The sequence below is a fragment of the Polypterus senegalus genome, chromosome 14, assembly GCF_016835505.1.
Source record: "Polypterus senegalus isolate Bchr_013 chromosome 14, ASM1683550v1, whole genome shotgun sequence".
NCBI lineage: Eukaryota > Metazoa > Chordata > Cladistia > Polypteriformes > Polypteridae > Polypterus > Polypterus senegalus.
The window spans coordinates 133,470,117-133,609,386 of NC_053167.1; the positions used below are offsets into that span (position 1 = coordinate 133,470,117).

At 39.9% G+C, this 139,270-nt stretch overlaps 15 protein-coding genes and 1 pseudogene across 15 annotated transcripts; 8 read left to right on the forward strand and 8 right to left on the reverse strand.

Annotated features, from left to right (window-relative positions):
* The first annotated feature begins 65,539 nt into the window (after positions 1 to 65,539).
* LOC120514644 (histone H3) lies at positions 65,540 to 66,061 on the forward strand. The gene has a single exon (XM_039735138.1). The coding sequence runs from the start codon at positions 65,609 to 65,611 to the stop codon at positions 66,017 to 66,019; it is 411 nt and encodes a 136-aa protein (XP_039591072.1). The 5' UTR covers positions 65,540 to 65,608; the 3' UTR covers positions 66,020 to 66,061.
* Positions 66,062 to 66,378: 317 nt separating this feature from the next.
* Positions 66,379 to 66,980, reverse strand: LOC120514640 (annotated as a pseudogene).
* Positions 66,981 to 77,276: 10,296 nt separating this feature from the next.
* LOC120514648 (histone H3-like) lies at positions 77,277 to 77,751 on the forward strand. The gene has a single exon (XM_039735144.1). It carries the CDS (start codon positions 77,324 to 77,326, stop codon positions 77,732 to 77,734), a length of 411 nt encoding a protein of 136 aa, XP_039591078.1. The 5' UTR covers positions 77,277 to 77,323; the 3' UTR covers positions 77,735 to 77,751.
* Positions 77,752 to 78,585: 834 nt separating this feature from the next.
* LOC120514637 (histone H1-like) lies at positions 78,586 to 79,254 on the reverse strand. The gene has a single exon (XM_039735131.1). The coding sequence runs from the start codon at positions 79,224 to 79,226 to the stop codon at positions 78,636 to 78,638; it is 591 nt and encodes a 196-aa protein (XP_039591065.1). The 5' UTR covers positions 79,227 to 79,254; the 3' UTR covers positions 78,586 to 78,635.
* Positions 79,255 to 82,009: 2,755 nt separating this feature from the next.
* Positions 82,010 to 82,648, reverse strand: LOC120514639 (histone H2A-like). The gene has a single exon (XM_039735134.1). It carries the CDS (start codon positions 82,562 to 82,564, stop codon positions 82,058 to 82,060), a length of 507 nt encoding a protein of 168 aa, XP_039591068.1. The 5' UTR covers positions 82,565 to 82,648; the 3' UTR covers positions 82,010 to 82,057.
* Positions 82,649 to 83,326: 678 nt separating this feature from the next.
* On the forward strand, positions 83,327 to 83,785 carry LOC120514642 (histone H2B 8-like). Its single transcript, XM_039735136.1, has one exon. It carries the CDS (start codon positions 83,361 to 83,363, stop codon positions 83,736 to 83,738), a length of 378 nt encoding a protein of 125 aa, XP_039591070.1. The 5' UTR covers positions 83,327 to 83,360; the 3' UTR covers positions 83,739 to 83,785.
* A 777-nt stretch (positions 83,786 to 84,562) lies between these two features.
* On the reverse strand, positions 84,563 to 84,909 carry LOC120514675 (histone H4). Its single transcript, XM_039735175.1, has one exon. The coding sequence runs from the start codon at positions 84,897 to 84,899 to the stop codon at positions 84,588 to 84,590; it is 312 nt and encodes a 103-aa protein (XP_039591109.1). The 5' UTR covers positions 84,900 to 84,909; the 3' UTR covers positions 84,563 to 84,587.
* An 8,385-nt stretch (positions 84,910 to 93,294) lies between these two features.
* On the forward strand, positions 93,295 to 93,673 carry LOC120514672 (histone H4-like). Its single transcript, XM_039735171.1, has one exon. The coding sequence runs from the start codon at positions 93,306 to 93,308 to the stop codon at positions 93,615 to 93,617; it is 312 nt and encodes a 103-aa protein (XP_039591105.1). The 5' UTR covers positions 93,295 to 93,305; the 3' UTR covers positions 93,618 to 93,673.
* Positions 93,674 to 95,196: 1,523 nt separating this feature from the next.
* LOC120514665 (histone H2B 8-like) lies at positions 95,197 to 95,654 on the reverse strand. The gene has a single exon (XM_039735160.1). It carries the CDS (start codon positions 95,614 to 95,616, stop codon positions 95,239 to 95,241), a length of 378 nt encoding a protein of 125 aa, XP_039591094.1. The 5' UTR covers positions 95,617 to 95,654; the 3' UTR covers positions 95,197 to 95,238.
* Positions 95,655 to 96,412: 758 nt separating this feature from the next.
* On the forward strand, positions 96,413 to 96,897 carry LOC120514658 (histone H2A-like). Its single transcript, XM_039735152.1, has one exon. The coding sequence runs from the start codon at positions 96,458 to 96,460 to the stop codon at positions 96,842 to 96,844; it is 387 nt and encodes a 128-aa protein (XP_039591086.1). The 5' UTR covers positions 96,413 to 96,457; the 3' UTR covers positions 96,845 to 96,897.
* A 13,420-nt stretch (positions 96,898 to 110,317) lies between these two features.
* Positions 110,318 to 110,836, reverse strand: LOC120514650 (histone H3). Its single transcript, XM_039735146.1, has one exon. The coding sequence runs from the start codon at positions 110,783 to 110,785 to the stop codon at positions 110,375 to 110,377; it is 411 nt and encodes a 136-aa protein (XP_039591080.1). The 5' UTR covers positions 110,786 to 110,836; the 3' UTR covers positions 110,318 to 110,374.
* A 15,691-nt stretch (positions 110,837 to 126,527) lies between these two features.
* Positions 126,528 to 127,191, forward strand: LOC120514636 (histone H1-like). The gene has a single exon (XM_039735130.1). The coding sequence runs from the start codon at positions 126,546 to 126,548 to the stop codon at positions 127,137 to 127,139; it is 594 nt and encodes a 197-aa protein (XP_039591064.1). The 5' UTR covers positions 126,528 to 126,545; the 3' UTR covers positions 127,140 to 127,191.
* A 468-nt stretch (positions 127,192 to 127,659) lies between these two features.
* Positions 127,660 to 128,178, reverse strand: LOC120514645 (histone H3). The gene has a single exon (XM_039735139.1). The coding sequence runs from the start codon at positions 128,128 to 128,130 to the stop codon at positions 127,720 to 127,722; it is 411 nt and encodes a 136-aa protein (XP_039591073.1). The 5' UTR covers positions 128,131 to 128,178; the 3' UTR covers positions 127,660 to 127,719.
* A 2,425-nt stretch (positions 128,179 to 130,603) lies between these two features.
* LOC120514676 (histone H4) lies at positions 130,604 to 130,961 on the forward strand. The gene has a single exon (XM_039735176.1). The coding sequence runs from the start codon at positions 130,604 to 130,606 to the stop codon at positions 130,913 to 130,915; it is 312 nt and encodes a 103-aa protein (XP_039591110.1). The 3' UTR covers positions 130,916 to 130,961.
* A 909-nt stretch (positions 130,962 to 131,870) lies between these two features.
* LOC120514668 (histone H2B 5-like) lies at positions 131,871 to 132,324 on the reverse strand. Its single transcript, XM_039735167.1, has one exon. It carries the CDS (start codon positions 132,272 to 132,274, stop codon positions 131,897 to 131,899), a length of 378 nt encoding a protein of 125 aa, XP_039591101.1. The 5' UTR covers positions 132,275 to 132,324; the 3' UTR covers positions 131,871 to 131,896.
* Positions 132,325 to 133,339: 1,015 nt separating this feature from the next.
* On the forward strand, positions 133,340 to 133,814 carry LOC120514655 (histone H2A-like). Its single transcript, XM_039735148.1, has one exon. It carries the CDS (start codon positions 133,378 to 133,380, stop codon positions 133,762 to 133,764), a length of 387 nt encoding a protein of 128 aa, XP_039591082.1. The 5' UTR covers positions 133,340 to 133,377; the 3' UTR covers positions 133,765 to 133,814.
* The last annotated feature ends 5,456 nt before the right edge of the window (positions 133,815 to 139,270 follow it).

Sequence of the window (139,270 nt, forward strand, 5' to 3'; positions counted from 1 at the left end):
AAGCACAGCATAATACTACAAGTCTCTTTCTTCACTCTTTCCTTCTCCTCCTCTCCTCGGGTCAAGCTTCATCATTCCTCCTCCTGACTCTGGCCCTTTGAGTAGTGGCTGTTGGCTTCTTTTATAACGCACCTGGAAGTGCTCCAGTTGCTTGATTACTCGTTTCCAGCAGCACTTCTGGGTGTGGCTGAAGAACTGCCCATTAGGGCTCAGCAGCTCCTGCTGCAGCACTCCCTGGCGGTGCCTGCTGATTCCAAAAGGGCTGCACCACACTCCAACTCCCATGAAGCCATGAAGCCTTGTGGGAGTCTGAGGCACCGCTGCAAGCCAGGCTTGTTGCCATCTAGCGTCCCGGGGGAGGTAACGCTCTGGCCACGCTTGCTCCCTCATTCCTCCCAGAGTGGAGGTGTCCCAGCCGGGCAAAAGCCCTGACCACACACTACAAGGGGAAGAGGAGTCTCTGCCCTCTTTGGAACAGGAAAAATGTAGAATGTATTCCACAGCAGTGGTACTTTCTGTAGCCTTAGGGACAGACACAGTATTTTATAAATCTGATCTCTGTGCTTCTCTGTTTTTCACAAGTTTGTCAAAATCAGGGCTAAGTGAAGAAAGTACACAGAGAAACATGATAAAGTTTTCAAGCCGCTGATTTGTCAAGAATTTTGGTACACTTATCTGTTGCATGAGGCAGGACGAGCTGTTCTGCAGTTGTGTTTCTTACATTTAGCAATTTGACGTGCAATGACATGATACCCCGAGTGCCTGGCCACTTGTTCTACAAACATGCTAGAATGTTGTTTGTGAAGTCTCAAGATTTTCATTTTTTCACTTAAAGAAGTTGAACGACTTAATTCTGTAAGTATCATGCTTTGTTTCCAAATGTCAATGCAGATAAAGGCTTCATGCTTTAGTTTGGTAGTACCACACTGAAGGTAATGCACAATGGCTGTTGGTTGCTGGGCTTCATGGTAAAGGTAAATGTATACCTCAGAAATTCTGAGTTGTATGTTCTTTTTATCATTCCTGTTTGGTTGAGGTTTTTGATAGATAGATAGATAGATAGATAGATAGATAGATAGATAGATAGATAGATAGATAGATAGATAGATAGATAGATAGATAGATAGATAGATAGATAGATAGTCAGTGCAGGAACCCACAGATTGAGAAACACCAACAACCACCCGGTGCAGTGTGATTTCTTCTTGCATATGTCTCCCACGGACCTCCAACAAACAAGTGATGCAACATGATACTATGATATATACCTAGGCACCACTTAACACCCATTCAGCCACATATATGTCTGTAGTGCCATAAGGTTATATAGAGTTCAGAAATCCTGATTGGAGAATGAGATGTAGTGGACGTAACAGGATGTATCCAATGCAACAGCTTCACACATGCAACACATGTATCTCATGTCTCTTGTCTACAAAGTGATTTATACTGAAGTTTCTGCTGCTATGTGAATGGGAACTTATTCTTGTCACACATGCAAATTTGGGAGATAACCTCATTTGGTCTCATTTAACTGTAATTGTGCTCTGAACCAGGGGTTGGTGTAGTCATCTAATGCCCCTTCTCTTCCTTCCTCTGCAGAATGCAGATGATTGATGGACTGGTCTCACAGATGATGTCACTTCTGGTTTCCAGTTTACTGGGTGTGCTTTTTCCTCTTTACTACCTTTAAGACCACCTTCTCCACCATTTTGAATCAGTCAAAGTTTTGGCTCCAAGTCTTTAAAGACGCACGTTTCTTCTTTTTGTGCTATCCAACTTCTAAAAATTTACTGTGATCATTTCAGTCTCTCAACCGTTTATGCTTTGTTTGTGTTTATCGTCTTACACATTACTTATAAATAAAAAGCTAACCGTGTAACTGTGTATGTTTCTACTCAAAGTCAGCAACCCAATCTTGTATATCGTCCATCTCTGTAGCGTTACCTGACTGTATTTAGTCAGCAGCCATTCTACCAGCACTTCAGAACAAGACATCCACCTAAACTAAGGATATTTAGGCCCAGCCAGTTCTTGGATCGAAGACCATCTAGGAAAAACTTGAGATTCTGCTGGAAGAGGTGTTGGTGAGGTGAACAGGGGACACTTATCCAGTGGTCTGAATGTGGATCCCAATGCCCCCCAAAGGGGGCAGTGAAGAGTTCATTGTGCTGTAAATATGGTGATGCCCTTTGGATGAGACATAAAATCGAGGTCCTAAATATCTGTGGTCATAAAAGTTCCCTGGACATTTTTCGAAAAGAGTAGTGTGTATCACGATGTCCTGGCTAAATTGTCCATCACTGCTTTGTTCATTCTGGCCCCCTAATCATCCGCTGTGTCTAATTGGCTATCTCTCTCACCCCTCCACCACCTAATGGTTAATGTGTGGTGAACGAACTGGTTCAATAATGGCTGCTGTGGCATCCTCCAGGTAGGTGCTACACATTGGTGGCAGTTTAAGTGGTTCCCCTCTGTCCATTTGGAGAGTTTTGAGTAGCGAGAAAAGCACTATATAAGTGTAATTATTATTATTATTATTATTATTATTATTATTACTATTATTATTATTATTATTATTATTATTAATCAAAACAGATACACTTGAGTATCAGATATAACTTTGCCAAGTAGTGTACAGTATAAATATCATGTTTGCACATGGTCCAAATCACATAACGTCCCGTTTTAGAATGTATTGTGAATATTAAGCAACGCATGCCTGTATAAGATAGGAACACCAGGAAACTGTTCTGACTACATAAAGAAGAAGACAATGAAGAAGAGGGAAGAGGTATAAATGAAATGATTAAATAACTGTGTATCTCCTCCCGCACTTTAAGATAAGAATACGCTGCTGGGCCAATAATGGAGAGCAACTGCATAATCCTACTTTTAAACAGATCAATTTACAATTAGGCCGCCAGATCAACCCCATCTTCCAATGTGACATGTCTTGACTTTTGTATCTTTGACAATGCAGAATGTTATTTCACAAAGGGCCTCTTAACTTTCAAAGTTGCCGGAGAGATTAAAAGGCACATTCAATAATCCTCTTTTGTTGCTCTTGTTATTACGAAAGTCAACAAACTCCAGTCGAAATCCATCTGAAACAGTGGCTGCTGTGCCACTTGACACTTGTGTACTTTTTCTTGACTGTCCAGTTGGTTGTCTTGTTACAATTATTTACTTATTGAGTTGCCATTGATGTTTTTACACAAAGTAACTTATAAATCTTGAGTGTTCCCATATTTTGGTCACCCTAATTACTTCTAGTTCTTCTAAATCTGAGAATGCCATTTTCACATCAAACTTTTTTGCCCAGATAATTTTTTTCAGTCTGATCTGCAAATTCACACTGAAATGGGTGGTGAAGATGGCACAGAGTATGATAGGTGCACGGCTCCCATATCTCTTCATGACATGCATTAAAGACCTCTGCCATCCTACAGTGGCACTTTTTTCCTTCATCGATTTAGGACCGTTGGCACTCTCACTAACAGACTGAAGAAGAGTTCATATTCATTAGGCACTTGCTCTGGCAGAATTCTCCTTTGGTAGCCATGTCTGCTCCGTTTGGGCTGCTGACCTGAGTTTATATGTTTGGAGCCCAGTGAAGCTTGTCAAAGAAAACAATTACACTCATCTATATGCCATGTTACACTGCACATTATCATAAACAAACCATTCCCACTGTGAAGCATTCTGATGGCAACATCAGGCTACAGTAGTATGCAAAATATGGGGAAACCCCGGTGAAAAACCCAATGGAATCTGCAAGAAACTTGCACTTTAAGAGAAGATTTGTTTGTTTGCAAAACAATGAGCCCAAGAATAAAGTGAAAAACTACACAGAAATGGCTTTAAGACAAAAATGTGAATGTCCTGGATCTGTATTTATCAAATGTCTCAGAATAACTCCTAGAAATTGCACTAGAAGTCACACTAGGGTAAGAATTTGTCCAACCTTAGAGTAGGATATAAGAAGTAAAGGACATAAAAAGCATTTTCGAATTGTCCTACATCTACTCCTAGTTAAGAGTGAGATTTCACATTTGAAATGAGACACCCTGAGACGTAAATTGGGACTTATGATAATGTTTAAAGCTGCACCAGAGTGTTTACAACACTTAAGCCAGATAAACATCCTGGCTAAAACATCTCAATGTCCAGTAAAGGGTTGCACAATTGTGTGAGTGGAGCTGCAATTTATTTGTTTCTAATGAAAGTCCCTGCCTTCTTTCTAGAATTCTCACAATTTAAAGATGTCTTCCCATTCCTAACCTTGTGGGATGTAATCACTTATGCACCTCACCCTGTCTGCTCATGAGGAGCTCACAGACAGGTAGCTGCCTTGGCCTGTGAAGAACAGTCTGCCGTCTACTATGACACTTTCTCACCAACCCAGTAAGGGGTACTGGGAAAGGGTGGCCTTTTGACGCCATTACATGATTTTTATATTTTTTTTTATTTTCAGGATTTTAAATGCCCATGGAGTTAATAATTCAACCTTAATTGCATGCATTTTCTACCTAAAAGTCAAGACAACCAAGGGTTTTTCGGCTCTTCGTATCTTTTTAGCAGGATCTCTGTGCTGTGATCTACAAGGTCAAAGGCTGGAATTGGGAAACTGTAAAAATTCATCCATCCATCTCCCTAACATGCTAAATCAGGACAGGGTCACGGGGCAGCTGGAACCTATCCCAGCAATCATGTGGCACAATGCAGGAATAGCAGCTTGGTCCATCACAGGGTGAATGCACAGACACACACAATGGTCATTTTAGCAACACTAACTCACCTAATCTGTGTGTGTTTGGACTGTGGGAGGAAGGTGGAGCACTCAGAGGAAACCCACATGGACATGGGGATAACATGGAAACTCCACACAGGGAAAACACAGCATGTGAACCCCAGTCTCCTTCCTGTGATTCAGCAATGCTACCACTGCACCACCCACTGCAGAAATCCTTCAACAATTATCTTTACTTTTTAACTGTATATATGTGGGACAAACTGGAGCATGTGCTGCCCACACCAGCATGTCCATCCAGATGAATAAGTTGGTACCCCAGTGGTGCCACAGACCTCAGGCTTGACACTAGGAGCACCATATCACCATTCATGCACCTTCTCTTTTTGTATATGGACTTACCCATTTCCCAGTGCAGTCAATCTAATCTTGACCACCTTCCCTGGTATCTAATTGGTATAGTGGAAATGGTCTGGCATCTCTTGAGCCCCAGCCAGTTTAAACAGCTGCTGTTTCCCCATTGCTTTTAATTTTCTGTTAATTACAGTAATAGATATTCCACAGTCTTCTCTTTAATCTCAAGGGATCTGAATAAGCCACACGGCATCTTCTCTGCATTATGATGGCATCTCATGTCTGCTGCAATGCCAGGCACCCTGTTCCTTTATTCTGGGATTGCGGGATGTGGCTCACTAGTGCCTACTTAGCAATGTCTGACTACAACATGTGCCATTTTTAAATTTGCCCTCCTGCAAGCCAGCCTTAAGTTACAGGAAATTAACTCATCTGTCTAAGACTATAATAAATCACGACAAAATTAAATACTCACTTCCATTTTGTAACGCAGAGAGAATTTTGTTTTTGTTGCTAATCAGTGTGTAACATGCAAGAGGCATCTAATTCCTTAATGAGGTTTTGGGCCAAAAATGGAGCCATCTGTTCAAGTGATGAAGACAACGTTTATTTGTTTTATTTAACTGAGAATGTTAGGCAGTCATAGGGAACTAAGCAGGAACAAACTCTGGACTGGACACCAGCCCATTATGGAAAACTCTCATGCACAGCAGGAAAATCAGAGAGCCGCCATTTAGTATAACTGGCTGCTCTTGACCAATGACAGGAAAAATGGAATGGAATACCCAAAGAAAACCACATAGGAAGAGCAAAGAATGTGCAAACTCGGCATGGGGAGAGTAAGCAGGCAGGGATTCAAACACAGTGTAAATGAATACAGGTGTGTGTGTGTGTGTGTGTGTGTGTGTGTGTGTGTGAATGAGTGAGTGTGGCTCCTTATTGACCAGAATCACACCCTGGGTAGAGCCCTGCCTTATGAAAGAAGCTGATGGGACAAGTGAAATCTCCCCAGACATTGAAATGGAACAATCAGCTCCAAAAATAAATGAACAAGTGAATGAATAAATGTTGCCTTCATTTGCTTTTGTTTACCTTTGTCAGGAAGTTCATCACTTGAACAAACTTGCTTCAGTGGTTGGTTCCAAAAATGGATGAATGGTTAAATAAATATTACTGAAATACAAATAAAAGTGTAATTAATAATAAATCATTACTATCACTGAACCCTATGCCCTTCAGTTATATTAATTGGGTCTAAAAATGAATAGAATATGATGATTCAATTTTTATTACTACTATAGTACTAGGGTGTTGTACCGTGTTAGCCATTATGAATGTAGAGAAAGCCAAGCCAAATGACACCTTTTATTGGCTAACTAAAAAGATTACAATATGCAAGCTTTCGAGGCAACTCTTGCCTGAAGAAGGGGCCTGAGTTGCCTCGAAAGCTTGCATACTCTTATTACTACTAGAAACACTGCTACACTACTACTACTGCTAATAACAATATAAATATATTAACAACTGCAGTGGGCTGGCGCCTTGCCCGGGATTTGTTCCTACCTTGTGCCGTGTGTTGGCTGGGATTGGCTCCAGCAGACCCCTGTGACCCTGTGTTAGGATATAGCGGGTTGGATAATGGATAGATGGATGAATATTAACAACTATTAGTAGAATACTAAAAACGTGTTATTAATAATTAATGCCAGCTATTCCTGACCACTATGCACCCCAGTTAAATTAAGTGGGTCTGAAAATGAATAGATGATGATTACTATAATTACTAGTAGAAACACTACTATTATGACTACTACTAATATTATTAATAAATATTACTGGAAATCTAATAAAAAATGCTATAAATAAAAAAAAAAAATTGCTAAGACTGATTTCCATCTCCTTCTGTTAAATCACTTGGGTATGAAAATAAATGGATGGATAATTCAATTATTACTATTACTATTACTATGAGAAACACTACTATAGGGTCGCCCACGAAAAAGTATCCCAACTCCACCGAGACAGCTGTATTACGTGGTGAAGAGACAAATGATCAAATTTGGTACTCACATTTACAGAAGATGCTAAAGGTGATCTCCTTCTGCATTGATACATCTTTGTGCCTGTTTCAGCATGTTCATGTACACTCTTTTCAATGTCATTTTCAATGTTCAACTTCAGTTCATTTACAGCCTGTGGATTTGTCTCATACACGAGGCCCTTTAAATGACCCCACAAGAAATAGTCCATTCTTGTTAAGTCAGGCAATCGTGGTGGCCATAAGACCTTACTAATAATTCTTTTGTCAGGAAAATACTCCAGAATAGTAGCCATAGACATGCGGGAAGTATGGCAACCACTTCAGCACACGGCCACCACAAAAGTGGTTTCCAGGAATCAGACAGCAAGGAAACAAGGCAGGAGACACGACCGCAGCTGCATATCTGTCGGCAGACGAGTACTACTACTAGAAAAATTAATAAAAAATATTGTAATACTAAAGAAAGAGTGTTACTAATTTAAAAAAATAACAAAAAATCACTGCTGTGACCCTCAATTAAACTAAGTGTGTTTAAAAATTAACAGATGATTTAATTATTACTACTACTACTAATAACAATAATAACAACAATAATAATAATAATAATAATAATAATAATAATAATAATAATAATTGCTGGCCAATAAAAATACTGTTAATAAAATAAATCATTGCTATGACTGATTCCTGTGCCCCTCAATTAAATTATTGAGGTCTGAAAGTGAATGGTTGGAATTCATTCCAAATAATTCAACTATTACTAATATTACTGGAAAAAACTACAATTACTACTACAACTACTACTACTGTTAATATTAATAATAATAATAAAAGACCAGAATACTAAAAAAAAGTGTTAATAATAATTAATCACTGCTAACATTGATCCCTCTGCCCATTAATTAAATTAAGTCCAAAAAACAGAGGATGATTCAATTATTACTTTTAGAAACACTATTACCACTACTAATATTAAAAATATTACTGGAATGCAGATCAAAAGTGAGATATATATATATATATATATATATATATATATATATATATATATATATATATATATATATACATACATACATATACATAGGACAATGTCACTGTTACTAAGAGCATCCATACTTTACCTAATAGGAAACCCTGGATGAACAAACAGGTCTAAGACCAATTGAAGGCACGTGACATTGCTTTCCATATGGGAGACCCAGAGAATTACAAAAGAGCTAGGTCCAATCTGAGGATAAACATTAGGTGGCAAAGTGCTATTACAAAGCAAAAATAATGGGGCATTTTAACAGCATGTTGCAGGGCAATAGGTTTATCACAGACTACAAGGTTAACACCTGGTCAACCAAGTTTGGAAACTCATTTCTTCCTGATGACCTCAATCACTTCTTTGCCCGGTTTGGCAAGGACAGAAACCAACCTATCACCAAACTAACCTAGCAAGTGACCCCATTATGCACTCTGGCACTGAATGCACATGAGGTGAGACAGGCTCTAAGCCACATTAATCCTAACAAGGCATCTGGGCCTGATGGGGTTCCTGGATGGGTCTTGAAGCATTGTGCAAAACAGCTGACAGTAGTGTTCACCAGCCAGTTTAATATCTCTCTAGAACAGGCCACTGTCCCCACTTGCCTCAAGTCCTCTACAACTGCCCCTATTCCAAAACAGTGGTGAGGTCCCTGAGTGATTATTGTCGGTGGCCCTGATCCCTATTGTTATGAACTGTTTTGAGTGATTTATCCTCAGGTACATTAAGAGCAACATCCCCACCTCCCTGGATCAAAACCAGTTTGCTTACAGGGCAAACAGGTCAATCGAGGACACTGTCTCACTTGCCCTTCACACTGTCCTGTCACTCCTGGAGCAGAAGGACAGCTATGTATGGATGCTGTTTATTGACTTTAGTTCCACCTTCAACACCATCTCTCCCAACAAGCTGGCTATCAAACTAAACATGGGTTTTAACACACCTGTGCAACTGGATTTTATATTTTTTTCATTAACAGACCATGAACTGTGTAAAGCACTTCTCTTCATCCATAATACTGAACACTGGAGTAGCACAGGGTTATGTACTGAGTCCTCTCCTTTAATCCCTCTTCACAAATGACTTCAAATTTACCCATGACACTAACATCATAATAAAGTTTGCAGATGAAGCAACCATGATAGGCCTGATCTCCAATAATGCCAGAGCAGCCTATAGAGAAGAGATCAAGAATCTGGCAAGTTGGAGTCTGAACAAGTTTGCATTTATTTGCAGGAAAACAAAGGAACTGATTCTGGACTTCAAAAGGTTGAACTACAGCGGTCACCATCCCTTCAGCATTAATTGTGAGAGGGGAGACAGTCCAGAGTTTCAGATCCTGCAGAATCCACATTAGCCAGGACCTGTCATGGACAACAAACATGACAGCAATAGGAAAGAAAGGTCTTCATAGGCTTAACTTTCTAAGGAACCTGAAGAAAGCATAATTCCCAATAGCTACTGGTTAATTTCTACAAGTGAACCATTGAGTCTGTCATCACATACTGCATTACAGAGTGGTACTTTGGTTGCACTTTTGAGAACAGGAAGACCTTCCACCATATCATCAAAATGGCTCAGAGAATTACTGGCACTGGAAGATACCTTCATTGCCTGCTGCAGCAGAAATGCAAAGACCATTTGTAGAGGTACAACCCACCCTGGCCATAGTATTTTTACTCCTTTTCCCTCTGGCAGTCGCTTTAGATTCCTGAATACCAGCACTACCAGGCTGAAGAACATCTTTTAACCCAGAACGATAAGCCTATTAAATGCACAGCAATCACAGCCCCTTTCTATAACAGAGACCACCACTGATTGAACTAAACATCCGCTTCAACCACACAGAGTTGCACACGTTATACATGACTCATGTAGAACTCATGACCATTACAATGAATGTAATACTCACTGTGACTTTATTCATTTATTACTTCATGTATCATTTCTCCCAATTTGCTTACATTTTTACCTTTACTTTTACCCTTTTTATTTTGAAATATTAATAGTAGCTGTGCTTCTAATAGTTTAATGATTACTTAGTTTATTGTCTACTCTTACAGCAGGGGGAAATGCATTTTGAACGCATCAATGTTTTTTTCTCAGCAAATGTAAAATTAAAGGAACACTTTGAAAACACATCAGATCTCAATGGGAAAAAATCCTGTTGGATATCTCTACTGATATATACTGGGCAATGTGTTAGGAACGAAAGGACACATCGTTTGATGGAAATGAAAATGATCAACCTACAGAGGGCTGAACTCAAAGACACCCCGAAAATCAAAGTGAAAAATGATGCAGCAGGCAGGCTTGTCCAATTGGCCGAAATTTCATTGCAGCAACTTCAAATCGTACTCAGTAGTTTCTATGGCCCCCACGTGCTTGTATGCATGCCTGGCAACATCCTAATGAGACAATGGATGGTGTCCTGGGGGATCTCCTCCTAGATCTGGACCAGGGCATCACTGAGCTCCTGGACAGTCTGAAATGCAACCTGGCATTGTCGAATGAACTGAAATTTAATGTCCCTGTGGTGTTCTATTGGATTGAGGTCAGGTGAGTGAACATGGAGGCCAGTCAATGGAATCAATTTCTTCATCCTCCAGGAACTGCCTGCAAACTCTCGTCACATGAGGCCGAGCATTGTCGTGCAGCAGAAGGAGCCCAGGACCCACTGCACCAGCGTAGGGTCTGAAAATGGGTCAAAGGATTTCATCCTGATACCTAATGGCAGTCAAGGTGCCATTGTCTAGCCTGTAGAGGTCTGTAAGCCCCTCCATGGATGTGCCTCCCCAGATATACCATCACTGACCCACCACCAAACCGCTCATGCTGAACGATGTTACAGGTAGCATAATATTCTCCACGGCTTCTCCAGACCATTTCACGTCTGTCACATGTGCTCTCATCTGTGAAAACCACAGGGCTCCAGTGGTGAACCTGCCAATTCTGGTATTCTATGGCAAATATCAACCAAGCTCCATGGTGCCCACTAGAGGATGTTGGGACCTCAGGCTACCCTCATGAAGTCTGTTTCTGATTCTTTGGAGGTCATTTTCTAGGCTATGGCAGTGCTCATCCTGTTCCTCCTTGCCCAAAGGAGCAGATACCAGTGGGTCCTGATGATAGGTTAAGGACTTTCTACGTGGGCCCTGTCCAGCTCTCCTAGAGTAACTGGAGTCTCCTGGATCAATAGCCCAAAAGTTTTATTGACCTTATGCTATACTTGGATTAAAAAGTGGTCCTTTCATTTATTTGAGCAGTATATTTCTAATGGCGCTATTGACATGAAATTTTCACCAGATGTTGGTAACAATCGAAATAATCTACACATATAAAAAAATCAATACAAATAAGTTCATAAATTGTTATCTATATTAATAAAAGGCAAAGCCCTCACTGAATGACTGACTCACTCATCACTAATTCTCCAACTTCCCATGTAGGTAGAAGGCTGAAATTTGGCAGGGTTATTTCTTACAGGTTACTTAGAAAAGTTAAGCAGGTTTCATTTCGAAATTCTACACGTAACGGTCGTAGCTGAATCCTACTTACGTACATATATACGTTCATAGCCTGCAGCTCAGTCGCCTTGTGAGGCGGCGTTGCGTCCCCATCCTCACGCCTCCCACGTAGTTGCCTGCCTGCCTATATTGCGTCCCCCATCCCAACACCTCCCACGTAATTGGCTGCCTGCCCATATAAGGCCGTCCATCGCTCTGGTCTCTTCATTCCCTTCCTTGCTTCGCCATGGTATTCATGTCTCCCTGCTGATAACTGCAGCCTTTTTATTTAATCCACGGCATCTCCGCTGTTTTATTGTTCATTTATTACGATTATAGTTATTGTATAGGTATTTTAGACTTACTTTACATTGTTCAGGTACCCATTTCCTTTATCATTCCAACCCCCATTACCATGTCTATCGAGGTGATCACCATCGATCAAAAAACTGTCACTTACCGAGTGGTTTCCATGCCCGGAGATGGCACCTACCTTTTCCATTCTCTTTGTTACATATTGCACGGCCATATCAGGCTCACTCTTGATATCCGGAGGAACATTGTGTCTTATGTATTGAATGACTGGGACAGGTTCAAGGTGTGGACTGATGACGGTACAGGAGATAATTAGACTACACAGGAGCACTAGAAGAGTGAAATGCTTAAGCCCTTCACCTATGGATCTGCATGTGAGTTGATGGCTGCCGCTGAATTGTTCGGTTGTTGCTTTCAAGTGTACTGAAATGGCCAAATATTTTACACCTTTGGAGAACTACCTATTAAACATTTTATATTCACAGGTGATAATTTGAGTAGTGGACATTTTGATGTTTATGAATGTTTCAACTCTCAAAAGCTGGATGTGAAGTTATCGATGAAGCCAGTTGTATGCTTATAATGCTTGACAGATGCCGAATGTCACTTCAACACAAGTCTTGCAAATACTAACGTAATTGAAACAAACCAGGAAACTCAAACCGATTATGACAGCAGCAATCCAAGTTGAGAGAAAACAGTAAAAAGGAGGCATGTCAGACGTCATGGTACATTTTCTGATGCAGCTAGATGGAAACAACTTTGTGACGCTGCCGCCAAATACTCGCATAAAAATCCACAAGTTAATAGAGACGCTTTCGCTAAATACTCACAGAAAAATCTACAAGTTAATAGACACGCTGTCGCTAATTACTCGCAGGCAAATCCACAACTTAATAGAGACGCTGCCGCTAAATACTCGCAGGCAAATCCACAAGTTAATACCGGGAATGCCTGTTAAACATCTTAGATTCACGAGTACCGATTTGGGTAGTGAACACTTCGATGAATGAAACCTGTTATCTTTACAACGGTTGACAAACACGGAATGTAACTTGAACACAACACATCCTCCAAATACGAACCTGATTGAAACAAATAATGATAATCAAATCCTTGATGACAGCAACACTCATAACAGTGACAAAACAATTACATTAACAATAACAATTACATGTTATGTTATTTTTAAAATATTTCTTTTTCTTTTTCATAACTTCTTTAACACACTACTTCTCCTCTGCGAAGTGCAGGTATTTTGCTAGTGTGTAATAAAGTGGTCTGGCAAAAATTTCATGCCATTAGAAATGTATTTATTGAGAAAAATGTTGACACATTGAATATTTATTTTCTCCTCTGTATATACTTTTATCTAAGGCATCTATAGGCTTGCTTCAAATGATATTTTATTGTACTGTACAGTGACAATAAAGGTATCTTGCATCTTGCATGTACAGTATATATATATTGTCACAGAGGCATGAACGGGAAGCAGCCTGAACAATAATAGTACCACATCAGACCAGGGGGTGGCGAGCTGAACTAACTCTCACTCTTTCTCAGTCCTCTGCAGACCATCCATGGGAAATCCCACAAGGTTCCGGTGCCATTGAAGACATTACTTCCGGGTCTGGCACTATTGAGAACGTTACTTTCGGTACAGATGACATTACTTCCTGTACTGGCCTTTAAATCCGCCACATCCTCTCTTTCAAATCAGTTTTGTTTTGCACCTTGAACCAATTAAAACTCAACCAAATTAAACAATTTTGCAGCCAAGGCATAATATACGAGTGGCTGCCCCAAACCTTTGATGTTTCCTGAGACTTTTTGTGACAATATGTGATACAGTCTGCTTGTCACAACTGAGAGGACGTAGCGGATGTTTTCCGAATAACTGTCCAACCACAAGTATTACATGGCAGATAACCACCTAATAATCAGACTTAAAAAGAATATTCATCCATCATCCAACCCAATAATGGCGCACTGCACAATAACGTGCAGTGAATACACTTGACTTGAGCATTCCTAGTTTTTATCCTCTTTCTCTGTACGTTTAGCATTTATTTGCTCAGAGGTTGATATGCTTGCTGCTTCCTGAGCAGCTCTTCTTTTGTCTACCTTAGCGGCCCGCTTCTTCTCTTCTTTCGTCTGCATCTTTTCGCGTTAAAACTGATTTGTTACAATTACTTGTTACGTTTTCTTAAATTGTTCACTTAAGGTGGCACTTATCTCTTCAATCTGCTTCAAGAAGGATTTAAGATATGAAGAGGTAGGGGAAGTGACGCCGAAGGTGGTAGAGATGAGAACGGCACCCGTACACATGCACCACACGGCTGCCCGATGGCTGCTGCCGAGAGCTGATTCTAGAATAAAATAAAAAAAAAATAAAAAGAGGAATAATCTTGGAGGTCAATCATCACCCCGTAAGCAGATAGTAGACGTGTACCAAATTTCAAGTCAATAGGTCAAACGGTTTGCGAGCTACAGGTCATTTAAAATCCCGGACAGACAAACGGACAGCCACGGTAGGGTATTATATATAAAGATATACACACATAGTATATATAAGTAATTGCTATATGACTGATCCCCATGTCCCTCAAAATTACATTGCTTACATCTGAAAAAGAATTGCTGGATGATTTAATTACTTATTCCTATTAAAAACACTACCACTAACTACTACTACTATTATTACTACTACTACTACTACTACTACTAATAATAATAATAGTACAAATAATATTAGCAGATATTACTAAAAAAGTGTTATTAATAATTAATGACTGCTATTACTGATCACTATATGCACACCAGTTAAATTAAGTGGGTCCAAAAATGAATGGATGATTATTTATCACCACTTTTTTTCTACCAGTTCTAATAGCAAATATTACTGGAATAATAAAAAAAAATGTGTTATTAGTTATAATTGCTTTTACCGAACACTTTGCACCTCAGTTGAATTAAGTTTGTCTGAAAGTAAATGCATGGTTGGATAGTTCAATTATTACTATGACTACTAGAAACACTACTGCAAATATTAATAAAGAAAACCGTAATACAAATGAGAAAGTGTTATTAGTAATAGATTACTGCTATTACTGAACATTATGCTCCTCAATTAAATAAAGTGTGTCTGAAAATTAATGGATGATGATTCAATCATTACTATTACTACCAAAGACAATACTAATAACAATAATTACTGTACATTTTTTTTCATTACTAGAGTACTAGTAAGAAGTGTTATTAATAATAAATCATTCCCATCACTTATCCTTATGCACCTTAACTAAATTAAATAGTTTGGTCCTAGTGAAAAGACTGGGGTTCTCGTCGCTGGTGCTCCCTGTGTGGAGTTTGCATGTTCTCCCAGTAAACAAACTGAAGAGTTACAAGCCACTGGCATAGAGCAATCAAAGAAGAGCCCAACACTAGGCTCGTGGCGGCCTTGGGCAGAGAAAGAATCGGTGCCCCCTTCGCCCGCCAATGTCAATATGGTATCTTATGCACGGCGGATGGCCACGCCCGTTGTGGACACTGCATAGCCGCCTCGTGCTCATGACACGAGCGTTTAATTCATGATGAATTTCAGGATTGCACCTTCCTGTGACGCATTGAAAGTCTCCTGAGCCGCCTTTGTCTTTCGTTCCGAATAACCAGATTCGTGTAATGGAAATCTCTTCATTTTGCTTAGAATGTGAATTTGTGAATTTCCCCTTGGGATTAATAAAGTATCTATCTATCTATCTATCTATCTATCTATAATGGGTATGCGAATGTCTTGTGTCCCCTATCCGACCAGATATTCACAATGACTATTGCGCTAACAATAAATCTTTATTAAAATTAGGTGAAACATTAACTTTTAAGACGACTCGACCACTTGCACAGCTTCGCTTCAGCTGTCAGCTGTGTCGTTATTTCTCTTTCTATTTTATATTCAATATATATTGGCGTGGCGGCCCCTGGGATTTGGCGGCCCTGTGCGGGTTCACAGTTTGCACATGCCTAAGGCCGCTCCTAAATCCACCCAGTTTAGTGTACTTCTAGTCGGTATGGGTGTCGTAGCAGTCACACCCCCCACCCACTTACGTTCTAATGGTTATTTAGACTAAACCACAATGGGTGGCCTTTTACTGAGCAATCACCGAGTCACAAACAGCAGGATGATTCTTGTTTTAAGAACCAGAAGCAAGGTTTTCTAAGTCGCATCCTTTTAAAAGTCAGTTTTTCGTTTATTATCTGAAGTCGGCAGCGACTTTGAGCCTATCGATTAATCAGCGCTGGAACCCCTGGGCACTTTTTGTTAATTAGAAACTTCACAGAGAAATGATGGGTGTGACATGGGACATCTAAGTGAATGAGTCAAGCAATCAGTGTCCTCCATTTAATCTTCCATTTCCCCAGAATAATGGCGTTTACTTTTTTATTTTTATTATTTTTTGCCAGATGAACAAACGCTCCTCTTATCGTCTCTTCGAAAAGCTCATTCATCTTGCGCGATCCAACATATTCGCAGCCTTCCGTCCACCAAATGATTTTTCGCTATTATCACATGACTTCATATTTTCCATTAAAAGCCGGCTGCTAGTGGCTGTGTCAATATTGCTCTGACTGCGGGTGTTGTTTTCCTGGCGTCCAGATGGGACAGTGCGAAGGGGGGCTGTAATGACTGGACGGAGGATTTCGTTATAACATAATCCCACTCTGGTGCCCAACACACACACACACCGCGCCGTTTATTTTCTAAAACACGTTTACTTCTCACATCGCCCACCTCGTAGCTCGCAGAGCCCGTTTGTTGTTCTCGCCGACAAATCCTCCACCAGCTTTCCCCCCAAGAGACACGTGTTATGTCTGTGCTGACAGCTTAACCCGAAAATATTTAGCCTGTAACACTACCCCGCGAGTCTCCTGTTTTCACTTCAAACACGGCAATTAATCACGCTAATCGCCTCCATCAAATGAGCAGCGGCGGCCGCGGGGCTGTTGAGACCACCGCGGCTCCACAGCCGGCTGCTGGGCTTTTGAGTAGGTTGGCCAGCGCGAGCGTGGGCGCGGGCAGACGTGGGGTGCCAAGTCCAAGTCCACCGCGGAGGAGCGCAGAGGCAGAAGAAGAGACGGGGAGCGCAAGAAAGCACTGACGACCAGGGGCAAGTTAGAACATTAGAACCCTCTAGACGAGAACAGGCCATTCAGCCCAACAAAGCTCGCCAGTCCTATCCATTTATGTCTTCCAAAAAACACCAAGTCGAGTTTTGAAAGTCCCTAACGTCTACCACACTTGGTCGCTTATTCCAAGTGTCTATCGTTCTTTGTGTAAAGAAAATTTTCCTAATGTTTGTATCGAAATTTACCCTTAAGTTTCCATCTGTGTCCCCGTGTTCTTGATGAACACATTTTAAAATAACATTTTTGATCCACTGGACTAATTCCCTTCATAATTTTAAACACTTAAATCATGTCACCTCTTAATCTTCTTTGGCTTAAACTGTAAAGGCTCAGCTCTTTTAATCTTTCCTCATAATTTACCCTCTGTAGCCCTGAATCAGCCTAGTCCCTCTTCTGTGGACATTTTCTAGTACTGTTATGTCCTTTTTGTAGCCTGGAGACCAAAACTGCACACAGGACTCCAGGTGAGACCTCACCAGTGCATTATAAAGGTTGAGCAGAACCTCCTTGGACTTGTACTCCACACATTGTGCTATATGACCTAACATTCTGTTAATGGATTCTGAAAACTGTTGGGAAGTCGATAGCTTAGAGTCCGCTATGACCCATAAATCCTTCTCATAAGGTGTACTCTCGATTTTCCGACCTCCCATTGTGTATTCAAACCTAACATTTTTACTTCCTATGTGTAATACTTTACATTTACTGACATTAAATTTCATCTGCCACAAATCTGCCCAAGCCTGTATGCTATCCAAGTCCTTCTGTAATGATATAACGGATTCCAAATTATCTGCTAATCTACCAATCTTCTCTAAATTCTGTAGACAACGAGCAATGCACCAAATTGTATGGAATCACACACAATACATTAGAACAATTGTGGCCATTTAGCACAGCCAACTCGTCCATCTTTTTCAACAAGATTGTCCAAAATAACATTAAAAGGAGATTTAAAGGTCCCTGAAGTCCTAATCTGCACCACTGATCAATTATTCCATCTGTCTGTGGTTCCTAAGGGAGAGCCATTTTAACATCACCTAATTATGAAAAAGTTCCCTTCACCATAAACTTTTTGTTTCCTGTGTTTGAGCCAAATTTGTATCCACCTATACACCACACTCTGAACTCACCCTTCTTTTAGTTTGATCACTAACTCTTCAAGTGATACCTTATGAAAAACTACCAGAAAATCCAGGATCAATCATATATGCACCTCGTTTATCATATGCTTTATCAACCTTCCCCTTGTGAACCTACACTCTTAAAAATAAAGGTGCCAGAGTGGTTTTTCATGGTGTTGCTGTACAGAAATTGTTTTTACTCCTTAAAAAACCCATCCACATGAATGTTCCAGAAAGAACCTTTATTATATAGATTAGTAGCTGGTTCAATACATGAATAGATAACAGATTTGTGAAATACATTTGTGTCCTGATTTTTAAAAGGACTGTTGCTGCATACAATAACACAGTCCATGTCCAGGTATTCTTAACCTGTTAGTGTTCTTCTCAGTAGCCTATAAAGATTTCAGGGTTAATTTCAAAACACAAAGAACCATCTTCATATGCATAGAACCCTTCTTAGTGCTTTGTGAAGCAATAGTTCTGAGGAACCACATAATTCAGTAAAGAACCATAAATGCCATTAAAGAGACATTATTTTTAAGAGTGTACACTGATGGCTGGATAATACATTTATTTTACACTTGTGATGATCTCTTCCTTAATAATTCCTTCCATTAATTAACCTGTAAGGCATGTTAAGCTTATTGGCCTGTAATTATTACGTGGATCAGTCTAATCACTATTTTTATATGCTGTAGGGGGATGAGTGAGAAAGCAGAGCGAGCACCAAAATAGTTGGAGTCCAAAATGGGAAAAACCTGTTTAATCAAAAAAAAAAAAAAATGACAGTAGGTGATGATCAAAAACAGCCCTACGGTGGGCTTTGTTCCTGCCTTGTGCTCTGTGCTGGCTGGGATTGGCTCCAGCAGACCCCCGTGACCCTGAGTTAGGATATAGCAGGTTGGATGATGACTGACTGATCAAAAACAAGAGGCAATGACCTCTTATTGCCCTCTAGCAGCGAGAAGTTGTTACTACATGTGGGAGTCAGTCCTGACAGTTGGTCCAAATGAGATGAAATGGGTCCAGCTGCCAACCTCCGCAGCTCTGCGATTCAGTAGCTCTGCTGGACAGCCAATTGGATTGCAGATTTTTGGTTCACTTGACTTGAGTCAGATAACTCCTCCCTCAACCCTAACCTTAACCATAGTGTAAACAGATGTTACTATTGATGTATAATATGAAGCGACAACCTCCTCAATGGAGTGGAGCACTGGAGGTCTGCAGCTAGAGTCTGTTGAATGAAATGAATGAATGAATAAATGATATGGTGAATGAAGCACTGCCTCCCGCAAGACAGCTCCCTTTAATATTGGCCGAACAGGAAGGGGCACGGCCTCTCCGGCTTCATTGCCCTCAATGGGCGGTTTCTCGAAACTGTGAGGGAAAAAGGAGACAAGACCACTAGCAACAGCCCCTTCTTTTGTAAGGGGGTGGTACCACATATCTTAGATGAGCCAGGAAGGTGTGGTGGATGGCTGGGGAGCTTGCCCATCCGGGACGCTTGGAAGGACCAGGAGAGGGACAATACCTCCCCTGGACCACAAGAGGGCAGCCGCTCTGGACGGCATGGGGATCACGGGGTCAGAGCTTGGAAACTCAAACCTGTTGGGGCCCATGGCCACCTCCAGGGGGTGCCTGGAAGATTGTGGAGACCTGGATTGCAGCACTTCCACCACAGTTGGAAGTGCTGCTGGAAGAAATTCCAAGCACACTTGTAGCGCTTCTGGGTGCTCATGCGGCACTTCCGCTAAACCAGGTGATCGTCACAGAACACTTTGAGCACATCCAGAGCAGTTTAAAGGGGGCCACCTCATTCCATTAGAAGAGCCGGAGTCGGGTGGAAGAGGACGGAGCTTGTGTTTGGAGGAGTGAAGGAGGCAGAAGAATAAGAAGAGTGGAGGAGAGAGAAAGAAATATGGGACTGAACCTAATTGGGGGTGATTTGTGCACTGTACTGTGTGTAAAAGAAAATAAAAATAAATACTGTGTGTTCTGGACATTGTGGGTCTGCGTCTCTGTCTGAAGCTGGGCTAATCTTTCCAGAAAGGCAACCCTCTGGCATGCATGCATGACAGTTCTCATATGCCGATGCACAAGAACAGATGCATTCCAAAAAATACATGAAGTCAGTGGCGTAACTGACTGCAAAAAACACAAACTAGACCCCATCATGTGAAACTAATAAAATTAATTTAAAAAAAGACAACCATCAATGAGTTATGCCAATCAAATGAGTTACAGTGGAATCACAAAGTCTTCAGACCCCTTCACTTACCACTGCACACTTTACTGTCTAGTTGATTTAATTTTAAATGAATAAATTTCCCATTTCCTCCCATTAAACTACACTTAGTAACTTATAATAATGAAGTCACAGACACCGGAGAGAAAGCTAATAAGTGGATATGGATCAAGAGAGCTGATCTGTGGAAGGTTAAGGTTGCGATGTGAGCTGGGATGTTAGAAAGCCCGAAGCACCTGAGGACCCCAGGAATATCGTGATCAAATTATGGTGCGACATACAGTAGATCAAGGAAAGATGATCAGACAATTTCTAAAGCTTTGAGTGTTTAACAGGAACAGTGGCCTCAATAAATATGAAATGCAAGAGGTATGGAACCACCAGAACATTTCTTGGAAGTGCCTGTCTGGCCAAACTGAATAACCGGGCAAGAATGGCCTTGGTCAGGGAAGTAACTAGAAACCTAATGGTCACTCTAACAGAGCTTCAGACATCCTCTGTTGAGATGAGAGAACCTGTTGGATGAACAACCATCTCAGCAGCTCAGGGATTTTTGGGAAAATGGCCAGATAGAAGCTATACATGAATAAAAGGCAATTATGGGAGTGTGAGGAAACAGATTGTTTGGTGAAATGAGACAAGAATTGGACAGAACTCCAAACATTATATCTGGAGAAGATCAGCTTTACCTAATAACATCTCTATGGTGAAGCTTGGTGGTGGCAACATCACACTATGGAGATGCAAAGAAAGGGAGACTGGTCTGAATTGAGAGAAGGATGAATGCAGCCCAATATAGAGGAGTCCTTGAAGATAACCTGTTCCAGAGTGCATGCCATCTCAGACTAGGGTGAAGGTTCACCTTTCATTATGACAATGGCCTGAAGCATATAGCAAAGAAAGCACTAGAGTAACTTTGGAGAAAGTCTCTGAATGTCCTTGAGTGGCCCATCCAAAGCCGAGAACTAAATGTCACAGAGCGTGTGTGGAGAGACCCGAAGATGGCAGTTTACAGACACTTCACATCCACTCTAATGGAACCTGAGAAGATCTGTCAGGAAGAATGTGATAAACTGCCTAAAGGCTTGTAGTGATTTACCAAAAAAGATTCAAAGCTGGAATCCCTACAAAACAGGCTTCTATAAAGTACGAAATTAAGGGTCTGAATACTTCTAGGAATGAGAGATTCACTTTGTTGATGAGATTCACTTTTGAGGAGAGTTTTCACTTTGTCATTATGGGTTATCGAGTGTCAATTGATGATCAGAAAATAGAAATTTATCCATTTAAAAATTTAAGCCTTAAATACAAACAAATTAAAATATTTAAGAGAATTAATAGTGAAGGGGTCTGAATACTTCCTAATCTATTGTATCTTTTTAGAAGGAAAACATCATGGCTGAAATAAGAGAAGGGTGGTGAAGACGCTCACCTGCCATAAGCTGTTCTTATAAGCAGTGCCAATCGAATCCCATTTGGAGCCCTTGGCGGGGTCAACATACATTGCCTCTCATTGTCCATAGCAGGTAGTCAGTATTATTACACTTCGATGACCTGTGGAGGTGTCCCGAGCACGTGTCCCTTAACTTTCATCAATGGTGCCCCTTTGATGATGGCTGCCATCCATGCCACCTAATGGATTGACCAGTTCTGCTTACAAGCCACCAATACAAAAATGCATCATCTTGCTGTCTGCACATTCATTCACCCAGGTGATTAAGCTGCCACCAACAACATAACTTGCATTAAAAACAAATCATTGTAATAAAAACAAAATAAAAATCAGGAAGCAGCCTGCACTGAGAACGCCAGCATGCAGAGGATGCTGCTTCAAGTCCAGGCCTGTGTCATGGGGGCACTTAGCATTCCACCTGAATTTGAAGGGATTGGGATTATGCAGAAGGCGACCCTGCTCAGGGAAAGCACGGCGCTCTGCATATCCATACATTTATATGTATTTATTCTAACCATAACATCTTATTTTGCTTTGTGTCAGACAGTTGTACGCCTTGAAAGACTTTCATGCTTTTAATATTTGCCAGCGAGTGCATTAGCTGCTAATAAAAAGCTGTCATCTGTGAACAGCACCCTAATGCTATAATGGCAGGGTATTTCGGTCCTCTGTAGGCTGCAGCTGAAAGATGGCTCTGTTTGAAAGTGGCTGGTCAATTCACTTGTCAAAGTGGCTTAGCCAATGTTTACTTCTGAAACTAAATAGGAGTATTTTTTTTTACTTGGTGGAAAAAAGCTCTGGCAGCGGCCCAGTTTTTATTAGAGGTATGTATCAAATAATTTAACACTTGATTAGCCTGCTAGGGGAAAGGGGGCACGTCAATAATAGAGGTGAGTGTACACAGCCACACGCACCACACATACCATTACATACCCATTAAAAATCAGGGGCTCAGTGGTAGACTGAATGGCACACAGCTGCCTCACAGCTCCAGAGTCCTGCATTCAAATTCGGACCCTTGCAGCTGCCTATGTGAAGTTGGCACATTCTCCATTGGTTTGTGTTGGTTTCTCTCTCACATTTCAGTTGTACCGTCAGTTAGTGTGTCATGAGAGGCATTGTTTATTCCTTGTGCCTAATGCTGCCAGGCACTGGCTCTGCCATTAAAGTGGAATAGTAGGCTACAGAACACAAGAATGGAGTATAAATATTCACATATTACATCAATCTATGCTTAAAAATGTATACAGTGTCTTTCATTTCTAACATTGTTAGTTTCATACGGAAATCTTCATGGCTATCTATTTATTTATTAATGTTTGCAGTGCACCATTTATTGCAATGTTTTTTGTAATAATAAAAATTTTCATTCCAATAGATGGTGCATCATAAACACACGTAGTAATAAAAGTTTTTGGAATGACAAACACAATTCATATGTCTCTGTTATAGGGCATATGGTATTGGATTCTTAAAAGCAGTGTTAACGGTTGTGATGTGGTATTTGTTGGAATTACAAAGGCAATCCATTTTATTACTACAAATGTGTGTGACGCACCACCTGTTGAAATGAAAAAGACAACAAATCCGGATGGATTAGGTAGATGATATCATGCTTTTCCTATCTATTCTTCTTTTTATGCTCACTGAGCACATTTTTGGAGCACCTGTTCACCTGCTTATCAATGCAACTATCTAATCATTCAATAATGTGGCAGCAACACAATGTATAAAATTATTTTTGAATTTTAAATTGGGGAAAAGAAATTATGCACCTAGAGAAAAAAACATAACTCCATTCAGACAGTGCTCTCCCAGCTAAGTTTCGAAATTATCCATGAGCATGGAGCTATAACTCAGCAAGCACTAACAACTGTGCCCCCCACCACAAGAAACAACCATTTGTTGTTGCCCTGGGTCAACGATTGCCTTTATTACTAGTTGGGATTTGATGGTGCTATCCCCCTCTAGTGGGCATTATTGGAAGTGCTTCTGGAACTTACCTGGGACTTGGGTGCTTTGGGACTTAGAGCTCATAACTCAAACCACATAGGGTAAATAATAAAAAAGAGATAAATCATTTTTTGGGTGGAGTATTCCTTTAATTACTCTTCAATCAGTTGTTTTGACCTTTCATTTGTACGGATAACTGCTAGAAAATGCTGTGCAGTCTGTGAATGAGTTTGCTTTCTGTAGTGTTCTCCAGATTGACCAAAAAGAACGTTCAAAAAACAATTAGACTCATGGCATGAAGTGTCTTTCTGTATTGATCAATATTCAATTCTTTTAAATTTCTACAGAAGCTTTAAAGACACACATTTTAACAACCGACACCCAAGCAAACAATTCTGCCATTTATACTAAACAGTTTGAATTAACCAGTATGCCAAGGTGACCCAGATGGGCACATGCTGTTGACCTTCAAAAGCTATTCATGTGTATGATGAAACTACCAATTATCTAAATATCTACTAAGCGTAAGATCAAGTAGTTCTCTGTCATCCACTATTAGGAAGAGCACACAAGGGGCTTAAGGTAAAATGACTACTCCTTCAACTTTAAAACGTTTTATCAACCAACAAAGTTCTCTTTAGTTATACATGATTATTATGCTCCTCAGGGTAGTATTGTTCCACGGTGCCATACATGTCCAGCTAAAAACTGTGCAGTGCCAAGAGCCAAAAGGACTTACTTAGGATTGTACCAGGGACCTGTGTTGACATATGAATCTGAAACATTTAGGACAGGAACATGGCATTACGGGCAGCACTAGCATCAGCATGAAATATGTACTAGCATTGACAGGAACACGAGCACCAGCTCTATAACCAACATTGGCATCAGCACCAACATCAACACTAGTATTATGCAGAATTGGCTCAGACTCCGGAAGCAGAGGGTGATGGTGCGAGCAACCTCATCAGAACTGGCCGATGTTAAGAGTGGTGACCAGCAAGGGTCAGTGCTAGGGCCGCTACTATTTTTAATATGTATAAATGATTTAGATAGGAATATAAGTAAGAAGCTGGTTAAGTTTGCAGATGATACCAAGATAGGTGGATTAGCAAATAATTTGAAATCCATTATATCATTACAGAAGGACTTGGATAGCAGACAGGCTTGGGCAGATTTGTGGCAGATGAAATTGAATGTCAGTAAATGTAAAGTATTACACATAGGAAGTAAAAATATTAGGTTTGAATACACTCGGAAAATCGAGAGTCCACCTTATGAGAAGGATTTATGGGTCACAGCAGACTCTAAGCTATCGACTTCCCGACAGTGTTCAGAAGCCATTAAGAAGGCTAACAGAATATTAAGGTATAGCATGATGTGTGGAGTACAAGTCACAGGAGGTTCTGCTCAAGTCTTTATAACACACTGGTGAGGCGTCATCTGGAGTCCTGTGTGCAGGTTTGGTCTCCAGGCTACAAAAAGGACAGAGCAGCGCTAGAGAAGGTCCAGAGAAGAGCGACAAGGCTGATTCAGGGGCTACAGGGATTGAATTATGATGAAAGATTAAAAGAGCTGAGCCTTTACAGTTTAAGCAAAAGAAGATTAAGAGGTGACATGACTAAAGTGTTTAAAATTATGAAGGGAATTAGTACAGTGAATCGAGACTTGTATTTTAAAATTAGTTCATCAAGAACACACAGTTGGAAACTTGTTAAGGGTAAATTTTGCACAAACATTAATAAGTTTTTCTTTACACAAAGAACGATAGACACTTGGAATAAGCTACCAAGTAGTGTGGTAGACAGTAAGACGTTAGGGACTTTCAAAACTCGACTTGATGTTTTCTTGAAGGAAATAAATAGATAAACGAGCTTTGTTGGGCTGAATGGCCTGTTCCCATCTAGAGTGTTCTAATGTTCGAATGTTCTAATTATCACCAGTATTACCATCAGCACTAGCACCAAAATAAGTACCATCAGCCAGTACATTAGCATTAGCATCAAAATAATCACCAGCATTACCATCAGCATCAGCTTGGATTCCAGCACCAATATTAACATAAACACCTGTTATTACCACCAATACTGGCACCATCACCCATATTGGCACCAATACCAACACCAGCATTAACATCAGCACCAGTCTTCATTCTAGTATCATCATTCACATAAGCATCAACACCAGCATTATCAACAGCACTACTTCTGGCACCAGCATTAACATTAACTACAACAGAATAGGCACAAGGCATTAAGATTAGCATCAGCATCAGCATGAACACCAGCACCATCATTAACATAAGCACCAGCATCAGCACCAGCATTGATATCAGCACCAACATTAACATACAAACCCCTCACCAACTGTACCAGGATAAGAACAGACATCAGCAACAACATCAGCACCAATATTGGAATAAGCACCAGCACCGTCATTAACATGAGCATCAGAATTAATTTCGGCACCAGCATCAGTACTAGCACCAGCATTAGCATTAGCATTGTAACATCACCATCAGCATGAGCACCAGCACCATCATAATATCAGCACCAGAATATGTGCAAGAATCAGCCTCAGCAATAGAAATATCTTCAGTACTGGAATAAGCACCAGCATCAGCGCCAGCATTAACATCAATCAATACCAGCATGAACATCAGCACCATCTTTAACATAAGCATAATTACCAACATTAACTTTAACACCAGCATGAACACCAGCACCATCATTAACATACAAACCCCTCACCAACTGCACCAGGATAAGAGCACACATTAGCAATAGGATTAGCGTCAATATTGGAATAAGCACCAGCACCATCATTAACATGAGCATTAGAATTACCTTCGGCACCAGCACCAGAGTCAGTACTAGCACTGGGCAAGTATTGACACCAGCATTAAAATCAGCACCAGCATATGCATAAGCATCAGCAATAGCATCAGTATTAGAAAAAGCACCAGCATTAACATCGATCAGTATCAGCATGAGCATCAGTACCCTCATTTACATAAGCATCAGCACCAGCATCATCATCAGCACCATAAATAAGTATACACATCTCAGCATTAACTAAAATATGTGCAGCCAGCACCAGCAACAGAACATACATTCTTTTATAAGTTACTTTTATCTATCTATCTATCTATATACACATCTCAAATAGCATTAGCCAGCAGTACTAAAATATGTGCAGCCTCCACTCTCCACTGCTTCGTCCTACCTCCACCCACTCCAGCCCTGAATGACGGAGCGGCCCCTTTATGAAGGACCGGATAAGCATTGGGGGCCTCCTGGCGGTGGCCACGGGCCCCTACTACAGCACCAACCCTCTTCCGGTCCCTCCTGGCGTCCCGGCGGGTCATGGCCCCTGGCATGACATGCCCACAGCCAGCAGACTCCAGCAAAATCCGCACCAACCCAGCACACAGGTTGCAACAGCAGTATACGCACGAAGGGGCTCCTTCAATCCCTTGCCAAAGCATTGCGGGCAGCCAGCAATGGAATCGTCGGCACGCCGCTCTCTCTCCGCCCGGCCTCAGGGATAAGTCAGCCCTTAATATTAAACATATTTTAATTAATTGAAGCGTTCTCAGCGCGCGGCGCCTTCCTCTCCAGTAAGTAAATCCCTCAAGATAAAGGTGTCAGAGATTTATACATTCTTTTATAGAGTTACTTTTATCTATCTATCTATCTATCTATCTATCTATCTATCTATCTATCTATCTATCTATCTATCTATCTATCTATCTATCTATCTATCTATCTATCTATCTATCTATCTATCTATCTATCTATCTATCTATCTATCTATCAATGCTTATATAGCACCTTTCACATCTTTATCTATGTGTCAACCTAAAGCTTGTTAGAGATGACTACAGGACCAATTGATTCTCCTCTTGCAATGGAGTCACAAGCTGTACCATCCTGCTCCTTTATTCAAGTTCAAACTCCACTTTTAATGCAGAGTATTTTTTCCAGTCTGAATACTATATGAACAGCATATGTAGTGGAAATGTCACTTTGAGAGACAGAGAATTATTGGCCAGTAACACACATGAGTAGGTGGGGAGTTGGCCCTGAATTTCCATATCTTGTCTCTTGCTAATCAGGCTGACCAGTGGCACCAAACCCACCTGGAGGTAGGTGCCCTGATTTAAACACTGGAGCCAACTTGCTATGTAATTCATTTATGTTCCTGCCACCTCTAAAGACAACCCTCCGCTCAAGCTGGTAACACACTCTAAGGTTGCCAGGAGCCCTTCATCTGTAACGTCCCAAAGGGCGTCTCAACAGGCTGGAGAGACTGTGATGAGTGACGCAGGAGAATTTCATTCTGACATGGTATTGTGTACAGTGAGGGAAATCCGAGCTCCTATTCTTCACTTCTGCAAACAGGAGGCAACAAAATGCCTCTCTTTTGACCGAGAGAAGCAATGCGATTACACTTGTGACAAGAGGCTCTCCACACTGTCACCATCAAAAGATTTTTTTCAAGACAGCCAGTTAATTTTGGCACCGATGGCACCCAAAACAGAACTTGATCCGTATTTCACTTTTCATTTTAGTCAAAGAGGCTCCTTTGGTTTCACTTAATAGCTGGGTCTCCGCAGGTCAGGTGCGCGCACCGAAACAACTGTGAGCCGCAACGCAGGACGCCAAAACACAGCCAGAGAATAGGAAAGCGTGGGCACGTTTGTGTGAAACCCAACCGTGGCGCCTGATATGATTTATGACAGATCTCTACAGGGTGTCCGTCTGGGCCAAAATAAAAATTACCCTGACTCAGTTAGCAGTTACAATAAAACAAAAGCACCTTTAGGTGGTGCTCCTCAAAAAAGGCTTTATGTAAATTAAAACTTGCCAGAAAGCAGCAGTCAACACCTTCTAAAGCTTTCTGTCCCCCAGTGCTTATGCTTGTCTTTTAATTTCAAAGAAACAGGCATCTATTAATTATAGAGTTTACTTAATCCTGTTCAGTGTCAGGCTGGAACCTGTCCTAGAAGTAGTGAGGGCAAAGCAGGAACTGACCCTGGACAGGACACACACACTCACTCATGCAGGGCCTATTGAAATTTTTAAAAGTGCATGTAACACCTTCAAGACTGAACAGTGTTATATTTCAGCCAGGGTATCTCCCCTGACTAGGGTTCAAATGTTGTTTCAATGTCTATTTTGTTCATTGTTTGTGTTTACATTGTTAATTATTTGGTTTCTTTATATTCATGCATCTTTTATCATATTCCTTGTGTTTTGTAGGTAGTTCCCTAAGATGCGGGGCCACATCCCCATCACCCCAAGAAATGGACAACCTACAGTCCCATGTGATTCATTTGAATGATGTTAGGAATTGGTGAATGTTTCATTGAGATTTTCCTGTGCAAAATTTTGTGACTTACTGAATTTTTGATTTTTTTTTCCTTGTGCTTGATCACTCTTCAAATTATATATTGGATACTTTGTTCGCATTGGATTGTCTTTTCTGGCAACTCCTTTTTGCCTTTTGCGCTTCATAAAGCTTGCTTTTTGTTCAGAGCATCCTTGTGAAAAATGAATCTTTTTATTTTATAAAGCTTCTGTGTTTGCCCTTATTACTAGACAGAATTCAAAAGTAAGATTAGTGGCCATTTTGGGATGTTTTTGAGACATACATACTTTGGAACTCCTGACTTTCATGTCACACAAGGTGGCAGCGGTGGGATTTTGGAATTTTTAACCATGAGGTTTTTAGTTGAACTGTTTGGCCATTGCTGGCAATTTTAGGAGTTTCTTACTGCAAGAAAATCTCCAATGTTTTATTTTGTAACACACTTCATTGCTAAATACTGGACTGGTATTTCACAGAAGAGGAGACTTTGTACAATTTAAGCACAATTTGGTTGAGACTCTCTCTGGGTCAGCAGTGAGGTACCAATAGGAATTGAAACTCGCAGGATATGGGAAGTGACTAAAGCATTAGAGCTAATTGACTGCTGGAAATTCTCCATCAGTAGGAGAGTCAGGTTGTGTATTATATGGCACCATTGGCAATGGTACTAAATTATTAAAAAATATTAATTTTTGTTACAAAATGTCACTCATCTGCCCCTGTCCAGTACTGAATCTGCTGTATCGACTTCCATCACATACAAATAATGTGTTTTATACCTGTGGGTGCTTTGTAAATCATGTTGTAATGATCCTCCATGTGAAAGGTGCTGTACAAAAAAATGTTTGACTAATATCCGTTTATCCTTACAATTCCAAAAGATTTTCAGGTTAGGCTGACGAATTAACAAATTCAATGAATTCAAAATGAATTAGCCCAGTAAAAGTAAATATGTGTCTTTGAATTGTGGGTGCCCTGCAATGAGCTGGTGTCTCATCTAGGTTTGGCTTCTGCTTTGAGCCTTATACTGCTGTGATAATCACAAACTTCCCTACTGATTTTGGATTTCATTGATTTAATTGACATAATAATGATTAAAGACTGGCCCAGTAAGAAGCCCTTTTTAGTCTCTGTTTTTTTCCAGGCCATTGAACCGGCGCACCATGTGAAATCTGGGCTAAATAAGAATCACCTACTGGGATCATAGGAGACAAATCATTATGAGCAGCTACCTAATATGATGTTGCTCCTGTGTGTACCACCAAAACAGTTTCAAACCCACCACGGAGAAAACCACGAAGGCAGAAACAAAACCAGGCAGACAAGAATCAAAGAGCTGAGCAAAATGCTGTGAATCAGATATGAAACGAAGACGAGATCCAAAAATCAATCCTAACAATAAGTCTAATAATACTTAGAATTCAGCTAACTGCACTATAAGGAACTCGAAAAGGTAGAATATCCACCGAATGATAAAGACTAAATGAACCGTGTCCCTCTTTATATTTTTTCTGATGATGTAATGGGTCTGATGTGACTATGGAAAATTCTTTTAGAACCCAAAAGTAAGTCACAACAATCGATCCTTTCTAATTCAAAACCCAAAATACTGTATAAACTTATATATTACAACGCATGACTCCACACATAAGGTTGGTTTTAATTCACATTTGCTCCTTTCAGATAACAGCTCTGAAATAATTCATTGACTGGCTCACTTCAATCAAAAACCCAAAATTTTGGAATAAGATTACGCCAATGGGTTCATCTTTACATAATTTGTTCCAGAAAGGTGTCAGGCCAGTGACTTAATTCAACAAGTAAAGGTTTATTTTAATACACATATGTTCCCTTCAGTTACTCAAGTGCCTCAGTAGATGAGTGAACACATGGAAAAAATCTGCAGCCTTCCTATGAAAAATAAAGTAGAAAGACATAACTAACAGAGGCCTGAGTGTCTTCGACATTTGCACTTAATAATACACTTTAGCTTCACCACATTACCTGTAATTTAATGCTAAACCAACCCATCATTATCAGCGGCAATGACATTGCTTCATGGGCTATTTATTCATTAATCACCATGAAGAAAATTGCTTTTCCAGTTTCTACTAATGCTGCTTATGACATGCCAAATCAAAACTGGTAATTTACTGATGTTGCACATCTCAGCAGAGGTTCTCAGTTCAGCTTCACCAGGGGCCTCATGTATAAACGGTGCGTACGCACAGCAATGTTGCATAAGAACTTTTCCACGTTCAAATCGCGATGTATAAAACCTACACTTGGCGTAAAGCCATGCACTTTTCCACGGTAACTCATGCCTTGTCGTACGCAAGTTGTCCGCTCGGTTTTGCAGACTGGCGGCACCCAGCATCAAAGCAGTGCTACTGTTCCTGTGTGGTTACTCATTATTTTCATGACGCGGCTTTATAAATACACCGAAACTAACAGCATATTGTTTATTAGTGTAACGCATCTGATTGTAATTAACTCTTAACAATATAATGGTCCAGGGAACAGCCATAGTATTCCAAATACCATAACTGATTTAGCGTTGTTACTCTTACTGCACCTTCCTCTTCTTATTTTTCTTCTTCTTCTTTCAGCTCCTCCCGTTAGGAGTTGCCACAGCGGATCATCTTTTTCCATATTACTCTCACTGCACGACTCAGAGTATTTATATCACTGTATCTGAGTGTGAATCACAGCAGCAACTGATCGGAAAGAGAATTATCGGTATACAGCTTCAAGGACACTCTGTCTCAGCAACTGCAAAACGTTTTAAAGCCTTTCCTGTACGGACCTCGCGGTTCAGAAACAGTTTAATCCCAAGAACTTTAAATGCACTCAATCAATTGCTCCTTGTAGAACGGTTTGTACTTATAAGTACAATCACCTCACTGTAAACTTGCACTATAGTTATAATTATAATGTATTTACATATGATGACGATATCATTTTTAAGGTGAAATGCAGTAAAATATGTTTGTTAAATTATACAGATAAAACTTTAACTTCATTTAAATAATCTATATTCTTCACTGGGAGTGTCGTTAAGGATAGAATAATTAAACATGTACTACGAAGATATTTCAATGTTCTTTAAGCGTTTTGAAGAATCGGGCTAAGCTTACAGGTGGCTCAACTTCTATTACAGAGCTGATTGTGTGGCGATCGGTTACTTGGGGAAAGAAAAGCACTGACTGCAGTGACGGCCACGCCAATATATATTGAATATAAAACAGAAAAAGAAAATAACAACATAGCTAAAAACGCAGCGACATATTTCGGGAAAGTTAAATGCTTGTGTCATGAGCACGATGCGGCTATGCAGTGTCTGCAATGGATGTGGCCATCCACCGTGCATACGCTGCCTTACTGACACTGACGGACGAAGGAGCCACCGATTCTTTCTCTGCCCAGTGCCACCACAAGCCTAGAGCCGCCCCTGAGTACTGCTGCAATAAATTATTTAATCAAAGTGAAACACATGTTTAATAACGTGCTTTAACTCCTATCATCATGAAAATGACATCACGTATACATTTCAGTATTTTAGTTATTCAGAGAGCTGTAATATCACGAATGTAATGGATTCTGTGTCCAGTTGGAGGAAGAGAGCTGGTTTAAGAAGCAAGTAGTGATTCACACACATAGGCACATAGAAGATCAAATAAAACAAATAATTTAACGTGCTACTTTAATTACGACGTGATTTGACAAACTGGTTAATTAAACGATTTTAAGATGAAGTTTATGATGTTCTACTTTAATGACAAAATAAACTACGTGATTAAAGTGGAAATGTCGAGATTGAAGTTGACATTTCGTGCTTTTTCCCCACCGTGTGCCTTTTTCTCTGTACCCTAATAAACTTTCATATGACACTCAGACAGTGGGCTTACAACTCGGCTTCTCACGGCGACTTTGATATGTGACTTCTTTTTTATTTCCGGCACTGTGCGATTTTGTGAATGTGAGCTTTCAAGTTTCTCCAACACACTATGTCACTCGATCAACTTCCTTTTGTTGATTATACCACGGTTTATTTGAACAAATAGTATGTTTTTCCTTTGCCTCCACTTGGTATTCTTTGAAATTCTTATATTTTCCCCATGCTTTTCCCATTGTCTTTTCACAGAAGGCTGAGCTTAAGGTCGATTTATATTGATTTGCATATTCAAAGAGGCGTAATTCTGGGAGGAGTTGGGGCATTACATAATGCGCGTGCACGAGCCTTAGTTTTCACGCTGATCGGGATTTATGTAGCGGAAGAACGTGGAAGTTAGAGTACGCACAGATTCCTGCATCTGGATTTTTCTGTGCGTAAGCACATTTCGGCTTTTGTGCTTACGCCATGTTATAGTGCGAGTTCTACGCACGGCGTTATACATGAGGCCCCTGGTGTGAGTGATTGCCATATTCACACAGGAGTTAGCAGCTAAGTGGGATACATCCAATAATAAAATCAGAGTGGTGAGTGGGCACCTGCTTTGGTGACTTGTACAGGTGTAGTTTAACCGTTTGGTCTGTGCAGGGCAGGTAAGTCTCTTTATTTGAGGCAGCTGATCAACATGTAGGTAAGACTATACACGTGGAGTGCTATAAAGCAGATACTTAACACTCATATTAAGAATATAGTAACTATAGCATAGGCAAACCAAAATAACAAAATGGAAATCTCAATAAGATGCTTGATGCGGGATATTGCCATATTCTGGGGTTAACAGCTGAGGGGGATACCTCAAATAAACAATATAGTTAACAGTAACTATAGCTCAGGTGAACCAAAATAATAAAAATAGGAATCTCCATGATAATTTATTCAAGGTATAGTGACAAGAGTACCTGATGTGGGTTATTACCACATTCCCACAGGAATTAGCAGATGAGGGGGGACACCTCCAACAGTAAAAGCTTTTACTGTTTATATGTGAGGCGATATAAAGCAGGTATAATAAGATAAAATTTCACAACAAGCAGTCGTGATCTCCAAAACACCAGACAGAAATTAAATGTCTTACTAGGAACCAACTTTTTAACTAATTTGTAAAATTGGACAATCAAGGCCAAAAAGTTGTGTCCGGAATGAGAGGACACAAAATAATGTGTTTTTATTTTAATTAAATTATAGAACTGTAGATTGGAATTGAAAGTCCATTTTGTTAATATTCAATTCATTCATTATCTTTATTGTTGTATTGCAGTGGTAACACATTCCTCCACCATGGCATAAAAATGTCTCCTAAAAGTCAAAACGCTCATTGAACTTCTCCTCATTGTATAGCCGCTGACTGTTAATTTATGACAAGACTTGTATATTTCATAATACACATTTGAGCCACAGGTGCTTTGTACTTCCTCCTATTTAGAGCACTCTTTTCATGTGTAGGATGATGCACCTCAGCCATCACCCCACCTGCATGGGCTACCATAATGCGTAGAGTATCCCAGAAAACATTATGGCAACTGAAGCAAGAGCCTTTGAGTAATTAAGACCTACTAGTTCAAAAGCTGGCATGCAATCCACAATGGTTAAAAATGACCATCCAATAAGTCCTTCCATCTGTCATTCCGATTGCTGTGGAACCTTCAGCAAGTCTCTGAGACTTCTATATGTATAAGCTATAAAAAGCAAACATTAATATCCATAGAGGAATTGTTCACAGTGACATCTTCAGTTCTCACCCAAGCAGTCCTGGGCCAAAAGGCTTTGCTTGATTGCTAAAAGCAAGACGCATGAGAGAAAACGAGAGAGATGGTGCTGACTGTGTCAGAGACTGTGGGAAAAAACGACTGCTCCAGGAGGTGTGGAATTTTATCGGCGCCCGTATTCGACAAAAACGGTTTCTCACACAAGACAGAATCATTCGTGCGTGACAGCGTCGACACTTGCGTTTATCTTCCTTTGATTGGAAGCAGGCCTTTCTCTCCCTGACGCCTGGCAGCCTGTGAACCCCTTGGTGTGTTAGACCTATCTTGCTTCCAGACCTTCCTTGCTCGCTTGTTCTTTTAAAATTTTTATTTGTTAGTCAGCTTAACCCCTATGATGCCATATCTGATTAGATCAATGCTCTACTGTGTAAAAAAAACATTTGTGTTACCGTGGGACACTAGAAGCACTGGCCTTATCTCACCTGACAGGCAGCTGACCATGGACTCACCCACATGGACCCAGGGCTCGGCTTTCATGTGTATCTTCTTCTGTATCATCTTTATTTTTTTCTTTTTCTTCCTATCTTGTGAGAATGGAGATTCTGGAAAAATCTGAAAAAGAAGCCTTTTAAATCATGGCCCCTCCATCAATACCCCCCACCAAAAGGCTTTCTTACTACAGTTTGAAGATGTACAGCACAGAGCTGTTTTGGATATGTGAATAAAGTAAAAATCTATTTTTTGACATCAAGAGGACACTTTAGCTTTGGTGCCATGTGTGATACAAAGTGGGATTTTATTTTTAATTTGTGTGTTATGACTCAGAAGGACAGTGGAATTCAAACAAAATATTTGATTCTATTTTATAGTGGCTTTCCTTGAGCACCAAATGCATAGTTGTATGTTTGTTATGTACACCTGTTTAACTGCTTGTAAAGAGAAATATCTAATCAGCCAATCACATGGAAGCAGTTCAATGCATTTCAGCATATAGACATTATCAAGATGACCTGCTGAAGTTCAAACTGAGCATTAGAATGGAGAAGAAAGGTGATTTAAGTGACTGAATGTGGCATGGTAGTGGGTGCCAGACGGGCTGGTCTGAGTATTTCAGAAACTGCTATCCACTGGGATTTGCTTGCACAATTATCTCTAGGGTTTATAGAGAATGGTCCAAAAAGAGGGAAATATCCAGTGAGCAGCAGTTCTCTTGGAAAAACTGCCTTGTTGATGCCAGAGGTCAGAGGAGAATGGCCAAACTGATTTGAGCTGATAGAAAGGCAACAGGAGCTCAAATAATCACTGTTTACAAGCAAGGTATGCAGAAGAGCATCTCTGAATGCACAACACTTCAAACCTTGAATTAGATGGGCTACAGCAGCAGGAGATCACACTGGATGCCACTCTTGCCAGCTAAGAATGGGTGACTGAGGCTACAATTTGCACAGGCTCACCAAAATTAGACAACAGAAGATGGGAAAAATGTTGCCTGGTCTGATGAGTCTTGATTTCTGCTGCAACATTTGGATGATAGGGTCAGAATTTGAAGCAACAATATAAAAGCATGGATCCATCCTGCCTTTTATCAATGGTTAAGTATGAGAAGAATTACAACAGTTCTGAAGGTAAAAGTGGTCCAGCCCAGTACTAGCCATGTGTACCTAATAAAATTCACTTCAGAGTGGAAAGCAGCAGGTCCTGACAGCTACCCTGCTGAATTTTATAAAATAAAATTCAATTAAATTAACTCCTGATTTATTGGCAACATTTATATAAGCCAGTTCTAGAAGCATGTTTTCCAAAGTTCTAGCTAGAAGGTTTGAGAAAGTGATTCCTTCAGTAATTTCACAAAACTAACCGGATTTATTAAAGGTAGACACTTAGCTTTCCATCTTCGACTCCTGTTTAATGTAATATATTCACCTATAAAATCTAACACTCCAAAAATCTTATTATCTTTGGATGCAGAACAAGCATGGGACTACCTATTCACCACATTGCACAAATTATTTTCGGACTACTTCAAACTCGAACACGGTACTAGACAAGGATGCCCCCTGTCATCACTGCTATTTGCAATCGCCACTGAGCCATTAGCTATTCACTTTTGAAATTCATCTGAGATAAAAGGGATTATCAGAGAAGGACTTGAACAAAACATATCACTATATGTAGATGATATGGTACTACATATAAGAAACTCACAAAATTATGTGCCTCCAGCCCTAACAGGACTAGCATCATTTCAAAACATATCTGGACTCAAAATTAATTTGAATAAAAATGTGCTTTTTCCAGTGAATTCTCTAGCGGAAAACATTAGATCTGACACCTTCCCTTTTATCATCACAGATCAGTTTAAATATCTAGGGGCAAACATCACAAGTAAATATAAAGTTCTTTTTCAACAAAATTTGCTGCCTGCATGGAAAAGCTTAAACAAGACGTGCATACAAATACAGTTTGTTTGTTCTTCTCCACTTTAAGCCCATTAAAAGTATAACAAACATAGCTGTTAATGGATTAGGAGTGATTATGACACCAAGGCTATCTGAAAGGCAGTTAAAGATTTTGGTCCGGAATGATGTTAATTTGGCCCACTCCCAAAACCTATGGCCCAATGAGGCTGGAGCTCGATTGTAACATTCATAGGTTGGATCTTGCCCTGGAAATATTTTGGACAATTTTAAATGAGATGGATGTGCTCGATAAAAGACCATTTATAATTGAATTTACATCACTATTAGCATGTAGACTTATCTTGCTCAAATGGAAGAATCCTAGCCCACCTTTTTTACGTCAGTGGGCAACTGATGTTATATAGTTTTGAAATTGGAAAAAATCTAATTCTCACTTAGAGAATCTACTGAAATCTTTTCTCAAAACCCGGCAGTTTTTTTTTTTTAATATGAGAGGACATCCCCATCAAACACAGGTAACAGAATCTATGAGGCACCATGTTGTGTGCTGAGTTGCCATATGCTATCCCACCATCAAATCTTACAATACTCTACATTGGACTAGGAAGTCAATATACTGTACAATCTGTGACAAAACCTTCATTTCAAAAGAAACCAGTTTCCATGAAGCCTGGCAGACAGAGCAAGAAAGAGTATAGAAATTTTTATAAAATCAGAAAAAACTGTTCACCAGCTTTGCTACTAATCTACTGTAAAATGGGTTGAAATCTAAATAATCAACATATACAGTTAACATTTGCAACATCTATTGGAATGTATTTTGTAATGAATGTAGTAATAACATAAATTGCAGCTGTCATTCCTACTGGATAGGAAGTAATAAAATGTTTGTGATATGTCATCTGTCAAAATGAAAAATGCAAGACATATGTCTTTCTTACATTCCATTTGGTATGGGATTCGAACAAGCAGGTTTAATGTTTGTGATACACCATCTATTGGAATGACTACTGCAAATGTTTCTGATGTGCTATCTGTTGTAAAGACAGAGACATAGTAACTGGATGGACACACAGATGCACAGACACTTGTCCTTTTTTTAAGGTGGATAATGGAGCTACAGACATCATAGTCAGAAACCTAATGGTGAGTGAAACAAGCAGTTGCAGTGAATTCAAGATGCAGAATCATAGAGCACTATAAGTTGCAGTATTTCTTTTTCTAGTAGATTCTGGACGGTGCCTAAAATAATAATAATACAGTTCATCCGGAAAGTATTCACAGCACATCACTTTTTCCACATTTTGTTATGTTACAGCCTTATTCCAAAATGGATTAAATTCATTTTTCTCCTCAGAATTCTACACACAACACCCCATAATGACAACATGAAAAAAGTTTATTTGAGGTTTTTGCAAATGTATTAAAAATAAAAAAACTGATAAATCACATGTACTTAAGTATTCACAGCCTTTGCTCAATACTTTGTCGATGCACCTTTGGCAGCAATTGCAGCCTCAAGTCTTTTGGAATATGATGCCACAAGCTTGGCACACCTATCCTTGGCCAGTTTCACCCATTCCTCCTTGCAGCACCTCTCAAGCTCCATCAGGTTGGATGGGAAGCGTCGGTGCACAGCCATTTTAAGATCTCTCCAGAGATTTTCAATCGGATTCAAGTCTGGGCTCTGGCTGGGCCACTCGAGGACATTCACAGAGTTGTCCTGAAGCCACTCCTTTGATATCTTGGCTGTGTGCTTAGGGTCGTTGTCCTGCTGAAAGATGAACCGTCGCCCCAGTCCGAGGTCAAGAGCGCTCTGGAGCAGGTTTTCATCCAGGATGTCTCTGTACATTGCTGCAGTCATCTTTCCCTTTATCTTGACTAGTCTCCCAGTTCCATCCCCACAGCATGATGCTGCCACCACCATGCTTCACTGTAGGGATGGTATTGGCCTGGTGATGAGCGGTGCCTGATTTCCTCCAAATGTGACGCCTGACATTCACAGCAAAGAGTTCAATCTTTGTCTCATCAGACATTTTGTTTCTCATGGTCTGAGAGTCCTTCAGGTGCCTTTTGGTAAACTCTAGATGGGCTGCCATGTGCCTTTTACTAAGGAGTGGCTTCTGTCTGGCCACTCTACCATACAGGTCTGATTGTTGGATTGCTGCAGAGATGGTTGTCCTTCTGGAAGGTTCTCCTCTCTCCACAGGGGACCTCTGGAGCTCTGATAGAGTGACCATTGGGTTCTTGGTCACCTCCCTGACTAAGGCCCTTCTCCCCGAATCACTCAGTTTAGATGGCCGGCCAACTCTAGGAAGAGTCCTGGTGGTTTTGAACTTCTTCCACTTACGGATGATGGAGGCCACTGTGCTCACTGGGACCTTCAAAGCAGCAGAAATTTTTCTGTAACCTTCCCCAGATTTGTGCCTCGAGACAATCCTGTCTCGGAGGTCTACAGACAATTCCTTTGACTTCATGCTTGGTTTGTGCTCTGACATGAACTGTCAACTGTGGGACCTTCTATAGACAGGTGTGTGCCTTTCCAAATCATGTCCAATGCAACTGAATTTACCACAAGTGGACTCCAATTAAGCTGCAGAAACATCTCGAGGATGATCAGGGGAAACAGGATGCACCTGAGCTCAATTTGGAGCTTCATGGCAAAGGCTGTGAATACTTATGTACATGTGCTTTCCCAGTTTTTTTATTTTTAATAAATTTGCAAAAATCTCAAGTAAACTTTTTTCATGTTGTCATTATGGGGTGTTGTGTGTAGAATTCTGAGGAAAAAAATGAATTTAATCAATTTTGGAATAAGGCTGTGACATAACAAAATGTGAAAAAGTGATGCGCTGTGAATACTTTCCGGATGCACTGTAGCAGAAAATTCTAATACAAAAAGAAGAAAAACAGGAAAAAAAATTAATAATGGTGTTTATTTAACAGTCTAAATATATTTGCTTAACTTTCTGAAAACATTTTTCCACTTTGTCATTTTAGGTTATTGAATAAAGGTTGATGGGCAAAATTGATCTTTTTTATCCATTTAAAATTAAATCTACAACACGATAAATTGTACAGAAAGTGAAGGGGCATGAATACTTTATTAATCCAAATTATGTATCATGGCATGAAGTTGCATGGGTGCTAAAAGTGTCTACTAAGCTCTGCACATCTGTCCCTCTCATGGAAAATGCTTTACAGATGGTGTAATTCATTAAAATAACCCACAATGTTCCAGACGTGCTCTGTCAAAAACAACAAGGGTGCTTCTATGATGAAGACATTCCTCGGATATAGCAATTGTGTGTCTGGGAACTGTTCTTTTGGAAAATGGCACCTGGCACAAAGGGACAAGAAATGTGTGACGAGATGTCCTCAATGAGATGCATCCAAGTCAAAGTACCCTAAATTATCAGCAGAGGCACTCAGAGCTTGAGATGATCTGCTAGTAAGAATGGAAAAAACTGCCAAAATCCAGGTGTGCAAAGTTTGTAAAGACTTACCTAGAAGACTTGAAGCTGAAACTGCTGCTAAAGAGGCTTTTACAAAGTACTGAATTAAGGGTTGGGTGGCACAGTGGCGCAGTGGGTAGCACTGCTGCCTTGCAGTTAGGAAACCCAGGTTCACTTCCCGGGTCCTCCCTGCGTGGAGTTTGCATGTTCTCCCCGTGTCTGCGTGGGTTTCCTCCCACAGTCCAAAGACATGCAGGTTGGTGCATTGATGATTTTAAATTGTCCATAGTGTGTGCTTGGTGTGTGTGTGTGTGTGTGCCCTGCGGTGGGCTGGCACACTACCCGGGGTTTGTTTCTTAACTTGCGCCCTGTGTTGGCTGACCCCCGTGACCCTGTAGTTAGGATATAGAAGGTTGGATAATGGATGGATGGATGAATTAAGGGTCTGAATAATTATTTGATGGAGAGATTTTTAATAAATTTGCAAACCTTTTTAAAACCATCTCTTCACATTGTCATTATTAATTATTAATGGGCAAAAAATTGCAATTGTTTCCATTCAAAATTAAATCTACAACACAATAAAATGTGCAGAAAGTGAAGGGGTCTCAAAATATACTGAATTCACTGTATAACCAAAGGCAGTCTGCAAACTCTGCGAAGATTTACTTGGGAATTAAGCCCAGGTCACTGGAGCACATGGGTTGGCATATTCTGCTTTAACTCCTATACTCTAAAGATGTGCAGATTAGGTTAACTGCAGTATAAAGTCCTGATTCCCAATAAAAGATTGGCTGTGGCCATGTCCCCAAAGTAGAAGGACTCCAGCTGTCCGTTATCTGAAAATTAGTGGATGAATGTCTATATTGTAAGCCATTTCTCCTGATATAATGGTGAATGGATATTATATATAATCATTTTCCTCCCGCTAGTGCTCAAAAAAATTCTCATGATTGGAAAAAAACTTAAAGCAGAACCATCTTGATAAAAGGAACAAAGAAAGAGAAGCACTTAGCACACACGTAAAACATAGACCGACATAATCTCACTTGTACAAAGCCTTCTAAAGACTGGCCACGGCATGCCTACCACTTATCTCGGGAGACTGTGATATTGTTTTTTTTGTCTTTTTCAGTCTCTTCAGTGCCACTTGAACCACACGGTGAGGGTCGTCTGTTTACACAAGAGGCTCAATGTACCCAAAATAATTTACAATAGCTGGTGCCGTGAAGCAGGGGCAGACACATTTATCTAAAGTCAAACACAATGGGAGTCCAATCAGATTGCATACTTCGTGTTCATACTGGTGTTTACTTAAAACTGTACCACGCAGTGCCCCCTAGGTATGCATGAGTGAACTGAACCACAATTTGTTTTGTACCATGGTTTATGTATTTTTAAGTCTACATATACTGATGTAACTGATGTCTTCTATTGATCCCCATTCTTACCGGCACCAAAGGCACCCTTCTTTATAACAGTGCTCACTCTGAAAGGTGCTGTAAAGCTCTTTATAACAGTTCTTACTATGAATGACACTATTTACAATTAAGCTGAAAAACCACTGCAATTATTATTAAATATTAAATGAGGGTACAGAAACTGATTTACACTGGGCTGGATTGGAGATCATGATGAGAGATACTATAAAAAGTAATGTAGACATTGATTAACATCCATTATATCAGGGGTTCCCAACCCAGGGTACCTGAAGATGGTATTTCAGGGGTGTGATAAAACTGAGTGAGGTGTGTTATCTGACTTTATCGAGGTGCAATCGGGGTCTTGTGCAGTGTGTTGTCATTTGTGGATTATTTATTAGTTAGTGCTCCTGTTCTCTGATATGAAAAGAATCGAGCATTGCATGTGCAATTTTCAGCTGTGAAAGAGCTGCAGAAATGCACATTTCCCGGGGTCCTTGCTACAGGCCGTGCGTTCATAAAGGCAAACAAGAGAATGAAATTTGGACCTTGCAGTGATACATAGAGAAAGGTGCGGTCTACTGTTTATTTTTGTACAAGCCCTGAGCATGAAACATCGCTGTTTTCATGGCTTCATTGACATTTTTGCCGTGGGAGACAAGGGGGACTGAATTGGAGGCAACACTTGCTGCTTACACTCAGCCCACCTCTCCTGTTGGTGGTCCTGGCAGTAGCACAACAATTTGAACTGTGTGGCGCATCCGTTTTTGAACTGCAGTGCTGGTATTATTGGGAGGACAAAGCTTGTTGACTATGTTTTATTGATTAGCGGCACACAGGTTCCAGCTGCTTCAAGGGGGTCTTCAATCCCTCAAATCCTTCAATCACTGATTGTATGTCATTTCCTTGTGACAATTGATGCTTTGTGCCATACCTCAACCCCTGGATCATCAGTTGACTGTCTATTTTCAATTATTGAGATTTACAGTGCTCTCCATAATGTCTGGGGCAAAGACCCATTTTTCCTTGATTTCCCTGCATTTCCCCAAACAATTCAGTATATGATTAAAGAGCACATTGCAGACTTTCATTTAAGGGAATTTGCATACATTTCGGTCACATCATGTAGAAATGACAACACTTTTTATAAATGGTCCCTCCATTTCAGGGCACCATAATAATGTTTTGGGGCAATTGGTCTCACAGGTGTTTTTGATTCATCCAGTGGGCTACATTGCTTCATTATTGCAGGCATAAGATACCTCGGCTTACTTCTTCCTACAGACTAGGCTATCTTTGGAGTCTATAGCTGCCATTGTTCAACATGAGGACAAGAACTGTAGCAATGAAAGTTAAAGAAATCATTATGAGGTTGAAAAACAAGAATAAAACCATTGGAGACATCAGTAAAACCTTGGGATGACCAAAATCAACTGTCTGGAATATCAAGAAGAAGAAAGAACACACTGGTGAGTGAACCACCACCGCTGATGGCAGAAAAATCCTCACTACGGTAAAGAATATGTTGTCCCCACCCCCTTACTTCTTTATATTTCTTGCTTTGTACCCCAATAAAAGTAAGTTATCACCAATATAGTAAGAACCCAATTGTGGTTCACTCAATTAGAATATGGAACCAATGTAGAAAGTATTTTAAGTTAGAGAAGCTTTTACCTGTGGCACCTCTACACGAGAACCACCTTTTTCCACCCTTGCAAACACATGCAGTTTTAATGTCTGGAAAACATTTAGGATTAAATCACTTAGAGATCTGTGCATAGACAACATCTTTGCATCCTATGAACAATTACATCCCAAATTTAACTTTCCAGCAACACATTTCTTTCACTATCTTCAAATTAGGGACTTTGTTGAACAGAACCTGCCCAATTTTCCACACCTCCCACCTTCCTCTATGCTGGAAAAAATATTGATCAGTCTTGAGGACATAGAGAGCATCTCCCTAATATATAAAACCATTTTACAATCCCTCCCTTTCAAAGATCCAAGAAGACAGTGGGAAAAAGATCTCTCACTCAATATTTCAGAAAAGTAGTGGAAGGTTACAATGCACAGAATTCACTCGAGCTCTAAATGTGCAAAGCATAGAATTATTCAACTCAAAATTATATATCAAGCACATCTGTCTCACTTAAAATTGTCTAAAATGTGTCCAGGGCAAGAACCAACCTGCGAATGTTGCAATCGAGTTCCAGCCTCACTGGGTCACATGTTTTGGGCCTGCACCAAATTAACATCATTCTGGACAAAAATCTTTAAATGCCTATTAGACAGTCTTGGTGTCACAATCCCTCGTAGTCCACTAACAGCTCTGTTTGGTGTTCTTCTAGATGTGCTTAAAGTGGAGAAGGACATACAAACTGTGACTGCCTTTACTACACTATTGGCACGTAGACTTGTGTTGCTCAACTGGAAGAATCCTAACTCACCTATTCTAAGTCAGTGGGTAACTAAAGTTATATATTATTTGAAATTTGAAAAAATCTAATTCTCACTTAGAGGAACTGTGCAGAACCTTTTCAAAACGTGGCAGGATTTGATCAATAACATTTTAGAATAAGCTTTTAAAGCACTGAGGAAGCAGATTCTCTCCCCTTTTCTTGTTCTTCTCCATTTATCTTCTTTCACTTATTAATTCATCTATCTACTTATTTTTACTAGTTTTGCTCTGTCGGCTATGCTCTCTTTCTAAGGGGTGGGGGTTAAATTATTTTTGATTCTATTTTTGTAAAAATGTATCTATTTGTATGGAATTTTGTGTGATTTCAATAAAAAAAAAAAAAAAAAAAGAATAAGTCCCAAACATCTGTGTGACAGATCAGAAAAAGTCTTCAGGAGGCAGATGTGGATGTATCAGAGATGACAATCAGTAGAGGACTTTGTGAACAGAAATACAGAGGACCCACTGCATGACGCAAACCACTATTTAGACAGAATAACAGGATGGCCAGGTAACAGGTTTTTAAAAAGTACTTAAAAGAGCCTGGAGAATTCTGGAAAAAGGTCTTGTGGACAGACAGGACAAAGATGAACCTCCATCAGAGTGATTACAAAAGCAAAGTATGGAGACAAAAAGGAGATGCTCAAGATTCAAAGGAGGCCACCTCATCTGTATGGTGGTGGTATGGGGTGTTATAGCTTTGAGCATGTATGGCTGTCACAGGTCCTGGCACACTTCTCTTCACTGATGATGGAACTGCTGATGGCAGTAGCACAATGAATTCTGAGGTGTGTAGAAACATATGATCTGCTCAAGTTCCAGTAGATGCCTTTAAAGTCAGTGGATGGCACTTCAACCTACAAGATAATGATCCAAACATACTGCCGAGGTAACACAGCAGTTTATCAAAGCTAAAAAATGGAAAATTCTTGAATGGCCAAGCCAGTCACCAGATTGAAATCCAATTGAGCAGGACTTCCATATGCTGAAGAGAAAAGGTAAGGGGACAAGCCCCGAAAACAAGCAAGAGCTAAAGATGGCTACATTAGAGGCCTGGCAGAAAAGATCCTCAGCACCTTGTGATGTTTATGTATCACAGATTTCAAACAATCGCTTCATGCAAGAGATATGCGACAAAGTCCTAAATATGACAGCCTTAATAGACCTGCCATTACTGTGTTTCATACATATGGGGGACCATGTAAAAAAAGTGTTGTCACGTCTATATAGTGTGACTAAAATGTATGCAAATCTCTTTAAATTAAAGTCTGCAATGTGTACTTTAATTGCATCTCAGTTGTTTGATTTGTAATATGAAAATGTGGAGCAGAGGGGTAAATCAAGGAAAAACGTGTCTTTACCCCAAACATTATGGAGGACACTGTATATACAACAACAACAACAACAATATTTATTTATATAGCACATTTTCATACAAACAGTAGCTCAAAGTGCTTTACATAATAAAGAATAGAAAAAAGACACAATTATAAAACAAAATAAATCAACATTAATTAACATCGAATAAGAGTAAGGTTCAATGGCCAGGGGGGACAGAAAAACAAAAACTCCAGACGGCTGGAGAAAAAATAAAATCTGTAGGGATTCCAGACCAAGAGACCACCCAGTCCCCTCTGGGCATTCTACCTAACATAAATGAAACAGTCCTCTTTGGATTTAGGGTTCTCACGGAAGGGCTTGATGATGATGATGGTCACGTAAACTTCTGCCTTTAAATCCATCCATCATTGTTGGAACATCATGAAGCTTTGAGTAGGTGGAGGTGGCGCAGGCCACCACCACAAAGAAACTGGAAAAAGAAACAGAAAAGAGAGTAGGGGTCAGTACGGATTTTAGAGCCACCATGAGTAGTTATTATAAGGATATTGAACATACAGAGTATCAGGATTAAGTTAAATAAAATTAAATTGAAGTTATAGAAAGGCCATGTTACAGTAATGTGTTTTCAGCCTTATTTTAATGTGCTCTACTGTATTAGCCTGGCAAATTCCTATTGGCAGGCTATTCCAGATTTTAGGTGCATAGCAGCAGAAGGCCGCCTCACCACTTCTTTTAAGCTTTGTTCTTGGAATTCTAAGGAGACACTCATTTGAGGATCTGAGGTTACGATTTGGAACATAAGGTGTCAGACATTCCGATATATAAGATGGGGCGAGATTATTTAAGGCTTTATAAACCATAAGCAGAATTTTAAAGTCAATCCTGAATGACACAGGTAACCAGTGTAGTGACATCAAAACTGGAGAAATGTGCTCAGATTTTCTTTTCCTAGTTAGGATTCTAGCAGCTGCATTCTGCACTCATTGCAAACGATTTATGTCTTTCTTGGGTAGTCCTGAGAGGAGTGCATTACAGTAATCTAATCGACTGAAAACAAATGCGTGAACTAATTTCTCAGCATCTTTCAGTGATATAAGAGGTCTAACTTTACTTATGTTTCTTAAGTGAAAAAATGCTGTCCTAATGATCTGATTAATATGCGATTTAAAATTCAGATTACAGTCAACAATTACCCCTAAGCTTTTTACCTCCGTCTTGACTTTTAATCCTAATGCATCCAGTTTATTTGTAATAGCCTCATTGTATCCATTATTGCTAATCACTAAGATTTCAGTTTTCTCTTTATTTAACTTGAGAAAGTTACTACTGAGATACAAGTCCATTCTGAGATACAAGTCAGACATTCTGTTAGTGAATCAAGAGAATCGGGGTCATCAGGAGCTATTGATAAGTACAGCTGTGTGTCATCAGCATAGCTGTGGTAGCTCACGTTGTGCCCTGAGATAATCTGACCTAACAGAAGCATGTAGATTGAGAATAACAGCGGACCCAGGATAGAGCCTTGTGGAACACCATATCGGATATCATGTGTCTTCGAGTTGTAGTTACCACAACTAACAAAAAATTTTCTCCCTGTCAGGTAGGATTCAAACCAATTTAAGACTGTGCCAGAGAGGCCCACCCATTGATTAAGGCGATTTCTAAGAATATTATGATCAATGGTGTCAAATGCGGCACTCAGATCTCAGAGGATGAGAACAGATAAATGGCCTCTGTCTGCATTCACTCGCAAATCATTTACTACTTTAACGAGTGCAGTTTCTGTGCTGTGATTTGTTCTAAAACCCGACTGAAATTTATCAAGAATAGCAGGTTTATTGAGGTGGCCATTTAACTGCATAATGACTGCCTTCTCCAGAACTTTACTTAAGAAAGGCAAGTTAGAGATGGGTCTAAAATTTTCAAGAGCCGAGGGGTCAAGATTATGTTTCTTAGGAAGGGGTTTAACTACATGCTATACCATACTATATGGTGCCTTCAATAGTGGGCCTCCTATCAGCTGGTCATGAAAAAAGCCATAATTTAAGGTTTATTATATAGTGCCATTTACAATGAGCACTTCAAAGAAATAATCTAAAAAAAATGTTTGTTTAGTACAGTGCAGTTCATCCTAACCCAATTTACAGTTGACTATGATAGAAACTCTACAATTATGTGAATCTTTTATTAGTGTCTTTCATAGTTGGCATCCTCACAACTCACTACAAGGATAGCCATAAATGTTTTTATTTGTAGAACTTCCTTGTCATTAGAAAATCTTGCAATAAAACAAACTCTAAAGCAATGTTTCACGTTCCTTTGTGTCATTCATAGAGAGTGTCCTCCAAACCTCACATGAGAAAAACTATGAATCAGTAGTTTATTATGCTGTGCCATTCATTCTGAGTACTCTTATGAGTATCTGCGAGAGTTTCTACAATGTTCATTTTATGCAGTACCAGTTACAATGATGCCTTTTACAGTTAAATATGGTAAAAACTGTAAACCAATGTTTAACTTATAAAACAATGTCTTTCATAGTGGGCATCCTTGCAATTGTCTGGGAAAGTAGTTATAAAGCATTTTTTATTATATATCAACCTTCACAGTGAGCTGTCTTATAATTTATTAATTATTAATTACATTTTTATACTGTTTTTCTAAACTGCTCAAAGCACTTTACATACTGTAGATGTGCGGAGCCACTTCAGCCTCTACCAATATGTAGCATCCACTTGGAAGATGTGACGGCATCCATTCTTGTGCCAGTAAGCTCACCACACATCAGCTATTAGGTGGTGAAAGGGTGAGAGAAATTGTTAGCTAATTAGACACAGGAGATGATTAAGGGGCCAGAATGACCAGGCTGTGGTGGGCAGTTTATCTAAGACACTGAGTTACTCTCTACTCATTTTGAAAGATGTCCATTGAGTTTTGATAAGCACAAGCAGTCAGGATCTCGGTTTTTTCATATTATCTGAAGGATGGCACAAATTTTTACAGCACAATGTCCCTGCCACTGCACTCAGGCATTGCCAGCCATACACGGACCACAGAGTAAGTGCCCCCTGCTGGCCTCATCAACACCTCTTCCAGCACCAACCCAAGCTTTTCCTAGCTGGTTTCTCATTCAAGTATGGACTGAAGTCACATGTGTCAATCATTAGGTGGATAGCCTGCTCTGAAGTGTTTTTGGTATGGCTGGATAACTATAACAGAATCTACTAACAATGCTCATTTTGTACAGTGGAATTCTCCCTGAGCATTGTATCAGTGGACTATGACAGAACCTTATATAGTGTCTTTCATAGTTGTCCTTTTCATAACTCACTATTACCATCATGAATGTGCTGTAAAGCGATGTTTATCTTCAATAGTGTTATTCATAGACAGTCTCCTCCTGACTTTCGCTGACAAGAGCTATAAATTACTAGTTACAATAAATTGCCAGTCACAGAGAGCACTCTCATAATATCTGTAAGAGAACCTGCAATGTTTACTTAGTACTACCATAAGCAATTAGCCCTTTAAAAGGTAAATATGGCATGAGCTGTAAAGCAATGTTTAACTTACAAAGTGTATTGACAACTCACTATGAAAAGAGTTACGCAAATGTTTTGTATCTTTTATAGCATTGGTCAAGGTGGACCTTCTCATAAATTACTATTTTTAATTTATAGTGACTTTGAGAGAAGCTGTACAGCAAAACAATGCTTTACATTTAGCCATTCATGATGAACAGCCCTGCGGTGGGCTGGGGCCCTGTTTGTTTGTTTGTTTCCTGCCTTGCACCTTGTGTTGGCTGGGATTGGCTCCAGCATACCCCCGTAACCCTGTAGTTAGGATATAGTGGGTTGGATAATGGATGGATGGATGGTGAACATTATCACAGGTCATGCTACTCATCTAGGAGTAAATCTTTTTTAATAACCCTTTAGCATCTTAGACTCTTAGGGCTGGGATATACTGTACTTGATGCTCAGAATTCTTCCGTGCTGCCACATGTTTCCAGCAGTCTTTTGATGTGTCCTCTGAGCACATCATCAGAAATCAATGTGACGTGTGTTTGAGTTGCAGTACTAGCAAAAATGTGGGTGGCACATCACAGTTCGAACAGGATCAATGGGTGTGCTTCACTGTTTGATGAATGGTTCGATGAGCTGAAGCAAATCATGAGACTTAAATGCTGACATATGAAAGTATTCATGATGCTTTTCTTTCATCCATTTCTTGCATAGGCAATACAAGTATTGTATATTTCCTGTCATCCAGCCCCTGACCTTGATTCTCAGCACCATGAAAATATATCATTATTAAGTTTAAATCATTCTACTGTACATTACCTTTAAATTTAGAAGCTACATGCTAAAGATGTTCTTTCATGTCTATAAAAGCTTTTTCCCACTGTAAAAGGAGTCATCAAGCAGTTTTTAGAATGTACTTAGGCTCCACTACAGTCACTCATTTTTGCCTCAGAGCGCCTTCCTTTAGGCAGGATTAATCAGGTGAGAGTTATGTGATGGGAGGGTGTGTGGAAAATAAAGGAGGGAGTCTGGCTGGAGGTCTTTACTCAACACTGAAGAGTTCACATTTGTTGAAGTCTCAAGGTGAAATTGTTAGCTGCAGATTGTTTGAGGAGCAGCAGTTCTGGAGCTTTGCCATTAATTGATAGTGTCAGCAAACACTGAATCATTCTAATGTGCATGTAATTGTTTGTAGTGTAAAGTCAATAAGGAGGACATTTTTATTCATTAAGTTTACAGAGTGACACTTCCATAATTCCTACCATCTTAAATTCATTTCTAGATACAAAATCTGCTTTTTATTACTATACTTAAGTAACTCACGTAGCAGGAGCAGTGAGAAAGGATAAAGGAGGGTTGAGTGCAATGTCTTTCGGCCATCTTTTCAGTAACTTTTATTAAGAATATGTCTTGCCGTCAGAAGTTGCTTTCTGGCAAGTGAAAGAGGAAAATGTACATTACAATTTGAAGTGACCTTTCTCATTGCAATGTTTTCTTTAAAAACAATGGCCCTTTTAAATAAATATCAGGAGTTGTCTCCCCTAGACTTTCTCGTATAATCAGATATGGGGAAGGATATTTGAGGAGTAAACCGCAAGACAATGATTATATTTTTTATATTATGTGCATTAAAGAACCATCAACAACAAATCAAATCAAATTAATAATACATTGAATAATTATTATAAAAGTAAAGTTGAATAAAATGGACTCTGCAGCTACTGTACATGAGTAAAAGGTAAAGCACCACTTCCGGTTAGCAGAAATAGCCCAAAAGTCGATAGAAATCTATGTTTTGTACCTAATTCTTGTATGCAAAATTTGGTTCACCTAAGTGAAAGTGTACTTAAGTTATCATGTTTACACACTGTGGTGGGCCGCCTCTTCGTTCAGATGGAGCAGCCAAGGACTATGCAATACCTCCTCCTGGACACTAGATGGCTGCCCCCCCTGGGCTGGAGCGGTGCCTCGGTTTCCCGCAGGGCTCCATGAGAACTGGAGTTGGGTGCAGCCCTTTTGGGTCTCGCAGGTGCGGCCAGACGGGGTGCTGCAGCTAGGACTCCTGAGCCCATATGGGCAGTATATTCGCCACACCCAGAAGTGCAGCCGGAACTCAGCAGTCAACCACCTGGAGCACTTCCAGGTGGACTATAAAAGGGACCAGCAGCCACCACTCAATGTCCAGAGTCGGGAAGAGGAGTGTTGGTGGGTGTACTTGTGACTGTGTTGTGCCTGTGGGAGTCATGGGGAAGATGTGCCCCACAGGTAAAGAAAAATAAAAAGTTCTTTGTTTTTATACGTGCCTCCGGTGTGAGTCTTTGTTGGGTCAGGTGCCTATATAGCACCTTTTACAACACACAGACTGACACACAGACATAATTCCAAAAATGGCAGTTTTGGACCCAGGGAGGTCTAAAACGTTGAGATTCATCAAAATGTCATCAAATTTTACAAGATTACAATACTTTCCCTATGAGAAAGTACAAATGATCACCATTCACATTAGCATTTTCACATAATCTATGAAAGCATCTCCGTCCACACTAAAATTATCAAAAATGCATATGACATCACTATTCATTTTCATTGGGCATGAGCACATTGGTAGGAAAAGGAAGAGCAAGTGTCCTTCACACATGGCAATTATTTTGAGCTTGCGTTTACATACAGAGTATGAAAAAAAACAAAAAAATAAATCTATAGAATGTTTTGTTTGGTCTGACGATTAAGTGGAATTGTAATCTTCTTATATAATACGCTACCATGGCTGTCCATTTGTCTGTCCAGGATTTTAAATCATCTGTAGCTCGCAAACCGTTTGACCGATTGACCTGAAATTTGGTACAGATATACTATGTGACATCTGCTATCTGCTTTCATGGTGATGATTGACCTCCAAGATTAGTCTTACTTTTATTTTTATTTTATTTTATTGTAGAATCAACTCTCGGCAATGGCCAACAGGGCTCATCCCTACCAGCTTCACCGTCACTTCCCATACCTCTTTTTTATCTTAAATCATTCTTGAGGCAGGTTGAAGCAGCCAGTTTAAGTGAAAAATTAAAGAAAATGTACTAAGTAATTGCAACACAAACACTGCCTTAATCAGTTTTAACGTGAAAAGATGCCGATGAAAGAAGAGAAGAAGCGGTCCTCTAGGATGAAATAAAGAAGAACTACTCTGGAAGCAGCAAGAGCATCAACCTCAATGCTAAAGATACAGAGAAAGAGTATGAAAACTGGTTGAGAATAATGTAAGGGTGTAAGGTAAAAAAAGAGGCTGAGAAAATGAAATTAGCAGGATCCAATCAGGAAAAGGACACATACTAAGCAATAACCAATCAGAGCTCAATTCCATCCATCCGCACTGCAATTCCGAGCTAGCAAATTCAAGAAGTAAATGGTCTCTGGGGAGCATTTTCAAAAGTCTCCACATTTTTGTGCTCAGAAGATTCAAACTGACACAAATGTCTGTATTTTTAAATGAAAATGTAGTAGTCTGGAATGGACATTGATTTGAAACAGTAACTAAATATGTAACAGAAGTCAAAGTAATTGTTTTTATTTCTGTTTTAAGATTATTGATGAGGGAACCTCATTGAATTCACTTCACCTTGAGTTCAGCAAAATAATAGAAATGCACAAATGCACTAAAGACAAAGAGAATAGAGAAATTAACTAATTTTGATTAGATTATAATAGTGTAATAATATTTTAATTGTCCCGGAGTGGCAGAAAAATGCCTTTCAACTATATTGTATTGATTATTGTTGGCCAAAAATTTGACCAGATCTGTGAGGCAAGAGTGCTAACCACTGTACCTTCCAGGAATAAAATTAGTAGAATTAATTATCAGAACTGTAAAATTGTTTGCAGGCAGGATGCATTAATTTGTAAATTTGAAAGCAGGTACTCACCTCTCTCGAACCAAAAAGCACAGTTTGTTATTTTACTTTTCCCTGACAATTTTGCTCATTCACTGCTGTTGCTGCGCACATGGATTCCTCACTCCTTCCTCTCTGCATCAACTGTACAGCACTCAGGGTAATACGATTAAAGTGGTAGGCTCAGTTATTACACAAAGGTCACATACAAGTCTATACAAATAGTCATTACCTTTAAAACCTGAATACACCCTCACATTTTCTGTGCTCTTCTTAGTGTAGGCTTTTGTGTTTAAACATATTCATAAGTTTTCTGTTACTTTTAAACATACTATTAAGATCAGTGTTATTCTGTATTCCATTTACCTCAGAAGTCAAATGTTAGAGCTGAGAATTTTTGTAATTCGTCACACCTGAGTTGACCGTGTTCCAGTAAAACATTTGGAAAAACAATGTGAACGCATTCAGGAAAACCTTTGTGGTGCTTGCTCCTTCAGAGTAATGGAAGGTAATAACAGCACATTATGCTTTATTTTGCATATCCAAATACTGTACCAACATGTCCACAGATTGAAGGTGAACAAGTATTGTGTGTATGACTGATTTAATGAGACACAAAATGAGAGACCTGCTCACAAACTCTATAATACTGCAGCTTTCGCATGATCTGAAGTCAGACAAACTCAGACTTAATAGATCAGCCCCAAGTTTCCTATTTGGAAATCCAATTTAAGGAGGCTTTCCCATTGAAAATTCCAACTAGGAACTTGGAAATTACAACATCCCACTTCAAATGGAACACAGCATTAGTTGCTCGTTCAAGTGTGGGGAGTTAGGAGATGGGTTCCCCATTCAACATGCGCTCTGTGATGTCTCACTGGCCTTGCAGACCCTCATGGAGCACTTGATGAAAAAAAAGTCCAAAGCTTTTATAATTGCGGCGTGATGCCTGCAGACAGACCACAGCGTAAGGTGTGTCCTTGTTGAGCAACCAAAACACATTTTATTGTGGCTTTTACTATTGAAAGTCTCCTAGTGCGTAAATGACAGTGTTTAGTTAGTGTTGCATAGCTAACAATGTCATAACAGGGATGTGAGTTTCTTGATGGAAGAAGAACTGTGCCTGCAATAACTGACTTTAAGAGGAAGTAAATGAGAAAGTGGAGTGTCAGGCCTACAGACGAAAAGTGGTGAAGGCACGGTAAGTGTAATATTCTTGTGAAAAGGGAACCTAAATGATGAACAGTTGCATTTCAAATGTTTTTCCATGGACTCCTTGTGTTCTGATAACCTGTTGTGTCATATTTAGCCATTCGTTCATCATTTTAGAACCCACATAGCCAACCCAACCATTTTGGATACACGCCAAATCATGTAATTAGGTAAACTTAATTGTTCAGCGATCAGAGAGAACACCATAATACAATACAATACAATACAATACAATACAATACAATTTATTTTTGTATAGCCCAAAATCATACAAGAAGTGCTGCAATGGGCTTTAAAAGGCCCTGCCTCTTGACAGCCCCCCAGCCTTGACTCTCTAAAAAGACAAAGAAAAACTCCCAAAAAAACCCTTGTAGGGAGAAAATGGAAGAAACCTTGGGAGAGGCAGTTCTAAAAGAGACCCCTTTCCAGGTAGGTTGGGCGTGCAGTCGGTGTCAAAAAGAAGGGGGCTAATACAACACAATACACAGAACAGAACAAATCCTCAATACAGTGTAATAAATAAAAAAATGCATAAGTATGGAGCAGAATTTAACAGTAGATGATATCATATAATAGGATTTGGATTTATTTAGAATCCTGGAGACCTCAGCCATCAAGCTCCCTCCCCCATTTGGCCAATCCACAGCTGAGACAGTGCTGGGACAGCCAATCTGATGAAAGGACCCCTCTACCCCACAATTCCTGAGATCCTCCATTAGGGATGTCTTTACCTTTGGCAGACAAAACAACTTAGCCGGTGGGCCGTGGCACCAAGTGCCACATTTGAGTACCGAGAAGAGAAACAGAATAGGTGAGGGTTAGTGACAAATTATAACTATCGTGTTACTTATGTTTTAGTGCTAATGACTAACAACAGAGATGCAGTCTGTACAGTTAATCAGCAGCTCCAGTCAGGGTGTACTAAACTGAAGTCGTGAGTCTTCAGCTGGGATTTGAAATCTGAGACCAAAGGGGCACCTCTTATTGTAGCAAGCAGACCATTCCACAGTTTAGGGGCCCAGTAACTAAAAGCTCAGCCTCCCACTATTATTTTATTAATCCTTGGAATCATAAGCAGACCGGCATCCTGAGATCTTAATGTGCGCTCTGGTTTGTAAGTCATGTCACGCATGGGACGTGTCTTTGAATCTAATGTCGTTTTCACCAAGCGGCCCTTGCTTCCAGAGTGGATGCATCAAGTATAAACTAAGCTTTAAAAGCCGGTTGCACAATGAATTTCCAGGAAAATATTCATCGAATAAGGTGACTAGTGAACATGGTATATTTGCTGCAAAAAATACTTTGGTGAATTTCGCCGATCAACACTATTTAAAATAGACGACATTGTGAATCTGCCAATGCTTTCAATGGCAGGTTTAGAAATGTCAACAGTTTTTGCAATGCGCTCAGTTTGAGATATCTCAAAAAAAATTTCCTTTAAGAGTAAATGTGCCAGGTTTCAACACTATTGATCTTTTGGGAGCCATGTTAGTTCATGTAGACAGATGGACATGCAAACTGACACGGCTATCACACTATGTGCCTTTTGTGTTATATGCACCTGAAAACACTCCTTCAGTAGCGCCGAGACTAGCAAATATAAATGTCATGATTCAAAAAGAACAAAGTTTATAGCTGAGGTAAGTGCCCTTTGAGCTCATGTGCCACTCTGAGGACGTCACTTCTGCTCATGTTCCTAACGTGCCTTAGGATAGGAATGACCATAAAAGGTACCACATAGTATAAGGCTTCTAAGATCTCCTAAAGATCAATCAGATGTTCTTAAGAGCTTTCAGTGGTGCAGAGTCCTAACGTAGGAGAAAGGTGAGTCGGGTGGGCTCCATTCCGTTCCACTACTCTGCACGGCTCGCCTCTGGCAGCAGAGTGACAGAAAGAGGTGCAGGAGACAATGTCAGACAACATCCTAACAAGAGCAGAGCCTCTGAAATAAGCGGGGCTGTCATCGCCTCCATTAGCTGGCTGCTTTAGAAGTTGCAGGAGCACAGACAGCCAGCCATTAGTGAGAATTCTTTAACAAGCTCCGCTAAAACTAAACGGATTCCATTCCTCGTGTGGAGGCTCTGCAGCGCTTCTTAAGTCTATTTAAACAAAGCGTCACGCTTCAGCCATCATAATGTGCGTTAACAGGTTGAGGAGGAGAGCAGATAAACTGGGGGGGTGTTTAGGGGGTGAGGGGGTGCGTGTTTGAACAAGCTTTCTTTAGATCGGAGTGAAGAATGGTCATGGGAGCAGTGAAGTACCTACAAAGAGAGGCATGTCAGGCAAGCATAGAGGTCAGAATAAAGGAAAGCCACTGGTTTGAAATACTTGACCCCGTAAAATGACTCGAGTACTACTATACAAAAGGGGGTTGAGGGGGTGTTAGGTAGACCACATGTAGTATGACAAGCACTTCTGAAGAAGGCTCAGTTGCTTTCATTTGTATATTTCCAGGTAAGTGGAATATTGTGAAAGCAAGTAGAATGTACCTTTATGGGCTTTGAAATAATTTTATGAAAAGCACTATATAACGTTTAGAGATCTTGGGAAGCCATCTCAGCCACTCAGAAAAGAAACTGCAGCATGGAAGTGGAATCATTGAATTCCTGCATCTGAATTTTTGCACAAATTCCTTGTTCTCTTTTATGCCATCTTTTTGGTTTACACACACAACAGGTCAGTTGGTTTTCTTAAGAGTGACATTTTGCTGCACCTTTTTTCATATTTTATAACCTCTTTTCCCACTACTTGTATTTTGTTTAGTTATATCAAGTGCTGTTTCGTTATGCCACTTACTGTATGTCATTTGAAAGCTTATGGGTCATGTCCTTTATGCTGGCAGCACAGATGGCATCTACATAATATTTTGTATGGAATGATGTCAAGTCCGACTCCTGCTTGGCCTTTTCATGTCTTGGCACAAACCCTTTGCTTAATTAATGCCTGGAGTATGCAGTGGCATCCAACTATGGGCATCACAAATGGATTTGCCAGGCTGGTGTTTTATACATGTTGTGCCTCCGGCCTGTATCTTCCCACGCCATACAATCTGCTCTCATCCAGCAGACTACTCAGCTTGTAAGGGGAGCTTGGCCAATGCCACTTGTGCCCACTGCAAGCATCTTTGTATTGCTCTCTTAGACCTTATTTTTGGTTGAGAGTTTGAAGCCCTATTTTTGCTTTAATGCCATTTATAGATAGCCCTGTTTGTTATTGAGTTGGCACAAGTGGAGCAACTACCCGTTGTATCTTTTGAGTTAACTAAAAATAGTGTAAGTGATTAATGGATATCTCAAGTGGATATGGCATTGTACGGCACCTACTGACATCCCAATCTAATGTGCCATTGTAATTCTATTAAAAACAGTTAATACTTTGATAAAGAAATCATTTTATCAAGTCTGAGATATATTAGACCAATCTTTGGACCTTATAGTTTACTATAAGCATGTCATGTAACTTACAATTGTTTGTATTATGGGTGAATTGGTGACTCTAGATTGACCCTGTGCCCTGTGATGGATTGGCACTGCCGAGGTAGCACCCTGTGTTCTGGATTAGGCTTTGGTCGTTGTGACACTGAAGTAAATTAATTGGAACTGAAGGTGACTGTGAGCACATACAGTAACACATGCATGGCTTCTCACGTTTTCTTGCTTCTACTCACACCTAGAACTTGTTTAACTTTGGACCGGACGAATTAGTAGCCTTGAATCCGCCATCCAGTGACTTTCCTGTGTAACCTTCTATTCTGATTTTCTTAACCCACTTATCCCATGAACTAACTATTAAATTGTCTTGCACCGTGTCGGCTTCAAATTATGAGATCATTTACTACAGAACCTCTGGTCGAAAGGTCCTCTCGTGTCTGCATTCAAGCGTTTAGAGTCTTAGAAAATCACTTAACGTTTCCGCTTTCCACGTGCACTTTATTACCACTGGAACAAGAGAACTGGACATGGAAATTAGATCTTGTGTGATTGCACTGCCCTCGTGAGGCCAATAAAGGAATTGCTTAAAAATGAAAAGAATTCGAAAGAATTTAGGCTGTTGAAAGAAAGAAAGAAAGAAAGAAAGAAAGAAAGAAAGAAAGAAAGAAAGAAAGAAAGAAAGATTTAGAAGTATGAATTCATCCAACTGCTGTAATGAAAATAAATCACAGAAGACAACTCGCCCTCCTGCAGGACTGATGGTTTTTGGTGGTTTTAGGCAGTATGCCTGCTTTTGAGTCCTGAATCCCTTCAATTCTCTTTCCTGTGTGATTTGGGGACCCACAACCACAACTCCTTAAGAGGACGCTTAGCTTTCTTATAACTTGAGTATGGGAAAGAAGCTATATAAATAAAATTAATTCTTCTTCTTCTTCTTCTTATACTAATAATAATGTATTTATTTTTCATATTTCATAAATTAAATTCAGCTCAAAGTGCTTTACAAAAAAACTACAATTTACCTAAAATCTACATATTTTAAGTTACATTTAAATTTAAATATATAACAAATACCTACATAATATTTTACATTTCAAATTTTAAAAATAACTGTTTGAATATTTTATTTAAGTTGATTATATTTTGAGCAAAGAAGTAATGTTCAAATGCTTGATATTATTTTATACCACAAATAAAATGTATCTTTTAAAAGTGAAAAATCAGTATTTAAATATAGTATTCAGATTATTTTTTAAAATTTTAAAATCAAATATTTTTTATTTTCCTATGTTTTAAAATTTTTAAATGTATTATAACATTTATTACCTACTTTACATTTTATTTTTTATATTTTACAGCAGATGTAGTTAGGATATAGCAGGTTGAATAATGGATGGATGGATATTTTACATTAAAACATGTTTAAATATCCATCCATCCATCCATTATCCAACCCGCTATATTCTAACTACAGGGTCACGGGGGTCTGCTGGAGCCTAATTGCAGCCAACACAGGGTGCAAAGCAGGAAACAAACACCGGGCAGGGCACCAGCCCACCGCAGTGTTTAAACATTTAAAATATAATTTATTTATGGTTTAAATAATATGTCATGTTTTAAAATTTTATTTGTTTACTTCTGAAAAAATCAATATTCAAAGAGGGTGGCATGGTGGCACAGTGGTTAGTGCTGCCACATTACAGGTTCAGGTCTGAACCTCTTTTCCAGTCATTGCCCATGTGTAGCTTTCATGGCCTGCATGGCTTTCTCTTTGGTTTGGTTAGGTGGCCCTGATGTTTGTATGCTGGCCCCATGATGAATGGTTGCCCTGTGCTTCTAAGATAGGTTTCAGCCTCCTGTGAGCCTGAATTGGGTTATATGGATTTCAGTGTGTTATTTATGCAATAGTCAGAGATTTTTCATTGTAATTTTATATACTAATCAAAAACTCACTGTAAAACTTGTTTTTGTTTTAATAATAAAAAAATAAACTGTTCAAATTAAAATACAATTGTTTATATTTTAAATAAATATTTATGATTTAAATGTTCATATTTAAATTTACATTTAATTTTTTCAAATATTTAAATATATTTTGATGCATTTTAGATACAAGTAAATACTTGTTGAAAGATTTTACATGTCCTTGCTTTAACAGACTAAAATGTAAGGTGGGTTCAGAAATGGATTGATGTGATCTATAAATCTGTTGCATTTTATTTGTAAACATTTGAGACTGGCACAGTGGCTCATGATATTATCTCATAGCTCAGGCCACTGGCTGAATGTTCTCCCAATGGCTGCGTGGGCTTCACCTCCCACATTGCAAAGCTGTGATTGTTAGTTTAGTTGATGATCTGATAAACTGAGTCAAGGGGTGTTTTAAAGGATACTAATTTATTTATTTACTTTAGTGGATTTTAAGCACTGCCTGATGACTTAACTTTCACTGATTAGTGGTTCACATGTGAGTGAGTGTGACCACTAATTTTAGTTAATTACTGTGAAGCAGCCTAGTAATTAATGGGTGTCAGCTGGAATAAAGCTGGGACAGAAGAAAGAGGAGAGGAGAGAGGAGGAGAGGAAAGGGATAGGCGGGCAAATGAATGAATAAATGAAAAAACACTTGGGGGTGTATTTGGAAATGAGAAGTCAGTAAGGGTAGCATCAACTGTACTGAGCTACAAGAGGGAGCAGAACCGACGACTGTAGTAAAGTTCTGTAGTGTAATGGAATTCAAAACTGATGCTTTTCAGAAAGAGAGAATAAAGAAGAATGCAGAGCTGCTGCAGAAAGGGTGAAAGGGGGATCTAGAATATTACATAATTTTTACAGAAGACAAATATCCAAGTGATCTCCTGGTACTGATGGAACTGGCATTTTGATTGTGCAGGTGCTGGAGTTGGCATTTTGGGATGTGCGGGGCTACTCAGGAGGGATGTGTTCCAGTATTTTGGCAGTGAGAATGAAAGGAATACATTGTCAAGGGTTTCTGGTGAATTTTAATATTATTTATATTTTTGGATAGTTATTTGCACTCCTGAAGACCTTGGATTTATATGGGATTGATTTTAAAGATGTATTTCTTGAATGACTGTGTTTGCATATGAATTTAACAATAGACATTAACTTTCTAAAATTTACTCTTACACTGGATAGCCCTGAAGTTGCTGGATATCATGGCCTGTACACTGGTACTGTGAGTGCTGTGCAGAGTGGATGCATAACCTCTACATTTTTCCCAGTTGATTCTGGAGTCTGTCAGGGGGTTGATCTGCTCCTACCCTGTTCAATGCTTGCATGGACTGGGTGCTGGGCACGGTCGTGGGGCCTAGTGAACCTAACATGCATGACTTTTGCATGGGGGGATAAAAAAAAATCAATGTGCCCAGGGAAAAACATGCAGTAGAGTTCTCCTGGCCTGGTTTGAAACCCACCACAACTGTCTGTCTGAACTAAGATCCTGGATGGCTAATAATTTTCTTGATCTAAATCAAAATAAAATGGAGGTGCTTATAGTGGTCCATCAGCTAAAGCCCAAATTGGTCTTGGACTTCTCGGCTCTTTCTCTGTCTTTTACAAACCTCAAGTCCGCAATCTTGGTGTTACCTTTGATAGTAACCTCTCTTTTGAGAAACAAGTAAATTCTGTAGTCAAGAGTTGCTTTTTCCAACTTTGTCTATTAGGTAAGATAAAGCCTTTTTTATCTTCTAAAGATCTTGAGAAAGCTACTCATGCTTTTATTTTTTCTCACCTCGATTATTGCAATTCGCTGTATTCTGGGATTAGCAAATCTCTGATACACAGGTTACAGTTGGTCCAAAATGCTGCACTCACTTTCTGGTTGGGGCAAGGAAGTATGACTCTGTTTCTCCTATTTTAGCTTCTTTATACTGGCTGCCTGCCAGTTTTCGAATTGATTTTAAAATCTTCCTGCTAGTTTTTAAATCTTTACATGGGCTTTTTCCTGCCTATTTATCTGAATTGGGTGTTTTACACCAGCCATTCAGAGTGCTTAGATCTTCTGGTCAGTTGTCTCTTGTTGTCCCTCGTACCAAATGTAAAACCAAGGCGGACAGTGCCTTTGCAGCTGCTGCCCCTCGCCTGTGTAACTCTTTACCTCATCACATAAAGGAGTTGTCTACAATTGAACTGTTCAAAACAAGATTAAAAACTCACTTCTTTTCACTTGCATTCAGTGACCTTCAGTAATACTGATGGTTTCCTCTTTGTGATCATATAACATTATTTCTATTTATTATCTATCGTATTTTGTGTTCATATATTTTATTACTATTTATGTTTTATTGTTTATTATTTTTGTTTTTTTCTTTTATTCTATTATTGTAAAGCACTTTGGCCGCAGCATTACTATGTTGTTTTAAATGTGCTATATAAATAAATTGACACTGACATTGACATTGACACCCATTAGCCTGAAGCTGTAAATCACAAATACTAACCACTGTGATCCCCCACAACAAAAAAGCAATCAGCTGTTCTATCCCTGAGCTATCAGGATGATGCGCCCGGCAGCAAGGAGACCAGGGTTCATGTCCCTATGTGGGTTTCCTCCCACATTCCAAAAACATGCAGCTTAGGGGAAGTGGTGTTACTGAATTGGCCCAAGTAAATATGTCTGAGTGTTTGCCCTGTCATGGACTGTCACCTTGCCCAAAGGTTGTTCCCTGTTACTTTTTAGGCTGGGCTCCAACGGCCTCTGACATGAATAAGTGGGTTTAGAGAATGGATGGATGGATCAGTCAATGAGTACTATAATCTGTTGCTGCTGTTTATAATGACAGTAAGTTGTATAGGGTTGTGGCAGGACATCATTTCAATAATCACTCTCAATCAAACATCTGCACTGATGGTTGCGCACAATTCACCAAGGCAAAACTTGCTGGGTCTTGACAAAGCTTACATGCGAAAAACTGAATTGTGGCATCAACAGGGCTGAGTAACACTGGTCCACAGTATTATCCTCTATTACATGCCCAAAAGAAGTTCCTGTCAGCAAACAGATTGTTAGTCAGCAATCATCAATTAAAATGACAGTTGTGTGGCAGCCTGAGGAAATCTCCATCACATGTTGCACATACCATTTTTAATAAATATGTAATAAACAAAAATGTGACATCTGTCTCTTTGACTAATCAAATAAATTAGAGAAAACATATTAGCTTTTAAATTGTTAAATAAGTCACACCCAAAAGTTATGCTTTTAGTACATTTCCTAAGTTCTTAAAATAAGAAAGTGCTTATATTGCCACAATTAAAATACGTACAGAAACTTATTTAAAAACATAACATAATTGGTCAATTGAATATCATTAACTCTTTGAGGGCTGAATATTTTTTCCAAAAAACTCAGTTTTCTGAAAAGCAAACAAAGCAGTGTTTTCACACATAAATCAATCTAAAACGTCTCTTGCTACCATGCTGTGGCTGCTGTTGGCGCATGTTTGGCATCTATGTGGGTGCATGGGGGGCACCTCAATGGCCATCAGGAATGCACGGTGGGCTGGCTGCCTTGGCTGTCTTTGCACAGCAGGTGGGCAGCGGTGGCAGTCACAGTGTGACGCAATATGGTTTGTACCTCTCGTCATCATAAGTGGTGGTCCTCCCAGGTGAACGCTGTCGTAGGCGAATCAGCTACCCAAACGTGTTCAGCACCACAAGATCAGCAGGAGACTGATCGTCTGATGCCGGTACCTCACTTTTGTTTTCGATTTCTGCCAAGTCCGACAAGTCAGTGTCCGATTCAGCAATAATATGTAAAACATCCATAGAGTATTTTAATTTGCATATCCGCTTTAGTCTCTCGCCAGATGTCAATGCCATTTTAGAAATTGTTTGCTCTCCGCTACTCGTGCAGGGAATTTCGGTCAAATCAACAAAGCTACTTAACTTTCCTTCTAGCAAAGAGAGTCGAAACTAAAATGGAAGGGCGAGTTTTGCCGCAGTTTACAGCCGATTACATTCCTCTACCCCTGAATTTCAATAAAAGTCGACATCAGCCCTGATAGAGTTAATGGTGTTTCATTTTTCATAATGACAACTGTTTTATACACCAATTTACAAGGCCTACCACTTGGAGTTTTGTGTTAATTGGAGATAATAATATAGAGATCATTATGCAGAAATCTCACAATCTCTGATCCCTTTCATTTTAAACAACCAGGTTTTAGAAAAGTTGATGAATGGATGGGTGGAGGGATGGTAAGATAGGTGGACAGACATCAAAATGTGACTATGGTGTCATTAAAATGCACAGTAAAATGAGATTTTTTATTCACTTAATTGTCCTGCAGTCTAATCTGGGATCCTGAGTTGGTTTGTCATGTGGTAGTGTGCGGCAAAGCGCTTTATCAGTGTGTGCTCCTAACCTCTGCAGTCGCTAACATGTCAACATCAAAAGAAGCTGGTGTATGACTAACAGATGCTGAAAGCTTTTGGCAACTTTTTTTTTATTTTATTGATTTTATTGTAATTATTCCATATAAATAGATACATTTTTACAAAAAATTGGATTGAAAACAAAGCTTTTGCCAACTTTAAGACAATTTACACATCATGTTTGTGCTTATACACCCTGACTTTCCATAAGAAATGGCTTGTGCATGTTATTGAACACAGCCAGTTTTTATACAGGAGGCCCCAGCTGTTTTTTCCTGCCTAATGCCTAATAACTGTTGGGATAGGCTCCTGCTGCCAGCCATACCATACCCAGATTAATTAGATTAGGAAAACTGCAAGATGTTCGTCTCATCAAAAATTATGTTGGAAATAGTTTTGAGCACTAATTACAAAGAGAGAAAAGACAAAAATCTTTGAAAACGATTACATGTATTTTTTTTAATTCTACTCGATTGGTTTAAAAGTTGAGGTCGTTTTCTATTCTTGGCATTATAGGTGAAAACAAGCTGTGCATCTTGTGTATCTGTGCAGTTGTTTCCACATCCCCTTGCAAAGCTCATCCCTAAATTTATATTAAGAAATTGTTCATAATTTAACAACTTTACTCAGTTGTGTTTGCTTTCTGTTTCGATTACACTCTTTGAGTGCGTTATGTCCATAACTCACTCTTTCTCTTTCTAATATATATATATATATATATATATATATATATATATATATATATATATATATATAAACAGTACATTACTATAGTAATAATGGAGAGTAAATGGCGTTTAACATGTTTGCTGTCTGTGAACAGTTCACGACAATAGCTGCTAGAAAATGCGAGTACGGAAACAAAGACGCAGTTGAAATTGCGCGCCGAGCTTTAAAAACAGACACTCGAAATGAGGCTTCTGGGCCTACAGGAAAACCCGGCCCCTTTCCTTTCATCCAATCAGAAGGCGATAAGACCTCAATATAAAGCGCTTCGTACAGCCGTTTCGTTAAAAATCTCTTGGTTCTGTAGTGAATAATTACGTTTTTTTTTGAACAGGTAAGATGGCAAGAACAAAGCAAACAGCTCGTAAATCAACTGGCGGCAAAGCTCCCCGAAAACAGCTTGCCACTAAAGCGGCTCGTAAGAGCGCTCCTGCTACCGGTGGTGTGAAGAAGCCTCACCGTTACAGGCCGGGAACTGTAGCTTTGCGAGAGATTCGGCGCTATCAGAAGTCCACCGAGCTGCTTATCCGCAAGCTGCCTTTCCAGAGATTAGTAAGAGAAATCGCTCAGGATTTCAAAACTGATCTCCGTTTCCAGAGCTCCGCTGTTATGGCTCTGCAGGAGGCCAGTGAGGCTTATTTGGTCGGTCTATTCGAAGACACCAATCTGTGTGCTATCCACGCTAAGAGAGTGACAATAATGCCAAAGGACATCCAGCTGGCTCGCCGCATTCGTGGGGAGCGTGCTTAAGGACACAGTTTTATAAGAAAAAGGCTCTTTTAAGAGCCACCACAAAATCCTTTAAGAGTTTAAATCCTCCTATTGTGTACGGAGTGGATTTGGCCCGTGTTTCCGCGCTATATCAATGTCCCGTTAATACTCGTAGTGAAACGCGAACAGATCCCAGTGCTTCCTTCAAGTATAAAGCGAATGAATACCCAAGCAGCTAGTATTGTGCACTGCGAGCAGTTCTTAAATCCATACGCTACTGCTGCCTGACAGTTAAGATGAGAGGGACAAAATTCACCCAGTTTCCTTTAAAACATGCCAAGAGATTTTCCCTTTTCGGAGATGTGGGGGCTCTGAAAAGAGCCGTTTGTGTACAGAAATGGGTAATGCGAACAAAATCGCTTTCTTCTCGGTGCCGCCGCCTAAACAGAGTTGGGTTTAGCTGCCTTAGGCTTGGATACCTTGGGCTTTTTCGGGCTCTTCGTTGCTTTCTTGGGACTCTTGGCTGCTGCGGGTTTCTTAGCTGCCGGCTTCTTAACTTTCTTGGCGGCAGCAGGCTTTTTCGCCACAGGCTTCTTTTTTCGGAACCGCTTTTTTCTTCGTTGCTTTTTCCTTGGTCTCGGTCTGCTTCTTGTTGATTGTAAAGGATCCGGGGGCGCCTGTACCTTTCGTCTGCACGAGAGAGCCTTTACTCACAAGACTTTTTACAGACGGTTTAATGCGGGCGTTGTTCTTCTCCGCATCATAGCCACCAGCAGCAAGAACCTTCTTGAGCCCAGCCAAAGAAAGTCCATGGCGCTCTTTCGAAGCCGACACAGCCTTAACGATCAAATCAGATACGCTAGGGTCTGTCTTTCTCGGCTTCGTGCTCGTTTTTTTCTTTGGCGCTTTAGCCGGAGTGATTGGAGCTGTTTCTGCCATTTCCAACAAACACTCAGATTTCTCTGTAGGAGTCAGCAGTGAGACTGGAATCTTTCTTCTCTCATGCAGGACCGAGGCAATGCCTCTCACACTCCTTCATCTCTGCGTTTTTAATCTGTGAGATTCTTGTTAACTTGTCTCATAATCAGCTTTGGCTGTTTTCTGTTGAGGGTAATCCTAAGCAAGAGTGACTCATTGTGCATTGATAATATACATAATTGATTTGTGGCACTTCAATCTGTTCTGTTGCACACTCTCTCACTCTGAGGTTTTTTTTTTTTTGATTATGCGTGCACAACATACACCACGGAAAGGGTGGCTTTGCTTTTTAAAAAAATCTAAGGTTTTTATTAATACAATGCAGTGTAATCAGTTCAGTTAAGATTTAATGTTATGTGTACAATGTGCAATGAACCTCTTACGTGCTATTTTCGCTGAACTACATTCGCAGAGCATCTCCTTCCATAGGCTTTGTAAAATATCAACATGGAATGTAAAGGGCTGGGGAGGTTCAGTGTTGGCCGACATAACTCCACACACAAAGACCACTACAAGCAGACAAAAAAAAAAATCAAGCAAAGTATGCTTACCTTGATAAAATAGCACCATTAAATATTTCTAGTTTTCTTTTGAAATCACATGGATGCCTGATAAACATGCAAGGCATGTTTTCTAAAATTGATTTTGTTGCTTCAAAGTTGACATATTCGGTAAGTTTTAAGGCTTCTCTTTATAATGGGTACATGTAAATTCTATTAAAAAATGCAACAGAAGGCTAGTTATTTTTTAATTTATAAAATACTAGCTGTGTAAGCCCATGCTGTAAAAAGTACAGTTTTGTTTTGCCGACATGCTTGTATTGCTTGTGCATTAGTGGCTAAGCGACTTTGTCTTTCTTCAGAAGTTTCATTTTGTCGATGTGCTCACCTCGCTTGTATATTAGCGGCAGGAGGAAAAGTTAAAAGGATACCTTTTAGTCGATGTGTTTGCCTTGCTTCTGTATTAGCAGATAAATGAGTGACTCTTTCTTCGGAGGTTTTGTTTTGATGGCGTGCCTGCCTTGCTCGTGTATTAGCGGCTAAGCAAGTTTGTTTCCTCAGAGGTGGAATCCTTACCCCGACTCCATCTCTGCGTCGGACAGACAGACACACTTCCACGCATAGATGTTTGTATATACAATGCTTCACTTTTGAATGCAGCACATGTAAATCCAATAAATACCATGGAAAATAACTTGGAAAAATAACAAACTTATCCTTTACAATGAACTGCAGCCATGTCAGAGACTGTTTCCTGCTTTGTACCTGGTGCTTCTAGGAGGGATTGTGGCTCCCATGACACTGAATTGAGAATGCTAGGTAATGTACAAAGTATTGTCAAGAAGATGCTTATTTTCACAAATCCGCCAGAACTAAGTACAGAGGATCACAAGAAAAAGTTGTAAGAGAATTCAGAGAAGTTCAAGATTATCAACCCAGAAGAAAATACCTGACCATTGATTGTCTCCAACTACTTGCTATAAGAGTAAAGTGATGACAATAAATGGTTGGGGTACCAGCCTGGTAACCCCATATAACTGAACTGCAAGTAAAGAAAAAAACACAAAAATTGCAGAGACATTTTTTCAATTGCAAGTTCAAGATAGAACTGAAAGGATGGTAGAGCTTCTGGTTTTCCTTCCAGCAAGAAGAGGTGCGTCCAGGTGGACAAACACTGGAAGTGATGTCGGAGGTGTTATAGCCATCCATCTTCCGGTCTGCAGAGGGAAAAAGAAAAAAGGAATTAAGACACAGCACCAACTACTGGAGCGGTGATAGAATTACAGTCACTAGAGCATTTCAGCTGTCCTCTATGCACACGTGTGTGACACTGCATAATTATTTTACCCCATGTGGTATGTTGTCTCATCAATGAAAATGCCACCCCTGGTATTGGCCACCATTGCACGGTAAGTTACTGTTACAAATGCCTACACAGAATTGCTATTTTCGTCCAAAGTTAAATAGGGCATTCCATTTGGAACCCTATCTCTGTCTTTCAACACTTCTTTACAACATAAATATTTGTATTATGAGCACAGGTTTTTGTGGGAATGCATATTTTAATTCAAATTAAAATAAATAATAGTTTACACTTTTCAAACCTGCTTATACATCTCTCTCTCTATATATAATATATATGTATATATAACCCACAGATCAGACGCCAGACATCAGATAAAAGTCCAAATGTTGACTTTATTTATAACAATAATGTGCACAAGCACCTTCACCTCCATTATACTTCAATAAATAATAAATCAATAATCAAATACACACAATAATAATCCTTCACACCTCCCAGCAGCTCAGTCACCCTTCCTCCCAACTCGGCTCACTGCTGGAATCTCCCACAGTCCTTTTATACTTCTTGACCTGGAAGTGTTTCTCTCTCTCTCAATGTGACTTTGTAACACTTCCAGGTCGGGTGAAAAACTCCTTTTTCATCAACCCGGAAGGATGTCATTTCTTCTGTCCCCATGACTGGGACGTACTTCCGGGATGTATGGAAAATATAAGTCCTTGAGCCTCCCTGCGGCGTTCTTTGGCGGACCCCATGGTATCCAGCAGGGCTGTGAGTTAAAACTCCAAAGTCCATGATGCCCTGCTGGAATTTGGGGCACCTCCATGTTGCAGGGAGGGCTCCACCTGGCAGCTTGGGGGTATTGGCTGGGAGAAGCTGCTGGCCATATTCCACAATATCAAATCCAATAATATATATAATATTTCCATCCATCCATCCATCCATCCTCTTCCGCTTATCCGAGGTTGGGTTGCGGGGCAGCAGCTTAAGCAGAGGCCCAGACTTCCCTCTCCCGGCCACTTCTTCCAGCTCTTCCGGAGAATCCCAAGGTGTTCCCAGGCCAGCCGGAGACATAGTCCCTCCAGCGTGTCCTGGGTCTTCCCCGGGGCCTCCTCCCGGTTGGACGTGCCCGGAACACCTCACCAGGGAGGCGTCCAGAAGGCATCCTGATCAGATGCCCGAGCCACCTCATTTGACTCCTCTCGATGTGGAGGAGCAGCGGCTCTACTCTGAGCCCCTCCCGGATGACTGAGCTTCTCCGTCTATCTTTAAGGGAAAGCCCAGACACCCTGCGGAGGAAACTCATTTCAGCCGCTTGTATTTGCGATCTCGTTCTTTCGGTCACTACCCATAGCTCATGACCATAGGTGAGGGTAGGAGCGTAGATCAACTGGTAAATTGAGAGCTTTGCCTTACGGCTCAGCTCCTTTTTCACCACGACAGACCGATGCAGAGCCCGCATCACTGAGGATGCCGCACTGATCCGCCTGTCGATCTCACGCTCCATTCTTCCCTCACTCGTGAACAAGACCCCGAGATACTTGAACTCCTCCACTTGGGGCAGGATCTCTTCCCCAACCCTGAGAGGGCACTCCACCCTTTTCCGGCTGAGGACCAAGCTCTCGGATTTGGAGGTGCTGATTCTCATCCCAGCCGCTTCACACCCAGCTGCGAACCGATCCAGAGAGAGCTGAAGATCACAGCCTGATGAAGCAAACAGGACAACATCATCTGCAAAAAGCAGTGACCCAATCTTGAGTCCACCAAACCGGACCCCTTCAACACCCTGGCTGTGCCTAGAAATTCTGTCCATAAAAGTTATGAACAGAATCGGTGACAAAGGGCAGCCCTGGCGGAGTCCAACTCTCACTGGAAACGGGCTCGACTTACTGCCGGCAATGCGGACCAAGCTCTGACACCGGTTGTACAGAGACCGAACAGCTCTTATCAGGGGGTCCGGGACCCCATACTCCCGGAACACCCCCCACAGGATTCCCCGAGGGACATGGTCGAATGCCCTTTCCAAGTCCACAAAACACATGTAGACCGGCAAACTCCCATGCACCCTCCAGGACTCTGCTAAGGGTGAAGAGCTGGTCCACTGTTCCGCGACCAGGACGAAAACCACACTGTTCCTCCTGAATCCGAGGTATATATGTAATATATATATAAATATTAGGACCATGTGATATTTCAATTTTTCTTTTTTAATAAATCTGCAACAATTTCAAAAATTATTTTTTGAATGAAATGAATATATAATATTTATAAAATCCAATATCTGTCTGTCTGTATGTCTGATCACTATTCACGAGAGAACTACTTTAACAGATTTAGATCAGGTTTTTTTTTTGTTTTATATAATTTGCTTGAACATTCTGGTTGATTTTGTACTAAGAATCATAGTTTGCTAATCTGAGATAGAGGCTGCGGGCCGAGGGGAGAGGAAATCATAACGTCAGGAGTAGGGAGCTGGGCAAGGCCCTCTTCACTTTCCTGTTTCACTACTATCTGTGCAGAGCTACGGGGGACGGCTAGTTGATTATAAACGTTATTCATCCCCGTTAACTTTTGAGTATTTTATTGTATTACTTTATGAAACATTAATGAATCTGTGGTTTCATGAAGAAATGTAGTCTGAGAATAATTTAAACAAGATTTGATTGTATCGTAAATAAACTTTCTCATGGAAAGGCACAAGCCTAAAGTAAGCAGAGTCAGTCTCATAACATCACAATGGTTGATGTACTTTGTCAGGTAGCGTGAAGGAGTACAGAATATCACCCATTGGCAGTGGACAAGACTGGAATCTAAGAGCCAACCTGGACCAGCAGTTGATGTTTTCAGTGAAGATCACCACAACTCCCCTACGACAAGAAATTGTCCTGTTGTCTATCTCTACCAGGACAGTGATCATCGGTAACCTCAACATCTCTTGGGATGGCGGTTTGGAGGTAGCTATTGAGAAGAAGATGCAGAAGTACAAGGAGATAGGAGATGGCAGAGGCATGTGCAGAAGCAGGGTGAAAGCAGCAATCTACACTGAAGAAATCTACTGCAGAAGTTTCATTGGAACATCCTCCCAAACATTTCTGGGGGCTATTGGGATTGCTGGTTCCAGGCTAAAGAAAGCAGTCAAGGACTTGGCAGATGAAGCAGTACAAGGGAGTTTCTGGTTTTGGCTTAGAAGAAGTGATGCAAGACTGGGGAGAGCAAAGATCCTTGGGCCAGCTGTAGGGAGTAGCAAAGAGAAGTCCCACTTGCTGCCTTACCATCCTGAGAAGTTCCTGGTTTAAAAGGGAGAAACATAAGTGGATCCTGGATGATGACCCTGCAGCCGGTACATTGGCATGGGTGGAGGCAAGTCAGGTAGCAATGTCTTGCAGGTGGGAATACCTGTATTTTTGTTTAATTTGTTTTTCAAAAATGCATCTACTAAATCTGATGTACAGTGGGTATGGAAAGTATTCAGACCCCCTTCAATTTTTCACTCTGTTATATTGCAGCCATTTGCTAAAATCATTTAAATTAAGTTTTTCCCTCATTAATGTACACACGGCACCCCATATTGACAGACAAAAAAAAAATAATTTTTGAAATTGTTGCAGATTTATTAAAAAAGAAAAATTGAAATATCACATGGTCCTAAGTATTCAGACCCTTTGCTCAGTATTTAGTAGAAGCACCCTTTTGAGCTAATACAGCCATGAGTCTTCTTGGGAAAGATGCAACAAGTTTTTCACACCTGGATTTGGGGATCCTCTGCCATTCCTCCTTGCAGATTCTCTCCAGTTCTGTCAGGTTGGATGGTAAACGTTGGTGGACAGCCATTTTTAGGTCTCTCCAGAGATGCTCAATTGGGTTTAAGTCAGGGCTCTGGCTGAGCCATTCAAGAACAGTCACAGAGTTGTTGTGAAGCCACTCCTTCGTTATTTTAGCTGTGTGCTTAGGGTCATTGTCTTGTTGGAAGGTAAACCTTTGGCCCAGTCTGAGGTCCTTAGCACTCTGGAGAAGGTTTTTGTCCTGGATATCCCTGTACTTGGCCACATTCATCTTTCCCTCGATTGCAACCAGTCATCCCGTCCCTGTAGCTGACAAACACCCACACAGCATTAAGCTGCCACCACCATGCTTCACTGTGGGGACTGTATTGGACAAGTGATGAACAGTGCCTGGTTATCTCCACACATACCGCTTAGAATTAAGGCCAAAACGTTCTATCTTGGTCTCATCAGACCAGAGAATCTGATTTCTCACCATCTCAGAGTCCTTCAGGTGTCTTTTAGCAAACTCCAAGATAGAACAAGATTGGCACTCCAGCCATGGTAAAAAAAAAACTTAACGTTGTTCCAGTGTGGTGCTGAGGTGTCACACTCTGCACTCGAGTCCCAATCCAGGTGGTCCATCATGTTGTGGGTGCGGCAACGCGCTATCACTGTATGCTCCCAACCAAGCAAATGTCCATCACATATTGCACATACCCTTCTTGCTAAATATGAACAAAACAGAAATGTGATATGTCTCTTTCATTAGTCGAATAAATAAGAGAAAGCTTGTTAACTTTTAATTTGTTGACTAAGTTGCACCCAAAAGTTATGCTATGAGTACATTTCCTAACTTCTTACAATTAAAAAGTGCTTATTTTGCCATCATTCAAATATGTACACAAATGAATTTAAAAACACAGCATAATCGCACAATGGAATATCATTAATGGTATTTGTTTGATCTTTTGGGGTGATAACTGTTTTATACACCAATTCAGAAGGCTTATAGCCAAGGAATTGTATGTTGTATTGGAGCTTCCAAAATATATTTGTATTCCAAATATCAATAACGCATATACTACTCATATCTGCCCATCCGAAACATTAAATATGGCACTTTTAAATGTTAGAGCTTTAACTAATAAAACGTTTTTTATCAACGATCTTATTAGTGATAAAAAAATAGATTTTATTGCACTAAGTGAAACGTGGCTTAACTCAGACGGCGCGGCTGTTTTAATCGAATCTGCACCTCCGGATTACAGTTTTACTCGTGCAGACCGCCAGGAAAAAGGGGGGATTTGGCAAACATTTACTCGAGCCGATTAAAATGTAAAGATGTTAGTTTTGGTAAGTTCATGTCCTTTGAGTATCTCGCCGTTGTTATCCATGGAGATTCTCAAGTTCTAGTATTATCCGTGTATAGACCTCCAAAATTCAACGTGTCTTTTTTTGAGGAATTCTCTGACTTAATGTCAATTTTAATTACTAACTATGACACGCTCCTAATAATTGGCAACTTTAATTTTCATATAGATAATCAGTGTGATCTAAAAGTTAAAGAATTTATGAACCTCCTGGATTCTTTTGATTTGAGGCCTACACATAAAGCAGGTCATACGTTAGACTTAGTGATTACTAAAGGACTGAAAGTTGATATAAAGCAGATCATTAATATTGGTCTATCAGACCATTTTCTTCTACTTTTTAATATAGAAATAATGATAAAAACACTCATGAGAAGCATATTGTTAAAAAACGCTTCTTTGACTCAGCAGCAGCTTTAAAACTTACAAACATTCTAAGCAATCAGTCCGTTTATAGTGCCAGCTATAATAGCGAGGATAATGTAAATAGTAAGGTGGAAAGATTTAATACTAAAGTGAGAGCTGCTGTTGACATAGTTGCACCTGAAAAGACAGTGAAAAAATCTTCTAGCATTGTTATACCATGGAAGACCCAAAGAGTGTCTGATTTAAAGAGAACATGCCAGAGCTGGCGTAATGGAGGAAGACTAAACTTACTATCCACTATGAAATATTAAAAGTCAAAATAACAGAATACAATAACACTGTCCGTCTTGAGAGCGCTGCTATTTCTCTAAGATTATAAATAACAATGCTAGTAATCCCAGAGTCTTATTTTCACAATTGATCGCCTACTAAACCCAAGTAACTCAAAGGAATGCCTCCTAAGTACTTCCAGTAAAACCTGTGAGGCTATCGCTGTATTTTTCAATCAAAAAATTAATGATATTAGAAATAACATAGTATATCCCTCCAACACTAAGGATCCTCCTAAACCCCAGCATCCTGTTATAAACAAATTAAACTCTTTCACTAGGATAGATTTACCTGATTTACAAAAATAATATCTCAATTAAAACCCTCCACCTGTCCTTGACCCAATACCAACAAGGTTTTTCAAAGAAGTATCAGGCGTGCTAATTGATAATGTTCTTGACATAGTAAATTCGTCACTAGATACTGGGGTCTTCCCAGACTGTCTTAAGACTGCTGTAGTTAAACCCCTACTTAAGAAACATAATCTCGACCCCTCGCTCTTGAAAATTTTAGACCCATCTCTAACCTGCCTTTCTTAAGTAAAGTTCTGGAGAAGGCAGTCATTATGCAGTTAAATGACCACCTAAATAAACATGCTATTCTTGATAAATTTCAGTCAGGTTTTAGAACAAATCACAGCACAGAAACTGCACTCGTTAAAGTAGTAAATGACTTTGCGGTGAATGCAGACAGAGGCCATTTATCTGTTCTCATCCTCTTAGATCTGAGTGCTGCATTTGACACCATTGATCACAATATTCTTAGAAATCGCCTTAGTCAATGGGTGGGCCTCTCTGGCAGTGTCTTAAATTGGTTTGAATCCTACCTGACAGGGAGAAAATTTTTGTTAGTTGTGGTAATTACAACTCAAACACATGATATCAATATGGTGTTCCACAAGGCTCTATCCTGGGTCCGCTGTTTTCTCAATCTACATGCTTCCGTTAGGTCAGATTATCTCAGGGCACAACGTGAGCTACCACAGCTATGCTGATGACACACAGCTGTACTTATCAATAGCACCTGATGACCCGATTCTCTTGATTCACTAACACAATGTCTGACTTGTATCTCAGAATGGATGAATAGTAACTTTCTCAAGTTAAATAAAGAAAACTGAAATCTTAGTGATTAGCAATAATGGATACAATGAGGCTATTAGAAATAAACTGGATACATTAGGATTAAAAGTCAAGGCGGAGGTAAAAAGCTTAGGGGTAATTGTTGACTGTAATCTGAATTTTAAATCACATATTAATCAGATCACTAGGACAGCATTTTTCACTTAAGAAACATAAGTAAAGTTAGACCTCTTATATCACTGAAAGATGCTGAGAAATTAGTTCGCGTTTGTTTTCAGTCGACTAGATTACTGTAACGCACTCCTCTCAGGACTACCCAAAAAGACATAAATCGTTTGCAACTAGTGCAGAATGCAGCTGCTAGAATCCTAACTAGGAAAAGAAAATCCGAACACATTTCTCCAGTTTTGATGTCACTACACTGGTTACCTGTGTCATTCAGGATTGACTTTAAAATTCTGCTTATGGTTTATAAAGCCTTAAATAATCTCGCCCCATCTTATATATCGGAATGTCTGACACCTTATATTCCAAATCGTAACCATAGATCCTCAAATGAGTGTCTCCTTAGAATTCCAAGAACAAAACTTAAAAGAAGTGGTGAGGCGGCCTTCTGCTGTTATGCACCTAAAATCTGGAATAGCCTGCCAATAGGAATTCGCCAGGCTGATACAGTAGAGCACTTTAAAACACTGCTGAAAACACATTACTTTAACATGGCCTTTTTATAACTTCAATCTAACTTAATCCTGATACTATGTATGTTCAATTCATCATAATAACTATTCATGGTGGCTCTAAAATCCGTACTGACCCCTACTCACTTTTTCTGCTTTCTTTGTGGTGGTGGCCTGTGCCACCTCCACCTATTCAAAGCATCATGATGCTCCAACAATGATGGATAGATTAAAAGGCAGAAGTCTATGTGACCATCATTTTCAAGTCCTTCTGTGAGAACCCTAAATCCAAAGAGGACTGTTTCATTTATGTTAGGTAGAATGCCCAGAGGGACTGGGCGGTCTCATGGTCTGGAATCCCTACAGATTTTATTTTTTCTCCAGCCGTCTGGAGTTTTTTTGTTTTTCTGTCCCCTGGCCATTGGACCTTACTCTTATTCTATGTTAATTAATGTTGACTTATTTTATTTTCTTATTTTGTCTTTTATTTTTCTATTCTTTATTATGTAAAGCACTTTGAGCTACTGTTTGTATGAAAATGTGCTATATAAATACATGTTGTTGTTGTAGCTGATATTACAGAGACCATCACGCAGAAATCTTACTTATCTTTAATTTTTTAACAACCAGTTAAGATATAAACATCTAGAGAGCACATACTAATGTGAGTAATGTTAAAAAATACAGTAACAAAGGAGAGTGAAAACCGTTCAATACGCTGGCTTTCTGTGAACAATCAATGGCAGTAGCCGTTAGAATATTCGGGTGCGGAAACAAAGGCAACGTTCAAATTGCGCGCCGAGCTTTTAAAACAGGCAAACAGAATGAGTCTTCTGAGTAGAGTCTAAAAGAAAACCCATCCCCCTTTCCTTTCATCCAATCAGAGCGCGAAAAGGCTTCAATATAAAGCGTTACGTCCAGCCATTTGTTTAATTTTGTAGACTACGTGATTATTACTTGTTAGATCTACGAGATGGCAAGAACAAAGCAGACAGCTCGTAAATCCACTGGCGGCAAAGCTCCTCGAAAACAGCTCGCTACTAAAGCAGCTCGTAAGAGTGCTCCTGCTACCGGTGGCGTGAAAAAGCCTCACCGTTACAGGCCCGGCACTGTAGCTCTGAGAGAGATTCGTCGCTACCAGAAGTCCACTGAATTGCTTATCCGAAAGTTGCCTTTCCAGAGACTGGTGAGAGAAATCGCCCAAGATTTCAAAACCGATCTCCGTTTTCAGAGCTCTGCTGTTATGGCTCTGCAGGAGTCCAGTGAGGCTTATTTGGTCGGTTTGTTTGAGGACACCAACCTCTGTGCTATTCACGCCAAGAGAGTGACCATAATGCCCAAAGATATCCAGCTGGCTCGCCGCATTCGTGGTGAACGTGCCTAAGAACACAACTTCACACAAAAAAGGCTCTTTTCAGAGCCGCCACACACTCATACCGAAGAGAGAAAGTCCTCTTTATTGTATCCGGCTGTAAACTCGCAGGCATTAGGCCGCTAGTAACTCGTTATAAATACGCGCTAGAGATGAACAATCTATTGCAGCGCATTACTAAATATAACGCGAATGAAAACTCAGTGGGTGGTCTGCACTATAAGCAGCCGTCGAAAACTCGAGCGCGGCTGGTTAAGGCGAGAGAGAATCGCGGCTTTGCTGCACATGTTGAGAGCCATGTGAAGGCAAAGGACAAATGTATCTAATGTGTTCAGGACTTGCAGTGCTTACTCCGGAGTGTCGGTCTGCACACCGGTAAAAGATGCGGAAAATTTCACACAGCAGCTCAGAATGAAATTGACTCATTCGAAGATATACACCTGTATTTGAACTGGTGTGTGTGGGTCTGCAGTACAAAATAACGTATTGGTAAATTGCATAAGTCCACTAGATGTCAGTATAACTCAAACTAAGCACTAGCTTATCTGCAGTTTGAAATCCAAATTAAAGTTTCTGTGAAGAGTAACAAACTTACAGTAAACTGATGTAATACCATAAATTTAAATATTGCATATAAAAACACTAAGACACGTTCAACTTCCAATTGTAAACGCTAAACAGTACGATTTAAAAAAAAGTTGCAGAAAAAACTACTGTAGTACACGTGCATCTTTCCCTTTTTGAATAGCTCATATGTACTGTCGTGCATGCTGGAAGGTACACCTTCAAACGTGAGCAGTGTCTCTCGAACAACCAAGGGACCTTGAAACAGGTTAAATAGATTTGCCCTTGTCGAGGATATGGGGGCTCTTAAAAGAGCCGTTTACGTATACAAATAAGAACTGTAAGCAGATCATTTCTTTTTCGGTGCCGCCTTCTTAACAGTTTTGGGTTTAGCTGCCTTCGGCTTAGATACCTTGGGCTTTTTCGGGCTCTTGGCTGCCTTTTTGGGTTTGGCAGCCGGCTTCGCTTTCTTGGGACTCTTGGCGGCTTTCTTGGCTGCGGCAGGCTTCTTAGCCGTCTTCTTGGCTGCTGCGGGTTTCTTAGCGGCCGGTTTCTTCACTTTCTTGGCGGCGATGGGCTTTTTCGCTGCTGGCTTCTTTTTCGGAAGCGCCTTTTTCTTCGTAGCTTTCTCCTTGGTCTCTGCCTGTTTCTTGTTGATTTTAAAGGATCCGGAGGCGCCGGTACCTTTCGTCTGCACGAGAGTGCCTTTACCAACAAGACTTTTTACAGACAATTTAATGCGGGCGTTGTTCTTTTCCACATCGTAGCCACCAGCAGACAAAGCCTTCTTGAGCGCAGCCAAAGAAAGTCCATGGCGGTCTTTTGAAGCTGACACAGCCTTAGCTATCAAATCAGATACGCTAGGGCCGGTCTTTTTAGGCTTTGCGCTCGTTTTCTTCTTTGGCAATTTAGCCGGAGCAACTGGAGCAGTTTCTGCCATTTCCAACAAACACACTTCGATTTCTCTGTAGGAATCAGCAGTGAAGCGCGTATCCGCCGCTCATATTAGACTGATGAGAACCGTGCAGACTCAACCAGCGCGCTGAACGTACCAAGAGACCTAACAAGTGTGCTTTCTGTCATCATAAAATCACATATTTTAGAAGGAAAACAATCGAAAAAATAACCCTACGAACTCGAGACATATTGAAGGAACATGTTTTATCAGGACATGTGCCATGGCTTAAAAAGAAAGTTTAGCTAAATGGCCAGATAAAGAGAAATGACAAAGCGTAAAGGACGAGCTGTCACTCGTTACAAGACGAACGCGAATTTTGTTATAAATACTCGGTGAATATAGTTTCTTTCACACTGGAAGCACGCTGAAATAATAGTAGAGAAGTCCGTCACTGATCCTGAATTTACTTTATATCTTTTATCCAAAAATCCACAGAAAATCTGAGCTGTCTGCAAGATCAAATTAACACAGTTACAGAGTAGATATGACCTCACTTCTGTTGGGTTTCATTGAAAGACACTTGTAAATATAATAACTCCCCTTCAAAAATCCTGAGCGTAAAATTGTATAACACTTCAGATATTGAAACTGTCTTATGAAATTTGTCGTTAGATGAATCCAGTCTGCTTTACTAATATGTCACATAACAATAGAATAGAGATTTGATTATTGTACATGACAAAATACATTTTTAGCAATGAAAGACATCTCTGAATTTCTCATGACTAGCTTTTCAGCTTGTCCATTATATAGATAAATGGTTTGAACCCTATTTAGTCCATCAGCAAATATGTTGCGAAAATATAAAGTAAAGAAGTGAATGAATACGGTCACACAGTCCAATTCCAGAAGAAAGCCATTATAATGTATGCATCAGCTTCCTGACCACCTTTAAGGCCATATCCAGCATCTCCTACCATAAGGCAGGAATAGAAACCTCTCTACAAGCTACTCAATTGCAAGTCACACTCACACTGACCTACTGGGCCCAGGTTGACTAACCCAAAAGAACACCTGAAAAGTAGAACCAAAAATGTTAATGGGTCAGTCTATTTCAATTAACTAATATCACAACACAGTATCAAGGTCACTATAATAAATTTATTACAAAATATATATTAACAGAATTAACACGTCATGTCATTTTCTAATCCGCTTACTGCAGACTATGGCTGTGGTAGGGGGTGCCAAAGCCTTTCACAACTGCCATAGGACAAAGCGCATATCCATTGCAGGGCAAACACACACACCAGCCAATTTAGCTTTGCCAGTTCACCTAACCTGCATGTTTGGACTGTGGGAGGAAACTTGTGCAGACAAAGGGAGAACATGCAAACTCCACACAGGGAGGGTCTGGGTCACAAAACTCTGTCTCCTTACTGCAAGGCAGCAGCATTATCAATGCACCACAATGTCGCCCAGAAAGTACATACAAATGTAATAAAGATAACATGAAATTTTACATTTTCATAAAGATGTGGTTATTTGTTTAAAATATGAATGTACTTAAACAGATACCCTTAGAACACTAACATTTATCAAAAAAATAAAAATACTACCACATTTACATTTTCTATTATAGTCTGCCTTTATGTTTTATCGAGAAAGATTTTGTCATATTAGCTTTATATTTAGTTAAGTTCCAGATTTGTAGTTAGAAAAAGTAACATTGACATTTTTACACCTAAGCCAATTTTGTCTCTGCAGCCACAAGGCAGGAACAAATTGTGGACAAGGTGAGAGCCTATCACAGGGTGAACACACACATACATACCTGTCAGGGGCCAATTTAACACTGTCAAACCACCTAACGTGCAGGAGGAGACAGGAGCACAATACACGTTTAACAATACAAAATTAAGTAGAAAAATATTTTATTACACAAGATGCTGTTACTATTGCAAAATAAATCATATTTTTATTAACATTTACTCAAAAACTTATTTTTTGGAAAGAAAAACTACTTTCAATGACCGTTTTCATCTTGAAATTAGGCACAGCTATCTAAGTAGTTTGTATAGTGTTAAAACTATTTAACATTCTTACCTGTGTAAATTGGTTATACTATACCCCTCATTTTAATTAGAAAATAAAGCAAAACGTTTCACAAGTATTGAAAAGCGGTAAACAGCAAAATGTTAAACTCAACCCGTCTACATAAAACTGCTAGCAGCGGTTACATGGACAACGCGCCGTGGCTCTTTCAAAACTTTCCTGCAACGTCCGCTATCTGGTAGTTAAATCGCCATGCTTCAGATCTGTAGTTTTTGTTTTACAAACACCTCTCTGTTGGTCAATGGGTGTGCTTTTTAAATTGGCTGCTTGTTTTGCCACCGTAGTGCTTTTCCTTCTGCCTCGGGTGATGCTACGCTTTCGGGTTTTCATTATAGTACACAGTCTGCGGTTACGTCATTACGGGTCTGCACATTTCAGTACTCGAGAGAAAATTGTGTTATTATATTCTATGCCTTTGCTACCTTATCTTACAGAAAAAAAAATTAACCGTATTTGAACGTTGCTCGATACCAACAGAGTAGTTTTAAATGCCTAAATATGGATCTCTGGAATATCTGCCCATCTCAACAGACTACTATCCTACTGTTCAGATGTCTAAAGCTAGATCAAAGAGAACATTCAAATCAAATCGTTTAAAAATTTAATAGAAGTCAGGCAATATGCTGGAAACAACGAAATAAGACAGTCTCAAATTGGGGCTGTATGATTAAGATATTTCAGTGGAAAAAAAGCTCAAATTGGAATAGATGGGTGGCTCTGAAAAGAGCCGTTGGTGTTGATAAACGTTTCACCGAAGTTTACTTGCTTTTAGCTGGTTTCTCAGTCTTCTTGGGCAGAAGCACGGCTTGAATGTTTGGCAGCACACCACCCTGAGCAATAGTCACACCACCCAACAACTTATTGAGCTCCTCATCATTACGAACAGCCAATTGCAAGTGACGAGGAATAATTCTAGTTTTCTTATTGTCACGGGCAGCATTACCGGCTAACTCAAGAATTTCAGCAGTCAGGTACTCGAGCACAGCAGCCAAGTAAACGGGAGCACCAGCGCCTACGCGTTCAGCATAGTTGCCTTTCCTCAGAAGCCTGTGAACACGGCCGACGGGAAACTGCAACCCAGCTCGAGAAGAACGAGTCTTCGCCTTAGCACGGGTTTTTCCACCAGTCTTTCCTCTTCCAGACATATTGAGAGCAAGATACACAACAATCCTCTGCACTACAATAAGCAAGACTACCAGCGCTGCGCTCTTATAAAGGCTTCCTTCTGGCGAGACAAACTGCTCGAACTGAACGTTGATTTGCATGTGCTCCTACGTCACTCGGGTTACAGCAACTTTAGGGCGTGGCTCTAGAACGTCTAAGAACAATGTAGTTTTCAAGTTCAAAAATCTCCGAACAAAAATTTCTGTATGCCCCTTTTATTGTTTTGATCATTCATGTGTTTTACACCTATACATACAAATTTATTTTTACACATTACGTCTCTCGTCTTGGATTTCACTGTGTTTGAATATTTTTGCAAAACGTATATTACACCTTTGTCCCCTTCATCCTTTATTTATTTGCACTGACCAGTCTGATATTTGAACGCTGTTTTAGCAAGCACATTTCCCCTTCAGAAGGTTTTGTTGTTGAAGACACTATATAGCAACAAATAACTATTTGAACACAAAGGGCGGTATTCATTGTGCCTTTTCTGCATTTAACGTCTTTGTTGTTCCAAAAGACCGGAATCGCCTTCGCATACGGATTACTAAAGCTTCTGCAACTTTTCTCCTTCGACCCTACGAATTTTATCTTTTGTGATGATGTGCAAGTAAATTTTTGGTTAAGTTTGTTTTGATGAATTAATTACATATATTGTATTCGGCACGCGTAATGACTGTTCTAAAGAAGCTGGCATGTTGGGTAAAGAAAGTAAGACCACGAAATGTACTTTTGAAAACAGAAAGCCCAAAGTTGCGCGCGCAATTTCGATTGCATTAATTATTACAACGGTCGTTGGTGGCCACGCCTAACGCTGCCGCGACCATTTGCATGATTGCCTTTAAAAGCAAGAACCCCACTGCACAGAAATTTCTGTCACTACAGACTGCAATTATGCCTGAGCCGAAAGCTGCCCCTGTATCCAAGAAGGGCTCTAAAAAAGCCGTTTCTAAGAGCCAAGCTAAAGGTGGAAAGAAACGCAGAAAGACCAGGAAAGAAAGTTATTCCATCTATGTCTACAAGGTGCTGAAGCAAGTTCACCCCGACACTGGCATCTCTTCTAAGGCGATGGGAATCATGAATTCGTTTGTAAACGATATCTTCGAACGCATCGCCGGTGAGGCTTCTCGCTTAGCACATTACAACAAGCGATCGACTATTTCTTCCCGGGAGATCCAGACTGCTGTGAGGCTTCTGCTACCGGGAGAGCTTGCTAAGCATGCCGTGTCCGAGGGAACCAAGGCAGTTACCAAGTACACCAGCTCCAAGTAACCTACACCACTACTTGCTCAAAACCAACGGCTCTTTTCAGAGCCATCCAACTAATCTCTAAAAGGAGCTCTTAATCTTAAAGCCGTTTTGTGATGTTCGTGTATCGTTTCGCGCAGTCTGGTACGCTCTGTCCGCGTCCAGTGGTTTGTATAGGAAGCGTTTCAATTAATCTTTGGACTTTTTTTTTTTGCCCTAGGAGGGAATGATTTATAGAAGGCAAGTACAATAACCATGGGCTGTTGCACATTGTACAAAATGCCAAGACACGGTGAGAATAGGGATGGTTACTTTCGGTGCGCACTCCCCTCAATTTTACCTATGACTACACAATGAATCCTTCCCGTGCACCATCGCATGCTCTGTCCGAGCCGCCTTGTTGCCAATTACTAGTTGTCTCAACCCATTGTTCTCTATATGGACACTAGTCCGTTTCGGGTATTTTCTTACCCAGAACGACTTCTCTAACGGGTGAATGCCAAAAGCATGAATAAAGAGATGCACAAAACCCACATTAAGTAGGAACTGCTCTTTGATCATTTAAAAATGCCTGTCGTACTGCGAGTGAAGCGTTTAACTTTTTGGAAACCAAAGATACGTCATCTGTGGCTGCTTATCAGCTTCCATTTATTGAAATGGGACTGGGGAAGAGACCAGATGGTAGAGCTGCTCATGTATCGCTGTTCATTTTCCAACTGCTGAGAAAACCATTTGGAAACACCACGCTAGCGAACGTTAATTAATCGAAACAATTCATTTAAACCTTGCAATATAAAACAAGCTCTCTAGACAGAAAAAGTGGGCGGCTCTGAAAAGAGCCTTTGGGGGATGTTTTATAGCGGCGAGTGAAACTTAACCTCCAAAACCATATAGAGTACGTCCTTGTCTCTTCAAAGCATACACTACATCCATGGCAGTAACAGTCTTTCTCTTGGCATGTTCAGTGTAAGTGACAGCGTCTCGAATAACATTTTCCAGAAAAACTTTAAGCACTCCTCGAGTCTCCTCGTAGATTAAACCAGAAATTCGCTTCACTCCACCTCGACGAGCTAAGCGGCGTATAGCTGGCTTTGTAATACCTTGAATATTATCTCTCAACACTTTACGATGACGCTTTGCACCACCTTTACCAAGACCCTTGCCACCTTTACCACGTCCAGACATTATGCTTCTTATAAACTACAAAGACTGTTGCTCAGCGTTCCGGCGCCCTCCCTTTATATTAAAGCAAAGACGACCTGCTCGAACACAGCAGAAGAAATGTCAGCGCGGGCTTTCAGGAAATCGCGCTTTGAATTCTCTCTTCAGTTTCCAAGCAGAAGTCTCACGAACAAAGAAGGTAATCCACAATGTGGACCCTAATTTCGATAGTGATTCTGAATGCTGCCGAATTAGTCATACGCTTACTATCTACTGAACTTTACATTTTTTCTGTTTTCACTCCTTAGTGTGAATGGTAACTGGCACTGGCCGTTTGGATAAATAGTACGTTCGGGTTGCTTTAAATTATGCTTAATTTTTTTGCCCAATTTGTTGTTGATGAAGAAAATGACCAAAAAGCCTGAAAGTATATATTCTTATGTATCCCCGTCCTCTACGCGTGCCATTTTCAAATAAATTACCGGACATTTCCATATGCAACTCACAATACAATCACGCCTTGTTTGATTATTTCAGGACTCGGTTTCTTCACGATAACACCGAATGTAAAATTTAAACATTAGGAATGTGCAAAATGTAGGATAAATTCCCTACAGATCAAATATTTTTCTCTTATGTTACAATATTTATCCTTGCAAAATGGTTTTGTAATACTTGTTCTTCTTGCTTATTTGAACAGAGTAAGGTTATGTAGTTAGATTGGCTAATGTCAGGCTGATTTTCCATAATAACATATTATGCCATTATGGACTCCATATTTTCTGGTTGGTATGGTTCTTCCAAAATACATGATTTATGGCAGTGTTATTAATGTCTATTTGGCTTATCATGCCCTCCATCCTATGGTGATTAACATCTCTCCATAATCTTTCAATTTGTTGGTTGTAGACTGATTCCCCAGTTATGCGGCTTGACCTATGAATTCCCTGAAGTACGTTCTTAAGCAAAGCCACCTTGGTGTTCTCTCCTCTAAGATATAGATATATTAGAGATGGGAAAATTATACCAAAGCGTTGAACCTTGTGTCAATCAATCTGAAGCTTAGTGAGTCTAATCACTGTGTCAGAGCTTGTGTCAAAACAACGTAGTCACATGACCCATGACATTTGAATCTTTGAACTTCATCAGTGCTTCATAGCATGCTTTATTGGTTTAGCAGTATTTCATCGGTTTGATAGCTTTAGCGCTAAATTAACAGTTAGCCTATTGTCAGAGGTGGCTGGGGTGGTGACCCAGCCGGGACGCCCAGGAGGACCGGAGGAGGGCTTGCTCCTTCCCCAGACCATCTGGGGGCGACCGCCCTGGTTCCTTTGGGGGCCACGGGTACAGAGCTTTGAAGCTCCACCCTGTAGGGGCCCGTGGTCGCCACCAGGGGGCGCCCTCATGCCTTTGGAGCCCTTCCGGGTGTGGCGGAAGTGCTGGGGGGAAGAGGAGCAGGAACACCCAGAAGACTTCCGGCTACACAGTTGGTGCTTCCGCCACACGGGGGTGTGTCGGCGGAGGCTCATCAGGAAGCAGCTGGAGCCCATCCGGGCGTGCATAAAAGGGGCCGCCTCCCTCCAGTCGACAGCAAGAGTCGGGTGGAAGTGGATGGAGCTCGAACGAGGAGTAGAGGCGGTCTGAGGACTGAGCAAGGCATTGTGTTGGCCAGGACTTGAAGGGGTGATTAGTGTTGCGGCACTGGGTTGTGCACTGTACATATTGTTAAAAATAAACGTGTGTGTGGAGAACCAGCATGTCTACCTGTCGCCACCTCTGACACTTTATAAAATGCATCATTCTCATTCAACAATGTTGGGTTGTGAAGAGAAGGAGATTTGGAGAGCTTTGGTGACAGCAACTAACAGCGGAAAACGGCGTTGAAAAGTTAAATAGTATAAATGGACAAGGACCTTAGCAGAATAAAATGAAAACAGACTTTTCTGACCTTTTACTGGTGACATGAGACTGAAACAGTGAGTGCTGCTTCACTTCTGCTCTTGAGAGCTTGCCTTGACCTCAGTTAACAACAACAACAGCATTTATTTATATAGCACATTTTCATGCAAATAATGCAGCTCAAAGTGCTTTACATGATGAAGAAAGAGAAAAAAGACAAAATAAATAAGAATTAAAATAAGGGAACACTAATTAACATAGAATAAAAGTAAGGTCCGATGGCCAGGGAGGAATGAAAAAAAACTCCAGACGGTTGGAGAAAAAAATAAAATCTGCAGGGGTTCCAGGTCATGAGACCACCCAGCCCCCTCTAGGCATTCTACTTAACATAAATGACCTCAATCAGTCCTCATGGAAGAACCTGATGATGACTGTCATGTGGACTTCTGGCCTTTAATCCATCAATGTAGGGACATCACAGTGCTTTGATCAGGTGGTGGCGCAGATCATCACCACTGAAAACCAGAAAAAAAACAGAAGAGAAAGCAGGGGTTAGTACGGATTTTGAATATGACTATCAAGCATAATAATGATAGTTAATTGAATATACAGAGCATCAGGATTAAACTAAGTTGAAGCTATAAGAAAGCCATGTTATAGTAATGAGTTTTCAGCAGTTTTTTAAAGTACTCCATCGTATTAGCCTGTCAAATTCCTATTGGCAGGCTATTCCAGATTTGAGGTGCATAACAGCAGAAGGCCGCCTCACCACTTCTTTTAAGATTAGCTCTTGGAATTCTAAGCAGAAACTCATTTGAAGATTTAAGGTTACGATTTGGAGTGTAAGGTGTCAGACATTCCAAAATATAAGATGGACCGAGATTATTTAAGTCTTTATAAACTATAAGCAGGATTTTAAAGTCAATTCTAAAAGACACAGGTAACCAATGTAGTGACATCAAAACTGGAGAGATGTGCTCAGATTTTCTTTTCCTTGTTAAGATTCTAGCAGCTGCATTGTGTACTAGTTGCAATAGATTTATGTCTTTTTCAGGTAGTCCTGAGAGGACTGCATTACAGTAATCTAGTCAACTGAAAACAAAAGCGTGAATTAATTTCTTAGCATCTTGCAATATTATAAGAGGTCACACTTTTGCTATATTTCTTAAGTGGAAAAATGTTTTCCTAGTAATCTGATTAATATGTGATTTAAAATTCAGGTCAGAGTCAATAGTTACCCCTAAATTCTTTACCTCCGTCTTGACTTTTAATCCAAATGCATCAAGTTTATTTCTAATAACCTCATTATATCCATTATTGCCAATCACTAAAGTTTCTTCTTTCTCTTTATTTAGTTTCAGAAAATTACTGCCTATTTATTCAGAAACACAAGTAAGACATTGTGTCAGTGAATCAAGAGAGTTGGGGTCATCAGGCACTATTGATAAGTACAGCTGTGTATCATCAGCATAGCTATGGATGCTCACATTATGCCCCGAGATAATCTGACCTAATGGAAGCATGTAAATCGAAAAGAGCAGTGGACCCAGGATTGAGCCTTGTGGAACACCATATAGAATACCATAGGTGTTTGAATTATAATTACCACAACTCACAAAGAATTTTCTACCTGCCGGGTAGGATTCAAACCAATTTAAGACATTGCCAGAGAGGCCCACCCATTGACTAATGCGATTTCTAAGAATATTGTGATCAATGGTATCAAATGCGGCACTCAGATCTAAGACGATGAGAACAGATAAATGGCCTCTGTCTGCATTTACCTGCAAGTCATTTACTTATTTAACGAGTGCAGTTTCTGTACTGTGATTTGTTCTGAAACCCGACTGAAACTTATCAAGAATAGCATGTTTATTGAGGTGGTTCTCTACAATTTTACTTAAGAAAGGCAAGTTAGAAATAGGTCTAAGATTTTTCAAAAGCAGAGTCATCAAGATTATTTTTCTTGAGCAGGGTTTAATTACAGCAGTCTACTGTTTACTATGTCAAGAATACTATCAATTAGTACACCCGATACTTCTTTGAAAAAACTTGTTGGTATTGGGTCGTGGACACAGGTGGAGGGTCTCAGTTGAGAAATTATTTTATATAAATCAGGTAAATCTATCCTGGTGAAAGAATTTAATTTGTTTAAAATGGAGTACCAGAGTTTTAATGGTTCAGTATTGGGGAGATGTACTATATTATTAACCACCAGATGTCACTGTTCATACTGGGGCTGAGGCTTCAAAGCTTTTTTGACACAAAGAGAGAAAAGCCAAGCAAAATGACACCTTTTATTGGATAACTAAAAAGATTACAATATGCTGGGTTTCGAGGCAACTCAGGCCCCTTCTTCAGGCAAGATGTAATTTGACACAGATAGAAAGCAAGCCTCAAAGCCTCACAAGGCTTCATTTCCTATCAATATAGCAAATGGCTGGATGAAAATTAAACGCACACTTTATGAATTTTTGTTACTACATTGTACATTCCTTTCCACTTGGCTGTGTGATTGAGCCCTGAAAAGGAATGGCATCCCATCCACCACATTTCTTTCTTATCCCTGCAGCAGTGGATTTAAGATAATTGCTTGCCAGTGACTAAACTGGGTGGATTGAATTTACACTTCAGTATATGCAGGATTAAATACATACATAGCAGTTAAATGCAGTTCTTGTAAATTGATGGCATGCTACACACTTGTGAAACCTCTTCCTTACTAGTGGTTACCAAAAAAAATAAATAAATTGTGCGAAATAACGTTTGTATTTTAGTGTCAGGAATAACCATTAAAATACATGCTTTGTCCCATTTAATGTAACACAGGTAACAACTTAAACAAAAATATTGTCAGGTTACTTTAGAAAGTAAACTACTTAATGCATGTTTTTAAAAATGTTAGCCCCTCCCCCAACACTAACTACTAGGAAGTAGTTATCTTTACATGTTGAGTTTTACCCTCCGATATAGAAGTGGATTTAATCTCTTGAAAGAAACTTTGGTGGCTTTGAGAAGTAGTGAGTTGCTTTCGGGGAGCTTTTCCACCAGTAGACTTACGAGCTGTCTGCTTTGTTCTTGCCATTTCTTCACAACACAAATACCTAAACTATTCTGAGCACTGTATTGAACTGTATTGAAATGAGATAAAGTCTGGACTGGAATCTTTCTTTTCTCATGGAGGACTGAGGCAATGCCTCTCACACTCCTTCATCTCTGTGTTTTTAATCTGTGAGATTCTTGTTAACTTGTCTTATAATCAGCTTTGGCTGTTTTGGTTAGGGGTTGTGCGAGTTTCTGTTGCTGAATTTTAGGATGGTTTAGGTGTTTAGTCGTCTAGTATTGCTTTTGGTCTTTTGTGTTTCTTGTATTGACCTTTATCATATTGGAGAATCCCTTGAAGAGTTTTGTTTGGGTGAGTTTCTAGTTGGGTAAATAGTTTGATTGAACTCTTCTGAATGGACTGTTGAATCGACAGGGATTTGATGTCTTGATGAATCAAGTCGTTGGTTACATACCATGGTGCATTGAGTGTCATTCTTAGGGCTTTGTTTTGAATGCACTGAATCTGACGGACGAGTACATTGGAAGCATATCCCCATACTGGTGCCTGCATACAGTAACTGAGCTCTGATGATGCTTCTGTATAGAAGTATTTTGTTTGTTGTGTTCAGGTTACTTTTTCTGTTCATCAGTGAGTACAGTTGGCTGATCTTCTTGCTTTGTATATGCTTTCAGTGACGTGATTTCTCCACGTTAAGCGGTTGTCTAATGTAACTCCCAGGTATTTTGCTGTGTATTGCCATGAAATGGGACGACCAAACATTGTTATGGTACCAGGTGGTGGTTTGTGCCTTCTTCTAAAAAGAATTGCAGTGCTTTTTTTCTGGGTTGATGCTGATTCTCCATGTTTGAAACCATTCCTCCAGGGCTGTGACTGCCTCTTGTAGTCTTTTTGTGACAACCCAAGTTTGGGTGGATTTGTAGAGGACTGCAGTATCATCTGCATATTGTGCCAGTGTTGTGCTACTTGTCTTTGGCATATCACTTACAAAGATGTTGAAAAGGATTGGTGAAAGTAGTGAGCATTGAGGGACACCGGCAGTTATTTTCTTGAGTGATGACCTGATGCCATTTAACTTTATCTGGAATTTTCTTCCTTTAAGAAAAGAGGCTGTGAGGTGAATTAGGTAATTTGGAATACCTGCTTTAATCATTTTGTAGAGAAGGCCTTTGTGCCACACTTTATCAAATACTTTGGATACATCAAGGAAGATTGCCCCGGTGGATCTATTAGTGTTGAAGCCTTCAGTGATGTATTCCACTACTCTCAGGAGTTGATGAGTGGTGCTGTGTCCAGTTCTGAAGCCATTTTGTTCTTCATTGATTATCTGTAGCTGTTCTGTATATTTTTGAAGTCTTTTCAGTATTGCTTTCTCAATGGTTTTAGCAAGAGTACTAAGCAAACTGATTGGTCTGTAGTTCTGTGGGAAAGATCCTGGCTTAGGCAAAACTTTGACATCAGCAGTTTTCCAACATTCAAGGAAATGTCCTAGTCTCATTACCGCGTTGGCATTGTTGGTTATTGCAACGATTGCTTTGTGAGGTAGTGCTCTGAGAGCTGCATTTGAGATGCCATTGGATCATGGTGCCTTCTTAGTGTTAAGATGATCAGTGATGTTTCTGATTTCTTCTGGAGTAGAAAAATCAATGACTTCTGGTGGGTTTGTTGATAAAAACTGGTTAGTTTCTTTATTTATTCTTTCAATATGTTGGATATCTGCATTTTCAAAGTTTGGTGAGCACTGAAGTTCTAAGTTGTTGGCAATAACTTCTGCTTTGTCTTGGGTGGTATATACAAGACCATGGTGGTAGGGTATAGGAGATTGTTTGTTGCGGCGCGCATGGGCGATTTTCCATTTGGTACCTGCTTGATGTTCCATTTCAGATAATGTTTGTGACCATTTTTGATTCCTGATATTTAGTGCTTCTCTGATTTCAGTTGAGAGTGTATTCATTTTTTGGCGGTCTTCTGGGTTACATTGTTTTTGCCACTTTCCTCGAAATCTATTCTTTTCTTTGATTTTCTCTAATAGGCAGTTGGGAATGGAGGACAGATGAGTTTTGTTAGTATTATGGGCTTTGTATGAAGCATTTACCATTGCTTGCTTGATGCAAAGAGTAAGGGCTTTTGCTGCGTGGTCTAGCTGTTGGGGTGTTTTGATTGTTGATAGAGGATATGAGATAAAGTAAACGCACAAGGCGCCTTATATTAAGGACGTTGCTGTTACGGATTGAATGAAAGGAGAGGGGGTGGGGTCTGATACGTTTTTAGGTTAGACCTAGAAGTCCCATTTTAATTGCTCGTTTTAAAAGCTTGGCGCGAATTTTGAACGCTCCCTTTGTTTCTTTGTCATCCCTGCCTAACGGCTATTTCTGTTTACTGTTCAAAGAACATCATTGTTGATGAAAAACATTTGTTTTCTATTATTATAAACTTGTTTTTTCAGTAACCCCACTTAGTATGGTTCCTCGGGTTAGGCATATATATCGTATTACAGACGGGAAAGAAAATAGAGAAATGGAAACAAAACTGAATATGTAATCTCAAGTTTGATAATTAATAAGTTTTCGTAATATGAATTTTGAAAAACACCTATAGAAAATGTAATCGAAAACATTTAGAAATTGACAAAATACACTAACATATTAAATTTCTTTCATCTTCCAGTCCTTAAATCGAAACAGGGCATTGGCTGGTTCTTTAGAAATTTCCCCTTCTTTAACGACCCTTATAACCAATATTGGTGGTGTTGTTAACCTTGTTGGGGCGGTCCGGGGTTGAAACTTGTTTGGTGATTTTCTCCTACTTTTTCCAAAATCCCCTGGCTGTTTAGGGCTAATAAATCAGATAAACAGCATTTAATGTATTTGCTGAAGCGAACATTGTTGTTTATTGTGCGTTTAAAGCTAAGTGAGATGATATTGTTTTTTGTGATTTGCTCTATAGTTAGAAATGAAAAAAATCTGCAGTGTGGGGTTTTTAATTTTCAGTATTTTGTCTAATGATAAAACGTTGTATTGTAATCAATTTGCACAGGTATAACAGGTAATGCGGAGAAAATGGGGTTATATAAGAGTATGGTTTCGGATATTTTTGTATTTTTTTTTTTTTAAAGAAGGGGACAATGAAAAGCACTATCCATAATTTACGCTCATCGTAACGCACTGTATGCCTAAACGGCTGAAAGGGTGTGAATTATCATTCACACAAAAGATTAAGGGATAGACAAGGCAATGCGATCAAGGAACCATAAGAGCGTGACCGCTGATACTATAGGTTCTACGTGGCGTATTAACTTCTTTCCTCATGGGCCTTGTGCTCGGAAGACGAAAGCCAAATTCAATGCGCGATTTCCAAAACCCCGCGCAGACATTTCCTGCTCTGTGTTCAAACAGGTCGTCTTTGCTTTAACATAAAGGGAGAGCGCCGTAGTTCTAGTATTCACTGATTGAAACATAACAAGCAGTATGTCTGGATGTGGTAAAGGAGGAAAGGGACTTGGCAAAGGTGGCGCAAAGCGTCATCGTAAAGTTTTACGAGACAATATTCAAGGAATTACAAAGCCTGCAATTCGTCGTTTGGCTCGTCGAGGTGGAGTGAAGCGAATTTCAGGTTTAATCTACGAGGAGACTCGAGGAGTTCTGAAAGTGTTTCTGGAAAATGTCATCCGAGACGCTGTCACTTACACGGAGCATGCCAAGAGGAAAACTGTAACTGCTATGGATGTTGTATATGCTTTGAAGAGGCAAGGTCGTACTCTGTATGGCTTTGGAGGCTAAGCTGCTTTTGATATTTTTTACAAACAAGTTACCCAAAGGCTCTTTTTAGAGCCACCCATGTTTTCTGTTTAGAGAGCTCTTGTTATATTGCGTACTGCACAGTCGCGTCGTGTTTTAAATATTTGCGTTTGAAAATATTTTTAACGGTGTATTGTTAAAACACCGTTCATGAGCATCTCGCCATACTGATCGTCTAACGTAACCCTCTTTAAGCTGTATTATAGATTTGATTGCCTTTTTTTTTTAAGCGGTTTCTAAGAGCGAAACATTACTCTTATTTCTAGAACGAGATTACATTTTAGATTAATTGTAGCCGCCTTTTCAGCTCCCAGTGTAATTGGGATTGTTTCGTGTTCGTAGACATTAGTGATGTCGTTCGCGAACGAGCCGGCTCTAAGAGCAGATGCTTTGGAGCCGAAGTTTCAGCCACTCCTGCTCAGCTCTGCTGAAAATCCATTCGGCAGGGGCGGGACTATATATGGGCACACAGAACATTGGCTCATAATGCCGGCTCGTTTACGAACGACACATCGGAATAGGATCGTACCATTATGTGAAGGAAGGGGGGCAGACGCTCCGAAGACAGCGAGTGTTGGTACAGGCCAGGTACACAGAGCAACACTGTCGCTGCGAAAAACGAGGAGCCAGATTTAAATGCAAGCGCATCGTGAAGAAATGAGTGAAAGAAAAAAGCATCTGTCTGCATTTCAGTGATACAGGGAACTGCAAAGTTAAGTGCAGAATTTGTAATATGAAAATATCGATTAGAGCATGGTCAACAACAAACCTGAAGATAAGAACCTCCCACCCACCCACCCGTGCAACTGGAAGACAGCGTGCCCTCTCTCCTGCCATGCACTGACCCTGGAAAAGAGCCAAGAACTCCTGCTGCAGTGCTGGTATGAAGACTTTGCATTGTCGCTACATCGCTCCCCTCAGGAAGAGTCGTCTTAAAAACAGGACAAATCACGGAGAGGAGAAATTACATCAACCCATCTAAGATGAGGCATCTGGCATTTCTGAATGCTAATCTGGCCTAAAAACTTATTCAGAGTCAATAGTGTTGTATTTGTTGCCGAGTTTGGCCTTTAACAACTTAACCACAGTAAACTAATTTTAAAGCTTTTATTAAAATGTTAAAAAGTAACTTTTTTGTAATAAAAAATGCATAAAAATACGTGATGTCTAAGAAGAAATTTCTTATACACAAACCATAATTGCTTAATTAGGCTAAAATAAGCATCCAAGTGATACTAAACGAAGAGCCGTTAGAGCCGGCTCTTTAAAAGGAGCCGAAGCTTTGAAAAGAGCCGGAGTTCCCATCACTAGTAGAATTGATTACCCGTTATAAATTCCTGCTCTCTTGGCCACTTTTTTCTGGATTCGAGTTAAGTCACTTTCAGAGACCGTCCGTTCTAACCAATGGTCGATTTGGAGTAAATACTGGAAACCGACTTAAGTCTACATTGGGGGGGTTAGTTCCTAGTCACTAAATTATGGAAAGCAATGCGCGTGCATATACCAAAATGTACAGTGCAGAAGCTCCCCTTGGTAATTAAGCTCTTTTGAGAGTTGGTGGGTGGCTCTGAAAAGAGCCGTTGGTTTCGAGTTGTAGCTTTATTTACTTAGAGCTGGTGTACTTGGTAACTGCCTTAGTACCCTCGGACACAGCGTGCTTAGCAAGCTCTCCCGGTAGCAGAAGCCTCACAGCAGTCTGGATCTCCCGGGAAGAAATGGTCGAGCGCTTGTTGTAGTGCGCTAGACGAGAAGCCTCACCGGCGATGCGCTCGAAGATATCGTTCACAAACGAATTCATGATTCCCATCGCCTTAGAAGAAATACCAGTGTCGGGATGAACTTGTTTCAGCACCTTGTACACGTAGATGGAATAGCTTTCTTTCCTAGTCTTTCTGCGCTTCTTTCCTCCTTTCGCTTGGCTCTTAGAAACGGCTTTCTTTGAGCCCTTCTTGGGTGCAGGGGCGGCTTTTGGCTCAGGCATAGTTGCAGTCTATAGTGACAGAAAACTGAATGTAACAACTTGGCGGGTTCTCCTTTTTAAAGGCAGTCATGCAAACGACAAACGCTGCAGAGTTGGGCGTGGCGCCGCCAACAACCGTTGAATGAATTAATGGGGGCAAAATTCACGCGCGCTTTTGCATTAGGCTATCTGTTTTCAAAAGTACATTTCAAGGGTTTTCTTTTTTATCACTACCCGATACTCCTAACTTATATACAGCTATGCGTGTCGGATACAATATTTGTGATCAGCTCATTAAAGGAGCGTTAACAAAGTAATCATCACAAGAGATAAAAATCGCAAGGCTGAAGAAAAGACTGCAGAAGATCTGTAAGCGGAGGCGATTCAGTGAATATTGCCCTTTGTACTGAAATAATTATTTTCTCTATATTGCACCTTTAACAACAAAGCCCTCTGAAGAGGAGATGTGTTTTCCAAAAGTGTTCAAATGTCAGACTACTCGGTGAAATAAAATAAAAAAATATAAGTACAGAGGTGTAATATACAAAAAAAATACATCAGTTCAGTGAAATCCCGGGAGACGTATTGTGTAAAAATAAATGTGTATATATACTTGCAAAACACAGATGCAGTCAAAAAATAAAAAGGCACATTGTCATTTTTGATCGGAGCTGTATTTTTCAACTTGAAGCACTGTTCAAACAGGTTCCAAGGCCACGCCCAGAAGTCCCCAAAAGCCGAGTGACGTAAAGTACATGCAAATTAGCGTTCAGTTGTCGTACTGGAAAGGAAGCCTTTATAAGCACGCAACACAGGCAGCCTCGAGCATTTTATTGCAGAAAATTGTTCTGTGCATAGTACAATGTCTGGAAGGGGAAAGACCGGTGGTAAAGCACGTGCCAAGGCTAAGACTCGCTCTTCTCGAGCTGGGTTGCAGTTTCCCGTCGGCCGTGTTCACAGGCTTCTAAGGAAAGGCAACTATGCCGAGCGAGTAGGCGCTGGTGCTCCCGTCTACTTGGCTGCTGTGCTCGAGTACCTGACCGCGGAAATTCTCGAGTTAGCCGGGAATGCTGCCCGTGACAACAAGAAAACCAGGATCATTCCTCGTCACCTGCAGCTGGCGGTGCGTAACGACGAGGAGCTCAATAAGCTGTTGGGTGGCGTAACCATCGCTCAGGGTGGTGTGCTGCCAAACATTCAGGCCGTGCTTCTGCCCAAGAAGACCGAGAAACCAGCTAAAAGCAAGTAAAGTGGGGGTATACTGTAAATTTGTCAACCCCAACGGCTCTTTTCAGAGCCACCTACCCATTCAGACTAGAGCCTTTTCCATTAGTGTTATTTCTTGCGTGGAGTACGAGTTAAATCAAAAGAGAAAAGGTATGCAAAGATATTTGAACACAATGGACAGCAGGAGATAGGTGACAATTACACCCTAGTATGCCATGCGAAATCAGAAGTACAAACCAATGTATTCATAACAGGGGACTTATATGATGGGCAGATGAATTTCAAATGTTTTGCATGCCTACATTTTTTTATGATGACTGGTTGAGTCACATTCAGCCCTTCACTCATTGTTCTGGCACAATCATAACCAGCCTCTCATTGAAATTCACCATTTTGAATATATGGTCCTCCCATCAGCATCACTGTGTACTTAGAACTACTTTCCCACATACATCTTCAAGTCTGTTGTAATTTTCACCCTGGCTCCCTTGCACCCAGCTCATTATATACACCAGCCTTTATGCTGCTCAGGGATATGCAAGGGGGAGCCTGTATCAACACATGTCAAATGGCACATCCCTTAACAATAAAAATGGCTTTTTGTGTCTGTTACAATATAATTAGTTTAAAGTTTCAATTATTTCATTTGCAACTGGTGGACTACGTAGAAATGATAATCATTTTAGTTGCAGTCTGGAGCCCTGGTAGTACAATACCACAGACTGGGTACCCAGCACTCCACAAAGCCCCACTTGAGGCCTAACTGCATGCCATTCCACCCATTATTTACTTCTGTTCTTCAGAAAACTGGTTACAATTCGACAAAGAACTGAAAAGGCAAAATATTGCACTCTCCAAAGCCATCACGACTAAAGATGGAATTCATCTCCAACCGAAATTCACTGATGACAAGAGAGCGCTCTTTCACTTTCTACAAGATTCTAACATGGAATTCCATTTCTGGATATTGGAAAAAACACTGAAAGTAGATATACGTGGCATATCCACATCTGTAAAAGAAGAACACATCAGAATAGCTCTTAATGAAAGAGACTTTCCCATCAAAAAAGTGTGCAGAATGAAGGCAGGCCCTCAGCATCTTTCTTACCCCCTGCTGCTTGTACATGTATTTGGAAATTAAAAAGAAAAGCACATTTTTCAAATTACTGACTTAATTTTCCTACATCTTAAAGTAGAAAATTTACTGAACAATCTTAAGATTGGTCAGTGTCACAGATGCTGGTGATTTGCCCATGTTAATAATATAGGGTGGCCCAGATCTAATTATGTAATTTTCATTATGCTATAACGTATTAAGTTTATTACATAGAAAATCACCCAAAAAATACTGGACCATTGAGAAGTGTACGAACTGACGACATGAAGAATCGCCTTCGCGTTGACCTGGAATCTTCCCTGCATAAATCAAAGTCACTCAGACGATCTGGAGCAGCATAATTAGATCTGGACACCTTGTATGTGTTTTAATACACCCAGATATATGTGCTGTGCCACAATAAACCAGGGAATGGCAACATGCATAAATTGCCAACAGGCCCATCCTACAAATTACAGGGGATGTATGTGCACCTCTTAAGAAGCGCCAACATCCCACCTCAATACTATCCAGCCCTGATCCAAGAGGACACTGGGAAAAATATCTAATCAATATATCAGAAATGGAGTGGAAAGTAGCAATGCAGAGAATTCACTCGAGCTCCATATGCGCAAAGCATACAATTATTCAACTCAAAATTATATATCAAGCACATCTGTCTCGCCTAAAACTCTCCAAAATGTTTCCAGAACAAGATCCAACCTGCGAACGCTGCAATCAAGTCCCATCCTCACTGGGTCACATGTTTTGGGCCTGCACCAAATTAACATCATTCTGGACAAACATTTTTAAGTGCCTTTCAGACAGCCTTGGTGTCACAATTCCTCCTAACTCATTAACAGCTGTGTTTGGTGTTCTTCCAGATGGGTTTAAAGTGGAGAAGAACAAACAAACTGTGATGGTATTCACTACAGTATCAGCATGCAGACTTATTTTGCTAAACTGGAAGAATCCTAACTCTCCTCTTTTAAGTCAGTGGGAAACCAAAGTTTTATACTGTTTGAAATTGGAAAAAATCAAATACTCAGTTAGAGAATCTGTACAGATTTTTTTCAAAACATGGCAGCATCAAATCAGTAATATTTTAGAATAAGCTCTTAAAGCACAGAGGAAGCAATTATTTCTAAATTTCTTTTTTCTTCTCCATTCATCTCTATTGGCTTATCAAACTCATCAATTTAGGTATGTCTACAAGCCTAAGTTTTACCCTGTTGGCCATGCTCTCTCTCTCAGAGGTGGGGGTTGACTTGTTCTCAATCCTACTTTTTGTAAAAATTGATTGATTTATATGGAATGATTACAATAAAAATAATAAAAAAAAATACTATCCAGCCCTTCAGTCCACAGTATAGTCTCCCTGGAAGTCAGGTATGCAGCTGCTGTGATAGAAGACAACGGTCTTTCTGCTCAAAACTCAAAGACTAGCGGAGCTCGCTAACTCGTCACCTAGTACCTCTAATTGAATGCATCATTCATAGGTAAAGAAAACAGGCAGGCAGAGTGAGGAGCAGATTACACTCAGTGTGCTCTCAGAGAAGAACCTCCCTTCTCAGATTAATCAGAATTGGCCTGAGGCTCCCCCTGATGGTCTCTCTAAGGAAGACAGCTTTCCTGCTCTCTTATGCTTAATAAACCCTTTTTCCAGCATCAAAACCAGAAGATTTCTCAAATTTGTTCACAACAAACATTCCTGTACTGAATTCCTTCTGTTGTGAATATTTTCTCTTGTGATTCCAAAATTGTTAAAACGCACCAAATAACTTAAGATTAGAGATATGGAATGGTAATGGTGTATAAAACAAAAAAAGAAGAACTCCAAAAATGTATGGATCAACATTAATTTGATATAATGCTAATCAGTGAGACTTATTTACTACTCAGTTCAGTATCCAGAATGAGATGTCACTTTGTCTATAAATCTTACAGAGTTAAAGGGAAAGGAGGTGGCTCAGCCATTCATGTTAAAAACAAATGAATATAACATTCTGAATCACCCATCACAATAATCAATCGTATTGGAAGCTAACTCAGTGATGCTAAATACTAAAGATGGTTCTTTGAGAATAATTGCAGCATACAACAGACCCCAGAATGATCTACCTGCCCAAAAACTGCATTTGGTTTCTCAATTAAGTGCTCCAACCTCCCTTTCAGGGTACTTAAATGTAAAACAACCATCTTGGAACAGCAAAACTTGGAACAGGTCACTCCTTGATTATACAGATAGAAACCACTTAATAGGGACAAGAAGAACCAATGCCCTTCCACTCCAATGGGCACAGACCTGAGGTGCTAGACATCACTAAACTCCAGGATATAACACACTCTTCACTCATCAGCTCAATTCCAAAATTGAGTTTGGACATAACCCTTTTTTCTTTCCTCTTTAGGGTGAAATTGGAGGCAGTTGCTGTAAAATTAATGAAACATGTCTCCCTGTCTGAAGCTCCCACAGTCTAAAGACAACCTATTTAGTTGAACTGGCATTGCAAAATTGGCCTAACTGACCAGAATTCATTTGCCCTGTGATGGACTGGCGCCCTGTCCAGGGATTGTTCTTGCCTTTCTCAGTTGCTTACTAGGTTGGGTGCCAGCTACTCCATGCTGTGGATAAGTGGGTTTAGAGTATATATGGATGAATACTATGATCTGTTCTGCCCAAAGGAACTCTGATTTGCATGTTTCTAATCTTTATAACAGAAAGAGAAATACAATTTCAGTTTCATGTTAGTTCACTGTTTCATATTTAGCTTGAGTGAAGTTATTTCATCTTGAATATTTTGACTACAGCAGTGTTGCTCAGCCGCTGATGGGTCATGAGTTGCTGATTTTTATTGTGGTAGTAGGTCGTAGTGGGTCACAACAGATTGTTGCTCCAACGATCACGCTCAATCCATCCCCCACATTTGTTTTAAAGATTGCAAACGATTTACCAAGGGACACTACCCTACTTAAACCCACCCACCACCACCACCTGCTGGATTGCGAAGACACTTACAGTATGTGAGAAAATGTAGGTTGCAAAGCCAACAGGGCTGAGTTACACTGGTTTACAGTAGATTCCAGCAAACAGATCCCCAGTGAGCAATAACTCATTGAAATGGCATTGTGCGTGGCTCCTGCGTATGCCTGTTTGTACAACAGTTGCATGGCAGCATGTCCAAATCACATGCCATACATATCCCTGTTGATAAATACTTTAAAAGCAAACATATTGTATCTGTCTCTTGGATGAAGTAAATAAATAAAAGAAAACTCTGCAACTTTCAAATCTGTTAACTATGTCGCACCTGAAAGTTACAATATAGACATATTTTCTAACTTCTTAAAATAAAAAAGGCTTATTTTTCCACAATTAAATTATGTAGGAAAACTTAAAAACACGTTTTCTGTCAATCAAATATCATTAAAGATTATTGTCACCTTTTCCAGAATGATGACTGTTTTATATGCTGCTTTAGAAGTCCCAGAGCTGTCCCCTTGGAGTTGTGTGTTGAACTGGAGAGACAGCATAATAGAAGCCATATTGTAGAAATCAAACAATCCTTGTTCTCTTTCAGATTTTAATAACTGGGTATAGGAAATTTGATGGATGGACATAAAAATGTGGCTGCAAATGTGAAATAAAATTAGATTTTCTGTTCACTTTATTGTCCTGCAGCATGGAATTGCTAAAAATCAACATCAAAAAAAGGTGGCGTAGGAGTTATGAAACATTCCCTAACTTTAAGCCAATTTTCAATGCCAGGTTTGTGTTGATCAATCTTGACTTTTGTGTTAGAAATACCTTATGCACGTTCCCGAGTGTAACCAGATTTTATATATGAGACCCTAGGTGTTGTTCCTGTTTTATGCCTGATGACTGCTGGAAAAGGCTCCAGCTGCCAGGCAAACCCTACCTCGGTTGAGCAAGTAAGAAAAATAAATTGATGCTCTTCCCCATATCAAAATTTATGATGGAAATAGTTTCTGGCACTCATTATAATGCTTGTTATGAAGTGAACAGGGATGAAGAAAAAAATCTTTCAAAATAATTTTTCTTTCTTTATTGCAATGTACTCGATTGATTTGAACTTCCGGTTGTCCTGCCTGCCCATGCTGTGCATTTCTCAACCGCTTACATTTTCCTTTCCAATGCTTTTTCCTAAATTCAAATTAAGAAATTGTTTATAATTTAATAACAGCATTCAATTGTATTCAATTTCTCTCTTGACTGCCCTCCTTGAGTGTGTTATGTTTGTAACAAACTATATATATGGCCGTCTTGGGAGCACATAATAATTAGAGTTAGTGAAAAACCAACACTATAATAAAAGACGATAAATAGCATTTAAGGGTGTACTCACACTAAGCACGTTTGCTCCGTAACATGCCCAAGCACACTTGCCCTCCCTAGTCCCCTGCACTCAAACTGCACTTTAATGTTCTGGGTCCGGGTGCTTTTTCGTCATCACCATGCAACTTTGTGTAAAGCCAAAACAAGATCCGAACACAGAGTGAGGGAATGCATGTCAAAATGACTTTATTTATTTTGTGTTTTTTTGGAGTCGGGTATGGCAGAATAACACTCTATCCTATTACAGATTTATTGAGTATGCAGCAGGGCATTTTGCTGTTAATCGTATGAGAAGATTTTTACAGAGACAAATGATGTTAAGGGAGGAATTTGCAGCTTTTCATGCCAACTACAATTTTTTAACTCAAATGGTATGAAATGAAATAAGAAATGTTTGTTAACTAACTTATCGCAGCATTGATGACATATCTGTATTCCCTGCTCAGCCACATTTAACAATTACACCATTCCCAAATCCTGCTGAACAATACCCGGACCCACCTCTTCCAAGTGGGCCAGGGCATAGTACAGTTGGCAAAGCACAGAGTGATTACATTAATCAAACAAACTAGACATTGTGGGTTTACATGTGGACAAACATGCTCAGACACGGAACAAAAAGCTAGTGTGAGTACACCCTAATACACTGGCTTTCTAAGATCAGTTGACGGCTAGTAACTGTTAAGAGAGAGAGAGCATAGAAACAAAGGCACTGATCAAATTGCACATTGAGCTTTTGAGATGAGCAATCAAAGGAGCCTTTTGGCATAGCCTAAAAGAAAACCTGTCTCCTTTTTGTTTCATCCAATCAGTATGTGATAAGACCTGGATATAGCATGCTTTATATGGTCATTTCACTGTTCATTTGTTTAGTTCTCTCGAATGAGCAATTGCTTTGTGAATTAATGTAATGGCAAGACCAAAGCAGAAAACACGTAAATCTACTGGGAGTAAAGCTCCCCAAAAACAGCTAGCCACTAAAGCTGCTCGTAGGAGCGCTCATCCTTCCAGTGACATGAGGTAGCCTCACTGTTACGGCATGGTAGCTCTGCAAGATTTGATTTCCTTTGTTATATCTGCTTTCAGAAAGGCATGTCTTCTTACCGTGACATTTTGGCTCTTCTTTCAGTTTACTCACTCTGTCCAGTTATTCCTGATTAGGAATGTGCAAACTCCACGGTGGTTGCTTTGCTTCAAGTTCAGAGAAATCACAGAAGTGTTTGAGAATATCACTGTCTGTGAAATGCATCAAAGTCAATGAGGAAGAAATAACTGAACTAGATTTTAAGTGGCCCTGAAGGCTAAGGAAATGTCTGCCAACTATAACTGGACTTATTATTGTTGCCAAAAGTGTGTCTGGAGTTGTGCGGCAGCAGTGCCAACCACTGCACCACTGTGCCTCACTGAGATCGAAGAAGAAAGAACACAGTCAGGGAAGCACAATCATATATTTCGTCAAAACATAGAAATGCCGAAATCGTAGTCGAAAGTCTAAAAAATTATGTAGGTCTTTTAAAGGCAGAAAATTCAAAGTGGCGTGTCATGATTTTAGCCACTGACTATTTTTTAAAGTTGTGCTGAAGACCCTCCATACTGTCTGTGCTGATGCTTTGCACTTTTTCTTATTTCAAAAAGATGGAAATGTCTTGTAAATAGTAATAAATCTTTTGTTATTATTTCATAGAGTCTCCTGTGTTGGGGGGTGGGGGATGTCAGGCTCCTTCAAGGTTAGTTTTTTATCTCCACATGGCTAATTATGCATGCATAGGGCACGCGCCTCCTTCTCTGATACTGACATGGAACTCAAAAATCGACCTGCTCATTGGACAACAAGCAGAAATAACTCGTTATTTATGCTGTATGGTAGGTTTCATAAAAGTAAAATCTGAGAACCTGCATTATTTACTTATCTGTTCTACCACTAACTAAGTCCCACAGACTTAGTCAAACTGGCCTTGAAAAGTATTATGTGGCACTGGGGAAAAAAGTTCTCCTAAACCGGCTGAATTATCAGTAAATAATTCAATGAACAGGGATGAACTCAACCGCAGTAAACTCACTGCAAATAACAATGGCAAAATTCACTAATCAACACTGTCCCTGATGTGTTTGTATCACACATTATGCTATTTTTTTTTTTTTCTAATATTACTTGATAATACTTGTATTTCATTCCGGTTTAATATCTGTTATTCTCCTTCAATGCTTTGTATATCCCGTTTTTATCTTTCTTTGGTGTTTAATACAGATATTATTTGTATCTAATGTTGTGATTTCCTATTTATCTTTCTGAATTTATATGAAATACTTTGAGGATGGGAAATGTGCTATATATATATATATATACATATATATATATATATATATATATATATATATATATATACATATATATATATATATATATATATATACAATCTGTTATTATTATATCAACAGTAACATGTTTCTTTGTGGAAGGCTGAAATAAGATTTAGCACACAGACACATACAATACATACAGTATAGCTGCTTTTTCATCCTGAATCTGGATATACTGTACTTGATAATTTCACAAGCACCCTGCCACTATACAAGTGTACACATACCAAACAGTGTCCTGCTCCTGCCCATTGTCAATTGACTACACTTGTCTCTTTTTCCAGCCACAGCCATATCATATTTCAGTGTGGTTGGGCAGTTCAACAACAGTCCCAAAACAAAAAATTTTTTCATCCCCTTCATTCGTCTCCAGACAATATTAAGACAGCGAAAAAATCAAAAGGAAAAAGTCCATCTTGGAACTACTCCCTAGTCTGGGGGTTTCTCAAAAGACAGTACTCAGCTTTGCAGAGCATCTTACGGCTTGCTCTGACCTTAAAAAACATCTCTTCTTGGGATGCCTGGCTTTTATGGAGGTTGGACCAGAAGGGGCAGGAGCAAGGTGCCCTCAAGAGGTTGTTTCTTGGCACTGTGAGGGAAGAAAGAGAAGACAACATTAGTGGCAGCTTTTCATCTATTCCCAGCGGGTCATTGCACAACTTGACTGTGCCTGTGAAGGAGTCCTCTGATGCACATTCTGTTGAATATTTACCCTTCTATGTCACTATTTCATTTAGTTGCGGACTTTACAGTTCTGAATTTATATTTTATTTTACTTAATTTTTTTTGTATTTGATGCTCCTTTTCTGAATGAATCCTTAGGATTTGCTTGTGATTCTTGTAACTATGAAGCACTTACATTTCACAAAAGACAAATTCCTCCAAAATGGATAATTGACATACTAATTTATATGACATGGAAGTATTTAATTTACAGGCAGCTGATGCCTGGTTCCGTGATTGTTCTGCAAATATACATATGCTAAAATACTAACTTGAGGAGGATGAATACTTATGTGATTGATTATTTTGGATTTTATATTTGAAATTAATTTAGACAATGTTGCAAGGATCTATGTTCACTTTGACATGAAAGAGTCTTTCTTTATTGACCAGTGGCAACAATGCCAAAATAATCCTCTTTGACTCCATATGGTGTAATAATAAACTGCAAACTTCCCAAGGTTGTGAATACTTTATGTAGACATTGTATATGTAACAGAAACTTGCAACTCCATGTATATTGTGGTTGAAAATATTTCAACAGGACTGCAACAGGACCGTCTTTTCTTTAACTCTGGAATCAAAAGTGCCCCTGAAGTTTTCAGATGGAAGACATTAATAGACAAATCATTCCTCTCTCTTTTTGCTCTGTGTATGGCTTTTCTTAGACTGGCACTTGGACTTTCTCTTCCATGCAATGAAACCTCACAGGTTCAGCTATGGGATTCAACATAAAAAGGTGTGCCTGACATTTGAGCCAGGATAATAAAAATGTCTCTAAGACAAGCCTTTCTTAAATCATGTGTTTTGTACATATACTATATTTTACTCTTTACCTTTCATGAAGTACTAAAGCAGTGAGGAAAAGGTGACCTGTGGAATTCTGCCACATCTGCAGATTGTTTTAGGAAAAGGCCTGATTGATAACACATTATTGTTCATATTTAGGTTCTCTAAGAGCATATGGCTAGTTATTCTTCTAATCATCAAATGAAATATAATGTTATCATATAACCGTTATATGTGAAGTACAAGCAGGTTAGAGGCAACTCACTCAGGGTCACACTGCAAGCTGAAGGTTAGGATTGAAGAGGCGTTTTTTGTGGCTAATAGTTGAGTAACTTAACTACTACACCACACTGCTGTCTAGTCATTGTGGTTCATATTATTATGCCAAGTAGAAGCTTCAACCTTTAAGCAAAGAAATCAATGACAACAAAAACCTTTTATAACAACAGTAGATAATGAAAGTGGTTTGAAGTTATTAATTTTTCTGTGTATACAAACCACAAATGTGAATTTGGCTACATGGATGATATGGCAAGGACTTTTACTTGCCTAGTTGAGGATACTGATTGCAAAAGAAAATAAAAACAGGAGAAAACTTTCTTTGCCTGGTAGCTGCTAATACCTTCTTCAGCACCAAGGAATAAAACATAATTGTAATAAGTAAGTCTCCTGTTGGATGTCCACAAGAGAGCAGTAGAAGATCATCAAAATACAATCTTCATGTTGTTTATCCTCTTTTAATAGGCCACAGTTTCCACACCTGCTCCCGCCACATTAAAGAACAAAGGATCCATCAAGTGGAAGCAACATATCATATTCCATACAAGAAACAAGTTCATAGTATTTCAGATTCAGAGTACAACATTTTTTTTTTTTATATTTGGGAAAGTAGACATATACAAGGCAACCAAAGATGAGCTAAAATTGAATTCTGGAGAATTTTTTTTTTTTTTTTTAAAAGACTGAAAAAGTATTGGAGGAACAGCTCACAGTTAAAGTGAGAAGTTATTTATCCAGAAGATGAACCTGAGTTTTATTTGTAAAAGAGTCTAATGATTGGCTAATTAAACATGTTTTAACTCTTTGAAAAAAGGACCATTACATTATATTAAAACCAGTGAAATGATAGCTTATTAAACCATTAACTACTATAAAGTGGAACTATTATATAATTAAACTATTTGGACTTAATTATACCACAAAATTGAAAAATATATATATATATATAAGTTAGGACACCCTAACCCCTACCGAGCTGCCAAAAGTGCTCTAATAGACCATGAATGATGTATTTTCCCAATCTGGGTAACATTTTCACTGCAGTTTTAAACTCAGGAAAGTAAAGGAAAATTTGCAGACTTTCTCAGAAATACTGAAATTTCAAAACCCCACACTGCAAAACCATTTTCTTTCCTAACCATAGAACGAAACACATCAACGATCTCATGCCACTTAGGTTTAAAGGAGTAACAAAGGGCACTGACCGACAGAGCAAATACCTCAAGTGACAAATATCTAACATAATGCGGTGGATCATCAACAGCCAGGTTAGTTTGGAATCGCCAAACAAGCTCTCCATCCTCCATCCATCTGACCCAACACCACATACATTGGTTATATGAGTTATTAAAAGAGAGAAAAATACTGAAGAGAAAGCCAATACCCTGTTCCAGGTTAAGGGTAGGGAGACAAAAGACATTTCAGATGATAATACACTTTTTCCATAATAAAAGCAATTCTGGATAATCTTTCTATTAATTTTACGAACCTTTCAAACCCATTTAGGGTTATGAGAGAAGAAAACCAGCCTAGAAACAATGGTCTCAAAGGACAAACCATGATATGAAGTGCGAGTTTATCCAGTTTGCCGTTGTCAAAACTAACACCGATGAGTTTGTAATGCGGTAATAGGCACACCTGGAGAAAAACACATAATTCCACTGAGATAGCACCCTCTTAGATGAGTTTCAAACTGACCCACAATACTGGAGCTGTAAGTCAGCAAGATCTAATTACGCTGACCGTCAGAAGAAGAAACAATCAGTTGTTTTTGCCCTGGGATGGGACCGTGGTGGTACTACTGCCTTGCAAGAAAGAGACTAGGAGTCATGTCCCAGGTGCTCCCTTGCTTGGAGTTTGCATGTTCTTCCCATGTTTGTGTGAAATTCCAACAAGTGTGCTAGTTTTCTCCCACAATCCAAATACATGTGATTGCTCCTAGTGTATGTGATTGTGTGGAGGTATTTGACTGATAATTAACTGGCACCCTGTCCCAGGTGTTGATCCTGCCTGATGACTGCTGGGATAGGCTAAAACTGCCCCAGGCAAGAGGGTCAGAAGCATGGATGATAAACCCTGATAAAAATGTATTATGGAAATACCTTCTAGCACTCATTATCATGCTTGTTATGAGGTGTGCAGTAGCAAGAAAATAACATTTTTGAAAACTTTAAACTCATTTAAAATATCCACTTGATTGAGTTGTACAGAGTTGCAGAAGCTGTTCTTCTTTTCTTGGCTATGGCATTACAGAAAAAAACAGCTGTAAACCTTGTGTATTTCTAAATAGTGTCCATGTTCCATTCCATATATATTTCCTAAATTCTTATTAATAAAAATCATTGATTATCTAACTTGAGATAATTACTTTTTTACCATTGACAGCAAGGATTTTCCCTCTGAGGTCGTGGCACAGAGGACCAGGAAGAGAAGAATTGATATAGGAAGATTTATATCACAGTAATCAATGCTTCAATACTCAGACTGCACTCATTTGGTGTCAAGTACCATTCAAAAATATCAATTACTACTTTTTTTCTGTAAGATACATAGCATAACACTGCAAAATAATTACTAGATATGCCTAATTTGAAGATGAAAACTTTCACTAAAAGTCATTTTTCTTTCCGAAAAATAAGTGCCTGAGTAAATGTTAATAAAATTAGTAATTATTTTGCAAGTTTAATGGATTTAAAAGTACTTTAATTGTATTAGTAACAGTATCTACTGTAATAAAATACAAATTTTCTGCTTAATTTTGTTTTGTTAAAATTGAACTGAGGAAACAGGAGAATACAAAGACAGGCAGGTTAGGTGGAGTGATGAGGTTAAATTGGCCCATATTTTGTGTGTGTGTGTATTCACTCTGTGATGGCCTCTTGCCCTGTCCAGGGATTGTTCCTGCCTTGCAACCGCAGAGGCAAAACAGGATTAAGCATAAAAATGTCAGCATTATTTTTTAATTTTTATAAATAAAAATCTGAAACTTAACTAAATGTAAAGCTAATATGACAGAATCTTTTTCGGTTAAACAGAAAGGCAGAATAAAATAAAAAATGCAAATGTGGGAATATTTTTTTTTTGTAAATGTTAGTGTTCTAAGAGGATCAGTTGAGGTACATTTGTGAATAACCAAATCTTTGTGAAAACATAAAAGTTATTTATTACATTTGTATTTTCCTTCTTTGCTACCCAGATCCTTCCTGCATGGAGTTTGCATCTTGTCCCAGTGGCTGTGTAAGTTTCCTCCCACAGTCCAAAGATGCAGCAAGTTAGGTGAACTGGCAAAGCTAACTTGGCCATAGTGTGTGTTTGCCCTGTAATGAATGGGCACCCTGTCCAGAGTTTGCTCCTGCCTTGTACCCTGTGGCAGCTGGGATAGGCCCGGGTACCTTCTAATAATCCTGGTCTGGAGTAAAAACAAAAAAAAAAAAAAACGTTTGTGCTATTAAACATTTTTTAATAAATGTTATGATGACCGTAATACTGTGTTGTGATATTGGTTCATTTAAAAACAGACTGGCCCATTAATATAGTCATTCTAAACACTATCATTTGAAAACAAATTCCTATTACTTTTTAAAAAATATCCCGTATCAAATTTTACACAAAATACTTGTATTGGTATCGACTTCAAAAAGTGGTATTGCACATTCTTCGATAAGAATCCTTATGCTGATTTGTAAGCATTTATTCTTCCAGTCTGCCACAAACGTGGTGAGCTAGCTGAATGCCATTAGATGTAGTCTTAGGCTGGGGACACGGAGCTGATAAATACCATAAGCAACCGATTGCTCCCTGGTATGGAACAAATAGACGTTACGAAATTCTCATATAGTGAAACAAACTACACAGGTAGAGAAAAAGGATTTCATCTCTTGGAAGAGAACTTTTGGTGGCTCTGAAAAGAGCCTTTGTTCCCACGTAATTAGTGTTTGTTTGCGTCCTTAGGCGCGTTCCCCACGAATACGTCGAGCTAGCTGTATGTCCTTCGGCATTATCGTCACCCTCTTGGCGTGGATAGCACACAAGTTGGTGTCTTCGAATAGACCAACCAAGTAAGCCTCACTGGCCTCCTGTAGAGCCATAACGGCGGAGCTCTGGAAACGGAGATCAGTCTTGAAATCCTGGGCGATTTCCCTCACCAGTCTTTGGAAAGGCAGCTTGCGGATAAGCAGCTCGGTAGACTTCTGGTAGCGACGGATCTCGCGCAAAGCTACCGTACCAGGCCTATAACGGTGAGGTTTTTTCACACCACCGGTTGCGGGAGCGCTCTTACGAGCTGCTTTAGTGGCGAGCTGTTTACGGGGCGCTTTGCCACCGGTAGATTTGCGCGCTGTCTGCTTAGTTCTTGCCATCTCTTTTATCACACACGAGACTTAAAACCAAACGAATGAATAGCGAATGGGGCGACGAATGCTCCTTATATCGACGTCTTGTCGCCTTTTGATTGGGTGAAATGAAAGGGTGTCGGGTACACTTGGAGGCTCGGCCTAGAAGTCGGCTCTTGATTGTTCCTCTTAAAATCTCGGCGCTCAATTTGAACGCAGCCTTTGTTTCCGTGCCCTTTCCCTCCAGCGGCCGTTAACTGTTTACAGAAAACTAGCGTATTAAATACCATTTATATTCTTTATTAATGTAAATAGGCGGCTGATGTTAGCTGTTTTGTAGTGATGTTCTACTGCTTTTTTTGAAAATAATCCTGCCGCGGAGAGCCCACCTCAGTAGGTCAGATATAATTTTTCTTTTATATAAGGATTTATAATCTGAGTTTATTTGTGCTATAGAAATAAGATATGTTGCTTACACTTGATTAATCATTGTTTCAATAATGTTACAGCAACCGTTTCCTATTTGACAACAAAAGGAGAATGAAAAAACAAGCACAATGGTCAGTCACAGCTCCATAAAATTAAACTCATAGAAAATTGTTTCAATAATGAGTTGTTTTTGTTTCCATTAATGAATAAAATATAATTAGAATGTTTTTGTCACATCACATTTAAATACAAAGTTGAAAAGAAATTTAATTACAATTTAACAAATTGTACTATTTATTCATGTATGCAACATTGTTCTAAATCTCTTTAAATGAAAATATTTAGGCAATCTAATGTTTTTAGACATGTATGTTAAAAAATAAAAAACAACACTGATTGATTGGTAAACATATCTCTTTCTCTAGTTTTTTTTCACTTCTTTGTTTTTTGAACCAAAACTTTATTTGATGACATGTTCTTTGTAGACTTTTTGTGGGACATCTCGGGTGAATCATCCAGAATTAGCCCAACATCTCAGTATGTTTCTGGTTCCTTCTTTTCATGTCCATGGTATCACAATGGAATCTTTTACCCTGTTTTTCACTCACTGCACCAAAAAGTTAAGGGAAAATTTCCAAATGCAAACCCAAAACATGAAGTTTTAGACTAGTGTTGCAACCCAATTCCTTAAATTTAAGTAAAACATTTTCGACAATTTCTTTGTCATTTGAGGGTATTGTTTCCTAAAAATTTACAAAGTACTTACTTGAATGATACCCAACCTTTCGTTCCTAGGTTGTTCATTGCACCATCAAAATCTGCCTCAAATTTTGAATGTCAGGCCTGTCTGATATACTCTCTTTCATTTTAGCCTCAGACAAACCACAAAACCTTCGATATAAATACTTAAAACAAGCTCCATTTTCTGATAGGGCTTTGACAAACTACTTTATTAACCCTTACTTTTTATGAAGAAATTGTAGCAGCACTTTATCTGGATCTGCTAAGCTGGGTCTGATAATGTTTTTGGCCTAATGTATACCTTCTGTGTACCTGATCTTTCCTTTTGATCATAATGTAACGAGGTGGAGTCAAGCTAAAGTTAGAAAATGGGATTTATTAGAAAATAGAACAAATCTTAACAAAACTGATAATGTCATTTCTCAATGTAGTTTCCACCCTACTCAATGCACTTGTGCACCCTGCCTGGCAGTACCAGGCTTCCAGCAGAATAAAATGTTTTGTTTTGTTCTCGCAACCACTTGTGCACCGCTTTCTTCACGTCGTCATCTGAATCGATGACCACCCATATGTTTTTTAGAGGTCCAAAAAGGTGGAAATCACACGGTGCCAAATCTTATGAATAAGGAGGAAGTGGCAATACCTCAGACTTTAGTTTCTCCAGACAAGCCTTGGTGTTCTTAGCAGTGTGTTGGCGGGTATTGTCATGCAGCAAAAGCACTCCTTGAGACAGCAGTCCCCACTGTTGGGATCGAATAGCAGGCTTCACATTGCTCTCCAGCAAGTCACAGTAACTTGAACTAGTGACTGCAATACTCCTTGGCATGTAGTGTTCAACAATAACTCGAGTGCACAAGTGTTTGTGCAAGACAAGACAAAATCTTTTATTCTACTGGAATCCAGGCACTTCTAGGCAGGTACACTGAGAAGGGTGGAGACTACTGTACATTGAGAAATTACATTATCAGTTTTGTTAAGGTTCATTCCATTTTCTAATAAATTCCATTTTCAAATTTTAGCTTGACTCCCCCTCATATATTTTTAGCTCTGATGTCTCAATCACAGAGAAAACATTACAACTTTGCATGCCTGGACAGCTGATTCAGTAAGATGTGCAGAATGCTGAAAGTAACTGGCATATGTTTGTGTGCTAAAATTCAATAGTTCTATTTCAAATTTCCTTTGTTGGTTTGAGTAATAAGGCAGATACCTTTTGTTCAGCACTCTTGTCTGTTAATGCTATGAGCAGTGGCGTTGTTCCTTCCTACATTCCAGGCCCAAGCTGTTCAACCCCTAAAATGCATCTCACTCCATGAAAAAAAATAGGCTCTCGGCGGACGTTGTGGTGCGTGATTGTACTCCTGGCTTTTTGGGAGGTTGAGGTTTGTGGATCACTTGATCTTAGGAAGCCTGAGTGGCAGTAGCATATGTTGGTTGGGTAGTTGCACCAAGCTCAGGGCTGCCAAGTCGTTTGAGGAGGGGCAAACAAACCATATCACTAGTCCCCATGTTGGTCAGTAGCAGGATCCCGCCCATGAGCTGGCACTGTGACCCAGCTTAGGTGGGAAAGATGGATGCAGCCTTTAAGTGTTTCATTTTTTTTGGAAGTGGTACTCACTTGCTTTTATGTTACTCATAGATGTGATTTTGACCAGCATGATTTTCACAATTTCGTCCATTGTCGTCTGGCCATACTTTAGTTAGAATTAATTTTTTAGGTTTCATGATTTTGTAACTAATCTCCTTCTCTTTCAAGCTGCTTCATTATACCTGATTACTTGTGTGTACAGGATGCAAGGTTTCACAAATTACAGTTGATGAATTACAGCTATAAATGTTTGAAATTCACAGTTAAATTTTCAGTAGGCCGATCTTAGATGCTGCCTTTGGTGAAGTGATGCATTGTGGGTAGCAGGAAGGGAAAGCAAAGAAAAAAATGTGTGCTTGTTCTCATTGTCTGTTTAAAGTGTTAGTTTGCTTTTTTAGGAGATCAGATTGGTACAGAGTTCCTTATGAATAGCGTTTGTCAAATAAATTTGTTGTATACATATTGGAATGCTGTGTAGTACCTGCCAGTGCTGAACCCAATATATTCATATCCATATCATGCTCTTTTAGTTGCTTGCTATCCTTAAAGGGACTGCTAGCTTTAAGCCACACAAAGATAAAAATGTGTGCACTTTGCAGAGTTGTCATTTTCATAGGTGCCTCTGCCATTAGTGAAATAATGCCTGTTCATTCATTTGGCAACTCGTTCCTGGCTGATGTAACTTTGCCAGGATCATTGCATAGCCTTCCCTTAAATGTCACTGTTCCTAAGTGGCCACTTCCAACTCTTTTAAATGGCGAACAAATTTGTTAAAACTGCACGGTAGTCTGCTTTCCCACTTCGGTTGTGCAGCCAAGTAGTGAGGACACATCAGAAGGGATCCTGAATGCTGTGTTGTCAGATGGTGCAGCAGGGATGTTGTGTGTTGTACTGGCAGGTGTCAAAACAGAGATATTAGGTTCTGTGCTGGCATTCGGTGCAGTAGGGATGTTTAATGCTACAATGCTTGCAAAAGGATTCAATTCCCTGTTGTCATAGTAAGTGGTCAATTGGTCACAGTGCATCACCACTGCCTGTCATTCTACCAGCCTTAATCTGGTACACTTCATCAGACAACCGGGCCAGGATAATACGTGGACAAAGCCATTGTTGGATAATTTATGGCAGAGTCCCCTTTTTCACAGGGGGATGTACAGCCACATCAGGTCACCAGGGAGTAGTGGGCTCCCTTGGTATCGACTGTCTTATGCTCATTTTTGTTGATCTTGGGGGTTCTTCTGATGGCTCTGAGCTAGCATGTGGGCCATTTCTCGACTACTAGTTCTGCATGTACTGAGGTTGTGGAGTGTGTGTAAAAATTAGGGCTCTGCCCAAAGGCCAAAGTTACAGGGCTTCACCACTCCCGCCCAAACATCAGTTTGGCATATGGAACCCAGTTTACACCTGGACAACAGACCAATAAGCTCACAATATGGCATGAGATGTTGGTCCTAGACTCTGATGTTCTGCTGTTAAAACGAGGAGCTGTGTGACCAGGGTCTGATTTAACCTTTCCACAAGCCCCTCCCTAGGTTGGAGAGGATCAGTATGAGTCTTGTGGATATGGAGGAATTAACATACCTCCTTCATTGGTCTGGACTCCAAATTTAAACCCTGGTCATTTAGCAGACCCTCAGCTGCGCCAAAACAGCAGAACATCTTCTCAGTAAGCCTCATACAGTTTGGTCCATAAATATTTAGACAGAGACAACTTTTTTTCTAATTTTGTTTCTGTACATTACCACAATGAGTTTTAAATGAAATAACTCAGATGCAGTTGAAGTGCAGACTTTCCTCGTTAATTCAGTGGGTTGAACAAAACAATTGCATAAAAATGTGAGGTAACTAAAGCATTTTTTTAACACAATCCTTTTTTTTCAGGGGCTCAAAAGTAATTGGACAAATTAAATAGCTGGAAATAAAATGTTCATTTCTAGTACAGTGATCCCTTGCTATATCACGCTTCGACTTTCGCGATTCTTTTCTCATACACGCTTACGTCACTACGCATGTGCTTTCTGAGAACTTTTATCTACGATGGCTCCTAAACGTGCTGCTTTTTCTAAGCCTTCTGACAATAAAACTAAGCACCGGAGGAAGATGCTTACTATCCAGGAGAAGGTGAAACTCTTGGATATGATTAAAGATGGCAATACCCTACAAAAGCCTCCTCACGCATATGAGAAGACAGCGCCAGCAACTGCCTATCAAGATGTTCATCAGCCGCGCACCCAGACACCCACTGCCTACTCCTAGTACTCCTTCAGCGGAAGAAGACAACAACGCACCTGCTGAAGATACTGCACCACCTCTGAAGACTCTCCTACTGAGGTCGTGCCTTCATAGGTTAGTGGTTTTGTGTAAGAACTGTGTGTGTTTGTGTGCAATTAAATGTACAATACAATAATCTACTATATAAAAGCGTTCGGGACTCTGTCCCGTGAGTGCAAAGCGTAGCGTATTCCGCTTATTACAGACTTACTACTTGCGGCTTGAGGTACGAAGCGACGCGATGTGAGCAGAGTTCTGGTGCTCTCATCGTTCCCTTGCTTTTGTGCGCGATGCGCTGGAAAAATAGACAAAATGATGTCTCTGGAAATAATTAATGTTGATGGAGTACAAATGCCTCACCGCGTAGTAAATATCAGGGGAGATGGTGCTTGCTTATTCTCATCTATAGCTTATTTAGTGCATGAAACTCCGTCTTTAGCGGTACAGATTCGGGCTGACATTGTACGACTTTGGACAGGCACTTGAGGGGATAAAAAACCTTAGGTTTTCGGGAGATGTTATGAATGGGCACTTTGATGTTCTTATTCCCTACACTTATATGCCTGATGTACACATGGAGCGCACAAAAATTGAGGATAAAAGTCGGTCACCTTAAAAGGTGAGTGAGCCTAGTAATATGATATTTGTAACATCTGATATTTCTTATTTTCTCTTATTTTGTCTAATATATTGGGTAATACGAGTGTAATGGTGACTAAAGGGTGTTATTTCATGTGTAGAGGGCTCTAATAATGTTAAAACACTTATTTAGTAGGTCGTAAACAGGTTTTCTATACTCTAACTGCGAAAATATTCGATTTATAAATAAAGAATCCTACATCACGAAAATTCATTTATCACGGTAGAGTCTGGAACGGATTAACCGTGATAAACAAGGGTTCACTGTACTTTGTTGAAAACCCTTTGCTGGCAATGACAGCCTGAAGTCTTGAACTCATAGACATCACCAGATGCTAGGTTTCCTCCTTTTTAATGCTGTGCCAGGCCTTTACTGCAGCGGCTTTCAGTTGCTGTTTGTTTGTGGGCCTTTCTGTCCGAAGTTTAGTCTTCAACATGAAATGCATGCTCAAGTGGGTTAAGATCAGGTGACTGACTTTGCCATTCAAGAATTTTCCACTTCTTTGCTTTAATAAACTCCTAGGTTGCTTTGGCTGTATGTTTTGGGTCATTGTCCATCTGTATCATGAAACGCCTTCCAATCAATTTGACTGCATTTAGCTGGATTTGAGCAGACAATATGACTCTGAACACCTCAGAATTCATTCGGCTGCTTCTGTCCTGTGTCACATCTTCAATAAACACTAGTGTCCCAGTGCCACTGGCAGCAATGCACGCCCAAGCCATCACACTGCCTCCACCGTGTTTTACAGATGATGTGGTATGCTTTGTTTAATGAGCTGTTCCATGTCTTCTCCATACATTTTTCTTGCCATCATTCTGGTAGAGGTTGATCTTGGTTTCATCTGTCCAAAGAATGTTTTTCCAGAACTGTGCTGGCTTTTTTAAATGTTCTTTAGCAAAGTCCAATCTAACCTTTCTATTCTTGAGGCTTATGAGTGGCTTGCACCTTGCAGTGCACCCTCTGTATTTACTTTCATGCAGTCTTCTCCCTATGGTAGACTTGGATATCGATACGCCTACCCCCTGGAGAGTGTTGTTCACTTGGTTGGCTGTTGTGGAGGGGTTTCTCTTCACCATGGAAATGATTCTGCGATCATCCACCACGGTTGTCCTCCGTGGACGTCCAGGTCTTTTTGCGTTGCTGAGTTCACCAGTGCTTGCTTTCTTTCTCAGGATGTACCAAACTGTAGATTTTGCCACTCGTAATATTGTAGCAATTTCTCGGATGGGTTTCTTCTGTTTTTGCAGCTTAAGGATGGCTTCTTTCACCTGCATGGAGAGCTCCTTTAACCACATGTTGTATGTTCACAGTAAAATCTTACTCTTTTATCTGCTTAATTGATAATGACATAACGACGGACTTGCCCACACCTGCCCATGAAATAGCCTTTGAGTCAATTGTCTAATTATTTTTGAGCCCCTGAAATGAAGGGACTGTGTTAAAAAAATGCTTTAGTTGCCTCACATTTTAATGCTGTCTTTTTGTTCAACCCACTGAATTAAAGCTGAAAGTCTGCACTTCAACTGCATCTGAGTTGTTTCATTTAAAATTCATTGTGGTAATGTACAGAACTAAAATTAGAAAAAAGTTGTCTCTGTCCAGATATTTATGGACCTAACTGTAGCATAAGTGGTCATGCTCTGATCCAGGATTCCGTCTGCCTCAGGCCACTTTGTAACATAGTCCATAGCCACAAGGATATAACAGTTCTTATTGTCTGAGGGGGGTATGTGGGGGTTGAGGATGCCCACAGCCACTCACTCCAATGGGGCTCCAGCTGGTAGAGGCTAGTGTGCATGTAATTAAGGAATGGGATCTTAGCAATTGTTGCAGTCATCACAGCACTGGACGAATAGCTCAAAGTCCTGCATGCAGCCTGCCCAGTGGAATTGTTGTCTCAATCACCGCAGAGTCTTAGAAACACCAAAGTGTTTTAAACATGTAGTCCATGTATCCCCTGATTAACTTGGTAAGTACTGGGGTATCAGTGTTATTGTACAATATGGTGGCCTGGAAGTGGGCATTCCCACCTTCAATAAAGAAGTCTGCCTCGGAGATCCAACCTGTCCCATTGTGGGCAGTATGCTTTCACTATTGGTCTGTAGGTTATTAATTGGCGGGCATCATCCCTCTGTTATCCATCCCCAAACTGCAGCCAGTTCTGTGTCTTCCTCCTATGTATGTGTTGTGTAGTCAGCTCTTTAAGTTTCACTTACAGGTGTTGGTCATAAAATTAGAATATCATGACAAAGTTGATTTATTTCAGTAATTCCATTCAAAAAGTGAAACTTGCATATTAGATTCATTCATTACACACAGACTGATGTATTTCAAATGTTTATTTCTTTTAATTTTGATGATTATAACTGACAACTAATGAAAGTCCCAAATTCAGCATCTTGGAAAATTAAAATATCAATTAAGACCAATGCAAAAAAAGGATTTTTAGAAATGTTGGCCAACTGAAATGTATGAACATGAAAAGTATGAGCATGTACAGCACTCAATATTGAGTTGGGGCTCCTTTGGCCTGGATTACTGCAGCAATGTGGCATGGCATGGAGTCGATCAGTCTGTGGCACTGCTCAGGTGTTATGAGAGCCCATGTTGCTCTGATAGTGGCCTTCAGCTCTTCTGAATTGTTGGGTCTGCCATATTGCATCTTCCACTTCACAATACCCCATAGATTTTCTATGGGGTTAAGGTCAGGTGAGTTTGCTGGCCAATGAAGAACAGGGATATCATGGTCCTCAAACCAGATACTGGTAGTTTTGGCATTTTGTGCAGGTGCCAGGTCCTGTTGGAAAATGAAATCTGCATCCCCATAAAGTTTGTCCTCAGCAGGAAGCATGAAGTGCTCTAAAACTTCCTGGTAGAGGGCTGCGTTGATCTTGGACCTCAGAAAACACAATGGACCAACACCAGCAGATGACATGGCACCCCAAACCATCACTGACTGTGGAAACTTTACACTGGACCTCAAGCAACATGGATTCTGTGCCTCTCCTCTCTTCCTCCAGACTCTGGGACTTTGATTTCCAAAGGAAATGCAAAATTTACTTTTGTCAGAGAACATAACTTTGGGCAACTCAGCATCAGTCCTGTCGAGACGCTTCTGACGCTGTCTCTTGTTCAAGAGTGGCTTGACACAAGGAATGCGACAGCTGAAAGCCATGTCTTGCATACATCTGTGCGTGGTGGTTCTTGAAGCACTGACTCCAGCTGCAGTCCACTCTTTGTGAATCTCCCCCACAGTTTTGAATGGGTTTTGTTTCACAATCCTCTCCAGGGTGCGGTTATCCCTATTGCTTGTACACTTTTTACTACCGCATCTTGTCCTTCCCTTCACCTCTCTATTAATTTGCTTGGACATAGAGCTCTGTGAACAGCCAGCCTCTTTAGCAATGACCTTTTGTGTCTTGCCCTCCTTGTGCAAGGTGTCAATGGCCGTCTTTTGGACAACTGTCAAGTCAGCAGTCTTCCCCATGATTGTGTAGCGTACAGAACTCGACTGAGAGACCATTTAAAGGCTTTTGCAGGTGTTTTGAGTTAATTAGCTGATTAGAGTGAGTGAGGCACCAGGTGTCTTCAATATTGAACCTTTTCAAAATATTCTAATTTTCTGAGATACTGAATTTGGGACTTTCATTAGTTGTCAGTTATAATCATCAAAATTAAAAGAAGTAAACATTTGAAATACATCAGTCTGTGTGTAATGAATGAATCTAATATACAAGTTTCACTTTTTGAATGGAATTACTGAAATAAATCAACTTTGTCATGATATTCTAATTTTATGACTGGCACCTGTAAATAAAGTTGACATTGACAAGTTTAGAAACCTTACAATATTATAGAAGTACTTGGTTTATTTATTTATGAAGTGTTTACATTTATGAACTGTCATTCCACACTTTATCAGAGGTTGTCTTAAGACTAATATTTAAGAGTGAAATGTATGTTTAAAAGCTGATTCTACTGTCTCCTCATTCATAAAAAAATCCAAGACAATATGGTGTTTTTTGTACAGGCACAGACTCAAAAAAAACAACAAAATTGATGGTTATTGTGTGGCCTGTGTTAGACTTGGGATTCCCAGCCTGAATAAACTTCCCAGTCTTACCCTGTAGGTGGCTGATAGTTCAAAATGTTTGTTTGTGAAGGACTGGGGTAATGAGGCAATGCCTCCCTTAGTGCATCGCCCCACTGAAGTTTCCAACTGAATGCAGATAAGGCTATAAGCATATTCAAGTTTTGTGGCTCATTCTGCAGCATTGCCAACACTTAATTTCTGCTGGGTAGCAGTCTATTTCCTCCCTGTATGTTTCTTCTTCTTCGCTAAGTGCCTGGTAAAGACATTAAGGATGACCAGGTGGACACAAGATGCCCCTAACCCTTTTGGCTTCTGTGAGTGCCTCATTGAGGCTTCTGGGTGCTGCCAGTATGACATGATGCTAGAGGTTCAGGAGAGCCAGTACCCTAAGGAAATATTGAACGGCAAGCTTCTCTTGCAGATCTTCAGGAAACTCATGAAATCCTTGACAGATAAGCAGCAAGACATCTGGAGTGGGTTCAGTGCTAGTGGAATCCTCCTCAGGGATCTGAGGTATGCTAAGGGAGCAAGAAAAAACGTGGGAGGACATCTGATCTTGAGCGATCTGGCAGACGCCAACAGAGGCAGCTAAGACTGAGGTCGTTGAAGAGGACCACAGCTGCTGGAGTTTCTGCCGGCTGGGCGAGCTATGGGTAAACCCAGGAGACAGGGAGTTGTGCTAGACTCAATATGGAATAGATGAAGAACATTAATTTATTTTGGTTTTATTCTTCGATTTTTTATTTATTTGGTTTTAACTCATGGACATCACAGATTTTATTGAATTATTTATTTATTGATGATCATTTTTCTTCTGCAGTAGTTGCAACTTTTATTTTGATCCAAATTTTAATAAAACCACTTGACACTTTTGCACCAACTCCTTGCTGAATATTTGTGTCCTCATTTGCCCGTCACATCTTCGTTAATGGAAGATTCCAAGTTTCAAGAAGCTGCCAGAAGCAACTAGGGAGCATGGAACTAACCCAGACCATCACAATCCCACGTCTGACATAAATACAACGCTGCATGGTGTCTTCCAGTGCTGACCCAATGGATTCCTCTTCATTTTATGCTCTTTTAGTAGCTTGCTATCCTTAAATGGACTGATAAAGATAGAAATATGTGCAACTTTGCAGAGGTGCTATTTTTATAGGCACCTCTGCTATTGGTGATGTAATGCCCGCTCATACTTTTGGTGACTCATCCCTTACTTATGTAACTCGTCCAGCACCTTTGCAATATGTTTCCTTTAGAGCAAGTTAGTAATTTTATTGGTAAAGTTAAAAAAAGAACGAGAAAATAAATTTGACATATTTGTGTTTACTTTCATTGCGTATACAGTTCTTATAAGGTACTATAAACAAAAAATATTTAATATATTAATAACGTTTATAATAGTTAACTTTGTAATTTCGTTAACCCAGTAAAACACTGCTCTTTTGTTCCTTTGCAACAATAGTTGCGTCTAGTGACTGACTTTAGTATTGCAACTTAGAGACTAATAATACTGTAAGAACTGGCAACATGTTATCCATTTTTATTTGAGTGCAGTTTGAGAATGAAGTTTGTTTTTTTTATTGTAGAGCACACAAATGTACACAACTTTATTTTAAAGTCTTGAATATCAATAGAACTGAACTTTCCAAGTGTTTTAATGAACTCACCACTGTGAATTCCAGCAATTCCTGCACAAACAGTCAAAGCCTTTTAGTTTTCGCTCCTAGAGTGTACTCTGATACTGCTCTCGGCTTGTGAGTGCTGCATAAAAAAAAGTTGAACTGACAAGCAAAAACTGTGGTGCGCAATATAGCACTTTCAGGTTTAAAGCATGTGTAAATGCACAAAGGGAATTTATCCATTCCTCTCTTTTCTTCTTTTGTCGCTATTGCAACTTACCATATACAGTGATGTGAAAAACTATTTGCCCCCATCCTGATTTCTTATTCTTTTGCATGTTTGTCACACAAAATGTTTCTGATCATCAAACACATTTAACCATTAGTCAAATATAACACAAGTAAACACAAAATGCAGTTTTTAAATGATGGTTTTATTATTTAGGGAGAAAAAATCCAAACCTACATGGCCCTGTGTGAAAAGTAATTGCCCCCTGAACCTAATAACTGGTTGGGCCACCCTTAGCAGCAATAACTGCAATCAAGCGTTTGCGATAACTTGCAATGAGTCTCTTAGAGCGCTCTGGAGGAATTTTGGCCTACTCGTCTTTGCAGAATTGTTGTAATTCAGCTTTATTTGAGGGTTTTCTAGCATGAACCGCCTTTTTAAGGTTGTGCCATAGCATCTCAATTGGATTCAGGTCAGGACTTTGACTAGGCCACTCCAAAGTCTTCATTTTGTTTTTCTTCAGCCATTCAGAGGTGGATTTGCTGGTGTGTTTTGGGTCATTGTCCTGTTGCAGCACCCAAGATCGCTTCAGCTTGAGTTGATGAACAGATGGCCAGACATTCTCCTTCAGGATTTTTTGGTAGACAGTAGAATTCATGGTTCCATCTATCACAGCAAGCCTTCCAGGTCCTGAAGCAGTAAAACAACCCCAGACCATCACACTACCACCACCATATTTTACTGTTGGTATGATGTTCTTTTTCTGAAATGCTGTGTTCCTTTTACGCCAGATGTAACGGGACATTTGCCTTCCAAAAAGTTCAACTTTTGTCTCATCAGTCCACAAGGTATTTTCCCAAAAGTCTTGGCAATCATTGAGATGTTTCTTAGCAAAATTGAGACGAGCCCTAATGTTCTTTTGCTTAACAGTGGTTTGCGTCTTGGACATCTGCCATGCAGGCCGTTTTTGCCCAGTCTCTTTCTTATGGTGGAGTCGTGAACACTGACCTTAATTGAGGCAAGTGAGGCCTGCAGTTCTTTAGACGTTGTCCTGGGGTCTCTTGTGACCTCTCGGATGAGTCGTCTCTGCGCTCTTGGGGTAATTTTGGTCAGCCGGCCACTCCTGGGAAGGTTCACCACTGTTCCATGTTTTTGCCATTTGTGGATAATGGCTCTCACTGTGGTTCGCTGTAGTCCCAAAACATTAGAAACGGCTTTATAACCTTTACCAGACTGATAGATCTCAATTACTTCTGTTCTCGTTTGTTCCTGAATTTCTTTGGATCTTGGCATGATGTCTAGCTTTTGAGGTGTTTTTGGTCTACTTCTCTGTGTCAGGCAGCTCCTATTTAAGTGATTTCTTGATTGAAACAGGTGTGGCAGTAATCAGGCCTGGGGGTGGCTACGGAAATTGAACTCAGGTGTGATACACCACAGTTAGGTTATTTTTTAACAAGGGGGGCAATTACTTTTTCACACTTGGCCATGTACAGTAGATTTGGATTTTTTTTCTCCCTAAATAATAAAAAACATCATTTAAAAACTGCATTTTGTGTTTACTTGTGTTATATTTGACTAATGGTTAAATGTGTTTGATGATCAGAAACATTCTGTGTGACAAACATGCAAAAGAATAAGAAATCAGGAAGGGAGCAAATAGTTTTTCACACCACTGTATTTCTATTTCATATACTGTATATCTGTTCCAAAGACAAGTGAAACTTTGTTCTTAACCAAAGCTATATTTAATAGCAGTGTTCCAAAGAAGCTAACCAAAAGGATAGTGTATACTGGCATGATACTTTAAATAATCATTATCAACTATTAATGCTGCTGTAAGAGCAGTAATGTAAGTGACCCTTTTCATTTAAACAAATGTAGTTTTAAATTTTGCATAAATATTTGATATTGCATATTAAATGCAGAATTGTTCATTTTCAGATGTGTCTGAGAGTTGTGTGAATACAAGAAAGGTGTTGTATTTCCAGATGCAGGAGAGGGGAAGCTAGTGGTCAGAAGGAAATGGAGCAATACAAACTTTGACCATAATTTAACATATATGAACTAAGCTATAACATTTATTATTGTTGTTCAAAATAAAGTTACTGAACTGTTAAAAGACTCACATCAAATCTACGCTACAATCTGAATAATTGGAAATGACATCCTGCATACGAAATGAGAAACGTTACAGTTGCCATATCTTCACCTGCATCAGAGCTCAAGAAAAGACTTGGAAACCAAAGCAATTGAAGGAAACCCTTGAAGACACAGAGAAAATGCATACTCTACACAGGGAACAGGAACAACTAGGTCTTTAACCTTGGTCTCTGTATTGTAAGGCAGCATTGCTGAGATTGTGCCACCACGTCACCCATCACCGTTATAGAACATATAAAGGATGTCATTGCCCACATTAAATAAACACAGCCCTGTCCTTGATAATATAGTTCCTCTGTGTTACAAGACCAGTCCACTCTGGTCATAATATTGACCCCCAAGGACTTGCAGCAGTGCAACATCCCCTTATCCACTCTATGAATAGTGCCCCGTCATAGATCCTCTTTGGTGCAACCAATGTCAATAAACAGTTCCTTGGTTTTGCCAATGTCAGGTTGCAAACAATTCTCTTTGCAACAAGAAACATGATCTGCTGTTAGAATTATAGTTCAAGGTATCCAGGAAGAAAAGAAAAAGAGACAGGATTGTTCTTTCTGGTGCTCACATCCACATCAGAGACACCATTATTGAGTCTCACAAGCTTTGGTCTGTCTGACAGATAATCCATTTTCCAGGCCCTTCATAGGGGAATATAGGGGAATACAGGTTTGAAGGTGTACTCATAACCTAAAACACTGGCAATATTTCCAATGTGTATAACTGATACAAATGTTATTTTCACATTGCTTTCTTTTCCCCTTTTTACTGTACTTCAGTGGAGAAGTATGATGTTCAGTATCACAACTAATAACTTGCTACTTTAGTCCAATTCAGGCAACACTCTCATGTCGAACTGCTGAGCTATGGAACAGTGCACTGATATATTTCTAGGGAGACTGGGTCCAAATTTTGCTTAGAACATTGTTTGTGCAGTGCTCACACATGCCATTTATGTCTTGATTTCTTTTTGGTCCTACTTGTCAGGTGTCTTTTTGGATCAGCCATCCTGTTACTCAAAATAGTCTCCTCATGTTAGTGTGAAGGTAGCAGATACAGCCTTTGTCTTTACCTTCTCCCCAACTCTGTGGTTGCACTAAAGGTGATCAGGAAACTGAAGTATACATTATAATTGTTCTCTGATGACTAACGTAATTCCCCTTCATTAAACTTTCTAATCTCAACTTAAAACTATACATAGATGGACCAAGTTGCGTTTAATCATTCTATCTGTCTGAAAGAATGAAAATGGAAGCAGGACTCGATATAAAGTAGATAATTGGGAATTTTGAGATGTCTTTCATTGCTAAAAATGTATTTTGTTGTGTGCAATAACCAAACTTAAATTTATTGGTTGCATGATATCTTAGTAAAGCAGACTGGATCCTTCTTATGACAAATTTCTTATGGGAAATTTAAACATATTTAGCACAATACAGTTTTCTGCATAGGATTTTAAAATGGAAGTTGTTTCTTTTACACGCATGTTTCAAATAAGCCTAGTAGAAATTAGTTAATTCTGCTCTGTTGGTGTGTTAATTTGATCTTGCAAAGAGCTCGGATTTTTTGTGGATGTTTATAACAAAGATACAAAAACTTTTATGGATCAATAACAGACATCTCCATTATTAGATTAGCGTGTTTCCAGGGTAAAGGAAAGTGCAGTCACCGTGTATTTGTAACGAAATTTGCCTTTGTCTTGAAACGAGAGAGAGAGTCCGTCCTTTACGCGGTGCCATTTCTCTTTCTGACCGTTCAGCGGCGCCTTCTTTTTAAGTAATGGCACATGCCCTGTTAAAAACATATTTCCTTCAATGGGTCTCGAGTTCGAATGGTTAATTTTTAAATATTTTTCCTTCTAAAAAATGGGATTTTGTGAAAACAGAAAGCACATTTGTCAGGTCTTCGCATGTGCAGCGGGATGTTTGAGTCTGCACGGTTCTCATCAGTCTAATATGAGCGGCTGAGACGCGGCTGTCTGCTGACTCCTACAGGGAAATTCAAGTGTGTAATTGAAATGGCAGAAACAGCTCCAGCAATTCCCGCTGCAGCACCGGCTAAGGCGGCGACGAAGAAGAAGAAAACGAGCACGAAGCCCAAAAAGATTGGTCCTAGCGTGTCTGATTTAATCGTGAAGGCCGTCTCGGCTTCAAAAGAGCGCCACGGACTTTCTTTGGCTGGGCTCAAGAAGGCTTTGGTTGCTAGTGGCTACGATGTGGAGAAGAACAACGCTCGCGTGAAACTGTCCGTAAAAAGCTTGGTTAGTAAAGGCTCTCTCGTGCAGACGAAAGGTACCGGCGCCTCTGGGTCCTTTAAAATCAACAAGAAGCAGGCAGAGACCAAGGAGAAAGTTGCAAAGAAAAAGGCGGCCCCAAAAAAGAAGCCAGTGGCGAAAAAGTCCGCTGCCGCCAAGAAAGTGAAGAAGCCGGCAGCCAAGAAACCCGCTGTACTCAAGAAGACGGCTAAGAAGCCTGTTGCAGCCAAGAGTCCCAAGAAAGCGAAGCCGGCTGCCAAGCCCAAAAAGGCAGTTAAGAGTCCGAAGAAGGCTAAAGCAACAAAGCCTAAAGCGGCCAAACCGAAGATTGTCAAATCTGTATCCAAAAAGAAGTGATTTACATGACTTGATACCTAAACATATAAAAAAACGGCTCTTTTAAGAGCCCCCCATATAATCGAGAAGGGCAAATCGGTTTTTGACGGATTGACAGGAGGGCACTCTAGCGGTGCTTCCCCACTTTTACAGTGTTTCGGGAGATTGCTTAAAGATCAAATTTATGTACAATTTCGTTAAGAGAAGTTTTGATTTGCACAGGACACAAGCAGGGCTGCTGTATAAAGGTTTTTATCTGTGGTGGGGGGCGCGCATACACGTCAGTATTTCTCTACACCTACGTAACGCGGTTTACCCTTGGGGACAGCAAGGATTAGTTTTAGATCTAGAGAAGAATCCTTATTGATTATAGAATAAATAAATTAACCACGCTTCCCACTAATGAACTAATCGTTTCAGTAATGCGAATGCTGAACAAACATGGGCAGCCGATTGCTTTGACAGGTTTCATATTGACGCGGTTATACAGTAAACTATGTAGATTCGGACAGAATAAGGATTTTATCCCTTGATATAAAGCTTTTGGCGGCTCTGAAAAGAGCCTTTTTCGTTTCCACGTATACCGTTTAAATTTATATACTTAAGCGCGTTCTCCACGAATACGACGAGCCAGCTGAATGTCCTTAGGCATTATCGTCACCCTCTTGGCGTGGATAGCACACAAGTTGGTGTCTTCGAACAGACCAACCAAGTAAGCCTCACTGGCCTCCTGCAGCGCCATAACGGCGGAGCTCTGGAAACGGAGATCAGTCTTGAAATCCTGGGCGATTTCCCTCACCAGTCTTTGAAAAGGTAGCTTGCGGATAAGCAGCTCGGTGGACTTCTGGTAGCGACGAATCTCACGCAAAGCTACCGTACCAGGCCTATAACGGTGAGGTTTCTTCACACCACCAGTAGCAGGAGCACTCTTACGAGCTGCTTTAGTGGCAAGCTGTTTTCGGGGAGCTTTGCCACCGGTAGACTTACGAGCTGTCTGCTTAGTTCTTGCCATTTCTCCTATTACACGTACGAAGTTTACACCTAAACGAGTGAATGGTGAAAAGATTAATAGAGGCGCTTTATATGGAGGTCTTGTCGCTTTTTGATTGGGCGAAAGGAAAAGGGGTCGGGTACACTTATAGGCTCGACCTTGAAGTCTGTTTTCGATTGGTCATCTTCGTAAAAGCTCGGCGCGCAATTTGAACAGCACCGTTGTTTCAGTGTCCTCGCCTTTCAATAGCCGTTAACTGTTCACAAAACACCAGCACGTTAATTATCATTTATTCTTCTTTCTTACAGTGTTGGATTTCTCCAACTCCAATCGGTAATGGTTTTCCTGCTTTGCTGTAAATCTTTTATCACGGACATAATGCACTTTTATAGCGCAACCGAGAGAGAAAAAGGGAACAAAATTGAATGCAGTTGTTGGATCATCAACGATTTCTTAATATAAGCTCAACGCAGGGAGCACTTCGGACACGGCCCCTGGTCTTTTTTTTATTTGCAAGACAGCAGTGCCACCGCTGTGTCATCCTGCAAGCCCAGGGAAAATCAACTTTCTGTTTCAAAGCTACAGACTTTAGATTTGATGTTTCTGGGTGCACTATCTCCCCCACCACCACCCCCATCCAAACGTCATGCCTGTTAAGTTCCCCAGAAGCTCCAAACTGGATGATCTCACATCATGCCTAGGGATTATTAATTGTAAGCAAAGCAACCAGGCTGGTTCCTGGTCACTATGACTATAAATAGGATTAAAATGCTTGTCAAGTGAATGGAAAGATTAGCAGGAAGAATTTCTTTTTATGGGCAAAATGTACTATCATCTGAAATGTCTTCCATCTCCCAGCCTTTAACCTGGAACAGAGAATAAGTCCGATCTTTCAAAAAATTCCCTTCCTTTAATAACCCATATAACCAATGTTGTCTTGCGCAGGTGGTGGTGGTATGCAGCTGGGGTTGCCTGTTTTTTGGTGACGTTCTACTGCTTTTGTGACAGTGACCTGGCCATTTAAGGCCCACCTCAGTAGTCAGATATCATTTTGCTCTCATCTAAAAATTACAGTCTGAGTTTGCTTGTACTATGGAACTAAGATATGTTGCTCCCATTTAACTGATCCTTGCTTTGTTAATGTTACAGGAACAGTCATGGCAACCGCCTCCTATTTGACAACAAAAAGGGAATTAAAAAACTAGCATGAGGGTCAGCCACAGGTCTGCAAAATTAAACTAATGGAAATAACTCATCACCATTGAAACCATTTTCTATTTCCATTAATGAATACAAAACAGGTATACAATAGAAATTAAATGTTCTAGTCAAGGCACATTTAAATGCAAAATTGAAAAGAAATTTACTTAAAATTTAATAAATTGCACAATTCATTCACATATACAACATTGTTCAAAATCACTTTAATAGAATATATTTAGTCAATCTAATGTTTAAACATGTATGTAAAATAAGAACAATAGTGTTAGTTTGGCTTACATATTACTTCTCTAGTTTCTGCTACTTCTTAGTTTTTTTAACCGGAAATTTGTTTGGTGACCTTTTGGCTTACACATTTTCTGGGGCATCTCTATAAATCATCCAGCAGTAGCCCATCATCATCAGTATGTCCCTGGTACCTTCTACCCATGTCCTTGTATCAAAATGGAATATTTCACTCTGTTCTTCACTCACCGCACCAAAATTTTCAGGGAATAATTCCAAATGCAAATCTAAACAGTGAAGTTTGTTTGGCCATGCTTGCTTCAAATTCCCCTACCCCATCCTCCCAACATGGAGTCATCCCAGCTAGGCACACTACTATATATATATATATATATATATATACACACACACACACACACGCACACACAATTCTCCATTGTTGGTGCAAATATTTTTAAGCTGAAGAGGGCAAAGTAAATTGGAAATGCTTTTGTTGTAATTATGAGAGAAAGCTATGAAACAAAGAAGCCATAGTCAACTTCTGTGTGTTATTCAGGAAATCCACTCGGTATAATAAAACAAGACCTGATTGTATTCTGAATGAACTTTCATGTAATTTAAAAGGACGAAGATATTTACGAAAATGCTGTCGGGCATTTTTGTCATTTTCGCGTAAAAAACAAAGTGGGCAATTAGAAACATAGACCACAATTGGTTTAAATTTACACCCAAACGGTTTAAATTGTGCGAGTTACCATTCATACCAAGATGCAGACCTAGAAAAGAAGTAAGGTTCAATAACGTCTCAGTGTATCACTCATTTAGCAGCTTTCAAAACTCCCTTCCATGTTTGGTTCCCCATAGAGGGTTAGCTTTGTTATTCACAGGATATGCGCTCGAAATTGAAGACCTTATTCAGAGCGCGATTTCCTAAAAGCCCGCGCAGAAATTTCCTGTGCTGTGTTCGAGTAGGTCGTCGTTTTATTTATTTCAGGCGAGGGACCTGGGAGTTTAGCTAATAGTCGTTTTGGTGTACAATTGAAGAAACATGTCTGGACGTGGTAAAGGCGGAAAGGGTCTTGGTAAGGGTGGCGCAAAACGTCATCGTAAAGTTTTGCGAGACAACATCCAAGGTATAACAAAGCCAGCTATTCGTCGTCTGGCTCGTCGAGGTGGCGTGAAGCGAATTTCTGGCTTGATTTATGAAGAGACTCGTGGAGTGCTTAAAGTGTTCTTAGAAAATGTCATCCGAGACGCTGTTACTTATACTGAGCACGCCAAAAGGAAGACTGTAACCGCTATGGATGTAGTGTATGCGTTGAAGAGACAAGGTCGTACTCTGTATGGTTTTGGAGGTTAAGTGTTAACAGACTTCAATTAAATCAAAGGCTCTTTTCAGAGCCACCCACTTTCTACTTGCGGAGCTTTCCATGTATTTTGTTTCCAATACAATCAAATTTTTTGAGTTGACTATATTTGGCATGCTTGCATGTTTAACAGGTTTTCCAGTCAATTTGAATTAATATGGTCTATTATCGAGATAAAAAAATAACCACTATGTGCAGTTTTGCGACCTATAGTTTATTACGGATAAGGTGTAGTGATGGGAAGTTTGGATCATTTTACCGACTCGGACCTTTGAGTCTCGTTCAGCAAAATGAACAAATTTTTTAGAGTCGTTTCGTTCAATTCTCTAAGCTTAAGGGGCTGTCGCGTGATGAACGAACGACTTGTAAAAACCCGGAGACTCGAAACGGGTGAATTAATTCCAATACAGAAACTATAGTAAGTTGCGCGACTAAACGAATCACTCCCACGAGACGACTCGTTCTTCGAGTCACATTAAAGATTCGTTCAAAAACGACCCATCACTTAGGTGTAGAAGGCAAACTAAATTGGAGTGGACATCCCGTTTTATCCCCCAAGCCTTTATCGGGATTAGGCACAGACTTCTCGTACTAGAATACGCTGCCAATTCAGAAATTCATTGTGAAGTCATAGCTAAAACGAAAAGAGTGCGTACCGAAAGTAACCATCCATATTCTCACCGTGTCCTGGCTTATTTTCTAAAATGTGCAACAGGCCCATGGCCTTTGTACTGCTCTAGAGAGAATAGTTTACAAAAAAAAAAAGTCCACTCGTGTCCATCTGAGGGGCAGTGGTTCGGAGACGACCATCAACTGGAAATGCTTTCTATACAAACCACTGGACGAGGACAGACCGTACCAGACTATACGCGAAACGATACACGAACATCACAAAACGGCTTTAAGATTAAGAGCTCCTTTTAGAGATTAGTTGGATGGCTCTGAAAAGAGCCGTTGTGTCCAATAAAAGTCGTTTACTTGGAACTGGTGTACTTGGTAACCGCCTTGGTGCCCTCAGACACGGCGTGCTTGGCAAGCTCTCCCGGTAGCAGGAGCCTCACAGCAGTCTGGATCTCCCGGGAAGAAATAGTCGATCGCTTGTTGTAATGTGCTAAGCGAGAAGCCTCACCAGCGATGCGCTCAAAGATATCGTTCACAAAAGAGTTCATGATTCCCATCGCTTTAGAAGAAATACCTGTATCGGGGTGAACTTGTTTCAGCACCTTGTAGACGTAAATTGAATAGCTTTCTTTCCTGGACTTTCTACGTTTCTTCCCACCTTTAGCTTGGCTCTTAGAAACGGCTTTCTTAGAACCTTTCTTTGGAGCAGGGGCAGATTTCGGTTCAGGCATAGTTGAATACTATTTCAATCTAACGTAAAACTGAATATCGAAACTGCCCTGGTTTCTCCTTTTAAAGGCATTCATGCAAATTAGAAGCGCTGAAGCTTTAGGCGTGGCCACCAACGACTTTCGAATGGCCCTTTCCCTCATTTCAAACATGACCATTACGTTATGAATGGGACAATGTTCGCGCGCACTTTTGTCTCACGTTTCCTGTTTTTTAAAGTTCTCTACTAACACCCTGCCTTAACTAATCTCAACGGCGACGATTCTTTCGATGTTATACTTAACGACATTAGAAACGTTCGGACAGAAGCAATGTTTCAAAAGTAATTAAAATCTAATTTTACGTGTTCTTGTTTTTATTTTGCATGTGGCGAGGTTATAACACACGATTACCTTTCTTCACCCTGAGTTGTCTCGAAAGCTTGCATATTGTAATCTTTTTAGTTAGCCAATAAAAGGTGTAATTTTGCTTGGATTTTCTCTTTCTTCACCCAGTATTTAAACCTTTAGAACAGTTTCTACGGGTGTAAGATAAAGTATGTGCTGTCAACTAATCAAATGAGACGTAATTAAGCAATTTGTCCATTATTGCAAGAGATAAAAAGGGGTAGATGTTTGGTGATCAGTATGCATAGGCGATTCCGGTGTTTTGGAACAACAAGGCAGTAAATGCACAATAAGGCAGGGATTATAAAGCCGTTCGTGTTCAAATGGTTATTCAAGCCCACGTATAGCGCATTGATTAACAATATGTTTTTATAATAGCTTAAAAAATAAAATATATCAGTTTAATTAAACCCAAGAATAGAGACGTAACGTGTAAAAATAAATATTGTGTTTATGTGTTCATGTAAAACACAGATACGATCAAAACAATAAAAAGGGTGCCGTGTACTTTTTTCACGGAGCCGTATTTTTGAACTTGAAGCATAATTCGATGTGATTCGAGGGCTAAGCCCTGGGCCCGCCCCCACCGTAGTGACGTATGAGCACATGCAAATCAGCAGTCAATTCGATCGGCTCGTCGCGCCCCTTGGAGGTATTTATAAAAGCGCAACGGCTGCCATCTCGAGCATTTTACTGAAGTTAAGTGTGTATGTTTTAAGATGTCTGGACGAGGAAAGACTGGTGGTAAGGCACGCGCCAAGGCCAAGACTCGCTCTTCTCGAGCTGGGTTGCAATTCCCCGTCGGTCGTGTTCATAGGCTTCTGAGGAAAGGCAACTATGCTGAACGTGTAGGCGCTGGTGCTCCCGTCTACTTGGCTGCTGTGCTCGAGTACTTGACTGCTGAAATTCTCGAGTTAGCCGGGAATGCTGCCCGCGACAACAAGAAAACCAGAATCATTCCTCGTCATCTGCAGTTGGCTGTGCGTAACGACGAGGAGCTCAACAAGTTGTTGGGTGGCGTCACTATCGCCCAAGGCGGTGTGCTGCCGAACATTCAAGCAGTGCTTCTACCGAAGAAGACTGAGAAACCAGCTAAAAGCAAGTAAACTACGGCGATACATTTATCCACACCAACGGCTCTTTTCAGGGCCACTCATCATTTCAGATTGGAGCCTTTATCCATTGAAATGCTGCTGTATTTCGATCGTTGAAAACCCTTAATAGGCTTTATTCTTTTGGTCACTGGTATTTGCCAAAAGGGACTTTGCTCTGGTCCCTTGTGCAAGGCCAATGACCTGCAATTGCTGAGCGCTTTGAGGAGTGAGAAAAGCGCTATATAAATGCAAAGTATTAATACCTACATCTCTGATACACATGGAAATAGGTCAGAATTAATAGTTTAATAAATGATCATTGTATGATACTATACAACATTGGTCAGCTTGTTTAGCAGGCGGCTGTTCAATATAGCTTTATTCAAAGCGAAGGTTTCATATCTCTTTGAAATTGTGTGTGAGAAAGAAGTCCGGCCCTTCTTCCTCTAGTTTCTGTTTTGGAGATGTGGCAGTGATTTTCACGTTTTCTTTAAAATATTGTGCCAAAGAAAAGTCCTCTGCTGTCTTTAGTCATAGACTTCAATCTCCATATATCTCATCGTCATAAGGTTTTCTCTCGTGGGAAAGCGGAGCAGGAGTATAAACCAGGTCTTTCAAACATAAAAGCAGATCTTGATAAATGTGTAGTAGAATATCTTCAAAAGCTGAGTTTGATATGAGACTCATTCAAGTATTTCAATTGTGGCAGGTGCATAGATAGATGAATGTGAAAGACAGTATAAAATAAACAGCACTCTTCAAATTCATACCAATTACAAATAAGATAAAAATATGTATTTGGCTTAACATTAAACTGCAGTCACAGTGAGGCATTATAAAGGTATATCGTTGTAGGTCAGGGGTGCCCAATACGTCGATTGCTATCGATCGGTAGATCGTAAAGGTAGTGCAGGTAGATTGCGTAGCATTCAAAAAAAAATTAAATGTTAGTCTATCATGCTGTATATCCTCCCTATGGCATTTGCCACTTGATTGACATACAGGGCGGCCAGTCTGAGATCTTTTTTCTTCTAACACACTTGTCATCCCACACGCACGATCAAACATTCGATGTACTGCAAAACTCCTGCTGTAGTCTAGTTAGCCTTCCAATTTATATCGACTAAAGAAGGGATTTAAAAAAAAAAAAAATTGGGGGAGGGTATGGGCTGGATGTGGAATTGGAGGAGGATTTTTGCTCACAATGTCACAATCGAAGTGCGTTTGTCTGATCTGTCAATTTATCATTGCTGTTCCAAAGAAGGAAAATGTGGAAAGGCACTTTCGAACTGTTCATAAAAACTACGAAACTGACGTCTTTTCAAAAAGCGATCTGAGAAAGGAGAGGTAACTAAAATAGCAGTTAATCAGACAGCCGTCATTTTTCACTCGGCTGAATTCAAAAGCTCCTTGACTGCATTGTTCGGCTCTACTTGTTTATGCGAGTCAGCCTTTTCCCACATGACGATTATTAAATTTAAATACTGTAGTGACCATAAATGTATTGAATTGTTATTGTGCCATAAAGGTTATTCAGTTATGCAAGGTGCGACAACATACATTTCATGTGTAAAGTATACTCAGTATATATATATATATATATATATATATATATATATATATATATATATATATATGTGTGTGTGTGTGTAGATGATTTCGACCTGGTCATTTTGAAAGTAGCTCACAAGCCGAAAAAGTGTGGGCACCCCTGTTGTAGGTATGAAGGAGCCCTGTTAGCATTTCTTGACACAATATTCCTAAATAATTTGTTGGCTGAAAATGCTTAATCATAATGTGTTATAGTGATGGTGTGCAGCATCGTTTAGTTTTGGTCATTAGTTTAATCTTAATTCATTCTCTCTCTCTCCTCTGCTACTGCCTCCAGCAGGTCAATAGTGCATCCCATAACTGAGCTGGTCTTAATAAGCAGCTTTTTGATCTGGTGACCTCCCTTTAAGCTATGTTACCAGTCCAGCACAGTGAAGAATATTATACTCCATTGCAGGACCAACTGAGACACACCAAAGGACTTTTTGTTACATTTAACAACTAAGAGAGGTAACTCATGGGGAGAAAATGCAAACTCCACGCAGGAATGGACAAATCATAAACTTCAGTCTTCAAGTTGTAAGGAGGCAGCGCTGCTGTCGTGCCACCCGTCACAGTTATGAAGTATGTAAAGGGTTTCACTACCCACATTAAAAAAACACAATCTCATTAGGAAAAAAAAATGCATACGGACACTGGGAGAAAATGCAAACTCTAAGAGGTGAACAGTAGTAATCAGGTCTCGAACCGCAGCCTCTGTGTTGTAAGGCAGCAGTCCAACAACTGTGCCCAACACAGTTAAATAATATGTAAAAGATGTCATAACCCATAACAAAGAAACACAACCCCCTGAAAAAATAAGTCTGCTCTTCTCTGCCCCGCTATTCCGTTTATGATACAGGACCAGTCTACCATGTCATTAATCTGGACCCCCAAGTACTTGTAGCAGTCAGGGCCGGATTTACACATTTCTTACCAAAAAAAAAAAGTTGATTTATAATTTTCAATTTAATATGTAATAGTTTATTTTTAAAACATATAAGCACTTAATACAATCTTTATCATTTTTGATCCACATTATATTTTTAATTCAAAACTACACTACTTATGACATTGCATAACATTGATTTTTATCTGATATAGAATTTTATTGAAATCTTTTGCATTTTGTGTCAAACTTACATTACACCACATTAAATGATACTGCATAAACAAGCCAAAAGTGGTGTATGTTTCATGTTTTGTTACAAAAATCTCAGCCCCTCTTATAATTTGGCGAACACCCCATCACCTTTTTCTGTTTACGGCTTTCAGGCTTGTGGCCTTGAGTAAACTAAACAGTATATAAAAGTAGTAGCAATATATTTTATGTACCTACTATCAGTAGATATGTTGAAGTCAAGCGATATGAGCATAATGAATCACTTGGAATCACTATTGTAATGGCAAATCTGGAATTCTCCTTTAACACGTGGTTTATGCTGAGTGTGTGAAAGAGAAATAGCAAATGCTTTTTGCCTGTGACTGAACAAGACATCGCAAGCTGTAGAGATGGGCAACGTAAATGTACCGCTCAATTTATTTAATGTATATGGATGTAAATTTAAGAAACAGCATTTTATATGGCCTTTTTAAAATAATACTGAATAATCTGTAAATATTTGGTTGTTATTTCTTCTGTATATACCCCCCCGACTGCTGCGCCCTAGGCCATGGCCTAGGTTGGCCTTGTGGGAAATTCGACCGTGGTAGCAGTGCAGTAACCACTCATTCACTCTCTGAATAGTGCCTGGGTCGTAGAGCTTCTTTAGTGTGAGAAACGTCAATAAACATTCATTGGTTTTGCTGATGTCAAGTCACACACAATTCTGTTTGCACCAAGAAGCACGACCTGGTGTTAAATTTATAGTCCAAGGTGTACAGAGTGTAAACAAAAAGAGACAGCACTTTTCCTTGTGGTGCTGCAGTACTGGTTATATCCACTTCAGAGACGCCATCTTCAGGCCTCACAAACTGCGATTTGGCAGGCAAATAATCCACTATTAAGGACCATCCATAAGGGAATAGAGGTTTGGAGGTGTACATCATAGTTCAACAAGCACACAGGCAAGATTTCCCATGTGTATAACTGAAACAAGTGTTACTTTCTCATTGGTTTCTTTTTCTTCTTTTTACTGTACTTCAGAAGATCAGTACAATGTAAATGAACATATGCCACTTATGTCCAATTCATGCAACACCTGCATGCCAAACTGAAGGGCTAGGGAGCAATACACTGATACACTTCTAGGGGACTGGGTTCAAATTATGCTCCACTGTCCATGCAGTGCTCACATGCGTCTTTTATGTTTTAATGATTTTTTTTGGTCCTACTTTTCAGGTGTTTCTTCGGGTCAGTCAACCTCCTACTCAAAATGAGCCCAGCATGTCAGTGTGAATGTGGCTTGCAATTGAGTAGGTTCTGTAGGCGTTTCAATTCCCACCTTACGCTTGAAGCTGCTGGATATGGTCTCTGTCTTTACCTTCTCCCCAACTCTGAAGCTGCACTAAAGGCGTTCCTGCCGAAAAGCGGAGCGCCTATGGAAGTCTACTAATCTGGAAGTTCATCATTCATACTTAAAGGATTTACTTGCTTCTTTTAATTCTTTGGTTAGGGATGCTAGAACAGCATACTTTTCTAATCTCATTCAGACTCACAAGCGTAATCCCAAAGTGCTATTTGATACTATTCACAATATTATTTCTCCATCTCAATCTGTTACTCAGGTTTTTTCTGACAGTGAATGTAATAATTTTCTTAGGTTTTTTATTGACAAGGTTAATGTTGTTCGGGCTAATATTGTTCCAGCTATCTTACCTAGTCCTCTCATTCACTCATGTTCTGAGTCTTTTGTGTTCTCAGAAGTTTCACTTTCGGATCTTTCTTACTTGCTCAGGAAGATGAAACCTTCATCGTGTACTACTGACCTGTTGCCAACATCATTAATGTTAAAATCTTTGAGTTTTATTGGTCCGTGCCTTTTGAATATCATAAACTGCTCCTTGAGATCTGGTGTGGTCCCGTCGTATTTTAAACATGCTGTAATTCAACCGTTGTTGAAAAAATCTAATTCTGATGCCTCTATTTTGAGTAATTACAGGCCAGTTTTCAAAACTACCTTTTATTGCCAAAGTTTTAGAAAAGGTGATTGAACAGCAACTTTGTACTTTCTTAGAAAAGCAGGGGATCTTTGATTCTTTTCAATCTGGTTTTCGGAGGCGACATTCTACAGAAACTGCTCTTCTAAAAGTTTTTAATGATCTTTTAATTGCGGCTGATGCAGGCAGGTGCTCTGTACTTGTACTGTTAGATCTTACCGCAGCTTTTGATACGGTAGACCATCAGATCTTAATTAATAGATTAGAGCTGTTAGGTGTCTGTGGCTCTGCTTTGGACTGGTTCTCCTCTTATTTGTCAAATAGGAGTTTCTCAGTCGGTCTGGCTGGTTTTTCATCTGACTCTGCTCCTTTGACATGTGGAGTGCCACAGGGATCGGTTCTTGGACCTGTACTTTTCTCTTTATATATTCTTCCCTTATCACAGATTCTTAACTCTTTCAAGGACATCTCGTATCATCTATATGCAGATGATATACAGCTTTATTTTTCATTTAAGCCTAACCAAATTAATACTTTGGTCACTTTAGTTGATTGTCTGTCTGAGGTTAACGACTGGCTCAGTAGTAATTACCTGCAGTTGAATTCAGGAAAAACTGAGGTACTAATTGTTGCTCCTCCTGTTCTTCATTCTGAGATCAGTTTAAAATTATCTTCTGTCTCTCCTGTTATTAAGTCGAGTCTACGTAACCTTGGGGTTATTTTTGACCAGTCCCTGACACTTGATGAGTATGTTCGGTCAGTCAGCCGCTCGTGTTTCTTTCATTTAAGAAATCTTTCAAAATTAAGAAATGTTGTTTCTAAATCAGAA

What these genes read in the sequence shown, in the direction of transcription:
- LOC120514672 (XM_039735171.1), top strand. Translation starts at nt 93,306, where the DNA reads ATGTCTGGATGTGGTAAAGGAGGAAAGGGACTTGGCAAAGGTGGCGCA.
- LOC120514675 (XM_039735175.1), bottom strand. Translation starts at nt 84,899, where the DNA reads ATGTCTGGACGTGGTAAAGGTGGCAAGGGTCTTGGTAAAGGTGGTGCA.
- LOC120514639 (XM_039735134.1), bottom strand. Translation starts at nt 82,564, where the DNA reads ATGCAAATCAACGTTCAGTTCGAGCAGTTTGTCTCGCCAGAAGGAAGC.
- LOC120514668 (XM_039735167.1), bottom strand. Translation starts at nt 132,274, where the DNA reads ATGCCTGAACCGAAATCTGCCCCTGCTCCAAAGAAAGGTTCTAAGAAA.
- LOC120514637 (XM_039735131.1), bottom strand. Translation starts at nt 79,226, where the DNA reads ATGGCAGAAACTGCTCCAGTTGCTCCGGCTAAATTGCCAAAGAAGAAA.
- LOC120514645 (XM_039735139.1), bottom strand. Translation starts at nt 128,130, where the DNA reads ATGGCAAGAACTAAGCAGACAGCTCGTAAGTCTACCGGTGGCAAAGCT.
- LOC120514648 (XM_039735144.1), top strand. Translation starts at nt 77,324, where the DNA reads ATGGCAAGAACAAAGCAGACAGCTCGTAAATCCACTGGCGGCAAAGCT.
- LOC120514644 (XM_039735138.1), top strand. Translation starts at nt 65,609, where the DNA reads ATGGCAAGAACAAAGCAAACAGCTCGTAAATCAACTGGCGGCAAAGCT.
- LOC120514655 (XM_039735148.1), top strand. Translation starts at nt 133,378, where the DNA reads ATGTCTGGACGAGGAAAGACTGGTGGTAAGGCACGCGCCAAGGCCAAG.
- LOC120514658 (XM_039735152.1), top strand. Translation starts at nt 96,458, where the DNA reads ATGTCTGGAAGGGGAAAGACCGGTGGTAAAGCACGTGCCAAGGCTAAG.
- LOC120514636 (XM_039735130.1), top strand. Translation starts at nt 126,546, where the DNA reads ATGGCAGAAACAGCTCCAGCAATTCCCGCTGCAGCACCGGCTAAGGCG.
- LOC120514676 (XM_039735176.1), top strand. Translation starts at nt 130,604, where the DNA reads ATGTCTGGACGTGGTAAAGGCGGAAAGGGTCTTGGTAAGGGTGGCGCA.
- LOC120514650 (XM_039735146.1), bottom strand. Translation starts at nt 110,785, where the DNA reads ATGGCAAGAACTAAGCAGACAGCGCGCAAATCTACCGGTGGCAAAGCG.
- LOC120514665 (XM_039735160.1), bottom strand. Translation starts at nt 95,616, where the DNA reads ATGCCTGAGCCAAAAGCCGCCCCTGCACCCAAGAAGGGCTCAAAGAAA.
- LOC120514642 (XM_039735136.1), top strand. Translation starts at nt 83,361, where the DNA reads ATGCCTGAGCCGAAAGCTGCCCCTGTATCCAAGAAGGGCTCTAAAAAA.